This window comes from Lutjanus erythropterus, chromosome 17 (genome assembly GCF_056507025.1).
Source record: "Lutjanus erythropterus isolate fLutEry1 chromosome 17, fLutEry1.hap2, whole genome shotgun sequence".
Lineage (NCBI taxonomy): Eukaryota > Metazoa > Chordata > Actinopteri > Lutjaniformes > Lutjanidae > Lutjanus > Lutjanus erythropterus.
In genome coordinates, this window is record NC_139333.1 from 15079682 (window position 1) to 15193449 (window position 113768).

At 38.9% G+C, this 113768-nt stretch overlaps 8 protein-coding genes across 11 annotated transcripts; 6 read left to right on the plus strand and 2 right to left on the minus strand.

Annotated features, from left to right (window-relative positions):
• Window positions 1-239: 239 nt before the first annotated feature.
• erbb2 (erb-b2 receptor tyrosine kinase 2) lies at window positions 240-30718 on the plus strand. Of its 2 annotated transcripts, none has more exons than XM_084740253.1 (27): window positions 240-549; window positions 12046-12197; window positions 12427-12607; window positions 12805-12945; window positions 13872-13940; window positions 14030-14145; window positions 14275-14416; window positions 14657-14785; window positions 16626-16767; window positions 17762-17835; window positions 18749-18839; window positions 19435-19637; window positions 20042-20171; window positions 21510-21600; window positions 22821-22975; window positions 23063-23110; window positions 23220-23358; window positions 23447-23569; window positions 24181-24279; window positions 24364-24549; window positions 24798-24953; window positions 26370-26445; window positions 26892-27038; window positions 27298-27395; window positions 27531-27728; window positions 27862-28255; window positions 28413-30718. In XM_084740253.1, the coding sequence occupies exons 1-27, from the start codon at window positions 477-479 to the stop codon at window positions 28778-28780; spliced, it is 3921 nt and encodes a 1306-aa protein (XP_084596379.1). In that variant the 5' UTR covers window positions 240-476; the 3' UTR covers window positions 28781-30718. The 2 variants fall into 2 exon arrangements, with proteins under 2 accessions (XP_084596379.1, XP_084596380.1); XM_084740254.1 differs by having other exon boundaries at window positions 242-549; window positions 27865-28255.
• Window positions 30719-34462: 3744 nt separating this feature from the next.
• Window positions 34463-35272, plus strand: LOC146311987 (hydroxycarboxylic acid receptor 2-like). Its single transcript, XM_084741539.1, has one exon. The coding sequence runs from the start codon at window positions 34463-34465 to the stop codon at window positions 35270-35272; it is 810 nt and encodes a 269-aa protein (XP_084597665.1).
• A 7470-nt stretch (window positions 35273-42742) lies between these two features.
• kcnh6b (potassium voltage-gated channel, subfamily H (eag-related), member 6b) lies at window positions 42743-54284 on the minus strand. 2 transcript variants are annotated; one of them, XM_084740101.1, is made up of 12 exons: window positions 52866-54284; window positions 51589-51738; window positions 50113-50538; window positions 49525-49918; window positions 48054-48253; window positions 47677-47929; window positions 47395-47588; window positions 47204-47312; window positions 46282-46545; window positions 45736-45916; window positions 44399-44603; window positions 42743-44254 (listed from the first exon to the last, which is right to left on the minus strand). In XM_084740101.1, exons 1-12 carry the CDS (start codon window positions 52929-52931, stop codon window positions 43958-43960), a joined length of 2739 nt encoding a protein of 912 aa, XP_084596227.1. In that variant the 5' UTR covers window positions 52932-54284; the 3' UTR covers window positions 42743-43957. The 2 variants fall into 2 exon arrangements, with proteins under 2 accessions (XP_084596227.1, XP_084596228.1); XM_084740102.1 differs by lacking the exon at window positions 52866-54284 and having other exon boundaries at window positions 50769-51724.
• A 137-nt stretch (window positions 54285-54421) lies between these two features.
• On the minus strand, window positions 54422-59077 carry taco1 (translational activator of mitochondrially encoded cytochrome c oxidase I). Of its 2 annotated transcripts, none has more exons than XM_084740103.1 (6): window positions 59012-59077; window positions 58556-58829; window positions 58347-58453; window positions 57778-57911; window positions 55988-56150; window positions 54422-54884 (listed from the first exon to the last, which is right to left on the minus strand). In XM_084740103.1, the coding sequence occupies exons 2-6, from the start codon at window positions 58824-58826 to the stop codon at window positions 54675-54677; spliced, it is 885 nt and encodes a 294-aa protein (XP_084596229.1). In that variant the 5' UTR covers window positions 58827-58829; window positions 59012-59077; the 3' UTR covers window positions 54422-54674. The 2 variants fall into 2 exon arrangements, with proteins under 2 accessions (XP_084596229.1, XP_084596230.1); XM_084740104.1 differs by having other exon boundaries at window positions 58556-58852; window positions 59012-59061.
• Window positions 59078-62027: 2950 nt separating this feature from the next.
• pth3r (parathyroid hormone 3 receptor) lies at window positions 62028-74127 on the plus strand. Its single transcript, XM_084740105.1, has 13 exons — window positions 62028-62270; window positions 67248-67353; window positions 68341-68451; window positions 68531-68655; window positions 69396-69490; window positions 69602-69755; window positions 70805-70958; window positions 71052-71112; window positions 71202-71268; window positions 71351-71445; window positions 71579-71720; window positions 72840-72881; window positions 72981-74127. The coding sequence occupies exons 1-13, from the start codon at window positions 62205-62207 to the stop codon at window positions 73467-73469; spliced, it is 1707 nt and encodes a 568-aa protein (XP_084596231.1). The 5' UTR covers window positions 62028-62204; the 3' UTR covers window positions 73470-74127.
• A 5923-nt stretch (window positions 74128-80050) lies between these two features.
• On the plus strand, window positions 80051-90844 carry rundc3ab (RUN domain containing 3Ab). The gene is made up of 11 exons (XM_084741467.1): window positions 80051-80421; window positions 84864-84979; window positions 85382-85509; window positions 86638-86723; window positions 86820-86909; window positions 87017-87097; window positions 87495-87660; window positions 88103-88260; window positions 88497-88616; window positions 89417-89517; window positions 89619-90844. Exons 1-11 carry the CDS (start codon window positions 80315-80317, stop codon window positions 89759-89761), a joined length of 1296 nt encoding a protein of 431 aa, XP_084597593.1. The 5' UTR covers window positions 80051-80314; the 3' UTR covers window positions 89762-90844.
• A 3681-nt stretch (window positions 90845-94525) lies between these two features.
• LOC146311992 (protein FAM117A-like) lies at window positions 94526-106282 on the plus strand. The gene is made up of 8 exons (XM_084741195.1): window positions 94526-95225; window positions 97181-97326; window positions 98067-98162; window positions 98549-98665; window positions 100277-100405; window positions 101582-101750; window positions 102595-102763; window positions 104459-106282. The coding sequence occupies exons 1-8, from the start codon at window positions 95099-95101 to the stop codon at window positions 104748-104750; spliced, it is 1245 nt and encodes a 414-aa protein (XP_084597321.1). The 5' UTR covers window positions 94526-95098; the 3' UTR covers window positions 104751-106282.
• Window positions 106283-108195: 1913 nt separating this feature from the next.
• coxfa4b (cytochrome c oxidase associated subunit FA4 b) lies at window positions 108196-111601 on the plus strand. The gene is made up of 4 exons (XM_084740676.1): window positions 108196-108378; window positions 110542-110630; window positions 110986-111046; window positions 111268-111601. The coding sequence occupies exons 1-4, from the start codon at window positions 108328-108330 to the stop codon at window positions 111322-111324; spliced, it is 258 nt and encodes an 85-aa protein (XP_084596802.1). The 5' UTR covers window positions 108196-108327; the 3' UTR covers window positions 111325-111601.
• Window positions 111602-113768: the final 2167 nt, after the last annotated feature.

The window sequence follows — 113768 nt, forward strand, 5'->3', positions numbered from 1 at the left end:
TGCAATAGTCATAGAGTGTCAGGCATTTTTCTGATCTTCTGAGTGCTTTTACTTTAAATATGTTCACATACTTTTACATAGGTTAAATTCTCAATGCAGTACTTTTAGCTTTAAAGGGTGGTATCAGTATTTTAATTATAGTAAATGATCTGAATAGTTCGTCCACCACTGGCAGCAGTGTCCTGCAGATAACTCCAGTGAAGGCGGGCTGAGCTGATCTGAGTCAAGCTGCCACTCCCCGCTCAGGCCTTCACGGGAGCGCGCCTCTGCTCCTGCGCGCCGCTGTCACGCTCCACAACCACCAGGCAAGAATTCGGGAGGAAGTCACTGACATTGTTGGGAAACGATCAACAACTCAAGAGCTGCCAAGAAAAAACCTGGGGACGAGAGGACGTCAGAATATTAGCAGCTTTTCATCGGGAACAGTAAAATCCTGTAACTGCGGAACATGGACTAGAGAGGCCGGGTCTCAGCAGATGGAGGCGGTGAGAAGTTTGCTGTTTGTCGGGGCCGTGCTGCTCGGAGTGACGGGCGCGTTGGGCAGAGAAGGTGGGTAACTTTCACGGCTTTTCTCGCCTTTAATACCTCCACTGCTGGGAAAAACAGACACCGTGACTAAACGGAATATGAAAGCAGAGCATTTGCGTTACACGAGAGTAAATATTGGAGCTTCAGCTTGGCCCAAAGAGGTTGATATTTCTGGCTGGGACCACATTCCTCCGTGAGTCCGCAGCCTCGTCCTCTCTGCTCAGGCTCTGTGGGATTTATGAAGCGCTGATTAGGAGAAAAAAAATCACACCTGTCACAAAGCAGCCTCCGCTCTGATTAATGTTTGGGTCAAAACTACTAATGTTGCAAACTGAAGCCCGCTTTTGTTGCACAAATAAACACCGCAGGAACACAGTGGAAGTAGTTGAGAGTGAAACAGGTAAGAAACATGAGAACCTGCTTTGCAGCTTGGGGGGAACAGATAGAAGCGGTGAGCGTTTTGTGCAGGCGGACTTGCTGCTCTCTCCTCCTCGTAAACAAAAACAAAACCTGCAATAACAGACGTGGCTTTGTGTGCCAGGGATCATGGCGATGTCAATTATTCACTTCTGGCTCTAAAGAGGACATTGTCTGATAGAGGGCCACTTGTCACACTTGGAGCTTGAGTGCATGCCAGGAAAACAAGAGCTAACTGAAAGTGCAAACAAGTACATATTTGCAAGACAACAGTCCAACAAATCATTATTTTTTTTAATGTTAAGTGTTGACAATTAAAGCTGCAACAACTGGTTGGTTTATCAATAGAAAGGAAATTAGTTGCAACTTATTTTTACTGATTAATTGTTTGTCATTTTTCAAGCATGGGGCTTTAGCATTTTTATTTCTCTTTTCTTACATTTTAAATGCTAAACAGTTGATCTAAATCATAAAATAATTTTTATTCGCAGCTCTAGTTCATAGTAGAGCTGCAGTAATTAGTCAATTATTTGATTAGTTGTCAACTATTAAATGCCAGTTATTTTGATGATAGATTAATGTTAATGTCCACATTGTCTGACTTTAGCATCTCAAATGTGAATATTTTCTTGTGTCTTTAGTTCTCTATGACATTAACCTGAATATCTTTGAATTGGTGAACAAGGCATTTCAGGACATCACATTGGGCTTTGAGAAACACTGATAGACATATTTCACCATTTTCTGACATTTTATAGACCAAACAACTAGTCATTTATTGAGACAATAATCAACAGATTAATTGATAATGAAAATAATAATTCGTTGCAGCCCTATGAATCATTATTTTATCTTTAAGTGTCATATCACCCTAAAGCAGAGGAGCATTTAATGATGCATAAAATCTGTTGATGTATGATGGATGTTGCATTTTCACCCTTTTTTAAAGAACAATTTCTGTTTTAGAGCTAAAACAATTAATCTACAGACACTATTTTGATAATCAATTAAGTAAATTTCTAAAAAAGGAAGCTGACAGATATAAAAGCCAACCAGTGCTGTCAGCATGGGACTAGCCTATCAGAGCTACATTGGTATAAATCGGGACCAGCAAATACGTTGTCTGATATGTGCTGATATGACAATTTTATTTTTAACAGAACCTTTTCAGTTTTATAGGCGGCATTTTATGTATATTTGATCCTTTTTCTTCATTTAAGTTAATCATTAAAATGTCATCATCAAATGTCAATGAAAGTTTACTGTTTCAGTGCCCTGATATAATTTTGGACAATAAAGTTTATTGTTAAACTGTAAAATATCATGCCTCCATTACATATCTTTATCACAAGTATTTGGTAACCACATTTAAAGGATGATTGTAAAAAATGTGTTTATGTATATATTCTGTATAAAGAATATTGGCTAATAGATCTATCAGAATTATTTTTACTCCCTCACATCGATATCAGCCCTGTGAATGCAGAATCAGTCAGGCTCTATATAAAATTATAGAAAGTGTTTAAAAAATGTTAATCAGTGTTTGCTGAAGCCCCCGGATGACATCCTCAAAAAAAAAAAAAATTCTGATTATAGATAAAATAAATTAATTGAAAAATATGTTAATTTGGCTCTGATGCAGCTGCCTCTTTGTCATTCACTCTGTAGTCTCACTCGATGTCCCACCCACAGCACTATCTGACTGTTAATTAGGCTACTTTATATATTATATTATATGCTGGGAAGCTTAATTTAAAATAATACATCATAATTGTTGATAGGAGTTTATTTATATTTTGTAATAATAATCTGAATCTGCAAAGTATCTAACTTAAGTTATCAAATGTAGCCTAGAGGAGCAAAAAGTACAATATTTGCAATTATAAGGTTGCAGATGTTGGTTATTCTGAAGTTTGACAATAAGATTTTCACTGCAAATTTATATTGGTTCCAAATCTTGCTTGTCAGGCCCTTTGATTACTAATAACAGATATCACTATCGGCCCTGAAAAAAAACATATTGGTCGATTTGCAGCTTTGGTATAGTCCTCTGTATTGATCCATTTTAAGTGAAATCAGATATCAATAAGCTTGGTGAGGGGATTTTAAAAGCATTTAATATGTCACACGCTAATGGCAAAAATATTGACATCCGAAAATTCAGGCTTTATTGACATGTACCAGAGTTTTTATTGACATGCACTTTTAAAAAAAAAAAAAATACAAATCCCTACAGAGGACATAGACCTGTACATGGCTTTAATGTGATAAGATGAAATAATAGTAATAATAATACTACATTTTATTTATATAGCACCTTTCATACATAGCATGCAACTCAAAGTGCTTCACAAAAAGTAGAAAGTGATAAAAAAAACCCCACATAAAATACATAGAGTAATACATAAAGTACATAGAGGTTCACAAAGCAATATTTAAGTCGGAAAGTATAATAATATTGTGGTGAAGCTTGTTTTATTAGCTGCTACCCCCACCATCACCATCACTTCTGCACACACACACACACACACACACACACACACACACACACACACACACACACACACACACAAACAAAACCAATAGTCACAGGTGAAGTGATTTCCAAATACAACTGCATTGTTGGTGGGAACAGGTTGGTGCACTTTACTCCTCAGTGTCGGACTCTGAAGCATCAGTGCAGTGTGAGCGCTGTTACTGGTCCATTATTGCTGAGATAAACACAAGCGGTGAAGTCGGCTGCCAGCTTTCAGCCTTGCTTTCGGTTATTAAACGGACACTTCACCCCGAAAATCAAAAATACATATTTTTTCTCTTGCCTGTAGTGCTATTTATCCATCTACACTGAAAAAAAGAGACTCATTCAGAGCATTACATTACAACTGTATTGCAGAGTTTGGACATATTAGCTGTAGAGATGTCTGCCTTTTGACATCTGGAGCTAGATTGCCCTCAGCTTGTGGTGTCTCTTTCCAGAAATCACGACCCTTTTACTCAAAGTAATCCACATTTCTTCCTGTGAGCAGCTTCACGTAGGAACTACTTTCTTTCTATGGAAGAAGAACGTTTTTTTTTTTTTTGATTTTGTGGTCGGCTGTCCTTTTAGGAGTTGTTATGTCAGTGTTTTTTCCCCACACACACGTCCTGTGGCCAACATGTGCATTATATCAAAGGTCAGCAGCAGTTGTGTGAGGTGCTGTTCCATGTGAGTGAATTATTTCAATGACCTGTTCCTGTGTGAGAACATCCTGTGTGTTTGTGTGTTCGTTGGCCTCAGTATCCTCACAGTTCATGTCCCTGTCACACTCCAGTGCACCCATTGAGCGAAACTCACAGCAAAGTGATTAAGTCCTACTGAATTGCCCACAGTGGCAGGTTAACTCAGCCAGCCGTGACTCACCAGTCTGAGCTGCGTGTTAGTGATCTAACTCACTGTGAGCTGAGGAAGGGGCCGTCCGACAGCGGGCCTCATTCAAACCGGCCTCAGAGGAAACTTTCAACACCTTCTTGTGTGCTTTTCTAGGGTTTGAGTTACACACCTTCAACCTGACTTTACTATGCACTGACACGTATCTGCACAGTTTCAAAATAAATCACAGCAGCCTTGTTAGAGTCACTGTTTACTTTCATAGAAAATGTTCTTGATCATGTTGATTTTCAGAGCAAGTTTCAGACTTGTTTCTACTCAGGATCTTTGTTTGGAGGAGAATATTGTTCTTTGTGTTTGGATTATTTATCACTGTAACATTTCCTGGTAGTTAGAATTGGGCAATTCTTAAAAAATCACATGAATGATCATTTCAGGGACACCCGGTGGTCTAGATTTAAGGCAGGAGCTGCAACCATGAGTTGATGAATCAAATAGTCGCTCAAAATAAAGTTAATTGCAAACTGTTTTGATCATTGTTAATTTGTTTCAGTTGTTATTTTTTTTAACTAAAAATGTCAAACATTTGCTGGTTCCAGCTTCTTAAATGTCAGAATTTGCTGCTTGTCATTTTGTCAGGAAATGAAGGATCTTTGGGTTTTTGATTGTTGGTTGGATAAAGACGTCACTTATAGTTCTTGGAAACTTCACAATTTTTACAGTGTCATGTCACCCCTCTTCTCTCTCTCTCTCTCTCTCTCTCTCTCTCTCTCTCATCTTGCCCTGTAAACCTCACATTCAAATATAAAGGCAAGTCACGTGGTACCACTGCATAATTTATTTTGTGTTATTAGTTGTAACTAATAGGCTTATTAATAGTTAATAATCATGTAGAAATATCTTGTAGGATATGAATTATTAAGTATTACTTTAGGTTGTCAGATTTGCTAAAAACTCCTTTGAAAGGGCCATGAATTTCTCACCATGAATAACAACTAATAGTTTACCTTAATAATAAATTAATAAAAACAATCTAAGTGTCTGCAGCATTTCTTTCCCTCTCCTTATTTATTTATTTTTTTTTAAATGAAAAGGAGGAAAAACAGCTACCAAAGCTATTTTTCACAACCTGGCAAACTGAATTATCTTACTTATGATTTATTACTGATCTGTTAAGCGTTAGTAAATGATTCATTAGACATCTATAAAGCCACTTGTTGCCTTATCGATATATTGAACAATTAGAGTTTTGTTTTATTTTAATTTTGATATAGTTTTATTACATTTAGCAGCACTCTAGAGCTCACTGCAATAAACCACAATTTCCATCCTAGATATTACGCTGTGTTAATACACATTAATGAATGTTGAGAGTTTGGTCTGCAACTAACGATTGTTTTCATCATCGATTAAGGTGCCAATTATTTTCTTGAATGAATTCCTTGATTTTCTTCTTTTCCATCTGATTGTCCAGTTGTCTTTTTAAACATCAACTTGCTCTTTGCAGATGATTTGTAGATGCTTTCAAACTGTAGTAAATGTGTAAAAAATGTGTGTGTTTGTTATCGTAGTCTTTGCATGACAGGGTGAATGAGTGAGGAGTTCACATGTGTTTCTCCAGTACAGTACGGATCCTGTTCTGCTTGTCTGTTGAGCAATACCTGTTTTTTCTTCCTCAGCCGTAAAGTGAAGGGGAAGAAGGAATGTGTTCAGGGAGGTTGGGAGAAGTTTGAAGTTTATGCAAGGCACGTCGCTAGGATTATCATTGCATTAGAGTAGGGACTGACATGATAAATCTGAGGGATAATACCCCGACAGAGAAAGTCCTCTTGGATCAGCTCGTTCTGTTTGTGTTGAGCTTTGAAGGGATCTGATCCATTAGAGGAAAGCTGAGGCCAGAGGATCCTGTTGACTGTTCGCTACAGGCCCTTCAGTCTAACTCCTGCAGTAGCATCGCTGCCTGCCGCTGTGTTTCTGTCGCTCTCCGTACACTGGTAAACACACACGCACACTCCCTGTGCTAACTGGCAAACTGCCACACACAGGTGTGGCTTCAAGCTTTCAGTTCGCAGATGGTCTCAAGCAGCAGCAGCAGCACACTGGTACAAGTCACTGCTTACAGTCGTCACATCCTCTCCTGTGGGAAACCAGGTTAAGATCACATCAGTCATTAATTCTTAGATACAGTCTGTCATGACAAAAATAGCCAACAACAACATAAACACTGGGGGAAGCTCTAACTAGTAAAACAAAGCCAATGGAAAAAGATTAGCTGGAAGTGGAAGAACAGGTAGTATAAGTATTAAAACTATAGTATAGTATTATAAAACAATGCTTAATACCTATTTCAGGACCACTGCATAAAGAAAAGAAGTCTTAGGCACAGGGTGTTTTTTGTGTTTTGTTTTAATAACGACCTGCACACAGTGCTGATACTGTTGGTACAGTGCCATCAGTTATCAGAAAGGTGTGTGTGTGTGTCTGACAAGCACTTTGGTTGGATCATGTCACTGCTATTAATGTAACTTTCCGAAACAAACAATTTAAAACGGACCCCCACTTCATGCAGTGACTGGCCAGCTGTGCAGACATGACAAACAGCAAGCAGGGTTGGAAGCCGTCTTTTGTGATTCTTGAACTATTTCTGTCACTTTTGGTGCATACAGAGTGAAGCACTATTGATGCCTTCAGGGAAACATTGTCTCAAAATGTTGAGTCTCTGTTTGACGGCTGGCTTTTAACCCTGCCTTCCAGTGCAGCTATTTTGATCACTGTAAACAGTTTTGCCTTCAAACGTGGTCAGAAGCGTAGCCTCGTTTTTATGCTGTCTTTACTTCAACTTTTATCTATACTAGTAGTTTAGGCGGCAGTAGCTTGTTTTCATGATACGTCAGGTAAGCATGCATCATGCAATCACTTAATGAAAAGTATCTGAGTATCCTGAGTCCCTGTTGCAACACACTGCATGTGTCATTCAGGGCTCAACCGTGAGGTTTGCATTCTTGTCCAGGGCAGGTAAAATATCATGTCAGGCAAGTAAATCTGGCAACTCAATTGCCCGTTCAGGCAAGTGGTAAAAAAAAGAATTAAACTTTTAATTAAAATGTCAAAGTAATTTTTATCTCGAAATGGCAGAAAATGTGTTTCAGGATTTCAGAACACACACACACACACACACACACACACACACACACACACACACACACACACACATAAAGTTAACAAACAATAAAGACTTAGATTTAATCTAGGGCTTCATTGTCTATAAAAAAAAGTGAAGAATGTCCATTTCAGTTTTTCAAAGTCCAAGACAATGTCTTTAAATGTCTCATTTTGTCTGTTGAAAATCCAAAGATATTCTGTTTAATATGAAATTTGATAAATCTCCATATTTGAGAGGCTGAAAATAGCATTTTCTGCCATTTTCACATTAAAAATTGCTTTGATGATTAATTGAGCATCAAAATAGTTTAAAAGTTTTGTTCTTTTTTACCGCTTGCCCGGTCAGGTGAGTTGCCAGATTTACTTGCCTGACATGTTGATGTTTCCCTGAAGGCACCAATAGTGCTTCACTCTGTATACACCAAAAGTGACAGAAATAGTTATATAAAGAATCACAAAGCGGGGGGGTCAATGTTAAGTTGTTTATTTCTGAGAGTAATAGCATTGACAGGATCCAACCACACCTCTCCAATAACTGACACTCACTCACACTCACTTCACGTGGTAATTGGCCAGATGCACAAAGCCGACAAGTCCTTTTTTAATTTTTTACTTGACTACCTCTGTCACTTTTCTGTGTGTGCAAACAAGTGTAACAACATTAATGTCCTCGAGAAGAGGCTGTCTGAAACTGTGAACTGTTACCACCATACCTAAACAAGTATTATGTCTCGCCCCTCGCTATAGTGGCAAGTTTTTCTCTCCGCCTTTGAGCGGTTGTTTGTGACATTCTAAAAATATTTGCTCTCTGACAAAGCGGACAACATGTTGCATGAACTTGTTTGTTTCAAGTTCCTGTGATGCATTAAAGGACCTTTGTGTAGGAAGGAACGACGTCTAACAGTGAGCTTGCAGATTGAAAACACCTCATTGCACTCTCCCCTTCCAAGCATGTAGGAGAACCTATGGTGGCTGTGAAACTCGTGCAAAATGTGAAAGGAGTGTTCGGTTTGTCCCTTCTAGGTCACTGTAGTAAGATGGTGGTGCAACATGGCTGCAGAATATAGTAAAAAAAATCATTAATTGCCTTGACAGAAATTGTGATTGTATTATGAGTCACAATTCATTTTTGCATCACAATTTTATTTTTCACTGAAGAATATTAATCTTGATGATGTGACATTTATTGGGGTCTGAACTAAACTAATGTTTTCTTAAATATAGAGATCAGGATTTGTAGACCAGGGCATCCCCACAGCACAGTACTTTATAATGTTGTTTTATCATTTGACACATTTTAAGTCTCTGTGATTTGGATATTGCACTTGGCGATACTGTGCTTTAAATAATATTTCAAATAATTGTGCAGCCCTACAATGAATACTGGATTGTTTTAAGTACAAAGAAGTGGGCACTGATTTAAGAAATTAACATAAATGGGTAACTAAACACAGAATGATCGAAATGTGGACAATAGACAGGAAATAGGCATTCTCTGTCATTCTTCTCGTTAACCACAGCAAACCTGACCAATGAAAGTTCCCAGAGCCAAGTTGCCGTGATACACTGTGCAGAAGCCAGCACTAACATGTTTAGCTGTGTGTGTGTGAGCCTGGATCTTCATTGCAGCCATTAGTTGTCTGGCTGACCTTCTGGACACAGACTGTGTCCTGACCTGGAGGGTCACAGGTTGCTGATGTGTCACTGAACAAGACTCCGGGCTACAGCCTGGTTTCTCTTCTTCGTCCTCACTGGTGAAATACATCCATGTGTGTCATCTTTAAGACATGCAAAGACACACATTCCTGTGAAATGACACTTTCCAGAGTCTAAAAAGAGTTGGGCAACAACTCATGGACCCTGAGAGACTCTGACAGGAAGAAATAAATGGACAGAGGGAACATTTTTAGCTAACGTGGCTCTGAAAGCAGTTAATAAAAAGATGATGTGAGTGAATTTGGAAGAGGAAGGCAGGGATAGTGACATGACAGTGGGCAGATAGAGCTAAGTAAGTGATAAAAGAGAGAGTATTTTAGGCCACAGGGATGGAGGGGTGGGCAGCTCCTCACAAGGCCACGCATGCACACACACACAGGCGTTGCTGAGAGACTTTTGGAGAGCAAACAATGAGGGAATAAAAGCAGAGGAAGTCGAGAACTGGCTTTACACACACTTTTTAGAGATGGAAAATCTTCTTCGTTGTGCTTTCTGTTACGGCACATTTAACTAATCCCCTGAGCTGGAGCCGTCTGTGTTGTTTGTGTCTGTGTGTGGTAGTTTGTTGCGGTTTCTGTGTATATCTGCTGTCTTACTAAAATGATTTGAATGCTGCAGAATTAAAGCGCGACTCCTCTCTTGGCTTGACTTGTAAAACTATTTTCCATGATGACATCAGTGAAGGAGGCAGTGATTAGTCATTTGATTTGATATTTGACACAAGCTGCTGCGACTGGGTGTGTATTTTTGGCTGCCACTCTATTAATCACGGACCCATTTGCTGCCGGCATAGCTCCCTGTCAGATTTTAATGTGTCTTTATCACTGTAAAAAAAAAGTTGAGAAAACTCATAATTTCACGGCAGCCGGCTTCACTAAAAACTCAAACTCTTGAAATAATCTTTTGAGCAATTTACTCTTCTTCTTTAGATAAACCTGACTCTTTGAGTTTCAATCATCATCATTTCAATCATTTCAAAATTTTATTCACAGTGAGGTGTGAATAGGGCTGTGTACCAAACTTTGATACTTTTGTGGCACCCAGCCTTAGCTGTCAGCCTGATTTGTCATTATTTGGGTAATTGATTTTGATTAGAAGCGAAACTATTAAATTATGAAGATTTTCTTTTCTTTTAATTTTTTTTTTTTGGGGGGGGGGGCTTATACAGTCACTCACTTGTCACTCACTTCTGTTCTCAACTGACGCAGCGCCTGTTCTCCTGCAGTTGTCGACATCAATCTCATGTCTGATTTCTTCAGGGGAAAACCCCCCAAAACATATTGAATTGTATGTGTTATTGTATTGTGCTCGCCCGCCCGCAATTAGCCAATCTTTGCCTGTACCCACACCTTTGAATTTATATAAATATATTCATTTTTTCACAGGATACCTACTGGGTACCCACAAGTATCCAACCCAATGCAGGACTAGTGTTCCCTTATTCTCATCTTCTACAATATTATTATTATTGTTATTATGATTATGATTATTATTACCATTATTCACTTTAACTCTGATGACTTCACTGAATTTTAGAAATGAAATTGTTTAGATTATAGTTCGGGAAACCTATAGAAGAGTTTCAGTTTGATTCAGAAGTCAAAACTTTAGTGAAGACCTCATGAGTTTTGTTTATTTACACTTTGTGACCCAGTACTTCTTCGCTGAGGAGCAGGAGCTGTTATATGGGTCAAGCTCTTAGCCATCACCAGGAAACATTACACGTGGCAGACGCACATATGTGATAAGAGCATATCTCCTGAACCCCAGCGTATCAAGAAAATCACCCTCCTCCTCCTACTGCCATCACTTCCTGCTCTGTAGATGATGCATCTGCGTCTCTCCAGCCGTCTTTCCTAAAAGGGGGGACAGAGATAGCACAGGGGGGGTGGCTTCAATCAGGAAAAGTGGGTTGACTATTGAAGGGCTGTTGGAAGGGAGCCAGAGGAAGTCATTTATAACCCCAGCAGGAGGAGGGACTGTCCACTGTGTGACTGCAGGCTGAAGCATGGGAGCTATGTGTGCAAGACAGCCCCCATGAATTGTGGCGCTGTATGACCCTGAATGTAATGCAGTGTGTGACCCACTGTGGGGAATCTGTGCTCTCTGCTGCCAGTGGAAAATCTACAGTATCATATACACTAAGAGGCAGACAGAGGCCGTGCAGATGGTGTGTGTTTCAGAGTTCCCATTCAAGGCCGCTTGTAAACAGTTACAGTCAAAATATATCGAAGTCCAAGTCCTTACAGTCATCACCATCTGGATTTTCAATATCTAAAGTAAGATCCTCTGCCTTGCAAAACATGCAACTTTAAAAACTATCTCATGTATGTCAGTATGTTATATTATCAAAATTGTTGGCCATTATTTTTAAATTAACTGTTCTTTCTGCACTTAACAGAATGATCAACTGGATGGGTTGTGTTTTTATTGTGGTTTCTTTTTAAGCGGCCAAATCAATATTTATAATATTTCTAAAGTTTCTTACTTACTTCAATGTAGAATCAGAAAACCTTTTTCTTTATTAGGTCCTTGAGTTGGATTGTTCAGATGATACCCAATCATGTTGAAAAGCTCATACAGCATTTAACTTTGAGCACATTTTTTTTGTTACACCAGAAATAAAACGCAGCATCTATTTTGAGAAACCGAAGGCGCTTCTTTGTGTTGTTGTTGCTCGTCTGTTATGTGTACAGAAGCATTCGCAGTCTTGAAGAAGTTGACAGTTGTGTCCTTTCCTTTGATGTTGTGGTATGGAGAATAAAACTGCATTAATGTTGAGCAATGAAAATGGTTTTAATAGTATTCTATGTGCAGGATGGAGTTGGTCATACTGTTGCTGATGTGTGTTGCAGTATGCCTGGGTACTGACATGAAGCTGGCCCTGCCCTCCAGCCTGGAAAATCACTATGAGACCCTGAGGCTGCTCTACACCGGCTGCCAGGTTGTTCATGGCAACCTGGAGATTACACACCTTCACGGAAACCCTGACCTCTCCTTCCTACAGGTAATAGTTTTATAGTAATATAACAGTTGTTACAGTTCAGTAAACAAGTTTTAAAGATCGGGCCGTTGTTTTTTGTCCTTGGTAGTCTGTTCCATGTAAACCTTGACACAAAAGAAGCATGTTATTAGTTAAAAACAAGAAGATGGAAACAAATAAAGACCATTCCATTCTCCTTAACCTGTTCTCACAGCTCTCATCCTTTTTCCTCTTTTTATCTTTTCTTCTTCAGGGCATTGTGGAGGTACAGGGCTATGTGCTTGTTGCCCACGTGTCAGTGAGTCTGGTGCCTTTGGACAACCTTCGGATCATTAGAGGCAGCCAGTTGTACAACTCTAGCTATGCCCTGGCTGTGCTGGACAACACTCTGGATGGACACGGGCTCAGGACGCTCCGGCTTCGTAGCCTCACAGGTCTGATAGTAAAATATTAGAGTTGTACTGGGCTGGGGTTAGGACTGTATGTCTGATTTTTTTTTGTCCCATTCATTTTATCAATGTCTTAAGCTTTAAAACTTTAATGGGAATTTTGAGAAGATTTGAAAATGTGGAGAAATGTTGTGCCCTACTTTCTATTAATAAGCTCCCCTTACATGTTGTGTCCTCTGCAGAGATCCTGTTGGGTGGGGTTTATATCTGGGGAAACCCCCAGCTGTGCTTCCCGAATCCCCAGGACATCACTTGGAGGGACACTTTGGACGAGCAGAACATCCACGCCGGGATGCACCGACTGCAGCCTCGGGCCCCGAACTGTGAGCACCTGATTAATTGATGTCTGAAATAATTAACATCATAGACAAGAGGAGAAATTTCACTTGTTTCCAGTGTGCCATAGTAAACACAAAACAGCAGACAGGACAGCACAAGCTTCAGTTTTGCAGTGCTCGGGATGCTTTACCAGCGCAAAATGTATTTCACGTCCAAGTATCTTTCTGTTCTGTTTATAAACAGCTTGGACAAAACCTACTGATAAGATTTTGACATCAATATTTTCATTTTTACTACAAATCTATATTGCTTCCTAATATTATTTATCAGTTTCTTTAATTACTAATGATTGAATCAGAATCTGCCCTGAAAAAAAAGTTTCGGTCAACCCATGGTCCCCATGAATATATTCTATAATATAGACTTTTTTTTGTCTTCAATAATTTCTCAATATTTATAGGTAAATGCTTTCAAAATTAATGACATGCATATCACTCTCAGCTGTACTGTGTATTAAGGACTCATTAGCTAATATTAGTAGGTTAACCAGCCAACCTTGCGCTTGCATTGTCGCTGAAAAACCTGTCGGCTCAGCATAAACAGCACACATTGGTCTCTCCTAGATGACATTTATAGTGGTGCACTCACACAAAAAGTCCCAGAAAGGGTTATGCAACAAATGAAAGAGATGGAGAGAAAAGTTCAAACCCTGTGTACTTTGTCACCTCTGAACCAGTGGGTGTAAATGTGGATTGTCGGTTTTGGAAACTGTTCGACACACCCCCTTTTGATGCCAGAAAGGTGTCAGGGTAGTTTTTTTTTTTTTTTCCCAAGGTATTTGACCATTTGACAAGAAGATGAATAACAGATGAACTGCATAGCTGTAGACACTTAGTTTTGTTGTTGCTCTTTTTTTTTTTTATAAGTGCTCAGGTCTCCTTATTTGTTGTTTGGTTTGTTTTTACCAAAGGTCCACTTTGTGCCTCTGCCTGTAAGAACAGAAGCTGCTGGGGAGAAACTGCACAGGACTGCCAGACCTGTGAGTTAACATCATGTGCAGAGGATGACAGTGACACTGTTTGGTTTTCACTGGCAAAAATCCAATTAACTTTTCATTTTTGTTCACAGTGACCCGAATTAATTGTGCATCTGGCTGTCAGCGGTGTAAAGGTCATCTTCCCAATGACTGCTGTCACATGCAGTGTGCCGCCGGATGCACTGGACCGAAAGACTCAGACTGCCTGGTAAATCATACCCACACACCTTGTCAGACATTTGTTGTTTTCTTTATCTTCAGTGTAATCTCATTGTGGTGACAGACAGTCTTTTGTCCTTTCTGGAGTAACGTGTTTCCTCCCTCCTCTTCTCTCCAGGCGTGCCGTCACTTCAACGACAGCGGCGTGTGTAAAGAGAACTGTCCTCCACCCACTATCTACGACCCTGTCACCTTTCAGACCAAACCCAACCCAAACAAAAAGTTCAACTTTGGAGCCACCTGTGTCAAGACGTGTCCTTGTGAGAACTTATTTTGAGCTCCACTGTTGTGCCTGATGATTAAGTGTCTTGCTATAGACGATACTAGATGCTGAGGGGAAAAGCAGGACTATTTATTCACTTTGCTTGCCAAGATTTCCACAAATGCTGGTGATGTTACAGTCATATTCCTGCTTCTAATGCTTCAGGCTACTAGCTTTTCATTTAATCATACCTAATTAATCTTCTTTGTGAACTCATCGTTTATTTCTGTGTCTGTAGATAACTATCTAGCAATGGAGGTGGCTTGTACTTTAGTTTGTCCCAGAGCCAACCAGGAAGTCATCATCACCCACCCTGATGGAAATGAGACACAGAAATGTGAAAAGTGTGAAGGAGACTGTCCCAAAGGTAGAGATCATTTTGTCTTTTTGGATACATTTGCATTCAGACACAATACATTGTTTACATACAATGACCACTTTACAAGCCCAAACTGATAAATAGGGGATTAGAATTGGTTGAATTGAGCTTTTAATTTAAATAATTGAAATCAAAGCCAGTATTTTTTTCTTCACCTTTGTCTACGGTATCCGGCGTGTGTCCGAACCAAAAAAACAACACTGACAGAAATGACAGAGTGTAGTTCTTTTAAAAAGAATATCAAAATGTAAATGACAGCACAGCAACATACAACACGGCCTAAAACAAATGATCAGTTGAAGACTTGGTAGTCTCACAGTGGCAGAGCCATGAGTGCAAAATAAATGTAATTGAATCGCCACCTTAACATGGAATCGTGGATCTGAAGAATGGACACCCCTATAAGTTAATGTAAATATCTAATCAGATATTTTTGTGGCTGCAACTTAATGCACAAAGGCTGCAGATGTGGTCAAGAGGTTGAGTTGTTGGGATTGTTGTTGGGATCAAAAAAGACAATTTTACCATTAAGCTGATTACATGGCTAACAGTTTTAGAAATGTGTATCTCATTAGGTGACCACAGAGTATCCAAAACTATCCAGAAGTCCAACCTAAGGAAAAACAATTTGAAACCGTGTGGCTCAAATGTTACGTAACTAATGTTCTGGATTAATTTATGCATTCTCCACGTGTATGACATGGTGCCTCAGTACAGGTGATTATGTTTTGTACTGCACGTACTGAAGCTCTGTGATGTGTTGCATGATGTCAGTTGTGCAAAGTCAACAAACCTGTTTCTGCAGTAACTTGTTGTTGTCGTAGCCAGAGTTTGTCTCAAGAATCACAGCTGATCGATTTAGATTATTTAAATAATTTATGCTCAGTAAAAAAATGATTTATTTTTGCTTCAATTCAAGACAAGGTGGTCTGAATTTTATGGACTTAGAAGGTTAACTCAGATACATAATCTCCATGTTGTCATATTATCTTGCCAAGGCTGTCCATTGCATCGGTTTTATTTAACTTTATTTTTTAACTGTTGATAGACATGTTCCACATAGATTTGAACAATTTATTTATTTGATTAAAGTAGTATACACATCATAGGTGCAGTTGTTTTTACAACTATAGCATATCCTCCATTCATCAACATTCATCACTTTCAAAACACTAGTGATGTTACCTTCATAAATGATTATTCTTGGAAGGACAACTAAACATCATTTAAAACATCAAGAAAAGCCTTCATGAAGCCCATTCAAGGCAAGATAACAGAATTTATATTATATATTTAATGCCGAGGGTAAATTCAAAGTGGTAACTTCACTTACAAAGCAGAGGGATATGACATCACCTTGTGTAATGATTACAGTTCAAACCGTTGAGATCTGGCAATACGAGTAATTTAGTGCTGCCTAACTTAGTCCACCCATGAGAAATGAAATGATGTTGCAGGAATGTCTAAGTTTGAATTTGATCCAAATCTTCCCTATCATTATCCTAGTGATTATTTTGCAAATAAACCTATTAACCCCCCAGAAATAGAACAATGAGCCGTTCTTTTGAACAGCTATCAGAAAGTAATAGAGCCATAAGATCTAGCTACCTTCTAAAAACTATAACTGTAACAGTCACTTCATGCCCTTATTGTTCAAAGCAATACACCATCCTTTATTTCATTCTACGCTGATGATATTCTGGGTTATATTTAAGGTTGTTGATCGTTCTTTTCTTGTTATACAGGATATTTTTTAGCAAGTTCAGTTTAATTTCTGGATTGATGATGTATCGGTTAAAAGAATGGTTTGTCATGGCTTGCATTGCAGTGTGTTACGGCCTGGGAATGGACAACCTCGGGGTCATGGACAACCATGGCGTCACCATGGTAACGTCTTCTAACGTGGAGCAGTTCAACAAGTGTACAAAGATTTTTGGAAGTCTGGCGTTCCTCCCTCAGAGCTTTGCAAGGTAAGAGACACACGGGCCAAAGATTTAGTTTTAGCTCACATTTTTCAGGATCCATATAAACTCTTGAAAAATACTTAATTTTAATGATTATTTGACAAAATGTGTTAATATTTAAAATGAACCAATCCCACATTTGTCATTCATAGCTAAATAAGTCCTCTGTTAATCCCTTACTCTGACGATTAGCAAAACAATCATAATCAAAGCATACAGTCAAAATGAATATGAACAGCTAGTAAAATAAAAAAGTGACCATATACATTAATTGTTTTAGAAATGACAAAATAAAGGTTTCAAGAAATGTTTAGTTTATTTGCCTCAAAGGTGCCTGATTTTATGTTTGAAAAGCTGTGCGAAACCTGTACTTTAAAAAAAAGTAACTAATTCAAACAACAATTACATGCACTTGATGCCCACGACTTTATACAGAGTCACATCCCTCCTGTTCAACCCTTCAAATATTTGAGTTCACAGCAACATTTGTTGAAAGTTTCCACCCAAGCCAAACCCTTTAGTTTACTGCACTCAAATGTACTTCGCTTCAGCTTTACAGTATCTTTGTGTCAACAAAGAGAAAAAGAACTTTAGTGTAGCTTTGATGTATTTTCTCCTCATTGTGATTCTTTTAAGTGAAATCCAATTAACACACTGTACTAATAAAACAATGATGAAGAGTAAATGATAGGATTTATGTGCCGTGTTATGCAGTATCAAGCCAGTCACCTGGTCACCAGTTGCTATGTGGACGATAAATAAAACTTTGGTTGATCAGCCTACGTGACCAGCTGAAGCTGAGAGGCCAAATCCCTGATAAATCATTTTGTGTGTGCTGGCTGTTCACAATGAAAGTGTGAAATGTAAACACAACCTTGCGATAACCTGCAAACCAGAGATTTTATCAGTGAAGGGAGAGAAAAGATCATTCCTGGAAATAATCAATATGTTTCGTCTTGTTGTGTGTTAACTTTTTAAGATTTATTTTGTCGTTGTCCAGGGACCCTGTGACCAACACATCAGGCCTGACCCTCGAGCAGCTCAGTGAATTCAAGAAACTGGAGGAGATTACAGGTACTGAACACTGAGGACAACAGAATGGAAGTGTTTGTTTAACTCTTTTTTTAAGCATCTAGCAGGAAAAGAAAACCATGTTATTCACTTTTTTAAGAGCTGCATGTGATTCAGAATTGTTGCATATGTGATTTCTCCAGTTCAGTCTAATGCTGCATTCCATTGCATGTTAGAAATCAGAGATGGGAATTACATCAACCCCAGGTTGACCACGTTCCAATACGACATATCAGAAAACAAAGATAGACGCCTCCATGAAATCCTTGTGCTTGATAACGAAGCACTATGCGGTATTTTGTGCACACAAACCATAGAAACATGTCCACAGATAAAAGTTGGACAGCAGTGTGTGTACAATTGATTAATGAGACACAAAAGACAAATTCATGACAGCTTTTACTGCTGTTTATGAGCGAAGCAGCCGTATTGGATTTTGAGGTTCGGGTCGGTGAGGCTCCTCCAAACTCCAGAGCCGGAAATCCAACTTCAGGGGGTGTCCAGTTAAAATGTGCAACTGGGACCTCAAAGTGCGCACACACCCATCTGCAGTGGCTCTTTGCATATATAAATGACACAAAGGATGAAAACTTACAAATAAGGTAACGGATGCCATTATACATTTTATTTAACAGCACCCAATAACATTGCCAATTTATTCTGGCATCAATTTATATGCAGAACAAATTTTACTGTAGGTAGTATGTATTATTTTAGACTTTCATGGGTGCTGCCTCTGTGACGTCAGAGAACTGCTTCCTCATGAAGTTTGGGTAGATGGATTAGCCTTGAGATCACAAACTCTGACTTTGAATGGAGCGTACTTTTCCTAGTGGGAGGATGGAAATTTTCAAGGTCTGAGCTGCCTGGAACGCAGCAACAAATTTTAGTATCTTTGTCTAATTTTGCTACGCAGGTTATTTGTACATTGAAGCCTGGCCAGAAGAGTGGACCAACCTGAGTGTGTTTGAGAACCTGAAGGTGATCAGAGGCAGGATGCTCTACAAGTAAGACACATCTGTCTCTCTTCTCTCTGTATGCCTGTGTATTAACCCCAATCTTCTTAATATTTTTTTAAAGTAAAATCAAAACTCCTCCTACTTTATGTGTTTTTCAGATTTCAGCTTCCTATAGATTTTTTAAGCAGCTTCATACTGCAACAGTTGCCATGCAGCTTTGCGTCTTTGTTGGTGGTAGTTTCTGTTTTTTTTCCTGTTAGGTCTGTTGTTCAGTTGAGGCTGTTTGTTCACTTTCGTGGTTATAAAGGCTAATAATTAGCCAGCACAGCTGCTTTAACTTGCAGCACATGCCAGCAGGACGACAGTTAAAGTCTGTGAGATGCTATCTAGTGTACATGTTCAAACTAGGTCAAACTGACAAATGTAAAATATGACAAGGTCTGACATTATGTCTTGTTGTGTCTTCTGTTGTAATTAAAGTGTCCACTTCGCAGGTTTTCCTTCATTTGTGTTATTTATTTTCCTTAATGTGCAGTGTTATTTCCCTCTGTGTGACATGCTTGTAATTTTCCCCAGCTTTCTTCATTTTACTGGTAATAATTCTTTTATTTCACCTCTTATTTATTTTTCAAATTCTGTTCAGGGGTGTGTTTTCACTCGCAGTCCAGAACCTACACATCCAGTCTCTTGGACTGCGTTCACTACGCAGCGTCAGTGGAGGTTTGGTCATGTTGCACAACAACACCCAGCTGTGCTACACCAGTTCACTGCCCTGGGACAGTCTCCTCCATCCCACCCAGGGACCCCACCGCATCGTCAGCAACAACCAGGACCCCAAAGTCTGTGGTAGGTAAACACAGCGACGTCCAGGTTCATTAAAGTTACTGTGAGTTGCACTTTGATCAGACACTTGTCACTTGGCAGCAGTTAAATACCTCGGTCATATACAAGATCAAGTTCCATTTATTGTTCTAACAGAAATCCAGCTGAATACTGTTTTTATTAATTGCTTCTTACTAAACATTCATTAATGTTATGTGGTTAATTTTTGCAGTTAATGAAAAAAGTGACACTTGTCTGCACAGTCTTTGACATCTTGAGATTTCTCATTGTAACAGATGTAAACTTCGCAGCTTTATCTCTCACAAACTGGCTTGAAAAATAAAGCTTGTAACGGTGCTGTCGAGAGGCCAAGAAAGAGTGCTGTGTGCATCATGCTCTGTTTTCTCTCTTTCTGTGTGTGTTTTTAGAGCAAGAGGGGCGTGTTTGTCATCCACTGTGTGTGGGGGGCTGCTGGGGCCCGGGGCCAAGCCAGTGTGTGTCCTGCAAGGCTGTCCAACGCGGCACTGAGTGTGTGGAGCAGTGTGACATCTATCAGGGGTAATAAGGCATTTGTGTGTGGGTGTGGTTGTGCTAAATCAATAAAAAGACAAGCGATAATGTTCCAAATAATACAGTATACTGTGTGTCATAACCCTAATTCTAAATCCTCCAGTAATAAGCAATAATCATCAAAATAATAATCAAATTAATCATCTATCAACCTAAAGTAAAGATGTGAACAGATGGATTTATGTGGAGTTGACTGGACTGGCAGCCAGTGCCAAATGTCAGAGTAGCCACAATAAATCAATCTAAAAGCTTTTAACTTAAATTGTGCCCTCAAGCAAATACATGTGATGACACTGGCAACTCAACACTCAGATTTTCTTTGTACAGTAACTGACTCATTCTGGTCTAAATTATATTATACAGTGCTAGTCAAGTATTTGGACACACACCAGAAATGGTTCAGATTATACCAACAGTGTGCAAAGCTGTCATCAAAGCAAAATGTGGCCACTTTGAAGAATCTAAAACATCAAAAAGCAAAAACTTTTGTACGCTTGTAGGACGAGAAGCATGTAAGAGAAGGCCCTTGTTTGGCATTAAAAAGCAGAAAGACTCTGGCACAGTCTTCTGCACTTGCAATCAAAGATTAAAAACAACGAAGTGCAGAAAACCGTGTGCGAGAATCTTTTATATTTTAGATAATAATTCCACATAATTTGATGTCTCCAGTATTAATCTACAATGTAGAAAAATAATAAAAATATAAAAAAAAACATTGAAGAGAGATTCCTTTAAGAAGCTGTTAGCATAAAATATCCTACTAATGAATTTATGCTACACAAAAATGAAGCCTAAACATTTGATACGTGCTTAAACTATACTTAACTTGTAAAAAATATTTGGGTAGGAGCACCTCCTGGACTCAAACTGAGTTTTTAAGGTGCTCTTTGGATACTTGGGTACTTGATTGACATGGCACGCTCATCTTGGACCTTCTGAGGTCTTGCTGCCCCTCTAATGTCTGTACAGCACATGTGAAGTTGGAGCCAGCAGCCAGTTAGCTTATCTTAGCGTACAGATTAGATACAGGAGGAGACCGCTTACTTTGCTCTGTCCAGTGGTAACGAAACACACCTACTAGCACCTCTGATGTTGTTTAACACATCATCACAATTATCACAATGTGCAGAGTCTTTTGTTGGTTTAGAGAACAAGTTATCCTGCAGGTCATCTTGCACGGCTAACGCTGGCAGTTATTTGCAGCTGGGGCCCCCCTTTCTAAAAATGTATGTCCTTGTGTCAGGTGCTTTAGATAAAAGCATCCAGCGAATGCCAGACTGTGTAATAATGGTGTTATGTTCAGTCTCTGCTGTCTTTGTGTTGCAGGTCTATACGTGAATACGCAGACGGATCTTTGTGTGTTGCCTGTCACACAGAGTGTCGACCTCTCAATGGCTCTGCCTCCTGTCATGGCCCGGTAAGATGTTCAAGTACAGTCTTTCTCATTATGCAGTGGTAAATTTGATGGGTCTCATACCAAAATAAAAATGCATCTTCTACTCGACCATAATGATTTCTGACATTAAAGTAAATTAAGCTTGTGGTCTCACAGAAGTGGTTCATTTTTTAAGGATAAAGCTCTTGGATCAGACTTCCCTGTCTGTTAAGTCATTGCCAGAACATAATGTCAAAGTAACCTTTCCAAAATCACCCGTTTCTTCAGCTAAAATTTTACATTTTTATTTAGAAATTGCTCAGAACTGTCAGTTACACTGAGCATGCAGTAATGCATTTCATTAAACTGTAAAGAAATATGCTTGTAAACAGCCTTTTTTCCATGACTAAGATGAAATGGCACCAACATCAATAAAAAACACTTGGGCCCAGTTTTTTTTACATCGAGGCTGAGAGAAATGTGAATGCATTGCTTTATCAGAAGGGAAGCAATGTGGCCGTAACTTTGCTGGTAAGAATACCACAAACCTGAAGAGACACAGTAAGGCTCATCAGAAAGAACTTGAGGCAGGTTAATGAAATGTTAGGATTTTTGTAAGGAGGTAGTCTTACATTATGTAGGCTGTGTTGTGGATAATTCAACCTGTGTTCTTCATTAGATAATGATAAGATAAAATCTTATGTGAAATAAGTTTGAATAAAATGAAAACAATTGGTTTTGGCTTAATAAGACTGACTAGAATGTTCAACATAATTTGATGACTAAGAAAGACTAAAATAACAATTTTTATGAACTAAAACTAGACTAAAATAAATTTAAAACCAAAATGCCAAGACTTTTAGTCATCTAAAACTTCACTTAAAACAGGATGGGGTTGACCAAATATTATAGAATCTAGCAAAGACATTTGACCTAATTAATCCAAAATATAATGAATTGCATTTTCTGGAGACAGAAATTCTTATACTGCAACGAAAATTAAAAGCTAAGCCATAAAATATGACCCGGGAACATCCCTGTGCTTCAAGTGGTTTGCCATGTAACCACTAATCCTGGGTTCAGTTCCAGCTGGGTGACTTTGTTGCATGTCGTTGCTTTTGCTCTTTCATCACATTTCTTGACTGTCTCTACTGTAATAAACCTATCAAATAGACTCAAAATTGGCCAAAATGTAACCTAGATAAAGTCAACTCGTTATGTGCGAAAAATGCACTTAAATGTTTCCGTCTGTGCGTCTCCAGGGAGCAGAACATTGTGCAGAATGTCGAAACTTCCAGGATGGTGAGTTTTGTGTGGATCATTGTCCCAGTGGGGTGAAGGAGGATCAGCAGACTGTGTGGAAATACAGCAACGCTACAGGACACTGTCTGCCCTGCAACACCAACTGCACGCTGTCGTGAGTGGACTCGCACATCTCGGACACAAGCACACACACTGCGGACACAATTACGCTGATTTCACACCCAGCACTTCTCTGTTTCAGCTGCACTGTGATGGATGAGAGAGGCTGTCCCATTGACACCAGGACAGGGTGAGATACTCTGTCTCCAATATCTGGGTGAAATTGAACAAATTAAACCAGGATTGTCTTAGTGCTTTTGAGAAATGGGAGCTGTGTTGAGCTGTTTTTCTCTGTTTAGACCGGGTACAACCATCGCGGCTGCAGTGGGTGGCGTGGTGCTCTTCTTCATCCTGCTGGCTCTGTTCGTCTTCTACCTGAGGAGACAGAAGAAGCTAAAGAGGAAGGAGACGTTGAGGAGAATCCTGCAAGAACATGAGGTGTGCACAAATGCAAATAATGATTTATAATTTGCTGTAAGTTCAGTGAGATTTAATTATCTGCCATCTGCTTCTTTGATATGTACAGCTGGTGGAGCCTCTGACACCCAGCGGTGCGTCACCCAATCAGGCTCAGATGCGCATCTTGAAGGAGACAGAGTTGAAAAAACTCAGGGTGCTGGGTGCAGGGGCGTTTGGTACGGTCTACAAGGTACGTGAGCCAATTCTTTAACGGTACAACAGCACTGGTTGTTGGACTGGACCTAATAGTTACAGACTCAAAGCTTATAGTGTATTTACACGCACCTTGGCTGGTTGGGAAGTCATTATTATCATTATTATATCCAGCTTTTGTGTGTTCGTTATCAACCAAATACTTTTATCTGACGGGTTCCTGCATATATAATGTCAACAGACAAGAACTCAGCAGCTCAGCAAAATTTTCTCCAACTTTCTAAGTTGTTGTTCTATCCTGAGGAGCTGTTTACACCAGTTTTCCAACTTACTTCATAGTATTGCAATTTCCAATACTAGATCAACACCTTTATTTTATCTTAGTCAATTTTAATTTAATTTAATTTATTTATTTTTCTTTTGAAAGTTCTCCTTTCTTTTTCAGTTTTATTATTTTTGGTATTGTTCCAATCTCAGTCCACATTCCTTAATATCATCTTTGAATGTACATTAATTAACTATTGACAACTATTATTATTTTGGATTTTTCTAGGGTGATGACTTAAAAACAGACATTCAAAACTTCATTCAAAAATTTAGCTTTACATCTTTAAAGAGTTTCTGAATAGTTTTCATCATCTGTTTCAGGGAGTTTGGGCTCCTGATGGAGAAAATGTGAAAATACCCGTAGCCATTAAGGTATTGCGAGAGAACACATCACCAAAGGCCAATAAAGAGATCCTTGATGTGAGTATAAGCCAGAAAGACACATTTCCAGCACACATAAATACAGCTCTCGACACCTCACCATCTTTTCTCTCTCTTTCTCAGGAGGCCTATGTGATGGCGGGAGTGGCCAGCCCGTACGTGTGTCGCCTGCTGGGGATTTGTCTGACCTCCACGGTGCAGCTGGTCACCCAGCTGATGCCGTACGGCTGCCTCCTCGACTACGTCAGGGAGAACAAAGATCGCATTGGCTCGCAGTTCCTCCTCAACTGGTGTGTCCAGATTGCCAAGGTGTGTAAACAAGAAATGAGGCATCATCTTGTGTTGATTTAGGTGCACGCACACACACACACACACACACACACACACACACACACACACGTATTACTGCTTATAGTCATAGAAGTAAAGGTGTGTCTGAATGTTGCTGATCATCTTATTTTTCCTTTCAAATTTTATGTGGGATCAGCTTGTATATTTGTGGACACATGGATTAGTGGGTGATGGATATGTGTGTGTGTGTGTGTGTGTGTGTGTAGGGGATGAGCTATCTGGAGGAAGTCCGACTAGTCCACAGAGATTTGGCTGCCCGTAATGTCCTGGTTAAGAACCCGAACCACGTGAAGATTACCGACTTTGGTCTGGCCCGACTGCTCGATATAGACGAGACTGAATATCACGCTGATGGTGGGAAGGTAAGACTGAGCTCTGACTGTAGGAACATCAGAGGTCTGAACTATGAAAAAAGCTCCACACATCCAGGATATCCTCACTAAACCTAACAACCACAATCGCGCTGTGGTCACAGGAAGGTGGTTATCAACTCGATGAGTCAGCCCAGGGTTTCCCCCAATCCAGCCAGAAGCATGTTCAGATAAGAGGCGGTGTTTGCAGCATCTGACCAGTCATAAACATGGACAAGTCAGCTGGCAGCAGTGCAGCATATTTTGCAAATGTAAGAGCAAGAAGAGCCATTGAAATATAAAAAACCCATACTAGTTGCTAAAAGAAAAAAAAGAAAATTGCTAAAAAAAAAAAAAAGAAAATACTCCTCAACAGGAAAGACAGAAACAAACTTTCAACATCACAGTTGCACCTACTACTGTCTGAATACATCTCAACAGAAAGATAAATAGCATAGAAAAAAAACAACAACCAAATAAATTCACTTCACAGATGCTGGAGCCCATTTATCAACATGACCAGCCTAACACAAACCTGTATACATACAAACACTTAACTATTATATTTTACTTTTTATTATTCTATTCAAGTGTACTATAACAGATCTCCCCAAAGAACTTAATTGAAATCACAGTAATTGCATGATGTCAATATCGTTATTATAATTATTTTGACTAATTATATGTAATGCTTAAAGTTCTGTGCGTCACTATTTTTTGTTTTGTTAGTTTTTGTCTGTTCTTGTGCATTTTCTCTCTGTCTCAATCATTATTGCATATTTAAAGCTGTAAAGTCACTATAATATTTGTCGTTGCACCAGTAACATAAAAAAAGAGCAAACTATAACATACAAACACAAATAAGTTAAACACATAATGCAGGCTAAAAGCAACACAGTTGCAGCTGTGCAATACAGAAAGGACAGCTGGCACAAAAACACATACTGTGTGAATGCACAAGTTAATAGGCTTATAATATCACTGCCTCACCATTAAGTCACGAATAGATCTGATTGTAATTACATTTGTGTATCCCATTAAATTAAATGTGTTGCTTGGACGTATTCTTATGACATTCAGGACAATTTTAGCCTTATTTTTTAAACTGCAGCTCCGGTGGTGTCACACTGACTTAAGAGCAAATAAAAACAAAATAAAAATACATAATTAAAAGTTGTTGATTATATGACTTATATATCTTATTAGTACAAGTACACAGCTTTAGTGATTCATTTATTCTTTGTTGTAGGATTATATCAGTATAGAAAAGCACAATGAAATGGCTCTGCAGGTGTCTGAACTCTCTCAGGATGAAACCTGAAATGACCCCGCTGACCCCAGATCTTGCTTCGTAGTACAGGCCTCTGGAATGCGGATGTTCAGAGCTACTGATTTATTGAAACTGATGTTCTATGTCTCTGTTTCTAGGTGCCAATTAAATGGATGGCCCTGGAGTCAATTCTGCACAGGAAGTTCACTCATCAGAGTGATGTCTGGAGCTACGGTCAGTATCACTCAGGGCCTGAAAAGACAGAAAGAAATGTAGAAACACCTGTGTTGCTGTTTCACAGGGCTGCAAAAATAGTTTCTGAATTTTCCTATGGTAGTATGAGTAATACAAGGTGTAAATAATTTTTACAAAATGTTATCAGCAGAGGAGGGACAGTGTTTTGAGTGAGTTTTCAGTCCTAAACATAATATAATACAAATAATAAATATAAAGAAATGTAACTGACTTTTCACCCTCATTGATTTACAAGGTTTCATACCTGTTAAGCTAAAGTTAGATAAGCATTAGCTCATTAGCATTGTTAATATTAGCCTTGTGCTTTTTTGGTGCAACATAAAATGTTGAACAAAGTTGTGTCTCCACCTGTAATTCTCAGCCCTCACATTTTGCATACTGCAGTTCGATTTTTGTTGACCACTGATTGTACATTTCCTTCTCAGGGGTGACGGTGTGGGAGCTGATGACATTTGGTGCTAAACCCTACGACATGATCCCGGCCAGAGAAATCCCAGATGTTTTAGAGGGAGGAGAACGACTCCCCCAGCCCCTCATCTGCACCATCGATGTTTACATGATCATGGTCAAATGTCAGTAGTTCCTCCTGCAGCACTGATGTCTGTTCAATTCACTAAACCAGTTAGATTATTAATATGGAAACTGTACGTGATAAATATGAAATATTAGTGGCTTTTATTTATGTTGCCAGTTCAATTCCTCATCAAAACAATAGAATCAGTGTTCATTACAATATTATGGCTTAAATCGCTTATCCCTAACAGAGTTGCATACTGGTAGTTAGTGTTGAAGATGACTGATTGATGTCTTGATTTTGTGTTTGGACGGCAGGTTGGATGATTGACCCAGACAGCCGACCAAGGTTCAGAGATCTAGTGAATGATTTTAGTGCCATGGCCAGAGATCCTCCTCGCTACGTAGTCATTCAGGTACATGTGTTTCAAATTGAAAATGTTTTAATTTCGTGCCACTGTGCCTACAATCTTGTCATGTCTTTTGTAGCATACTGTTTTTGGCCCTGTTTTACTGTTTTCTATCCATGTCCTTCTTTTTCTGTCTTGCAGAACGATGAGCAGATGAGCATGTCCAGCCCTGTGGACAGCCAGTTCTTCCGGATGCTTCTAGCAGAGGAAGGAAATAATATGAGAGAACTGTTGGATGCTGAGGAGTATTTGGTGCCTCAGCCAAACCTACCAGGATTACCCAGGACTCAGGGAGATGGAGTTCAAGCCAATGGTCCCTCCAGACACCAGTCGTACAGGGTGAGTGGAGAAGGACGATGTTTTGACTTTGATTGCTCTGTGTTCTCGGCTTTTTCTGGGCTTTTACAACAGACTTTCCTGATGTCACCTTCTTGTCTATTTTCCATTCATCATTTATCTCTACTCTCTCCAGCAGAGCAGAGATCAGGGCTTAGATGTTGAGCCCTCCATCACCGGCGGCCCTCGGAGCATGTACTCCTCCTTGAGCACTCTCGGCCGTAGTCAGTACCCAACATTACCTTTAGGAGCCAGCACCTCCAACGGCCTGTGGAGTCCTCAGTACCCGAGTCTGGCTCGCAGCCCCTCGGCCGGGGGCCAGTCTGACTCTGTCTTCCTGGACGGGCCTCCGGACGACCCCTCACTGCCACCAGCCAGCCCTGGACGCTACTGCAAAGACCCCACTTACTCCAATGGGAGCCAGGGTGAGCTGGAGACAGATGGGCCAAATGGCTTTCATCACCCACATCACCTTCATCACTCACTGCCCAGGCGGAGTCATGGGAACACTCATAATCATGCTTTGCCAGGTGAGATTGCATCCACTGAAGAATTACACAACCACGATTACAAAAAAGTTGTGACGCTGTGTGACACTCGGGGAAACGAGACTGTCACATGAAAGGAACTGGTTGTTAATTAAATCTCAAAATATTTTGTTATCTCTTTCTTCCTCCGTCTGTTTAGAGTATGTCAACCAGGAGATTCAGGATCCTAGGCCGGGGATCCCCGAGCGGCCCAGCACGCTGCCCCGTAAAGGCTCCAGAGTGGACCGACGCCTCCCTAATGGCCTGAGCTCCGGTCACAGTGTGGAAAACCCGGGGTACTTGGTCCCCATAAGCACTGGGCCCTCCACCTCTCCAGCCTTTGACAACCCATACTACCTGGACCTTGTGGCCAAAGCCAAAGCTGTGGCCGGGGCTGCAGCGGTAGATGGCCCTGAGGCGCTGGAGAGAGACGGAGGAGTGCCCAGGCATTTGAACGGGTTTGTGACCCCGACAGCAGAGAATCCAGAATATTTGGGACTAGCAGACACATGGAGTGGATATACTTGAGGAGAGGGGCTGAGAGTAATGTGATGAACCCAGGAGGAGTCACAGATTGTGTTCTACTGAGGGAAAGGAGGAGTGAGAGAAAGGGAAGATGAATATTTATGTGACAGAAATGAGTGTGTGTGAGAGAATAGTATGTGCACGTGGGAGTAAATCTTCTCTCAATATCAAATGGAGCACCTGAATCTATACCGGTCAACGCTGTCCTGCAAAAGACACCTATTCACTCAGTTATGACAGACCACAACTCAACACTATGTAGCATTAATCTGGTGTCTGTGGCATCATTGGTATTCCTGTCTCCCTCTCAGAAATCTGCGCTCTCTGTGTGACTTTTAAGTGCCAAAAGAGAAGTCCAATCAGCTTCTTTATATAACTCAGAATGTGATGGGCAAAGGAGTTCATGTTTATGGTACGAGAAGAGACTGATTATCACAGAGTCCACTGTTTGACTGGATTCATAAATGCTGATATTTGTTTTTTTTAATGTTCATTTTAACTTGTTTAATGTCTGTGGTTGTTTCTACTACATGTGAAGCATTTTTTTGTATTCCCATCAATTCCCTTGCCACACAGCCCTAAAAAGAGAAAAAATATATATATAGAACATGTTGACAAAGTGAGCCATGATGTTTAGTATTCTGGTCACTTTGTCTCAGACCTGATGGGGGTCTTCAACACACTCAAAGCCATTTTGTTTTGGCCAGAGAAGGCCCTGCCTGCAGCCCATCTGGCCAGTAGACATGTTCCCTGAAAGAAAGGCATCCTGTATGGAGAAGACAGAGGCATTGTACCACACTGATGTATGTGGTTGTTAGTGTCCGTGGCTGCAGCTACTTTGTGGTACGGCAGTTGAGATACGAGGTACTTGTGGACTTTTTAAGCTGCAAAAATCTAAAAAAATATATGTGCAACTGAGTTAGAGCCAGTTTTTCAGGGATTTTGCAAAGAATTAGGGGAAATTTTGTGCATTTTAAGTCATGCACAGTGCACTACATGTTAGGATACTGAATATGCCTGTTAGGCCTTTGTATCACAATGAGCCTTTTGGTTTTGGTGGCCTTTCACTGTGCAAGAAAAGCACTACAAGCTATTCCACAAGAAGTGAAGAATTTGCATGTGTATACACATGTGTGTGGAACAAAAAGCAGTTCTGCTGTTTGTGTTTTTGTGTAAAAGTGAGCACTACACTCGACACTGGAGCTGAATGTGAATCCGAGGAGGCAAAAAACACTGCTGCGCTCGGTTTGGATAATCAATGCATGGCTCAAATTCCACTCAGCGAGAACACACTGGCATCCCAGTTAATAATCAACAGCATTTTCTCGAAGCATGTTTTTTTTTTTCATGTTAACTGGTATTGGGCTGGGGGAGGTCAAAAGCAAGTCAATGGAGCCATTGTCTGACCCTCATGTCCTTGTCGGAAAGTCAGCCCTCTCCCAACTCACACGTCCCAACGACTGATGTTGTCACAGCTCTGAAAAGAGAGAAACCAAGTTTTCCTCTGCAGAGGTTTGGAGCTCCGTGGCAGAATGTGGTTCAGTGTTCGGGGCTCGAAATCCTCAACAAGTCTTGAAACAATTGACTGTTTTGTTGAAATGTGTGCAACCCTCCACAACAAGCCTCCACCCATCAGCGCATCAGCTTTACTCTAAAAGTCTTTGGGAGATATTCTGTTGTCTTGATGTTCTCATACGGGTTTTGAAGAGTTTTGTTCCAGAAAAGGATCTCTAAAAATGACACCTGATTTTATATAATAATTCCTTACATGAAAATGTTTTTATGAAAACATGTTCAGATTTTATTTTAATACCCTCAACTATCTTATACTAACGTATTTTACAATGGAATTATTATAATTGAGTGATAAGATTTTTTTATGTTTATATATGTATAACAGATATGCAGTATAGTGTTTTGGAATAAAACCCTTCCTATGTATTGTTGCTGTCAGGTGAAGACCTCATATCTCCACTAAGTTAACTTTTTAGTAGAAAAAAAACTGACATTAGATTTTTTTTTAACATTAGTTCTGTGATATTTTGAAAGGGTTCAAAAAGAAAGACCCATAGCAAAGCTTGTAATCATTAAAGGGATAGTTCTGCTTTTTGAAGGGGGGGTTGTCTGAGGTGCTCATCAATAGTCAGTATGTTAGCTACAGTGGAGGAAGCTGAGCAATGAACTGCTGTAGACAGGATCAGCAGCAAGATGTATTTTAGCCACTTAAAAAAGGCCCATCTAAAAAAATTCATATCAGTTTAAATGCAAATTATATTTAGAATATTTTTGCTGCTTTACTTTGACCTCAGACAGCCTTTTCTAATTGGAAACCGCTCTTTATAAGCCAAATATCAACCAGACTCCATTGGTACAATCAGGTATTTGACTTCACAGGACACAGGAGTTGCTGCTCTGCCGCTGCTCTGATCTGTTAATATGTATGTTATTGTGTGACTACCGTGTTTTGAAAGATCAGTTTTGATTCACCAGAGTCACACAATAACTCAAACAAACTAACAGATCGAGGCAGTGGTAGATCAGCGACTCCTGTGTTCTGCGAGATAAAATTACTGTTTTTAGCACTGGAGTCTGGTCGGTTTGGAGAGAGCGATATGTGGCTTACATAACAGCAGTTTCCTTTCAGAGACTGACAGCAAGATAAAGTAGTGAAAATGCTATAAAAAATAGAGTACACTTAAACTGAGACTGAAGAGCCTTTTCTTAAGCAACTAGAATATAATTTACTGCTGATCCTGTCCATAGCAGTACATTGCTGAGCTTCCTACACAGGTACTCCTGCTGCCTCTACAAACTCGGAGCGTAACACACCGACTGGATAGGTATCTCATACAAACCCACTTCAGATAATCTGAACTAGTTTTAAAACACTGACTGTTAAAATGTGAGGAAATTTGGGGTGACATTGGGTGTAAGAATAAAGATGATTAAGTACGTACAAACATGAATGTCACCTCTGCTGGAGATACAAGGTTTTCACAGGGGAATAACAAAGTTATTAGCACAGCTCACAGATGTTCACACTTCCTTAAGAATGTGATATTTCTCCTGGATATTACGAGACCACAACCTTGTGTACAATCAGATTTAATGTACTGGTGTTTACACTGTAGAGTCATTTTGTGTAAAATGTCTCATATAGCCGACACATTACCCAGGAGTCTAACAGACGGGGGGCTGATCTGCCTGCTGTTCTCCTTAAAACCATATGTCTATATTTCCTAGTTGTTCTTTGACACAATTATTTCAATATAAAACTGTTCAGTACTAAAACCAGTACAGAGCCAGAGGACTGGCACCAGTCATGGTCTGGTGGCTCGGTGGTTTATGGTAACATATTAAAACTCCTGACATTCTCCATGTTGAAATGCTGAATCATGATTAGCTTTCAGTTTGGAATCAGCTGAATGTCAAAATGTTTGTTGGCGTTTTTTAAATTGTGAGACTGAGCAGAAGAGTGAACTTAATAAAAGTGGGGCCTGTGGCTGTTTTTATAAGTTTATGAAACATCTACAAAAGTTTGTTTAAAAAGTCTCAATTGTGACAGAAGCAAGAAACTCATCCAGGAGTGAAGCCCCAGAGGAAGGAAGGAACAGCTAACTAACAGGCGTGTGCTGAAGGTTTTATAAAATTAAACATCTGTAATTTACATTTTGAAGAAAATGTATTTTTTGTACTTGTGAATATTTTTTACCTTTCACAGTTTGTGTGATTGTGACAGGACATGAATAGTAACTGTTTTATGGGGAGTTTTTTAATGCATCCTTTTTCTATTTGGTCAGTAAGTCCCATAATGTAAATGTGTAGTGTATATATAAATAAAAACAATCACTTTGGTAGCTAATTTGATTGAATAAATTGTGACCAGTCGCTCTACTGTGGAGGGAGGGTGGAGTAAATGCAAAAGAAAATATTTTATGAAGAAATGGTCATTTTTATATGGAATTGTTTGCATATGTTATGTGTGTCATTAAAAGCATATATTAAAAAAAACTCCAACGTATTCTGATCCTTTACAAAAAGTGAAAAACTTGATTTTCTGTGTTCACTTCTCTTTCCTCTCATTTTCTAACACTGGGATCTCTCTTTTATTCTTTTATAAAGTGAATAAAATTCTGAGATCTTCACTGATACACCCAGTGGCCCTGGGGTGTTAAACACACCTGCACCTCAGAGGCCACCGTAGTTACAGGTTTAAACCACGATATGAAAAACAGGTCCAACACCTCACCAAATTAAACTTTTTTTTTTTTTCTGTTTTCTGTTATGATTGAAAATAAATTGTCTAATAATCTTGTCTGAACCCAAACACACTTCTAAAATATTAACTGAATGTATTAAGCTCAGTCTTTCTAAAATGCTTATAAGTGTCAGGCACTTAATGGCCCACAGAAATGTGAAAACTCAGACATGAGCCACTGCAGTTACTGTTCACGACAAACTGTTCCTGCCACCTAGTGATGATAACTGGAACTGCAACAAAGTGTTAATCAAGCTCACCATATTACTACTTTCTTTTCTTGTTTTCCCTCATATGAGAAGTAGTTCTGGCCTTGTGCCATTTCTACTGAAGGCAGCTGTAGGCTTCAGAGTCATGCATCATTTAACCACCTCTTCTTTTTGCTTTCTGCTGATTTAATAGAAACACAGTAATTGTGGGTACTTAAATGCTATATATAGAATATATATTCCATGAAAAAATATTATATTACATAATTAAATGTAATATTATTATATTACATTTCTGCCATATTTTGCCAATAAATCCCCATAAATCTTACACACTGGACCTTTAATTTAGTTGAACAGTGGACGTCAGGAAAAGAGGGAGTAAGACATTCAGCAGTCCAGGCTGAAGGTATGAATCCTTCTGCTCTGGAGTCATAACCCTGGTACACATTAAAAAGAGAATGAAAACACCAAAAGATTGATATTTTTTATTAAAATGAGCCTCACTAAAAGATATGTCTGTAAGCAAAAGTGGCATTTGTCATGTGTGAATACAGAGACTTTCTGGAACTGGATGGAGGTTGAACCCCTTAAACTCTGACATCTAACTGTACTGCGAGGCAGAGAAAACTTAATTTTAAAACAGACTTTGTAAATTCCATTAGTGTATATCACCTGAAAATGGGGATTGTTATATTATCTTAGAATGATCTACCTGTATCTACAGAGTTGCACTGCCATGTTCCATCAGTAGCCCAAAATGGACAAACCAAACACTGGCTCTAGATACAGCCCATCACAGGTTCTCTTGGTTCTGCTTGGAAGGGAAGGGTGAAACGAGGTGCTTGCAATCTGCAAGCTCACGGCTAGATGCCACTAAATCCTACAGACTGGTCCTTTAACCATTCCACCTTACAACACGTTCACTAGTAGGAGTTATAGTACTGGACTCAGCTAGATTCTTTGCTTATACAAACATCCGTGCAGAGCAAGTCTCACTTGCATATTCAAATCATTTTCATAAGATAAACAAATTGACCGCTTCATTACAAAGTATTAAAGCCTCTGAAACTGGAAATTAGAAACCACTTGCTTCATGTGCATCTTCTGTCCTCCTGTTCTGATCATTCTCGGTGTCTCTGCTGGTTAGAAATGTTTTTCCAGGTGCATCCTCGCTCTCTGAATCTAACCTTGAACTCCACTGAGCCTTTAGAGGACATGTCTGGACACTGCGGGGACATGATAGCAGGTATTTTAGTCTGGGCTTCTCTCAGCGCTCTCTTCTCTCTGGTTGGATGTCCTGCATGTGTTGCTGTCCTCTGGGAGCTGTTTCGGAGGCACAAAGCAGGAACCCCCTTCACCCCCAATGACGTCTTCATGCTCAATCTCACCGTCATGGACGTGGTCTTCTTGATTTTTGTCCCCTTTGGGCTGTGCAACTTCCTGCTGTGGGACAACACACCAGTCCAGATGTTAAGCAACTTTCTGTACGCCTTGAACCTTGCAGGACGACCTCTTCTGACAGCGTGCATCTGTCTGGACTGTTATCTGGCTGTGGTCCATCCCATCACCTATCGCAACAGGAAGAGTCTCACTCCCCGGGTCCTCGCGGCTGCTGCTGTATGGACCATCACAGCGGCTCAGGGGACAGCGTCCACAGTGGTTGAGGAGTTGAACCACAGCGCCTGGGCCATGTTTGTGTACGTCATAGCTCTGCCCGTCATTGTCTTCTGTGACGTCTCCATCCTCTGGACCCTGAAGAAGTCCCAGCTTGCAGGAGGAGACCTCCACCCCAAGAAGAAGAAGGCTCTGCAGGTCATCACCAACAGCATGGTCATGACCGTCACCTCATACGTCCCTCCAGTGCTGGTCTACATCCTCGGGGATCTGATTATTAGTGATGCAATGAAATATGAGTGCTTTTTGGCGATACCCATCTTGATCGCCCCGACTGCAGGCAGTGCGATCATGCCTCTGCTTTACCTGGACAATCTGGGGAGTCTGAAGAGCCGCTGCTGTGTAGAGTAACAAGTCATTTAGAAAATGCATGAAGATAAAATGGTTGTGATTAAATTTGTGTTCTGTTTGTAGCTGCATAATGGCAAAATGAGACATGAGAATCACAAATATAACCAATCTACTCTAGTGAAAATACATCTGCAAATAAATCTTAAAAAGAAGGATGTGGAAAACAAAAACAATTTAACCTAAAAACACAGTTTCTATTACATTCCACTGTTACAAGACAGCCATCTCAGTCAGTACTGGGGCACACGCCTAATTAGGCATGGCAAGTTTATTAATATAGCACTATTCAGACACAAGGTACTTCAAAGTGCATTTAAAGTACAATAAAACAAAAAAGAGGAAACTAAATAGTTACCAGAGCAAAAAAAACCTTCATTACCAGAACTAAGAGACATCATCACATAATCCTATTTTAGCTTCTGAATATTGGCTCCCGGTATGTTTTAGAAAAGATTTTCCACTGATGACTTCTATGGCTATTCATGGCCTCGCTCCCTCATATATCTCTGACCTGTTACTACCCTGCACACCAGGATGCACCTTGAGATCAGCTCTGGAACAGTCAATCTAAGTCTTGCCACCTTGATTTGTATTTTTAGAAAGCTGCACTTTTTTTTTCTATCTTATCTGCATGCTGTTCCTATCAGCCTCTCTGGTCTTGTTGTGATGCTGTATTTCTGAATGTCTGAGATCAAAAAGGTTTGATGTTGTCTTATACATTGTAAGAGCAAGATGATATACCACATGAAAGGTGATAAATAACCACGGACTTAGGAGATAAAATCAACAACTTTCAACATACAGGTGAGATTAAAACAGTGAAATCATGAGATAAAATCTGACAATGAAGGAGGAAAAAACAAAGAAAACAACCCATTTTTTCCTGTATGAATCCATAAAAAAAGCTCTTAGAGTCACTAGTAACATTTTGGAAAAAACTATATTTTTCCATAACACACACTTTTTCCAGCTTACATACTCAGCACCACAGTATGTAAATGATGTTTGTGCATACCTGCACACCTGCATGAGAACAACTGTCATGAAAGATGATCTGTTTGCCTTCTTCATTTACATTTGTAATAGATATTTATACATATGAGGCCCCATGTAAATCTGTCATGGACAGGAAGTCTTTGATTTCACAAAGAAATCCAGTTGCTGAACCTGTAAATAACAGTAATATTTTTTTTTTTGTCATGCATATTTTTTTGAAATTTGATTCAGTTTTGTCGGAGTGCCTCTGTAGCTCAGATATTGGAGCGGCTGTCAGTCCTCTGCTGTCCCTTTCTCCTGTTTCATGTCTGCTATCCTGTCAAATAAAGGTAAAACATTTAAAAATAGTTTTGCCAGATTAATTTTTCAGTCTGAGGTTGTGAAAATGATATAAGGTTATATACAGACTCAGAGTTCTGTCTGTATTCAAAAGACACTAGAACCATTATGGGTTAAAGTTTTTTTGTTTTTTTTTTATCTTTTTCTGTTTTTAATACACTGTTCATGGCTTAGTCCAGGTAATTTAAATATTTTACATTTCTTTCTATTATCTAGTGTTTAGGGAAATTCATCCTCCATCCTCGGTGTTAGAACAGTGAGCAGCCTCTGCGCCGAGTAACCAGCTCCTGTTCTAAGCCAGTGCCTCTGACAGGATAATTAAAGCAGAAATATGTCATATATTTACCGTACTAAATCATGAAATGACTATGGTATGTCATCAGAGATTAACATGCATACATTGAAATACTGTCACTATGTTCAGTGTGTATTTTCAGAACAGTAGGTTTTTATTTTTGGGATAACAGGCTTAGCTTTATACTGACAGACAACTGACAAATAAACAGCTGATCAATTTACAGTGTAAGACTTGTCATCACGTGTCATCTTCAAAGTATAACGTCGCACTCATCTTGCACTTGTGTAGATTTAAGTGTCCCTGCAGCCTACAGGCAATCTGCCTGAGCTTTGAGTCCGGAGAGGAGGGGGCGGGGGAAAAAACTTGCTTCATCAGACCCCAGTTTGAGAGGATTTTGTCTTAAGAATTTTTTTAAAGCATTTTTTGGGTTCTAAGATAAAGTCTAGGATCAATAAATTAGAATCAATCAATCAAAAATGGCTAGCCCTATTTCTTCCTTTGTTGTTTCAACTACTAAGAGGTGATAAAAAGTTAAAGTACTCTATTACTCCTCATGCTAGAGTTCAACAGCTTTATTTTTACTTTGTCAAACAGTAAACAATTCTTTTTTTTTCTTAATGATGAACTTTTATTATTTTTCCAGAATAATAACACTTATTTCGTTACAGGCCTGAGCATTATGGCATCACACACAAATTAATCTTAAGTAAAAAAACATATTGTATGCACAAACACAATGTTCTTAACATGCTGTATACAAATCATTCATGAGGTGAATTGTAGAGAGGCCTCTGGAGCTTTCATGTCCATTGTTCCACTTCCTCCCCCTTGAATTACGTCACTAAGGTTGATCTGCTTGATGGCAGGAGATACAGGACCAGAGTTTAGAACAGTTAGTTCCAGTTGACACTTTACATTTAGTACACAGGTCGGATCTACTGCTCAATTTTTTGTGTTCTGAGAATTCAATATTCAATTTCCTTAAATCTATTACAAAGACAAGGGAGTGAGAGACTTGGACGTAGTCTTCCCAAATATTATTTTTATATACAGTTTGATCCTTTCCCATCTTTAAACCATGGTATCTATGTTTTACTCACTATAGCTCAGTTCTCATAAAAATATGAAATAAAACCTATTCAACATTATTCATTTCTAATTACAATATTTATCCATTTATACATATATACTTAAACATGTACCATATAGCAGTGTTCCCCAACCCTGGTCCTCAGGGACCACTGTCCTGCATGTTTTAGATGTTTCCCTGCTCCAACACACCTGATTCAAATGATCAGCTCGTCATCAAGCCTCTGCAGAAGGCTGACAACAGCCTGATCATTTGAATCAGGTGTGTTGGAGCAGGGAAAACAGGGACCAGGGTTGGGGAACACTGCCATATAGTATAGTATTTAAGATAACTACATTTTTCATTGTTTGGTTTCCATGGCCATTTTATTTTTTCATTTCATCTCTTTCTTTTTTTTATTAGGGAGAAAAAACATTTGTACAAACATATAAGAAACATATGACATGTAATAGTAAAAGAGCAACAATATACAAGAACAACATAACATTTAAGATACAACAAGGAACTTTCATATTTTAGTAGCAGTAGTGTTTCCACTGTGATATCCACAAAATATAATGTCAGAAACTAAAAGTTATTCATTCCCGTGTTCCTTTTTAACCAACTAAGTACTACTCACTGTAACTTCAGTTGGGAAAATGTAAAGACAGGCTTGTTCCATATGGTTTTACTGAGAATCCAACCCAGTGGCAGCCATTAAGAATGATAATATGGAAATATTCTCACTGATGGTCTCATTTGTCTATGTCATATAAAGGCATCTGTAATAAATTAAAACTTTCATAACCAGATAAAGGTTGATTGTTGTACTTTTTAAAAAATTAAATCAAGAAAAGATTAAAAACAAGTCATAATGGGACATTTCCATTTTTAATTTTAACTTTCTAACACATCCTAGCTGAAATTCAACATCTAAAAATGTTTTTTAGCTTCTCCAGAGGGGCAAACTAAGACTTCTTGCAGCATCCAAACCGGAAACGATCCAGTTTCCCAGTGAAATTTAGGTGGAGTATGGGCATTATAGTAGATCCCAAAGTGCAGCAAATGGTTAGCGGGATAGCAATACAACATATAAAGGTACTGAGACTGTAATTCAGCAGCCTCCCAATTGCTATCATAAATACTGGAGGAAGGTAAGAGATGATTGTCATCACCAGGCTGCTGATGAGAGTCTGAATGGCTCTTTGCTTTTGTGGGTGGATGTTTCTTCCAGGTTGAGACTTAAGTAGAGCACGGAGGATGAAAGAATCACAGGTTCCGATTATCACAATAGCTATGATAAACGGCACAGCAAAAAACATGGTGAGGTATAACTTGTAAGAAAGAAAGTATGCGATCCCTGAAGCAACCGTCAAAACCCAAACAACGGCAGCAATCACAATCCTGGGAGTCAGACTCTTCCTCTTGTGGTAGGTGATGGGATGAACCACAGCCAGGTAACAGTCGAAGCAGATGCAAGCCATCAGGAGGGGTCTCCCGGTCGTGCTCAAGACATAAACCGAGTTCCAAGTCGCTTCAAACGTCCAATTCCACCAGAAGAAATGATTTAACAATCCAAACGGGATGAAGGCCAAGAAGACAGCATCCATGACAGAGACGTTCAGACTGAAGAAATTATTTGGAGTAATGGAAGTTCCCCTCTTATATGTCTTAAACATCTCCCAGAGAACAGCAACAGAAGCAGGAAAACCAAAAGCAAAGCACAGCGCTGTACAAAAAGCCCAAGTATATGTGCCTGATTTTTGGCCATTGCACAGCTGAAAATCATATTTATCCCAGACAAATCCAGAAGTGTCAGAGCTGTTGGACAGACGCTGAGAAAGAAGATTAATCCCGAGCAACATTATTGAGCGGAGAAGTTTGGAGGGTAGTGGACCTGAGAGACGCAGATATATATACTGTTTTAGAGCATGAATAATAAATTCACAAACACACATACTGCAAGTAAGAACGTTGCAAGCTACAAAAATGTATAGAACAGTTGAACATTTGTTTGTGAGGAAACTTATAGTTCTGTCAGAATACTGGAAACTACACTACATTACACAGATAATGTGAGCAAATTTGAGTTTATTCGTTTTAAATTTACAGCAGATTGGTTGATGCATTGGTTGATAAAAATAGAGACACATACTGTACCTTTTTTATCAGGATTTGTAGGGATATTTTTACTCAGGTGCAACTGCTGTATCTTGTTGCCCGATGAAAGTGTAAAACATCTGTTGGAGCTGCTGCAATTGTTTGTGTGTAGACGTCAGTCAAATTCATGACTTGGTGTCGGCGGCTTTGCAAATTGTAGCCAGTATTTATGGAAAAGAGCAGAGCCGCAGAGCTCAAGAGATTGACAAGGGCATATAGTGAGGGACATGCAACATGTTGTTCTAACATGTTTTTGATGTATAAGAATTAGGGGGATTTATTGGCAGAGTAAACATTGGCTCTACTGCCTAGAGTTTTACAGGCCACCGTAGTTTCTCACTTTGAAGGGGAGGGTGAGACAAGTTTGTAATCTACAAGCTCACCAGTAGATTATAAATTCTACACACTGGTGCTTTAAATAACGCAGTGAGTCGAAGTTCACATCAGCTCCTGCAAGGGTCCGTATTGTGCATGCAATGACTATATATAACAAAAGCCATGATGCATTTAGCTAAGTGATGAATATCTGATGACACTGATGACAAAAGAACCAGAACAGAGTTATTTTAGCAGCTCTGTGAAGATGTGCTTTGGCACAGCATGATTGTATGAAGGACAACTGGATACAGCGTTGGAGGTGGGCTCTGTTCATTCCTACAAAAGTTGTTAAGTGGCACGTGAAGCTAAAAAAGCCTCTCCCTGATTTCTCCTTTAACATACAGTACAGCTGATCAGCTCATAATGTACAGGACAAATTAAAATGTTGACCTGATGATGGCGCTAATGTCAGAGGATCATCAATTTCTATATTGCAATTCATCCTGAGGGGAACATGAATGTTATGACAATCCATCCAGTAGTTTAGATATTTCACTTAAAACCACAAAGTCAACCTCATGGTATAGTTTAAAAAAATCAGGTGATCACCATCAAGACTTTAGGATTTATCATCTGCAGACTATCAGTGTTTGTTCAAATGATTGTTCCAACCCATAAAATAGATATTAAGATATCTTACTAAATACATGAAAATCTTAACCTGCTGATGGCAACAGGAAAAGTTCGGGGATCACCAAAGTCACTAGGATTTATCCTCTGTGGGTCAGGGATATCATGTTTCTTTACAATCCATCCAGTAGTTGTTAAGACATGTCACTAGAAGGCAAAACTGTCAACTTGATGATGAGGGATTTATCCTCAGGGGACCATGAATGACTGTACAAGATCCGTGGTAATTCATCCAATAGCATGGCTAAAAAAAAGAAAAAAACCATACCAGCTTTTAGTGAAATTCATGTATTATATATCATAATAGGTGCCACCAGAGAACAAAAAAGAAATTGTAAAATGATGCAAATATCAGAATTTGTAAACACTGTAAAAAGCCTGCTTGATGAGTGGACAAGCAAATGTTGTTTTAGCTGTTTTAGCAGGTGGAAAAAAAAAAACAAAGCATGTGGCCTCTTGAACACCCTGGACATTACAGGGAAATCAAGCGTCAGAGCTCAGTTTTGTTAGTACAGATGAGCTGTCATTGATGATTAATAACCCCTAAGTATCCTAAGTATTAGGTTGAGCTGAACGAAAGCTCACTGGGTTAAATGAGGGATCAGTCACAAGTGGAGGTCTGAAAAGAACAAGAAATGTTGTTATGATTCGACACAAACATGATGTGGGAATTTAAAAATATAAAATATAAAATGTTAATCTTAAATATGACAATATAATAAATATGAATAAATCGAATCGATACACCAATCCAGATCAGTGTACCCTAATTAGTAGTTTTTGCAGAATGAGAGAACATGATCTCATTAGAAGCCTGAACATTATTGCAGTAACTGACAATGAGCACAAGAGGGAGCCATTCTTATTCTACACATGTGACCTGAACAAAGCAATGTGCTAGCTTCAAGGTGACTAATCAGAGCAGAATATGCAATGCTGGATGAAAAGAACAGAGTGGCAGAGCTCACTGCCTTCACTTACCCATTCCTTTATGGTATTCCTTAAGTTAATGTCATATACCAAGATAACTTTGTCCAAAACACTACAGTCACATAAACAATACCATATAAAAATGCATTCAGATCATTCAACAGTTTGCACTTTGCATTGATCCTGAAGCACAATACCCTGATGTGCAGATGTAATGTATTTTGTTTCCCATTTGTTTTGTGATCCCCCTCATCTTGCTTTTGTGTTTTGATGTTCTGCTGAAAAAGAAAAACATGGTGCAAAATAGTACTTGAACAGATTCAGGCTGGTAATGCTATTTTCTTTCTGTTTAAGTAAGATAAATCGAATCAAATCAAACCTCTTCCTCTCCTCTCTGCTTAGCGGAGGACCACCAGTCTCTAATCTGGGACATCCAGTAGATGCCGGAGGCTGTTGAGAGCCCTATACTGGCCTTCACAGCATTGGGAGAGATCAATAATGTTGAGTGGTCCTACACCCAGCCTGAGTCGATCTGTATCTGCTACAACTGCCTGGAAATCCTCTCAGTCTGAGCAGCAGTCATGAAGAAATGAGGCAATTCAAGAGACATTCTTCAGTTGGATTTACGAACTGACATGACTTTTTTTTTTTTTTGGTAATTTGAGCACCAATTATTTTATTCATAACAACATTTTTAATGTTATTTTATACAGAAATAAACAGTCCCTCACAGGTTAAACAGTCATCCAGATTTTTTTATATTTAGACAACAGTTTAAATTATTTCACTGTGAGGTAACTCACCAACATATTGATAAGAATCTGTAGTACATATTTACAGTTAGAGATGATAGGTTGAAAAGGCGTATTCTTCCAGTTACTGTATAACACTGAGAAAACACTTCCTGAAGTTTTACGTCATGCACAATCTCTGTAATATAGAGAATCTTCTATGTTTATCAAAGACATTTGACATTGTATTATGTTTGCTGTGAGTGCTGCTGTGATGCTGGGATAAGGATGGGATGTGAAATACAAGATGAATATTGAACAGTAGTTATTTCTCTTCTTACCTGCTGCAGGCGTGTCAATACAGTCATGATGTGTGATTATTTGCTAAACATGAATTCAAAGAACACCTTGTTTACAGGTTACTTTTCATAAATCAGGGCTAAATCAGGTCCAATGGCAGGGCAGTTATGTTGGCCAATAATTAAGTGGAAGGTGTTGTGTGTAAGAAATGCTAGAGATATGTTTGTGGTAATTTAGGAAAGATGTCACTATTACAGTTCGTGCACCAGAGACCTCTGACAAAATTCTTATAGTTATTATTATTTTATCAGTGAACTGTCATTCACATCTAAATCCTGGCAAAAGAGCAATTAAGCATATTTCCCAAAATGGGGAACTTCCTGTACTCGCAAATAACAATATCATTAATGGTCTCATAAATCCAGTGTCCGTCAGGCTCTGGTTTGTGGGTAGGAGCTCTATAGCAGTCGGCAAGGAAAAAAAATATCTCAGGATTAACCGTGACATGATAGGGATGGCACACAAATGTACTAAATTGGGATGGAACAAAAAAATGTACAAAAGGACTATGAGATGTAAAGAAAACGTGCACTCTTCATCACACACACATACTGTAAGTCAGCAGTTGTCTTAAAAAGTATGATAGCTGTGTTGCAATCACCACTGATGGAGTGCAATCCTATGTCAATGCTATTAGATGGAAATCCTTGTTGCCCACCCTCATTTTGAAACTCACTGTCCAAATGTAGAATGACACCTGAATTTTAGACTAGTTATACAGTTCCTTCAAAAAGTCTGTAAGTAGCAGCGTATTACTACTTTCAAAGTCACACTGGTTGTGAGGAAAACTGTCTTCAGATGACAGGCAGCACAGGGTCTGAGAGGTGTTTCTGGATCTCAGCTAGTCCTGAGGTGATGTCCAGATTCCCCGGCAGTGAGGGGTAGCGGAGGCTGCCGTGCAGCCGGGGGTTCTCCATGAGGGACGATTTGACTGATGTCTGGGGCAGCTGCGGAGTCAGCCCTGTATGGGTCTCAGTTTCTGGGGTGATGGTCATGAACATGGTGTCATCTGATGCCACAGTCACATGGATACCGCTGGACAGAGACTCCTGGGACTTCTTGGTGAATTTAAGGTCAGTCTGGGAAGAGCTCTGGAGTAAAGAAATAACATTTTTTTTACTTACTTACCTACTTTACTTTTTATTTTTTTTAAGCAAAAGCCTGGGTAGAATCTCAAAACAGTAGCTGATATTTTCTGTCCTAGTTTCACTGCATTATTTTGTATTATTCAATACCTGTGTAGTTGCCCGACTGTCCATCTGTAAGGGCGAAATGGGATACATGCTGCGCAGCACTGATGTCCCAGTTCCATATAAGCCAGGTGAGTCAGCAGGGAGGGTACTAGATGATACAGTGCTGTAAGCAGGAGGGACAGGGGCCATCTGCCGCTGGAGAAGCTGGAGAATAACGTTGATGTCAGCTGTCATTCGAGTCTCCAGTCTGAGAAAGAGACAATGACAAAGGTGTGTAGTGTGGTGATTAGTAAATCTTTACAGTCCTCACCAGTGGTCAACCATTAGCCTCGTTCATGATATGTATTAAAAAGAAGAGTTTAGGTATTCTGGAGAGCCTCGATACCAAGTTGCTCCTCCTCTGATTTAAAAAGTGCCCAGTGGGGTTGTTTAACCTATTTGATTTGTTCCAAGTATGATTAATTGAAGTCGATCTTGGTAGAGATCTAAAACTTGCTGGAAGGATTATATGAGACCTAACGAATAAGACCAAGAAGACCTAAAAGCACTTGGGGATCCATTAGGAGAAGCCAGAGCAAACATCACTGTCCTGCCGCCCTGAGCCTATTACCTCAAAATTCAATTAAATGGCGTGCATAGGCTCACAAGTCAGTCTCTGACTGATTCTTTCCACCCAGTCTAAAACTGAGTGGAAAGAATTAAAACCACCTTTGCCAACCCAATCCAAAGCATTTTGGGTGGTCCTTCAAATTAGGTTGCTGACATTGTGTGTTCTTACCACCGAGGAGAATGAAGCAGAGCATCGTTTCCGGCATGTCCTTGAAAAAATGCAAGGAATGTAGGTTTGTTAGCAGCTGTGCTCGCCGCTGCTCAAGCAACTACCATGCATTAAGAAATCCCCAGATAACTGGTAGACAATGAGATCTCGTAGTCTGGTATCACAAGACTAGGTAGCACATTGCATATCTAAGTAACCTGGGTCCTTCAGACACATTCTACTCAAAAAGTTTTTGTATACATTTGCACCTGTTTGTTTTCCATTGGGGAATTTTCCTGCTCCATTAAGGTGGTTCTCGGCACTCCGGAACCACTTGAATCTGCCCAAATCAGCAGAATTTCTTTGGAGTTCATGAACAGGAATGTAATTGGGCAGATGCAAGAGGAACAGGAAGGCTCATGACTGCCTTATCTGAACGGAACATATTGCTGAATTGTTGCATCTCTGTCTGTTTCAGCATTATCTCAAATTGTACCCTTCCATATTAAAACTCCTTCATTTGCTCAGAAAGTTCCATTTGGGATTTGACAACATTTTCTGGCCCATGATCTAGCCAGCCAAGCAGTATCTTAAAACTAGCTGAGGACATCATTTAATTCACCTGTTGAGCTGTGAATGTAAAACCTCAAGACGAGACTCTAGCTCACTGGGCCGTTCTTCTGTGAATGGTGGCGGGTGGTATGAGTTGCGGACAGAGGAGGATCGCCAGGCACGATTGGAAAACTGTTGTGATTGTCTTTCTGGCCAGTATCGATACATTCCCGGCACATTCAAAGATGAAGCTGAAGAGAAAAAAGACAAGACATTCATGGACTTTTTACTCATTTAATTTAAGTAATCTATATGTCCAAAATGTTCAAAAACACAGCAGAAATATAATATAATAAACACATCTTGTGGAGTACTACTATTTGGTCATTAGTGGTACTGCAGAGCAATGTTTTGAGGTAAAGAATGCATTCAGTGTCTATGTATGGCCTTAGTTAAACACACATAGCAACCAAAATCGTGTATTTTACCATGTAAACTCCACATTTGACCTTTATCATTGAAGATTCAGTCCACTGTGCAACATCAACAGTCATTGTTAATGATAGCATATCACAATACTGGAGAATCACAATTCAAAAGACTCATATCCATCTACCTTGATGGCTGACATCCATTACTGCTTCCCTCCCCACTGAGGTGCCACTCGGAGGTAGCAGCTGCACCACAGAGGGAGAATAATCCCGTCTGGCATCTTTTGAAGGGTAAAGCTCCACTTTCGCCCCATGGGCAAGAGGTTTAGACAATTCTTCACTTGACTGGGAACATGGGGATCCACAGCTACAGCGGTCATCCCAGGGGGCTTGAGGAGGAGAGCGACGATGACGGAAGGAGGAGTACGAGTCTTCATGATCTATTCCATCTGTTCAGAGGAAAGCATTCTGTTACTCTTTATTTTGACCCCATTCAGGGTGTCAGGAAACCAGAACTTGTCTCAGCATGCTGTCAATAGAAGCTAAATAACAGGTCAACAGTCCATTAAAGGGCAGTACGAAACCAGTACCGACACCAGTATCCTTTAAGTGAAACTGATACCATTGAAGTACTTCATTCGATTCCTTTTGTTGAAGGTTCTTCTTTATGAAGAACCTTCAGATTGTCGCTGGTAGTGATTGGCTGTGAGCAAAACCATATTTAACCATATATAAGAATATGTTCTAGTTCTGGGTAGCAAAAGGACTGAATGCAGGTGTTGTTAGACTGGAGAGGTTTCAATACTACTTGGTGCTAGGTTATTTCATACATTAAAACTCTGCAAAGTAACAGAATTAATGGACTCAGAGGTTGCTTTGTTATGAGGCACCAGTGCTAATCTCTGTTAACTAATAACTATAACTACTTCCACATACAGCTACTTATGCACAATCAACTGATGGGTCCCAGGACTGCAAACTCTGAGTTAAACTCTGTTAAACTCTGAGCCAGTGGAGTTTAATCCCACATAAGACATTACTATTACAATTTTACAGGACCTTGTATGCAAAAGATTGTCAGCTTGTTGGACTGTCATACCACCTTACCTGGCCTGATTCGGCAGTCCAGGGAGTGCATTCTGTGTCTTGTCTTGTGGCGATAACCACAGTCATCACCAGAATCATCAGCTGTTATTATTGGTGGTACTTGATCAGCCTGATGAACACAGAGAATAAAACAAAAAATAAGTTCATTTGTCAAGATGTAAATTATTTTCTGCAATCGACTGTCAACATACATCTCTCAGGTCAAAAGTTATTTCCAGGTTCCTCCAGAAATTGTCTGCAAAACTTGGGTACATATCAAGGACCTCCAGCAGGTCTTCCCTCAGGATGCGGTGCAGGTCACAGTAGGTGATGGTGTGGACGTCTGAATTGGACTTCCCTGGCTCATCATAAAGGTGGATAAGCTCTCCAAAGATGTCATTCTTTTCTGCAAGATAATGTTTTTTTTAAAGTGAGGAGTTTGGGAGCATTTTTGAGACACCACAGCCAAATAGTCTATGGTTATATGGCATTACCTAATATGGCAACCACCACATCATCCCTGATGACTTGAATGGAACCACGTGAGATGAAGAAGAGAGAGTCCAGGATGTCTCCGTAGTGGATCAGAATATCTCCTGGAGGAGCGTGGACTGTCTTGAACCTCATACCCAAAGCGCGCAGACAGGCTTGACTGCCTCCATGGAAAGCCTTACAGTTCTGTAGCAGAGATCTGTTCAAGTGCAAACAGATGTCTGCCTGCAAAGACTCTGGAAACCCCTTCAACACCTGAATATGGGAAGAGAAGACCTCAGACATGTCAGTGATTAGATGCAAATAGGGATACAGAACTACTTTGATAGCCGACTTTTTATGAATACAATAACACTCAATCATGTTACTTTTTACTTACAGCATTCATGTCAATGCCATTTGTGTAGGACCAGGCATGCTGAAAGTACTCCTCCAGCCTTTGGCGAAGGCTACCTGGAATTTGGTGGAATCGGATGAACTCTTTGACTCGCAGCATCTGGGTGTGGTAGCGGGTTGTACCGGAGTAAAGCCGCTGGATGATTGCTGACACATTTCCAAATATGCTGGCATACATGAGAGCTGGGACAGAAGAAGCAATGATGACACAGAGATTATAATAACACCCTGGTGATTGTGACATTTCAGCTCAATTGCAATATTTGTTGGTTATGGGTTCATATTCTGTATACTAAGGGACTGTATGAAAGTTATTAGGTGGGAGAGGAAGGGGGAGGCAGTCTAATATTTTTGGGAGAGCAGGGGATGGTTTTTAATGTTTTTTTTTTCTTGCCCAGGAGTTCTATTTAATTTTAACTTTAATTTTGAATTTTCCTTGTAGATTCAATTTATGACAAATAATGACAATTCTTATTTCAACATATTCAGGTTAAATGTATAAGTTAAAGTCTCTCTCACTCAAATTATTAAAGGTGAATTGAGTTTTACCAGTGCTGTGATATTTTTTCACAGTATTGCAGTTTAAGTGTCTGAGCGGTTCAGAGCAATGATTTGATTTGGTGATGATTACATCGGAACTATATATATAATATATATATAATTTGGCAATAACTTGAATGTATCTCACCTCCTACATGGTCATATACTTTAGTAATTTATGTGATATGCTGCGATGTGTTTCAAGGTTAAAAAGAAAGGTGGAAAAGTGATGAGACCTAATAACTGGCACTTCCTAACTGATCATAACTGATCAGCCTGACGTGTGTAGAGATCTGTATGGTTATACTATTGCAGCCTGGTGTTGCTTTCAGGTGATTTAATGAAAGTGCATAGCAACATTGCACTCTGTCACAGCACTTCTCAAAGGCTGCAGATTTATCAAACATATCAGTCCTGCTTCCTTCACATGCTGCAGGGATTTTATGCACTGAAGAGAAGCTTTTCATGAAGAAAAAAGCAGCTATGGAAGTTTGGAATATGATGGAATATGGAATATGAATATGGTCACCCCAGTCATGGGCTCAACTAAAAAATTAAAAGCACACATCAAATAAAAGTTAGGTAGTTGTTATCATGCTCATGGATCATCATGTGTTCATGTGTGAAGTTTGGTTTTAATTAGTTATTTGATGCTATAAAAAGGAGGCTTAATGTCATCCTTGCGATTAAGTCGGCTGGGTGTATGGGCAGGACCTTGATGCCGTGACTCAAAGTATGATTACTACTCCGCAGACTCAAGGTCAAAATGACATCACCAGTGCAAGATGGCAGCGCTCATATCTAGAAAATTTTGGCCGGATTTTTGTATAGTGTCATCCTTCATTGTCAGTAGTTCAGATCCACCTGCCCACCCTATTAATTTTCATACAGCCCCTATCAGTTATTCAACTTACAGCCAATGACCATGACGCAGATGGAGAAGATCTTCTCTGAGTTGGTATTTGGAGACACGTTACCGAAACCCACACTCGTCAAACTACTCAAGGTGAAGTAAAGAGCAGTGACATACTTGTCTTTGACTGATGGACCAGAGGTGGAGTCACTGTCGTTGTATGCTTTGCCCAGTTGTTCGGCCAGGTTGTCAAGCCAACCAGTCTCTGTGTATGGCCTCTCCACAAAGCCAATAGCGTACCAAATGCAGGCGAGCCAATGGGCGATGAGCACAAAGGTGCACATAAGCAAGAAGAGGACAGCAGCCCCGTATTCAGAATATCGGTCCAACTTTCTTGCCACACGGACCAATCGGAGCAGCCGAGCTGTTTTCAGCAGGCTCGTTAAGGTTGCCATCTTTGGTGTCCATTAACGAAAGGGAAGAGGATGTTAGGCAGGGAAATGGGCATTCAATTTACAGTGCCTTTAGAGAACTTAAGTAGAAATCATTTTAGAAGTTAATACATTTGAGGAGAGTACAATTATATCTAGAGATTATCTACAAGATCATTTTGGAAGCAATACAAACAGCAGAGTTGCAGAGTTCTCACCTCGTCAGAGCCAGATCTGAAAATAAGAAGGTCAAAAGGGATCGCCGCAAACAGATCAATGGGGAACCAGCCTTTGATATAGTGCTTGGCAATCCGGCTTGGCTGTGTGACCACCTCATCATTGTGGTCCACGTATGTTGTGCGAAGGTTGATAACTATATCCACAATGAACAGCACGTCCACCATAAGGTCCGCCACATTCAGAGGGTTACACGTGTAGCCACAACTTCTTTGACGTATATCCCCGTGTTCATCCAAGAGGAAGGCAGCTGAGTAAGGAGTGAAAACAGCTGTGTAGAGGACTAGGATGAGAATAATCCAGTCCCAAAAAGCCTTGAAGGGGCTGTAGTGAAGCAAGATCCACCATGTCGTGTCTGGCACCTGGAGTTTATACTCAGGCAGGACATCAGACTCCAGAGAAAGTACCTAAGCATAAAAAATGCATCAGTATGTGGAGACTCTCAGATTTTTAATATTCCTTCAATTATGAATCTTCCCTACTTACAGTTTAATGGAAATGTATTTGAAATGAATACTCTTACATTAACCAACAAAACTTCTCACTTTGACACAGCAGACCTAATCTTGAGTACTACATTCTCTGAAACAAAAAACAGCATTTTTCTGTCCACACGAACTAATACTGACCAACAGACCTTTCTAGAAGATGCACTCTTTTGACCAAGTTCTTGATGGAGGCTGCATGCTCTGGTTTTGCGACCTTGTAGGTCCAACAGATCCTTGATCATCCTGTCATTGGTTACTCTCAGCAGAGACAAGACTTAAAGATTAAATCCAGCTGGTACAATTATTTCCCGATAGTTAAAAAATCTTGATGGGAAGCCAGTGCACTGTATTCAAAAGGTGCAAGAGCTGACTGAGAGCAGGATGCTGGTGGGCTGGAGGGCTGTAATGACGAATTGGGCGTTGCAATCACATAACTGAGTTCATGCACTGCCACAGTCCTCATGTTCTCTTTAGCCCAGTTTAAAATTAATACCTCCTGCCCTGATGAATCTCACTGACCTTGCAGATGGATATATCAATCAGATAGATAAATAATTAGATATATAGATAGACTATAAGGTGGAATCAACAAGTGACCCTGTCCAGCAAGGTCATGCAAAAACTTCCCTTGCATCGGTTTCATATCCACCACATACCATCTCACGGAGGCAGTGATGCAGAATGCTGAGCCCCAGGGCTCCAGCAGTAACAGATCTGAATTGAACTGTGGCTCAATGTAACTTTGTTTTTCACACCCAGCCACCAAACTGCCTACTGATTTTTCCACTAGCGGGTTAATTAACAGCTGTCTTTCTGGGTGCCTCTTTGTTTCTTCGAAATCAAAACGCGACTAATTGACTTTTCACTTTAAATTTGGTGGTGACTGGCCAAGTTAATTCATTAAGAGCTCTTAAATGGGCACTCAGTCAGCCAGACACTGAGCCCTTGTGAGCTTCTCAGCCCTCATACCTGTGTGACCTTCTCTGTGACGTTCTGAGAGCGATCCTTCACCTTGGAGGGGCTGAGTAGCTCCATCCTGGGAGTTGGAGGCGAGCGGCATTCGGGGCCCCTGCTGGCTGGTCCCCCACTCTTCATAAGGTCTGAGTCGGACATGGAGCTCTGTTGACCAACAGGTGATGGAAAAAGGCCATTTGTATTTTATACTGATGTTTTTGTTTTTTTCCTAATTTTTTCAGACGCTGTATATACAGTTATAGTTTTCTTAGCTTCCTTACGGTACTCATGAAGTAGTTTTCCTGCTATACTGGACTTATACAGCAGATTCCTTTGATTCCTTTCATTTGCAATCCCCAATTCCAAAACAGAGAGACAGGTCTGGATTGCAGGGAGGCCAGTCTAGTATCCAAACTCTTTTACTATGAAGTCACACTTGGCACTGTCTTGCTGATGTCATCTGGATGGCAGCATATGTTGCTCCAAAAAAATCTGACACACTGACAGCACACTTTTCCACATTGCGTTAGTTTATGTGCGCCATTACTCTATGTTGTTGATATATGGCTTTCAGCATACGGTTTTCCAAAAGTGTTCCTGAACCCATGTAACAATATCCTTCGTGCAGTCATGTGAGTTTTTAATGCACTGATGCCTGAGGGGTCAAAAGTCACAGGCATTCATTGTTGCTCCTTACAAGCAGAGATTTCTCTGGATCCTCTTAATCTTTTAATGATATTATGGATTGTAGATGGTGAAAATGAGAAATGTTCTTAAAACTGTTGGACTATTCAGACATGTAGTACTTCCCAAAGCGGTGACTCTCACCCCATCCAACAACTGAGCCTTTCCAGGATGTCCCTTTTATACCCAGTCATGATACTATCACCCTGTTTACCTGTGGAATATGTTTTCTTTAACAATCCTCAACTACAACTTGTTGCAGGCATCATATTCAGCCAAGTGTATCAGTTTGAACATATCTAGTCTTTGTACTGTATTTGCCTCAGTGTTTTTTATTCTAAATTTGCCTAAGAAAATCTCAATATTAATTACTCAGTCCTGTTTAATATTCTGTATGCCCTCCCCTTAACAAATACCTCTCTGCCCTGACTATCCCACAGTGCCAGTCTAGCTGTGCCCCTCCCAAAAATGCTCAGCCCTCAAATACTGCATAGTCTCAATATCTGACTCAGAGTGCAACTGAACTGGGAAAGCAGTGTCACGTTGTAGAAAAGTCCCTCTGCTCTCGCTCTAGTCAGTTAAAGTGAAAGTAAATAATTACAACATACCTGACTTGAAACCAGATTGTCAGATCCTTCTTGGCCTTCACCACTATGCAGCCATGACTCAAACATCCATCCTTCAGGTGTTTTCAAAATATTTCACTCCCCTCCTTCATGGTTCATATTAAGGCAAAAGAAATGTGCTTCTTTCATTCAGACGTCAATGTTGAACTCTCCACTCTGGCACGGGGCAGAGGACTGGCCTGCAGCTTGCATGTTGCTGTGCAACATTCGCCAACACTGGAAACCAATCAATGCCATGCTATAGCTGAGAGGAAGTGACAGGAAAATCGATGACGAGCATTGATAATCAGAGCAAATGGGCTCCGAGCCATTACACTGAACTTCCCCGCTAACATCAAATTACCATTTCAACGCCTCTCGTATACAGTAGAGTTTGGTGGCAAAATATAGTTCAGGCTGTGACACACATGCCAAACAAATTGGCTGGCTAAAGGTACAGTGCCCGCTCGATATGTTACATGCATACTGTTAATGTGGGATTTTATTGACTGCGATGTTGACACTACAGTAATATGAGGGGCTAATGACCCATGATGACATTGGCTCGAAATGTCCTTCAGCTGTAACCTTCAGTCATCTGTACTGTTTTTTGTTTTCTTTTTAAAAATATGATATATATTTTGTTTTTTAAAGCTTCGCAAGGACACATTTAATGAAGACAGGGCCAAAAATGCAAATTCTATTGTGAGTAAAAAAAGTCCCTCACCACCCAGAAACATGTTTTGCTTCTTATTAGTTCACTTGAATGTTTGAGCTTCACAAAATGTACGTGCAGAGTTTGACACGGTAAGTTGCGGTCTATATGCAACTTACACAAGGGTGATGTGGAAACTTGACACCTCCAGAGTACATACACTGAGAACTGACTTTTCAGTGGAGTAGAAGTCATTTTTTTAAGGAGGCAATTTAACTTTTTTGGTGGAAAACCCATAATTAGTCACAAATAATTATTGAAAGCAGAGTATTTTTCATCCTGGGAGCCAGACGAGTGAGCTCATGTTTCATTTGCTCTGGCATATTCATCTGGCCCTTTCCCATTCAGGCAGATCTCCATCTGTCCTGGATCTCGTCATGCTGGTCACAACCATCCTTCTAAAACAGGGTGTGTCTCCGTCTCTGTTGAATCTGCTATCGTGTGAATATTGAACAAACTTGGCAAATTTTCTCCAAGAGAACAAATTACTGCACTTAAAGCTTTTGCTGATAAGAAAGATGTGCTTGCTGTACTTCTGACAGGATTTGGTAAAACTGGTTATTACACTACATCACACATTTTGTTGTTCTGATTGGTTGTATGTCTGTCCAACTGCGACCAGAGACATTTCGGTTTGCACCTGTTGATAACTTGTTAGACATTAAAAATAAGATGAGGGATTCCAGACTAACTTGTATCTGTGAAAAGAGTATTTTATATATCTAGGAGGATCTTTAAATTAAATTTTATTTTTATATTGATCTTTGCTCTCAAATAGCACAAGTGAAAGGACATTTTAATTTCTCTTCAGATCAAATGAAGGATAAGCCAATGAGAAGGGGCCTCTTATTAACACTTTCTTTTATACCAACCTTTGCACAGAAATGCAGATGCAGAAGCTGTTTCACTCTGCTTCACTTTCCAAGTGGGGGGAACTGGGTTTTTAACCCCCGACACAGACCCACAAAAATACAGTGATATTATCAGACTGATAAAGACAGTAAGTACAGGCTATCTGTTGACAAACCCGTTCCCTGCAAAATAAAATATTCCTCATGGAAGATATTCATTGTCCACCAAGTGTCCAGGAAGCGAGCTCAGCTGTCCACCTGAATGTTGTCCCACACTCGAACAACTTCTGGACAGTCATTGAGGGCTTCTATTAACGTTGAGGCAGCGTCCATCTGGTCCTGGTCCAGAGACAAGAGGGTGCGGGGAACAAACTCCAACCCAGCGGATGTGATCTGCATCCCCAGCTCCTCCAGTGAGGCCCGAACCTTCCTCATGTCCACCATGTCACAAATAAACTGAGGAGAGAGTTGCAGATCAAACTATTAGTTAAACTTATTCTAATTTTCATTGTTATTAAATCTGTTTTTTTTTTTATGAACGGTTTAGTGTATAAAATGTGAGGATTTTTCCAAAATCCAAGGTTATGACTTGGCCTTGGTTGTTTGGACTAATCAGCTCATAACTGTGGGAAGGTTGTATTACAGTGTGTACAAACTGTGTTCTATGAGGGGAGGAGACTGATTTACGAGTGTACTGGTTGGTATCAGGGAAATATTACTTAAAACTGGTATTGGTATGAAGGCTGATAACAAAATTATGCCAAATATGTTTCAATAATATACTGATAACACAGATGACCAGACAGGTCACACTACAGATAACTCAGCTTACTTCTGTGCTGGGAATCAGTGAGCATGGGATCAAAAGTACAAATAAAATTGCCTTTTTGGAATCTAGACAAATAGTTGGATTGGGATAAAGAAAAAACAAAAATGTATCATATGCAATATTTATGTAATTTATTTGCTATTGATCTCAGAATCAAGCAACTCTAGAGGATTCAACAGATGTTTGTTTATGTCTCCTCAGAAAGGCCGGAATTTCATGGCTGCCGTTCCCTATCAGTTTGGCCTCATGTCCCTCAAAAAATCTGCCCTGTGGCCACAGTGGCCTTGAGGCTCCAATCCGCACTACTATTAGGAAAAAAAAACAATATAACAATAGTCAGAATCATCCTTAACCTTTAAGTTTAATTCATTATTTCTGTTGACTAAAAATCATTGTTTTATTTGATGGCCTTGCTGCCGTATCATTTGGCTTTTGTGCCCTCAAAAAATTGGCAAGGATCAAATGCCAAGTGGTCTTACCCCTAAAATGAAATTCCAGGCCTGCTCCTCTGGATTATAACATTTATCTGAGTTACTTTAGTCTGGTCAACCGATTAACGGCTGAAGATACTCACACAGATGTTTCTATAAGCTGAACTAGATTAATTTTAATGGGAAAAAATGTGCAAAAATGCTCCATGCAAGCCTCATTCCCATCACTCCTCTGCTGCTGTTAACTGCATCTTGGGAAATGATCCCTCATATCTGCACTGCTCTCCTTCATATCTGACCTGCAGGAGGGGCTGCTCCTCCTCATCCTCAGTCTCTTGGACATCTTCAGCTCCCGCCTCGATGGCCAACTCCAGAGCTCGCTCCGTTGAGATGTTCTGGCCCTGCACCGCCACCACCCCCCTCTTGCTGAAGTTGTGGCGCGCTCCGTCTGACAGCATCCCCCTGTGGATGGGGGCAGAATTACAAGTCTGTCAGACAACATAATCCCACATTTAACTATGTCATGTGATCATTATGACAGAGTATTAGGGTTACATTAGGGGAAAAAGAGAGAAAGACACTTTTTATTTAGCATAAAGAGAATAAATTCAAAATGTCGAGAAATAAGTCTTAGTGCCAGGCATGAGGAAAAATAAATCTAAATCATTTATGAGAATTAAGTTGATATGTTGAGAATACAATCAAATAGTATTTTGACTTTATTCTTCTCTTATTTTCTGGCCCTAATACTTGTCTGGTTAAAAGCATAAGCCACATTTGTTTTTTGTTTTTTATTATTAGGTATCTTTTATTTTTGTTTGCTTGTTTCTAACTTTTTAAAATGACATGCTGCTGCAGATGTGAGACAATACTTGGTGTATTTTTACTTCTGACAGATACTACTTTTTTGAATCAATAAAAGCATTAAAATTAAGTTCTTAAGATCTTGCAGACAGAGTGCCATTAAGATTGTGGCACAAGCTGATGGCAATTAAGAACAGAAACAAGCGGTAGCTCTCATATGTGATGCATTATACTGTAGGTATTTTTCTGCCTGCTGTATTCTAGCTGTTGGTTTTTTGATATTTTTTTCATCAACTGTTTGCATCTGTGCCAGCAGCTTCTTAGCCAAGACAAATTTGTTTGTACAGGGACATCTAGTGGCTGCTGCACCAACCTCCATTGTCAGTACACCATGATTACCATGATGTACTCTTCATTCCTCCCCCATATTGTCCCGAATACAGATCTGTGTATTAAAAAAACTACTGCATTACTGATGTACTATCTCAGGTATTCCAAATCCGTTAAATAGTATTCCTGTACAACTAGTGGTGTTTGTTTAAGTGTCACATGTTTAGGAAGTGACAGAGGGTGATATACTTTATCAGAGTAATAATCCATTAGGGCAGCACAATTAATCAAATATTAATCTCGATCATGAGTTTGGCTTCCAACAATTAAATGAACATGAGCAGCCACGATGTTGACATTTAAAATGGGTGCTCCACTCACAAAAACTGCATATCAAATTCATATCAAATGCATCCTACACACACAGCCAGCCACCCTGCAGCAGCAGCCACAGTAAAAAAATTCCCTGGATGCTGCAGCTGCAGTCCAGAGAAGAATAGCAAAGCCCTTGAAACAGATCATCATCCATTGTTTGGAACTATTTCAGATTTAGGGCAAGTGATGTTAAGTGTGAACACTAAATCATATGCAAAGAGTGCAGGAGACTTGTGTCTGCACTGCAAAGCAACACAACTAACTAGTACTGAAAATGTCCCTGCTGTGGAGCTAATAAAAGATTTTTATATCTTATCTTAGTTCCACCAAAAAAGGATTTGTACATTAACAGAAATGTTGCACAACATGGAAGTGAAAGCAGGCCTATATTATTTTTAAATGTGATACATAATTGTGATCTCCATATTGATTAAAAATGGTCATAATTATCACTTTGGCCATAAATGTGCAGCCCTAAAATCTATAACACTGAGGTTTAACCATTGCTTGAACTGTTTGTGTTTGAGTATTTCAGCTAAACAGTCACAGCAGAGTGAGGTTACAGAAAGTCAATCCAGACCCGTTCTTGATAAGCAGGCGTCTAATTTCCTGCTGGCTGCGTGAGTTGTTGTCAGTCAGGACCTCTATGAGCAGCAGACATCCACCAGGCCCCCGAGCTTCAAACATGTGCTGAGACATTGGTTTGGCCTTTTCCTGCACAGCCAAGAGAAAAGATATCAATGAGAGACTAAAAAATAGATGCAGAGAAGTATATAAGCTGTTCAGACCTGTGTTGCAGGCCAAGAACCTTACTATAAGGCTGCAAGTAATGACTATTTTCATTATTGATTAATTTGCTTCTCATTTTTACAATTAATTAAATGTTTAGGCTATAATCTATGTATAGTCTATGTAATTTTAACAAATGGAAAAAATGCTCATTAAAAGTTCTTAGAGCCCAAAGTAATGTCTTCTCTGCATTCTGTGCAATAATAATTCAGTAATTCCAACCTTTACATATACATATTTAATATTCTTGCATCTTAACACACTAATTCATATATATCTGACTTTAACATTTTATGTCGATTCATTCATTCATTCATTTTTCACTCATTTGTACATGATGACCATGTGTTGTCAGCCTACCGCACTCTTGATTGCTTGCTCTATGGAAGCTTTGGGCATGTTCTTGCTTCTGCACTGCTCCAGTATGTGGGCCAGGTTTACATTCATGTCTGGGTTGGATCCACCCTCTGCAGATGAAAACAACATTTATAATTAGCCATAGTTGACATGAAAACAGTGTAATGGCAAGGAACGACTTTCTCTTCCTTGAGTCAGTAGTTTAATCTCACCTTTCACAGCTATTCTTATCATCATACCAAACTTCATAAACATCCTGCCCCTCGCCTCATCTTTAGGACCCTTGATGTGCTTCACCTTTGACCACTTGTTGTGACCTGCACATAAGGCGGAGCACAGCTGCAGCTCCCGGACAGCAGAGCTCCTCCACGGCGGGGACAACACACGTGAGACCGGACGGAGGACGGACTCCCTGCCTGGGGTCGGGGCCAGTGTCGTGGGGCGCAGGGTCCGGAGAGCCCTCAGCACAGCCCTCCCCGCCATGCCCTTCACACACACACACACACACACTACCAGAGTGTCAATATATAACGGTACAGTGTCTCAGTCACCTTCTGTACATGTGGAGAAAAGAGCCGAGCTGCAGGACGAGGCCTTTAACTTTAGAAAAAAAAAAATCACTTTCACATTTACAAATATTTTAAACAGCATCAAGTTTTCTAACTTACACTTTAACAAGCCAGGAGAGCACGCAGCTGCGGCTGTCCTTGTTGTGAACCGGCACTTCCTGGTTGCCATGACGTCAGAAATAGGCCCTTCAAAATAAAAGATAAATCAGGCAGCATGTTCGTGGTGATGAAAAAGCGTGAGTGACACTTTTTATTCTTAACTTGTATAATTTTAACTATTTACTATAACATGTTTTTTTTTAAGAAAAGACTTGTATCTCTTTTTTTCTATATCCAGTTCAATTTATACATTAATTTTATATTCATTATATATTATCATATTTTAGATTTTATATTATACAAAGGTTTGTTTATTTGTTTGTTTGTTTATTTAAAGGTTGTTTTATATTGCTTAGGTGGAAGTAACCAACATGTTTTTCATATAGGACCTACCTTATTTTTTAGTGAATGCAGAAACAACATAGTTCCTACATGAAACTGTTCACAACCAGGTCTGTTGATTATCTTGTGTAACTGGGTCACGATTTCAGGAAAGAACGTTGCTGATGAGTTTTTAAAATGTATTTTTTTAAGCACTTTGGGCATCAGAAGCTAAGTGCCATTTACTCCCATTATACTTGAGGAGAAGGCAGACATCTCTACAGCCGATATCTCCAAAACTCGAGCTGTTCCACAGCTCAAAGAGGCCTCGTCGGGCGTCTGCCCTGGCTGAGTGCTGTGTCTCTGGGTCTCATTTAAATAATATTAGATATGTAATATCTGGGCTTCCTCCCCATGTAGTACAGTACTTTTCTGTTTATAAACTAGTCACTTTTATACATTTAAATTTGAGGAGGTTATTTGCAAAAACAGATAAATATTGTTCTTAAAATGAAAAAAAACAACATCTGTATGATTGATGTATGTTGGAGTGCACAAAAAATGATTCAGAAAAATAAATAATAATCCTGAAGCATGGGAACCTGAAATCTCGTTGAGGACCCCTGGGTGTTTCTGGCTGAGATTGGGAACCACAGCAGCATATCAGTACACAAGCAGAACAAACTGATCCAAAAACAATAACAGTAACACAAGCAAAAAATATTGGACATATTTCCCATATAATTTTCCTATTTGTTGCATCAGCTATTGTCAGGAAGGTTATCACTATAGATATTATAGATCCCAGCTAACTGGCACAAACAGTAGGCAGTACGAGTCTGGTCTGTATCAGTGTCCTCCAAAATGTCCCAGCGTGGGAACTGGAAATAAAATGTTGGTCTGTTGCCATGGGACCAAAGTCTATTAAATCATACTGCATCTATTTATGATGATAGGATATAATAATAATAGGCTTATGACCCAGTCTCTTGTCCCGGATTCAAAAAACAGGCACAAATCCCTGAACAATATATGCGTAATCAATACGTGCGTAATTATCAGGAGGATTGTAAAAGCTGAGACTACTTTATCTGACAGTGGGGTTAGTTAGTTTTAGTTTATAAATTAGTTTATTTCACTCATTTCAGTGCGTATGTTCTCGTAGCACTTTCACAAAAAACACACAGTACACTCTAACAAACGCCTGAGACACATTTCATGACCTAAAAAGGGGCAGGAAGAAGAAACATCTTCTTAGTAAAAACATAACATAAATTCAGATGGCCTTTTTCCTTTTCACACGTAACAATTTTACAATACATACTGAAATACTCACTTAAAACCATACTTCAATACTATCAGTGACAGTCATCTTAACATAAATATTACTCAGTAAGTTCATATTGGCTCATTATTTTGTGGCTATTAATTTTCTTAAATTGAACTAAATTTAAATTAAATTTTAAATTTACATTTAAATTTAAACAACATTTTAAATAAGTGTGTGTAACTGTTTATCTGCAAACACAGGATACAGCAATATTTTGGTCACTTAACAGATCTCATTAATGGAATAAATACTATTGGGCTTGAGACCGACCCTTATGGGACTCACATTTAAACTTTATAAACTCATAAAATTCATAAACAAGAGTCGATACTAAAAAACTGCACAAATTGTTGTGTTTCATCTGAATAACTTCTTAATAAAGAAGTGTTTTTGACACGGAAATCTTCATTGGACCTTATTCATCGCTTTTGGGAAATCTGGAACATTTAAATTTGGTTTGGTCCTTTTTTCTTGTATTTGTGATTGTGATGGAATAATGCAGATTGCATCGTAACATTCAATAAAATAATGATTGAGGGATTCACAAATAAATCTTATGTATCGCTGTATCATATTTAATACACACACTTTCAACATGATTTTACTATAAAATAAAGTACAAATGTAATTACAGGTTATTTCACTGAAGTAAATATTCATATTGAAATATAAGTAGCAATGTCACTTTTATTTTTCCTCTAACTTTTTCAAAATTAAAAAAGATTTTCGTCCCAAAAATGTGCGACTCGCTACGCAAAGGCAGCCATGTTGGATTTTGCACCCACAGGCCAGCTGCTGCCTGAAGTGCACTGATAATCCACCAGGGGACAGAAGACTTGTCTCAGATTGCATATATGAGGTTTTTCAGGAAAGAATGGATCATATTGATGTTGTAGAGGTCTCAGAAACTCATATATCAAATATGATGCAAATGGCGTTATAGGGCTAAACCCATACTGATTCTCACATATCAGTTTATTCTTTTCTATAAAACTATGAAACTTTTGCTTAAACCATTTTTCAATCATTTTTTAAACTGAAATAGCAGTATTTCTAGAAAAACTGTTAGGTGGAAAAACAACAGACACAAAGACAATGGCAGAAACAGATATCCACACCAGAGGAGCACAAAGAGTTAAGTGAGATAGAAGCCACAGCCAATCAAGGCCAACGCATCTCTGATAGACAACAGTCCAAAGAAGAAATGTGAAAGGAGGAGGTTTCTCTCTCTCCTCCTCCCCTCACAAACCTTCTCACACCACAGACTGCAACATGGTCACTCAAACCTGGTCAGTGATGTCCACTTAGCCTCAAGGAGAAGAAAGATAAAGGAGACATTTTTAAAAGGGATGAGACCCCAAAGAAACTGAAGAAGATCCCACAAATCATACAAAGGAAGAAAAAAAAACACAAGGAGCACTAATGGGACACCAGAGGAGAGCAGTCCTTAACTTTTGGACACAAGTTCCTTCAACCTGAGGAGGAGAAAATGATCTGATGTTTACCCAACGTCCTGTTTGAGTCATCGGCTGAAAAGACGTCATGTTATCTGCACAGGGAACTGGTGCTTTGGCTCTTTTCCATAGTGTGATAATAGTAACTGCATTGGTAAGTGTGCTCTACTTATCCTGAGTATTTAGGTGATTGAGTTATTGATTACGTCACTCAGTGAATGGGTTACATATCTATTATTTCCCTTTAATAAATTAAACATTTGGGCCAAATTAGATTATTTTCGTTCTTCTTTTACTTTTAGTCCCTCAAAGTAAATATGAGTATTAGCAATATCTTTATTTCAATTTTTTTTTTAAATAAGCAAACATAAGTTCTAGTGGATCTCATTTGATTGTATGGCTGTACATTAGCAAGACTCTGGCAATACGATCTGCATCACAAATTACAATGTCACATATTGCGATATTGTAAGCAAGACAAGATATTGTTGGGTTTTTAAAATCTGATTCTAGGAAAACTGTCACAATATAAATAACACCCCACCTGCATAAAACCAGAGTAAAAATGTTAACTTTTTAATGGAATTAAAACAACATTTGTATTTGTTATAGTCCCTGTAACAGCCAACATTATAGCGTGACTTTTTGTGCAGTCTGAGCAAAGGCATGCAGTTCTTCCTTACCTCATGCATCAATATTTTTTTACACCCCTATTTGATTGTAATGCTAATAATAATCATTGGTGCTGAGGAACTGGTGAGCATCTTAAAGAAAGTGAACAAAGTTTAAAGTAAATTCTCAGTCTCTTAGTCCAGTGCAAATTTAACAAAGGCAGCCTTTTATGCTCTAAATTTAAACTTTTCACACAGTGGCATCATATCTTACACTAGAATATGACACTGAGTCAGAAATAACACTCCCATAATGCTGCACTTTGGGCCAAATACAGAAATTTTCATGTACCTGTGACTCTCTTTGATTGTTTGAATTTTGGACGTAGATTTATCTTGTGCTTTAGGAAACATGCCAGCCATTCACCTGAAAGACTGACCACAGATGAGTCATGTAATTTTGTTCTTTTTTAAAATGAAAATGAGTGACGTGGACATGTAAGTTTTTTTTAGCGGGGCTGCTGAGGAATATTGATTTTTCATTTTTGAGTTTTTACATCAATTGTATAATTTATTTCAAAATGTAAAACAAAGTAAAGTCGGATGAAAATGAAGCCTCAATGACCTACTATTAAAAAGTGATTGAATTAATAATTAGCTCTTTACATACACACTAATAACTAATTATTATCATTATTAGTATTATTATTGTTTTTAAACTTTTTTATTTGCTTACTTATTTCATTCATGTTTGGTCTTTGTTTTCCATGATGCAAACTCATAGCATTGTATAATAGAAATAAAACAAAATCATAACGTAAGCATCATCCAATACCATCTTTAACTTTAATACCCAGACACTCATACAAATGTTTAACACTCATCAGTTTTCTAAAACAGGCAATAACAAAGAAAATAGTACCACACTGTGCATGCTTTAGTGGTCCATAAAATAAATAGCCATTTAAAATCAACAAATCTTTACACAAAATTGAAAAAGTCTTTAAGCCTGTCTAGAGTAAGCCTCTGTACAGTTGGAATAATTTTCATAACAACATGGTTATCAATGAGAATTTATTCAATGGGCCACATTTAAAAACTAAAATATAAAATTAGAAAAAGGAAAACATTTTGCAAAAAGGCCACTAGTAAGAGGACAAATGGACAGGTGCTTGTGTCTGTTTAAATGAGACAATAATAATAATAACAGCAACAATAATTATAATACACTATATCATCATATTAATTAATTATTAATAATAGTAAATACATTACTGATTATTAAGAATAACATTGCCAATACATTGGAGGATCTTTCGCAAATTTGCAACCAAATCTCATGTCCACATATGAATATTATATTGAAAAAAATATACCTGTTTACAAAGGCAACTCACACATCCTCTGAAAATGATAAAATGACTCACTAATAAAGAGTCACTTGAGTTTTTTTGGAGAAAAAATTTCTCAATTTCTAACCAAAAAACCACCCAACAGCAGCAGTGAAACCAAAACAAGAGCCCTCAGTCTCCACCATCACAAGACACCTGCGGTCTGCTTTGTCTCACAAAGCTCCTTCATCATCTCTGACCCCTGTAACCTCTCACCCACTGAGGGATGACCGTCCCGCAGCTCACAGTGACCACCTCCACCTCTTCATCTTCCCTCGGGTCGATCCCGAATGTCGACCTCAGGCAGACTTACAACCTCGTTCTCAGTCAGCCGTAAAATCACTTTACATGAAGCAGAGGCCTGAGAGAGCAAATTCAATTATGACACAAAAGCGAGGACATGTCTTAGACTAATTGTTTTGCTAACACTCCCTGTCCGTCAGCAGAAAGCCCTCCCATACAAAGAAAACTGGGTGACTTCTCTGTATTGACTTGCATGAATTGAATAAAGCTGCATGATGGAGCCCTGTATTCATGTTTTGTTGAGGCACAGATGGAGGACCATGACAAAAAAATATTTAATTATGGCTGTCAATATTCAGCATAAACAGGATTGTGAACAGAAACACACAGATGCAATACACACTATAAGCAGTGTCAACATAACCAGAGTGTGTCCACAGTCCACTATACAACAACAACAAGTGGTTTAAGCAACTCAATATGTCTGTATTGACTTTGGCTGAGAGTTGTCTCCCAAAACAAATCACTGTAGGAAATGATAGCTGTCCAGCCATCTGACTGCTACAATACTGGAAACGCTGTTCACCCACTGACAGTTTATTTTAATGGCTCATGCCAAGAATGTCAGTTATCACATATCCATTGACACGACTGGGTCCAGTTGGATTTGAGTCTGTTTAACAAGAGTGAGAAGTTTTCTTTAGCTTGACAGTAAGATGGCTGTGAGAAGCAGTGATGGAATGAGTCCTGAGATCATTTACTTAAAGGAACAGTTTAGTTTTTTTTTTTTTTTAAGTGGGGTTGTATGAGGTACTTATCCATCGTGAGTGTATTACCTACAGTAGGTGGTGGTTTGCATGCCTCACAGTCATTTTGCCTCACAGAACATGGGACTTGCTGATCTACTGCTGCCTCCATTCGTTTGTGTTATTGTGTGATTTTGGTGTTTTCGACTGTTAACCAGTGACATGATAAGACAAACATACTTCTTGATTGAAGCTGCTAGGTAAAATGACTGTTTTCAGTTTCACATTTCTGCAACTGCTTAATGTATTGCCATATTGCCGGACTTTTCATGTAGTGACACACCTACTCATCAGCCTCAGCTGTAACTTTTTCCTGTTATTATAATAATAATAATAATAATAATAATAATAATAATAATAATAATAATAATAATAATACATTTTACATAGAAATTGGTTTCCTGGATACTCAGAAGCATAGGTTAGAAAATAAAATAAAAATTCTAGAATGCTAACATGCTGAACAAAGTAAACATCTGCTAAACCTGCTAAACATCAGCATATTAGCACAGCATTACTATGCTACCATACAGAGCTGCCAACATATGATCTTACGCTCCTGTTCATTTGAGAAGACAATGTAATGTAATGTAAAGATTATCAAATGTTTTATTTGTATTAAGTCTTTACTGCTGAAAAATGTTGTGGAGTAAAAAGCACAAATACAAAGTAGCATAAAATTGCGGTAATCAATTACAAATGCCTCAAAATTTACTGGTATATATATATATAGGAGGTGTCAGAAAAGTTACCACAGGGATAACTGGCTTGTGGCGGCCAAGCGTTCATAGCGTCGTATATATATATAATTACAGCCTTTGATTTTGAAATTAACTGAGGAATTAACTTTCCAACACTGGTGAGAGGACAAAGCTGAAGTCACTGAGGCAGCTCCTCTGGATGTTTTCTTCTCCCCGGACCAAACCTTTGCTTAGTCGTTTCTCTTTCTCTGTACCTTTCTGCCTCGTCATCTTTCTCACTGTTCTCCACCTCTGGCGGGAAAACAATCCTCATGTGAGCTCTCTAGTTGCTAGTTTTGCTGCTCTGTTGTGAAATACACCTGGGAGCACAAAGCTGCTTGTGTAGAGTAGCTCTCACCAGCACTTTCGAGGTCCTGAGGACAAGGCCCCCATGTGGTCAGCGGCGGCCCCGCCGTTGGAAAAAAATGGGTTGGCGAGGCATCATCACATACCGCACCCTCACACAACTATTTCACAACACCTGGAGGCAGCACATCAGATCCTTGGGAGTGTTTGCGGTGGACAGATCGCTCAAGTTGGAAAATGACTTCAGAGAGACTTTTATTGGGAAACTTCTGATGACAGTGAGCCCCTAAAGAGATAAACTGCTGAAGTTGCTCTTGAGACCTTGACAAATACCAAACAACCTAATCCGACCCCAGCAGATACATTATAGCCAGTTGGTGTTTGGATAAATGAGATCTTTCTCACCATGATGCCAACAGTGACTTTAGTTGTTTTACACTTTTTCCTACAAAGCATACATCATAGTTAACCCATGGTTGTTGCTGAGGACATGTGTACTAACTGAGCTACCAGGGCTCCCCTATTATGATATGGTAAATTTCAGCCTTATTAATTTTTCCTGGGTTGTTTTTCAATTACAAGAAAATCAGACACAGTCTTGTTAAATGAATGGAAACCAACATCTGTCTGGAAGGGTGGAGTACATCAAAATCTATAATTGAGGAGATGCTCAGCAAAACGTTTTTTATTTTGTAGTTAAGAAGCTAAAACTTAGAAAAGCACTTACATGTGCATTTAATGCAATTAGTGAACCAGTCAGGGATGCACCTGAATCCAAATATGTTATTTGGGAAAGCACAAATAATGCGATGGAAACATATATTTCTTCTATCTGACGTTGTTCATTATTATTCGGAAAAAGTCAGCTCTATTATTACCTCAACACAGTTTAAAAAAGCATTGTGTCTACCTTAATCAATCACTGATTTAATGCACCAAGACTATTCCCTTCAACTGAAAGATATTTTTCATCTTTCATCTTTTGCATACTTGCCTAAAGAATATGACATATCTCTTTTATCCACCTGCTACAGATCGATTCTGATGATGTCATCACACGAGATGAGCAGATCTACGTCCTGATTGGTGCTCACGCCAAGTGTGAAAGGAGCATCAAGGCACAAATGGCCCTGGTTAAAGGTTTGTGTGTTGCTGCTGATCATTTTATCAATGCAGGATGAGAAAGAGCTCAGTTTTGTTTAGTTGCTCTGTAGTTAAAAATTCACAAGGAGATATGTAAGCTAAACCTCTTAAAGTGTGTAAACTGTCTAAAAACGGTATAAAATGTTCTCAAAACTTTAATCAGTTTATATTTAATCAGTTCCATGATTTTAGTGTGTTTTTAATCATCACACTTGATCTGTCTTTAAAATCAAACTTCATCTTTCACTCCAGCTAAAAGGTCAACACTGGGGATATTCTGAGTATGCCAATTGGGCTGAAGAGTTTTCGTTTTTTTTTTCTTGTAAAATATTGAAAAACTTTCCCTATTAGGAAAGTAAAGTGCTTCAGCAAGCAGTCCAGCATTAGTATAAGAAAACACCAGATGTCAGTGAGTGCATGTCAAAATATATAATCAGAAACGGTATTTATTACATCAATTATTTATTTAGAGATCAGATATAACACCCATTCAATATCCTGCTGAGCAGTATCTCTGTGATTACACTGTTGAATTTATGTGCAGGCAATAGTGGGGCATTTTTCACTCGGATTAGGACGCAGACACTGGTGATAAATTTATTTTTTTTTTGAAATTTTATTACATGGAGCCTCAGTCTGGAGTAAGAGGAGCAAAGTGAACAGCTCTGACACTCAGTGCAGAGACTTTGCAACAAATTTCTACCCTTTTATACTCATCATCATCATCATCACCATCATCATCATCATAATTTGTCATAAAATAAATAAATACAAAACACACAATATATACAGGTATATAATATCAGACTTAGAATCACCAGATACTCAGTATAAAAGCATCTGTATTAAATACATCTGAATGGTACATACTTACTTCTGACTGACCATTTTCACCTGTTGAGGGCTCCTGACTCATTGGGCTCTTTAGAAAATCTGAAGCCATACCTTCAGATATCTAACTGCTGTTTCCAATCCTTTGTGCAGAAAGTGACTGTGTCCCAGAGTGGGACGGGATCATCTGCTGGCCACTGAGCAGAGCGGGTCAGCTGGTTTCAGTGCTGTGCCCAGAGTACATCTACGACTTCAACCACAGAGGTAGGAGAGCTCATAAGACACTAATTCATCTAACTGTTATGCTAATATTCTGACTCTGTCCTGCACTGTTGTCACCCAGGCCGAGCCTACCGCCAGTGTGATGCATCAGGCAGCTGGGAGCAGGTGCCCAGCATCAACCGCACATGGGCTAACTACACCGAGTGCACCACATACTTGACCTCCAACCACAGGAGCCAAGAGGAGGTACGTGCGTCAAACACTGTGTGTACTTGCGGTTGGCTCAATGTGTGTGTTTGTGCATGTGTATGAAGAGAAAAAAGATGTTTTTCTAAGCAGCTGATTAAAGTGGAATTAATCTGTACAATATTCTACATTCAGTTCTCCATACTAGAGCTGCATATATTGATTATTTTCATTGTTGATTAATCTGTCGATTATTTTCACAAATAACTGATTAATTTTTTGGTCCGTAAAATGGCAGAAAATGTTGAAAAATGTCTTGTTTTGTCCACAACCCAAAGATATTCAATTTACTGTGATAGATGAATAAGGAAACATGACATATTCATATATAAGGAGCAGGAAACAGAGAATGTCTCAAACAATTATCAAAATAGTTGACAAATTACTTAATAATCATTCTATAATTGATTCATTAATTAATCATTGCAACTGTACTTCATACAACAATGAAAATATTCTGCCACCTACCAAAATGTTTAAAACTTGTTTGTAAAAAGGGTTTCACTTCAAATTTAGATATATTCAATCTTTCTGAATCCTGCTAATGTGTTTTATAAAATATATTGAATCTGCCGTATAAACTATGTTCAGTTACTGATGATTCCAGAATAATATTGCACTGCTGTTTAGCCTCTGTTTTCAGCTTCACTGTGCTGACATGGTGTTTTTTCTGCCTATCTCTATGCATCTGCACACATACAGTACATGCACACTCTAAGGGTGTTTTTGTTTTGCTCCAGAAGGTGTTTGAGAGGCTCCATCTCATGTACACCGTTGGTTACTCCATCTCTCTAGCGTCACTATTGGTGGCGGTCTCCATCCTCTGCTATTTCAAGTAAGAAGCACAAAACTTGTGTAATATTCAACTGAAACTATTGGTCATATATTTTTTATTCTAACAGCCAGAGCTCTCAGTATCTCCCTTTCTCTCACGCACACTTTCCAGGCGTCTCCACTGCACTCGCAATTACATCCACATTCACCTCTTCACCTCCTTCATCTGTCGAGCAGTCAGCATTTTTGTGAAGGATGCTGTGCTCTACAACATATCTGATGACAGCAGTACTCAGCCTGACTTCACTTCACAGAAGCCCCATATGGTAAACTATTTATATTCATTACCATTTATCCATATTTTATGTTGTAGTGTTTTAAATACTGCATTAAGATGCTGTATGTCATTAAATTAAATTTAGAGTACACCTAATAAGTCTCAGAGATGCTGTACGTGTTTCAAAGGATTACCTTGATATTTTTGGCTTTCTAGCCAATAGCTAGATGAGAAAAATTATACCAGTCTCATACTTGAGCTGTTAATATGATGCTGGAGTCAGCAGCCTATTAGCTGCTGCTTAGCATAGCTGTTAGCTTAGCATAAAAACTGGAAAAAGGGAGGACCAGCTAGCACCGCCCCATGTAAAATCGACAAAATCTTTACTTTTAGAATTTGATTTTGTGAACATGCTAAGCATTGTGCGGTTAGGTGGAGTATGGTACCTGTGGACAGATTTTTATGCTAAGCTAAGCTAACTGCTGGCTGGCTTCATATTTCCTGCACCGATATGAGAGTGGTATCAAAACAGAAACATTAGATAAATGCTTTAAAAAAAGCCATGAAGGATGAAATTGAGATTTTCTTAAAAATAAGTTAATTACGCTGCATTTATGTAAATGTATTTCATCTAAATGCCAAAAAATAACTGCATTCTGTGACATATAAGAATGATTAAAGCAATACATATAATACACTTATTTGATTTCTTCCTGAGAGTTAGATAAGAAGATTGCTAACTTGTCTGTACCCTAAATATGAAGTTACCACCCACAGTCAGCTTAGCTTGGCATAAAGATTGGAAACAGTGAAAACAGCTAGCATGGCTTGGTCCAAAACTACTAAAAAAAACCCATCCTGTTCTAAAGTTCACTTTCACGTCATATTGTTTAATTTGTAATTGAAAAGATGAATTTTCTCATGGCAAGACAGCAAATAAGAATATTTCCCAAACTGTTAAACTATTCCTTTAAGAAAAAAAAACATCCCAGTTTTCCTGACAATTTATTATTTCATATTTTACACAGAGCTAATACACCGTCTAGCCTTTTACGACCTGTTTGAATATCCCATTTACATGCTCCTTTGTGTCCTCAGGCCGGGTGCAAAGTTGCTGTTACTTTCTTCCTTTACTTCCTGGCGACCAATCATTACTGGATCCTGGTGGAGGGGTTGTACCTACATAGCCTCATCTTCATGGCCTTCCTCTCTGACAAGAACTACCTGTGGGCCCTCATTATCATTGGCTGGGGTAAGTGGGACCTGACCATTTATGCTCTGTTGTCACAAATCGAGCTTTCAGTCACAGATTGAATTTCCTAGTTTTTCTCTCTACTCCTCTAAGGTGTTCCAGCTGTCTTCGTGTCCATTTGGGTCAGTGCACGAGCATCGCTGGCAGACACACAGTGAGTCATGTGATGTGTTCACGTGTCTAGTATTTACATGACGCATGTATCACAAATTCTCACTCTAACTCTTCTGTCTCTGCTTTCAGATGTTGGGACATCAGTGCAGGAAACCTGAAGTGGATCTATCAAGTTCCCATTCTGGCAGCCATTGTTGTAAGAAAAATGAATTTACATTTTAATACTATGAAGGATATTTGACACTTGGGTGGCCTTACAGCACTCACTGTTTCTGTAGGTGAATTTCCTCCTCTTTGTCAACATAATACGAGTACTGGCCTCTAAACTGTGGGAAACAAACACTGGTAAACTGGACCCTCGGCAGCAATACAGGTAATTGTTCATTACACCTGCAGAGTATGATAAGATGATAGGATTTTTCCTTTTAGTGTAAAATTCACTTAAATGACTCCTTTGACAAGACTCATGAAATCACGACATGAATGTTTACACTCCATGTCTGCAGGAAGCTGCTCAAGTCCACATTAGTGCTTATGCCCCTGTTTGGAGTTCACTACATGGTGTTCATGGCTCTTCCCTACACTGAGGTCAACGGGCTGCTGTGGCAGGTGCAAATGCATTATGAGATGTTCTTCAATTCATCCCAGGTCAGAATACGCATTTAGCACTTTGCAAACAATAATGTAATGCAAGGGTTGACTCAAACCATGAATTATTAGCTTTTTTGATTGGAAGTCATTCGTCCAACTGTGGTGTGTTAATGAGTTTTTAAGTTATAATGTAGAAACAACAAAGAGTAGGGTTGTTGCTGCACTTGTTGTGGCGTCTGGGTGAGGGGTTGGCTGACACTACTGTCCCAGTGAGGAATCTTGTTGCTATCAAAGTATGCTGAAACAGTTTGAAGCTTTACATTACAAAGCTTTACATTACAAAGCTTTACATTACAAAGTGATTTTGTAACCGACTTGTTGCTGCACCAGTACATTCCCTAAAGCCACTAAAATATTGCTTTACCTAATTTGTGATCAGAGTTTGTGCTATGGGCTGCTTTATTAATTAAAAAACCTAATACCATATTGCAAATTAGCAAAAAAAAAAAAAAAAAAGATATTCAATACATGAATAAATAAAAAGTTTAAAAAGAAGCCCAGACCTGTGAAAGTGAGAATGATCATTTTAACCTAAACCATGATTTTTCCCATAACTGTAACCCTAACCATGTGTTTTTTGTCTAACCACAGCATTGTCACATTGTAAAACTTAATTAGTTTGAACTACTTACACAGTTAAGAAACAATGCATACAAATCTCATGAAAATTTTGCAAATAAAGGGTTCCGTTCTAGACACAACTTCAGCAAGTCGTGTACCAAAATTTTTCCCAACTTTCCAAATTTTTGCCCTGACTTGAGGGAGGCTTGAGGTGAATTTTCCCCAGGTGATGTGTCATTTTTACACTTCTTTTCTCTTACAAATGACATTAATGAGGCGTAACGTGTTAATAGAGCTTTACAGTAGAAAACTTTTTAGTGGCTTTGAACAGAGCCAGGCTAGTTAGCAGTTTGCTCTTGTTTACAGTCTTTATACTCAGCTAATCTAAATGTCCACCAGCTGTAGCTTCACAATGATATCAGTCATCATTATCATAGGTTTATTCATTTTCAGGTAAAAGAATAGGCTACAGTTACTTTTTCAGTATTTAGATGTTGTACATTTATAGACTGTAGTGTGCTTATTTTGACCAAAATCTCAATTTGATGTTTCCAGGGCTTCTTTGTGGCATTCATCTACTGTTTCTGCAATGGAGAGGTAATAAAGCAATCATTTAGTTTTTAAGAGTGAACTCAGTTTTACTTTTGCAGTCTGATAAAAAAAAAGACAAACATAACTTTGTGTTTCTGTTCTCAGGTGCAGGCAGAGGTAAAGAAGGCGTGGTTAAGACGCAGCCTCACGCTGGACCTCAAACAGAAAGCCAGGATGACCAGCAGCGGCGGTGGAGGCAGCTGTTACTACGGGGGCATGATGTCACACACCACCACCCACAGTGTCAGCTTATCTGCTGCAAATCCCAGAGCTCTGTCCTTCACTGGAGGTGTGGTGGGCTCGGGTGGAGCTGCTGGTGGAGGGTCAGGGGTCCGGCCACCACGCCATGGCTCTCTCCACCCACAAACCAGCCTGCCCGGATACGTGCCCGGCGATACTGGGACCTCAGGCCCCCAACAGGAACTGGCTGTGCGGAGGCCAGGGGGGATGGAATCTGGAGTTTTTGCCAGGCATGCCAGAGCCAGCAAAGGATATCATGACTCTAAAAGTCAGGGAGCATCTTTAGCCCAAAGCCCTGGAGCATCAGATCCAGACAGCCCCTTATGTCTGAAAGAACTGGAGACCATCTTGTGATGGTTTCAATAAAAGTTCACATAAGCATACATGAGGTATGGGACTCATGCAGACCAATGCAGATGACAGGAAAGAATCATTGTGGGCTCATCTGACTAGCGCTGTCATCTGTACAAACCTCTATGTTGATTTGCATTTGCAAATCAAAATACGAGACTGAGGACCTACCAAATTAGACATTCCAAGAATTTATTGTCAAATCATTAAATTGTTCAGAAAATGTAAATCTACAATTACACAACAGCTGGACAAACGGTTTGCTGAGGATAGATTGTGTGATTTTCATTTTGCTAAATAACACCAAAGGCCTTTACTCATTATGAATAACCAAATCAGGATTATATGCATTGTCATCAGATGTGTGGACTCATATCACATGATTTGGACTTGAGTCAGACTCGAGCCACAAATTTTATTAGTTAAGTCAAGTTTAAACTTGACTTGCACTTGTTTAAACTTGACTTAACAAAATCAAAGAAGACTACTACTGAGTATCTACTGTTCCTTCAAACATGTTTCCCCACAATCCCCATATCCACTTTGTTTCGAACCATCGCAACAGGAGACAGCCAGGTTGCAAGAAAGAAACATGAAGAAGTCAAGTTAGTTCCAGTTGGAAGAAACTTTACCAAAAATCATTTTGTTCAAATACAAAAACTATGAAATGTCAACAACTTCTAATTTTGTTCCACATTTGAAGTTCCACAAAAAATCAAGTCAAAGCTAATATTAACATAGTTAATATAACTTGGCTTTTAACTTAGCTGGTAACTAGCTTCAGCAGTCTAGCTGCTCTGCAGAGACAGACAAAGGCGATGCATCAAGCTTTATTGTCCTCTTCAGCAGCAGTTCACAGTCTTGACACTACAGTGCTGCAACCCTGAGCTAACCAGGACACTTTTATGCTGACAGCTATCACTCACTATTCATAGCATGTAAGTTAGCATGAACTCTTCCCTCCCACGCGAGAGCGCAGCTGCTTTCTGCAAGAACACTCATGGACAACGTCACACAAGGAAGGTTAGGTCAGTAATATAATGTCAGTTTAACAGCTAAGTGACTTTGTACAACAATACGGCTGGAGACACACTGTTAGTTTATAAAGTATTTAGGACTTGAAACTCAAAATTTTTGACTTGGGGCTTGTCATTCTTGACTTCGGACTTGAGTGCCAAGACGTGATGACCCCAACTCTGGTTGCCATACATAACGTGGACAATGATGGTTTGTTTTGTACTATAATCCCAACTCTCAAATTATGGACACAATTTCCTGATGGATTTCTGTTTGATACAGTGATTATCTGTCAGTGTACATAAGTTGTACATACATGTTTATATGCTTTCAAAAGAAAGAAATGTGAACAGAGATAAGAAGTTAAATAATCTGTGAAGATGAGATACTGCAGAGATTTTGAAAGGAGAGACCTGGGTGTTTAAACAGGGAGATATTTGTCCTCTACTTCACATCTTTTCTGAGTTGGATTTTCCAGGCCAGACTGGCTGACTGACCCCAGTTCAAACTGCGCTTGTGTGTGTGTGTGTGTGTGTGTGTGTGTGTGTGTGTGTGTGTGTGTGTGTGTGTGTGTGTGTAGGCTACCTTTGGGGACACATTTCAGACTTAAGTGAATGGCTTGCCCAATCAGGGACAAGTCCTCAAGTGGGAAAAAGCAGATTTTTGGGTCAGTGGTCAGTTTTAAGGTCAGGTTTAGTTTAATGTTAGGTAAGGCAGGTACTGGGTAGAGTTAGGGTAGGTCTCCAGGAAATGAATGTAAGCAAAATATAATGTCCCCAAAAGTGACTCTGTCCTTGAATCTGTTGTAGCAACCCTCCCTTTTCCAAAAATTGACCTCCTTATGTTGTTCAGCAGCCACACATTTATGATGGATTACTCCATTAGTTATTCTACTGAGCTAACTGTCTGCATCAGATTATTTCTAACAGTCAGTAGTGTCCAGACAACATGTCTAGACAAGTTGGACTTTTCCCTTCACCTTTGTTGTTGTCCATGTTGTCCACATTGCCCTATTTATCAGTCTGACAGGACCCTGAGGGCTGATGCACAAACCTTTTACCCATCGCAGGCCAAACCCCAGCTCCTTCCTTCGTGTGACCTCTGCTCCGAATGCCCTCACAACACTGTCCAGAATTTCACACACTCCCCTCAGTCCCTCGGCTCAGAGCAAGAGGCACATGAACTGTTTGTGGACCTCAAGCATGAGTCACAATCCTGCAGCACAGACCACCAGTATTCACAAGATAAACAAACAGGGAATTCTACCTGTAAATAGTTTATATTGTTCAGCTGTCCAGAAGTATATATGAATATTATGTGTTTATAGGATGTGTACAGTGTATGATAAGTCTGATAAGTTAATAAATGTTTTGGGAGTATGCCTGGGTATTTAAATAAAATGAAATAAATTAAACTGAACTATACCAAATGGAATTGCTTTATCTCTTAACTTAATGTGTAAAAAGCTGTTTGTTATTTCAGGACAAAACTTAAGTCAATGCACTCATTTACGACATACTCGTAGTACTGGAGGGTCTCCTCATTCCATCTGAAATGCAAATTCACTTATTTTTATTAGAATTTCCTGTTGATTTGACCTTTATTAAATTAGGCAAGTATCTTTGAAGTTAGAAACCTCTTTTGCTAGGAAGAACTGGCCGAGACAACAGCATGAAATAAAGCTACAAGAAGGCTAAGTTAAGGCTGGAAGTCGTTCATCATAGAGGTCACAGTGGACCTGACTTCTGCCAGAGACATCTGATTCATCAATTTAATTTCCTTTTACAGACTAAGTGACCCAAGTGGCTGGAGCAGGAAACATGAAGGCTTTCTTCCCCTTCTATCTTAGCATCACCAGTATTATTGGAGCCAACAAGAAGGAGTAAAAGTCAAGGTTCAATACGATAGGTCCAGGTAGCAGAGCTCACTAAATGGTTACCATCAAAAGTCTTTTAAAGGACCATTGTGTAGAATTCAGTGGCATCTACTGGTGAGCTTGCAGATTGCAGCCTCCCCCTCACCAGGCTTATCTAAAGCCAGTGTTTGGTCTGTAAGTTTGGTTTCTAAACATGGCAGCCTCCATGGAAGAGGACCTCGGCCCTCTGTAGATATTAACAGCTCATCCTAAGATGATAAATACAAAACTTTTTTTTTTTCAGGTGATTAAAAGAAGTACAAATTCAACTTCTTTACTCAAGTAAAAATGAGACAGCCTCTAAAAAGCAAAAAAGTCGCCTTCTGAAGAACATTTCTACTGGCTGTTTCTGTGCAAAGCTAATGAACCTTGCCTTCTCTCAACAGTTGAATCTTCATCTCCTGTTGTTGTTTCATCTTTTATATTGTTTTTTGTCTTCTTAAGTCTGTTGTGCATTATATGCACTAATGGATACATCAAATAATCTTCTTTTCAATGGGTTATTGTCCCATCCATTTAGATTCAAACCAGTCTTTATTTTGGGAAGGCGGTGTGCAATGATGCAAATAAAAATAATAACTCCACTCAGATGCATTAAAACTAAAGCAAAAGTCTGTTTTGAAAATGTAATGAGTGAAGTATAGATATTTGTGTAAAAATGTAGGGAATAAAAGTAAAAACCTATCAGAAAAATAAATAGTCAAGAAAACATTACCAGTTATTACTGAAAATTCTTATACTTGCACAGTAACAAAGTATTTGTATTTAGTTACTTGCCACCTCTGTACACCAATGAAAACTAAATATTATATTCCATTTCTACAATATTGAGCTAATAAATCCCTGTAAATCTTACACACTGGTCCTTTAAATTTTGCATTTCTTTCTTGAAAACCTATTGGGTCACCTAGCTGTTCATATATCACACTGCCTATAAAATATACCATATTAGTACAGAAAAACACCACCGTTTATATTTTACTATATAATCCAAATGAAGTTGACAGTTAATTTGCTTTTAAGATGGAGCAGTGCAGAGTTATGTTCACAGCTTTATTATTTAAAGGGGCACTCAAACTATACAAATAATTTTCAGTTTACCTTTCATCTGGAGTATTATTCAACCGGTAAATACTTTTGTATAATGTTTTGTGTTGTTCTGGTGGAGCTTTCCAAAGTCTAAAAATAACCCTGATGAAGTTATTTGGGGTTCAAGACTTTTATCTGTCTCTTGTGAGTTCTCAAACTTGTGGAAGCTTTAAATCATTTGAGTGATTGGAGAGGATAATTGATAACGCTCTGCCTGCTTTTGCAAGAATGAAAACATTGCGAGTTAAAATGTCCTCACTGGTTGCTGCTACATGAGAGGTCAAATGAAAGGGAACTAAGTATCAGTCAATAGTCTTTGTGTCTGTTTGTTTTTGAGTTTCAGATCAGAAAGAAACATGAACCTTTAGACCCATAACACACATGTAACAAAATTAAATTGTGTACAATATTTGTAGAACACAGTTTGTTTATCTTTGTTATTAGGGGCATTTGAAATAGGTACATTAAGTGCGTTATAGTGATAAGGAAAATAGAATAATTTGTGATGTTTTATTTGAACATACATGCTTCAAGCCCATGTAGATTTAAAAGACATGAAACATTTGTCAGATATGAACATAATTTCCTACATTGCATACAAAGAACTTTGCTTCCCCTCTTAAGCTCAACAAATAAAATCTGCCTCTAAAAAGGTTCTCAAACAAGACTTTTAAAATAATAATTCAACCAGAAAAACCAAACAGTGAACATTTAGCCAATTAATCATCACATAACCAGTAAACAGGAAATAACAGTGAAATAAAATGAATCAGCCATTGTTATCTCTGCATATAACATCTGTTTACCTCTAAATCTCATTTTATATTGCAAACATTAGTCAAACATTTCACTCTGATGTTGTCAAAGCAGGAACATGGAGCATCCAGACATATGGAGCACCAGACACAGATATGCATGAGTGATTGCTCCTCCATCAGGACAAAAAAAAAAAAAAAATCCACCGACCCCCACCCAATAATGTATGGTGGCCACCAGCTGTCAGCTCATTAGAGAGGAAAAGGTTGGGGACCAGAATGTCACCGTTTGATGACACTTAAAAGCTGATCCAGGCTCCAGATTCAAGACAATCTCTCCTGGTAGCAGGAGGAGGGAAGATCAGTGAGGGAGGAGGTTGAAAAGGGTGCTGATCGGAAATTACAGAGGGAGGAAATGATACAGCATGCTGAGTGTGGTGCTGCCGCTGGTGTTGATGATATCAACCTTATTGTGCTGTACGTATTTTCAGAACAAGAATCAATCTACAGAGATTTCTATTATGACATACATCCACATTGCTTACAAGCAGTCTACAAAGGATCTCTGACACATAGATACACACGAAAGTCATATAATATTGCTGGATTATCCCTTAGAGAGAAAACTTGTATTGAAGTATACTGGACAAACATAATGAAAAATAAAATATACTGCAAGATGGAGAAGGTTTCAGCACTTTTTTATAATATATGTATGGTTATCTTCTCATCAATATTTGTAAAGACTGAGCCGTCACTAACCACAATGCATAGTCAATATTTAACACTTGGCTTAGCCAAGTTGGCTATAAGATATAAATATATATCAGGACATTATGTCTGTTAGAAATATCTTCATCTCATTTGCACAATATTGAAGTACATGTATGCAAAGAAAAAAGGTTAAAGGCGCAGTTCACCCCAGAATCAAAAATACATTTTTGCTCTTACCTGTACTATTTATCCATTCAGATTGTTTTGGTGTGAGCCACTGAGTTTTGAAGATATTGGCTGCAGATCTTGTTTTGAGCACTTTCATGTCCAAGTAGGAGCTTGGACGCCATTAAAAGGGACAGTTTGGAGTATGTGATAGTTTTGTATGATGTACTAACTGATTGAGTCGGTGTGTTACCTACAGTAGACAGTAAACAGTAAACATTGGTTTAAGTGAACACCACATTAGGAATATTTTCACTGCTTTACCTCAGACAACCTTTTGCGATGCGAAACTGCCATTATATAAGCCAAATATCGCTCTCACCAAACCAACCAAACTCCAATACTCAAAACTGAAATACAAAAAACAAAACTGTTTCATACTGACAGCTAAATATCTGGCCAATTGCTACAACCTGAGGGACATCCAGTGAAACGCCACCAGTTTAAGTACTAATATTGAATAACATTTTTGTATGTGTTCAAGTTGACTGCTGTTTGTTTGCCCATTGATTGATTTGAGTTACAGTGCCCTATTTATTAGGGGTTGTGACCCTGCCAAGAGGTATACATTTATTGTTGTTATTGTAACTGTTGTCATTGTTAGTTATTTATGACTAATGTGGTTATTTTTATCATTGTTGTTAATATTTGTTTGCTTTGGCAATAAAGCTCATTACATTGAAATGTGTATTTTTTTGTTTGGGGTGAACTGTCCCTTTAAAGGCATGCTGCACAGCAGGAAAACTGCCTCCTAAGTGTCACTCATACCCCTGAGGTGATTCGTCATGTTCAGTCTACATGATGAGAGCTGATCCAGTGACGTCATGATGAAGTCAAGTAAGTTGGGCGGGGACACAGATGGAGAGAGAGAGAGAGAGAGAGAGGGAGAGAGAGAGCAGTTGTCCTCTGTGGATGAGAGTAATAATAAAAACAGACCAACACACTGCGTGTTTCTGTGTTTCTGATGCATCCAGCCGCACCTCCTCCGACATAAGACGAGCTCCTGCAGCCGGCTGTCAGCGGCTCTGATGCGGACAGCAGTCAGCATCCTCTCTGTGGCGTCCACAAGTCAATGAGGAGGGCCGGTGGCCGACAGGGAGGGGTCCTTTGATTTCAGGGCTGCCTCCTCCTGGATGGAGTCCGGCTGTGTGCAGGCAGCGATGGCCATGGGAGATGTCTCGAAAAAAGCGTCGGCTCGGAACGTGGCGGTGGAGCGAAAAAACCTCATCACCGTCTGCAGGTTAGTTTTAATGCCCATGACAGACTGTCTGTGTGTTTATGTGCTCTGTTATAAGTGGAGATTTAAACAGGCTCTATGTTGCATTTATTCTAAGTGGCCATGTGATTTAATGTGGCTGTTTTCTAACATTAAATCGGTCCTGGTGCTTTGATTCTCTAACCACAGATAATAAATGCACATAAGGCATATTTTGACACGCACGCTTACGTCATCCTCATAATAAGTCCTTTTTATGAACTCTGTGCAGACAGTGGGCCTGTACAGACACGAAGCCTGTATGTGCATCAACGACCTTTCATCACAAACATTATTATTATTATTACTATTTTTAATATAAAATCTGATAATCCACAGTCAGACTGGCCTCTCTGTGCGAGTTTAGCGGTGTCATCTTTGTCAGTGCGATTTATTTTCTCCCTGCTGATGGCGTGGTTGCTATGACGACAACCTTCCTGGGGCAAGGACTAGCTGGCACCCCAGGGACTGAGGGCAGGGAGGCAGTATAAGGTACACCAAGTCCTGGTTGGACCATGTGGGGTTTTTGGATAACGGTCTGTACTGAAATGCTCTTTAACAGAGTTTAAACACATTCAGACATAAACATACTGTGTTTAAAAATGTAAACACTCGCCATTACAGTTATTAGGACAATTTAAAGCTGGTATTTACTTTTATAATAACAATGGATCAAATGACAACATGTATTATCAAAGGGGTCATTTGTACTCATGAAAACACAGAGAATTATCACCTGACTCTGCAGTTTCTCACAGCTGTATGCAGCATTTTAGCATCTTTCAGCTCATTGTTTTGGTTTTCTGACTGGCAGCCTTACAGTTTGGTTCATTCTCACAGCTCTTATTAGTGTCAAGCTGACTCCCCACCAAGCCTAATCAATGAGGATTTTTAATTTAAATGTATTTTAAAGATGTGTTTTAGATTGAACAGTCTCAACAGCTGTGAACGTAGTAGTGCAATGTGTGTAGTTTAGGTCAGTAAATAAATGCTACAACTCCTCGAGACCCAAGCCAAGTTTCCATGTCTTGCTTGCTGATGAAGGGGGTTAGATCCAAAGTTAGCAACAACTTTCCCCTCAGGTGAACTGACCTTTAAGGTGTACCAGCTCTTCTCATTTTATTCTCTTATTTCTGTGGACCTAACAGGGCAGTGTGTGTACAGTTTAGGCTGTTTGTTGGTGAATCAATGCGTCAACTCTACATGACTCAAGGGGGTTAGTCCCAAAGTAAGCGACAACTTCAGCACAGGCTCACTTAAGGTGGACCAGGAGAGCTATTGTCATTTGATTATCACAAAAATTCTGAGTATTGGTTTCAACTGCAGTTAAAGAGCTCTAAAAACAACTGTACGCTACACTGTCAGCACCACACAGCAAACAGACACAGTTAGCAACTAGCTAATGAGCCTTGTGCAACATCTAACTGCTAAAAAGTCAGATGTTTCCGTCAAGAGTTGGTAGAGACCAAAATCAGAGCAAAAAGGAGAATTAATATTTGTCAGGGGGCCAGAAACATAACTCATATTAATGCTTATACTTTGTATCTGCTAGATGTAAAAGTTTGTCACCTTTAATGGTGGTATGAAATTGCAGTTTAGTGATGTATTAAGCTAGATTTAGGGTTTAATAACACTAAATTTGGCAATAAAATATATATAAGATTTTTATTCAGAGTAAACAACATCTTCGCAAACAAAGATTAGAAATTTACGCACCTAAATGACCCTTATGTTTTTCACTCTCTACTCACAGATACACAGATACCATAATGCTGCAATCGTTCGTTCAAAAGCACAACAAAGGTGTAAATCCTGGCACCAATGCCGGCTCTGTCTCTGAAAATGCTGCTCGTTCTGCCAAGATTCAAGTCACTGATGTTAAAGTCAAGTTGGAATGTGAGGCTAAAGACATCAGATAACTCCTGTCTGTTTAATGTGTCTGCTTTAAGCCCAAATCATATGACTAGAGTCATCAGACTGGACACGTGGACTCCAGTCACATGTCGTATCTTACATTATGTTTTTGTCACGCTGTATGTAGAACACCTATTAAATAAACACTAGACTCAAACACACATTCAGACATCTGTGCAGGTGAACAAGACTGCACCTCTGCTGAGCCACAGACAAGCCTATCTGGGTCATGTCACGTCCCCGCTGTCTGTAATACAGTGAAGACACGGGGGATTGTGCTCGTTTTGAGGATAGTCAGCCAATTATTGTCCGGTATCTGGCCACAGTCGGAGCAGCTGAATAAGACATTGTTGCCTTAGGAACAATGGGGAGTGAAATCACTTGCTTCAATGGCCTGCGTGAGGATAAGCATTGTCTTACTGACGCACACACAGGACGTAAACTGACTATAAAGTGCTCAGATATGTTTCACGAGAAACTGTTTATATTTGGTCACTAAAACTCAGACTGTGAGTCAGCAAAACATGGCCAATATCCATCCATATCTATTGCAGAAACCATGTCTACAGGGTTTCTTTGCTCCATATGGCCCCTTTCACCCTACAGCATATCTCTGTGTCACTGGACAAATAGCATTTGGCAGGTGTTCTTGCAGCAAATAGAGCTGCTGAATTATTTAGTCTCCAGAAAAATATTTAGGAGTGGTCATTTCAGGAGAAGGATAATGGTGCCTTAAATAAACTTACCACAGCATGGAGGATTATAGGTCATCCCAGTTGACATAAAACATTTAATTATGCAGGTGCATTGTTACACTAGTCTCCACATTAGTTACTTATAAATATTTAGCCATACTAGCTATTTAGGGATGGTAATGGTGGTTGGTTATTCCATCACTCAAGCTTCTCCAAGTGCCCCATGAGGTTCATATCATGGTTTTAAATTTAAATTGTAAATAAAAATCCCATTGTAATAAGAATTTGTCTTTAATGACATGTCTGATTAAATAAAAATAAAAATAGAAATTCAAAATGTCTCAGTGCCTGCTGAATGGATTGCCATAAAATTGATACAAACAGCAGTCGATTTGATCAGCAGCCACTAGCAAGGCCAAAGCTCTCTATATTGTTTAATAGTTCAGAGAATATATAGCTCCAATGTGAAACTGACAGGGTGTAATCACTTTGGTGATCCTGTGACTTTTCATCTCACGCCATAATCAGGACAGATTTTGAATTTGTCCGGTTTAATGACATTTCCATCAGCCTCAGCTGTACTTTATGTTTAGCGCTCTTCAGGGGGGCTTGAATCAGTGTCAGGCGAGGCTCAGTAAATTGAAGTGAACAAGTATTATTTATCAAAAGGCGATCAGATAGAATAGCCTGAATGTGTCTAATTTTGTTAGGATTTTCTTTTCTTTTTTTTTTTTTTAACAGTTTTTTCTACTTCCCCAAACTCAGAAATAAATAAATGCTGTTGGACAGTATTTGGTGTAATCTCTGAAGGTATGTTTATCAGAAATATTAGGCTATCTTGGCTCCTTTCTCAAAGCTTTGTCTGAAGGCCCACAGTCTCCGACTTTAAAAAAAAACCCTGCATTAAACTGAGATAAACATGTTAGCTTTGTCATTGTGAGCATGTTAGCATGCAAGTGTTAGCATGTAGCTCAAAGCACTGCTGTTCCCAAATAAAGCCTCACAGAGCCGTTCACTAGCCGCTGCCATCGACTCTCCTGTATTCTTAAGAGCTTTTTTTGCCACAGGATATTAATTTCTGAAACAGACTGCTCTTTTTACAGACTCAATCCTAATATTTCACTCCTGACTGTAACTATGCTTTAAACTGTTCATCCTAGCTGAATTTGTTTTTTCAAATTTATTCATGTGCTCAAATTGTTCTCCACAGACTACAGTGAAGTGCATCACTAGCGCTCATCCTGCCAGCCATGAATGTCGGCCTATATTACATCAGGCTGGAGTCATAAAGTAAAGCTGTCCAGGAAGAAGTAAATTGAGTTGTTGGAACTTCCTGAAAGCTTAAACGCCTTCTTCACAGTAAATGGGTGACATCAGACTGATGTGGAAATGAGAGTCAGCTGGGAAAAGATAATACAGTGTGACTGTGGGCAGGAATCAACAAATGAACATATGGGGTGAACATACTGCGTGTTTAACAACTTGATCATGATTCACTTTCTGTTTGATTTCATCCATTTTACAGGTTTTTATTATCCTTGACTTTGTTTCACTGTTATGTTTGCAGAACAACAGGTTCCTAACGTGGATTTATGTGATTTCGTTTTATAAAGTAGAGATTCCAAGAAGTTTAATTACACTTTAATCTATGACTTGTTCCGGTACAGTAAACTGAAACAAAGAAAGCAGTAATCCACTAATCTGTTCCCTGACTGATCTATTCCCATGGTGATTTTATTACTGGAAACTGAATTCTTTGTTTGAAACTTCTCTTTCTCTCTCTCTCTCTCTCTCTCTCTCTCTCTCTCTTCCTCACAGGTTTTCAGTAAAGACGCTGTTAGAGAAATACACAGCCGAGCCCATAGATGACTCATCAGAGGAGTTCATCAATTTTGCAGCCATCCTTGAACATATCCTCAGCCATCGTTTCAAAGGTAATGAACCTGCAAGGAGTTTGTCCAGAATAGACGGCATGTTAAAGAAACTCAATAAAGACTGAACAGTAAATAAAATCTGGCATCAATGCAAAATGTTCAATTGACTCATTGATGGATATTTAGAAAACAATGTAGGCTTATATCCAGCTTTTAACATTATTAATTAAGAAGTGCTTTGTCTTTAAATATTAAGTAGAATCAATGACATAAAATAACATTTATCACTGCTGAAATTATTACATTAAGTCAATTCAAAACATGCTATCTTACGTGTAGTATGTTGCTATGTATAATGCATGACTTTCTAAACAAAATATAGTAATACAAAGGCTAACATTGCTGCAGCAAAATCAACATACAAAATGCCCACAGCAATATTCATGTCACATTCTTCTTTAGGATCCAGCAGCTGGTTTGATGGTCAGAGGAGTTTCTGGGACTACATTCGTCTGGCCTGCGCTAAAGTCCCCAACAGCTGCATCAGCAGCATCGAGAGCATGGAAAACATCAGCACATCCCGAGCCAAGGCAAGTCTTATATACAGTTACAGACAGATGTCTCCACTGAAATATCTATTAAAGAGGTGGCTGAGTTTGAATGATCATAGAAATATTATAGCAGTATTATAGGAATACTACAGGCAGCAGTGTGTCTCTTGATCCTTCGCTCTCTGATATATTCAACTAAACAGCCCATGTTCCCTGCACTCTCTCTGGTAATAAGTGGATGGAGATGGGGGTTGGCATGTTAATAAGGGGGATAGCATCCTACTTCATCCCCCCTCAAATTGCTGACTGGCATAGTAGAATAATCATAATCATAGGAGAAAATACCTATTTTAAAAAGATGGAACGGAAAGCTCTGAAAACTGACTTTCACCCTGAATTTTATGACTTTGTTCTTGATTGTTTTGTTGTTGTTGCTGTTGTTTTTGTTCTCTCTTTAATTGGCCTGGTTTGAAACACTTGGTAGCATAAACGTCAGTCAGATTACTGTTAAATTTTATCCTGGAGGAAACAGTCGGCTGAAATGTTGATCTTTATAAACTGAAATAAATATTTACATCTGAGTGATGAGGATGAGCAAATAAATTAACCAGTGAAACAAGAAAAATGTCTGAATGAAGGAAGGCTGTAATGCAGATTTTAATAATGCTCGACGCACTTTAAAACTTGGCTAACTTTGCAGCAAAACGTTTCTGTTTGGCAGCAATAAGTCTGCAGTTTCCTGAAATAATGTTAGTAAACATCTGTACACGAGCATGCTGCATCACTCTGTTTATGACCATTGTTAGCAGAGGTAGAGGTTGTTAAAAAATATTTAGAATAACAGATGTGTTTTTGATTTGATGTGACTATTTCAAGGACTAGTGTGTAAGATCATTAGTATGTTTCCATTTGTGTATACTTACCTGAAAATAAGAATGGTTGTGTTTTTGTTAACTTAGAATGAGACGTTTATATTTACAGAGGCTGCAGACCTTTTGAATTTTTTGCATCGAGTTTCCCGACCACTGTAGTTTCTCCTACACACTTTGAACAGGAGACTGAGAAAAGAAAAGATGTTTGCAAATCTGCAAGCTCACCACTAGATGCCACTAAATAATACACACCGGCCCTTTAAGTGCATTTCTTAACCTCTGGTGACTCCTTCAGGGGCGAGCCTGGATCAGAGTAGCCCTGATGGAGAAGAGGCTTTCTGAATATATCGCCACCGCTCTGAGGGACAGCAGAACGACCAGGTCAGAGGACACACACGACTAACTTTACAGTATAGCGTCACCGTATCCGAATCAGAACCGTGTTTCCACTTGGTCGTATCTGTGTCTGTGCTTTAGGAGGTTCTATGCAGAAGGAGCCATCTTGTTACGAGAGGAAGCCACAGTCCTAACAGGGATGCTTATAGGTCTCGGAGCCATAGACTTTAGGTGAGGAGGACATTTACACTGTGACGTTTTATCCATTAAACTAGTGAGTTTAGATGGGTATGTATATTTTTTTTGTCTTATTTCTGTGTTGTCTCTTTTTTTTATAGTTTCTGTCTGAAAGGAGAGGCATTAGATGGGAAATCTTCTGCTGTGATTGACTACACACCGTACTTGAAATTCACACAAAGGTATGTTGATGTAATGTATGTAAATTAAGCTTTCTCACAGTGAATTTACTCTCTTCATAAAGGGCCACTGAATATTTAGACTCTTGCTTGAAAAATAAATGATCATTTCCAATATTCATCTTTCAATCCTGATGTTAGATTTTTGCCAGTAAATGTACTTCAATCTTACTTTACATGTTTCGCTTCGGTATCCTTCAGGTGATTGATATTGGTGCATACCTGTTTTTTTTAAATCAGTGTGGAGATGATGTAAAGATGCCACAATAATCAGTTACAGAAATAACTTTTTACTTGACTATGAATAGGAAATGTATGCCATTTCGGAAGCTCAAAGATTTTACTAGCATTGACAATGCTGGGCGCTTGAAAACTAATAATTTGGCTGTTTGTGTTGTAGCTATGATTACCTGAGTGATGATGATGATCGACAGAGCGTCGACAGCAGCACAAGTGATGACAGCGTCCCCGAACATCCGTACATCCCCCTGGTCACCGACGAGGAGAGCTGGAGCACAAAGTGTCGCAAGATGGAGCAGAGGTTCAAGATCGTCAATGCTCAGAAGGTGTGCGGCCGTCTTTTTTGTTTTGCTTGAACATACACAAGATAGGATCGCTTGAAGACATAGCTTGACATTTTGGGGAAAAAACAAATAAGTGTATTTACCAAAATGTCAAACTATTCTTTTAAATGAATCAGCTGACACCAGTTTAATGGTGAATTAATACTCTCTTTAAAACTGATTAGATAAATAAAATAGCAAAGTGTTAATAGTCAATGTTAACTGATGCCATCAAATAGTGTCAGTTACTCTTATATGTTAAATATGACATATAAACTTGTGTTTTTTACTAGATAGGGTTGAGGAAAAGTGGGCACACCCTAAATCTGCAACATCACAAAATAATATCTATATAACACTGAGCATCACAGATGGATGATGTCCAATGTGAGTATTCGAGGGTGGATGTTTTCTCTCACTCAGCGTGGATGCGTGTTGTTGTCAGGGTTACCTGGAGGAGCTGGTGCGCCTGCGTGAGTCCCAGCTGAAGAACACAGAAACAGAGAACAAGAGGCTAAAGGCCCGACTGGAGGAGCTGCAGAGTCACAGCATGCAAGAGAAGAAGGAGCTGGAGGCTGTCGTCCTGGAGCTCCAGGAGCAACTGTGAGTGATGGAGACAGAGGATAGGTTTCTTACACATATTCCTCAGTGCATGACTGGAAACAGCAAAACTCTGGCAGAATTAGAAAGGATCACCATCTTATACCACATTTTCTATCATTTAAAACCACTGAATGTTGTTGAAGTGTTTTCACTGGTTTAGTTGAAGGTGTTGGTGTGTCTGTATCAGAGGCCTGGATTTGATTATTAGTAATGTATTGTGCCCTCATGTTTGTTAGGACAAGCTTGATTCCATGTGACTCCAGCCACCTGGCCAAAAACCTTTCAATCCCTCTGGTCAACCAGTGGCCGTCACTCCAGCCATACAACAACCAAGATGATGTCAAGCTTTACCGCAGGTTTGTCTCCTGCTTACATGCAGCATGAGTGTTTTGTGTTATAGATAGTTTTTTGTATCACACACACTCTGCATTATATACCATCTACATGTGTTTAATATAGAAGAGCATAATTTTGTTATATTGAGGAAGAAGTTGCCTGCTATACAAAAAACAATTGCTTCTTATGTTTTTAATTTTATGTACACAGTAAATGTGTTACTCATGCATATATTTAATGTTATAATTTATGTTGCACATATCACATATTCACTGTATGCCTCACCATTACCAGCTGCAGCATTAGTGATGCTTGGACATTAAATCATTGCTAATTATAAACCAGTGATATTATTTCTATCATTCTGAAATGACCCTTTTCTGGATAATGAATGCTTTTGCACCTATACTTTGGTACTAATTTATGTACTTTTTACCCAAATAAGATTTTGTATGAAGTCTCTTGATTAATCAATTAATCATGTTTATATAAAATTCTGGAAAATAGTGAAAAATGTCCTCTATAATTTCACAAATCCCAAGGTGATGAAAAAAAAATTACATGCATATACCGTATTTGGGGAACTGAAATCAACACATGTTGGTTTCAGCTTGTTTGCATATTTTACACTTTAAACTAAAAATAAATAATAAGCTCTAATAGCAACTTCAAATATCTATAATTTTGAAGTGGCATACTTCAGGTTACCTGACAATACATACCAAAAACAAGAAAAATATACAGTACATTTCCAGCCAATAAACTTCTGAAAAGTTCTCTACTGTACTGCTGACCCACTTTAACTTTCTTTGACCTGTAGGAGGAGTTTTCCCAGCACAGAGCTGCTGTCAGTGGAGATCAGCCTGGATTCAGACTCCCAGAGGATGGAGGGGAAACAGAATGGAGGAGCCTGGTGCACAGGTGACATTTTACACCGTACCACATTGTGAGGTAATAAGTGAGTAAACCCACCTTCACACTCGAGCTGACCCATCCTTCGTATGTCTGTCTCACCACTCCAGAAAAGGACTACACCCCCTCCATGATGGGCCTGTGTGGGTCCTTGGCCTCCCTCCCAAGCTGCAAGTCTCTGGCAAGTCTCAAGTCCAGTGAGTGCCTGGTCCACATCAGCACAGAGAACAGTCCTGCCCTCTCTCCCAGCTAGGGGGCGCCAAAGAGACACTGCCAACCACTTCACAGACACTGAGACAATTCAACATGAGTTCAAAAAGACTACATTTGGTAGGAGGACAGATGCTCTCTTTCGTGGCCCTTACTTGAGTCCCTTTACCCTTACGCTCTGAGCCCAGCACAGTTACACCTTTTAAAGTGAAAGAGTAGCCTCCATGTCTGGGACTGTCCGACAAAGATGCAGGAACAGCTGCTGTACTGCCTAACGGCCTCCTTCAGTTTCACCGTCTTTAAATGTCCTGACATCCTGAAATGCAAACAACTGGTTCAAGTTTGACCTCTCTTACGTCACGACGCTTGATTTTGTGCACTTACAGTCATGTATTTGTACTGGTCACATTCATCAAAACTCACTGTAGGTTGGTTGTTCTGTATGTACTTGTCCATTTGTCTGTGTCTTACCAGTCTGTCGGTGTATCTTACTCTGCCTCTTGCATAATACTGGCAGTGCAGTGCGGGATGGATGAGCTGTTATAACCTTTTAGGGAACAGAAACAATGTTTTGCCATATTATATTACACTATTAAAAGAGAGATAAGAAGAGAGGCTTATACTGTGCTGAGTTAAAGTGGCCAGACTGTTTTATGATGAAGATTATTTAATTAACAGATGCAGCTTTGTGATATTAGGATGAATGACAGTTTAGGCCTTATTCAATCATACGTTAGGTTAGATACAAATTTTAGGTTGTGACATACAAGACCTGTCAGGCTACCAAGGTTTGCAGAGCCATTACAATGTGAACATAAAAACAGACTATTGCATACTAATGCAAAATGCATTGTGACTATGCAGAATGAATGTTTTCATTGTCTTTTTCTACAAACCTGGCTTGATAGAGTAGTTTAAGCAGGACAGAAATTAGTGAATGTGTGTATGTGTGTCATTTGATTTTTTCTTTATGATCTGTTCTTTTTATATTACAATTAATTTCATGACATACTTACTTCTATCATTTACCATCATGTAAATTGCAATCTCATGCAGTGTTGTTGAGAGTTGGGATATGTTGTGTTATTTAAAATTGCAATAAAACTGCCTTTTTTGAAACATTAAATGCTGGTATGTGGTAGATGTGTAGATTTTTTGTTGGGGGCAGTTCACTGTCGAGATGGCAATGTCAGTCAGTCTGTCAACTACTTTGGTTCAGACTTAAATATTAAAAAAAAAAAAAATCAACTAATAAAATATGATGCATTATAATAGATCAATCTACCCAGCAGTAAATTAAATAGCTAAAATAAGCTCCACCTTTACAAGCTGCAACATAAAAGAGATTAACACATTAATGCACTTATAATTATAATCCAGTAGCCTAATATAATGATTCTGTAATGGGCCATTCTGCACAATGAGTACTTTAAGTTTGGTCCTTCAATAATTTATTTATTTATTTTTATTTTAATGCTGATACATTTTTACTTTAGTTAATATTTTGAATGCAAGACTTTTATTTGAAATTTGAGTATTTTACACTGTGGTATTACCTTTTACTTAATAAAAGATCTGATTAGCTTACTTCTTCTACCAGTGCATATTCCCCATGTGTAATATATTGAATTTGGTGATCCCCTAGCTTTTCAGCCTCCGCTGTACTGTACTTAGTGTTTAGGCTACTGCTAATTAGTACTGTCACTGAGAGCATATTAGCAATTAGTTCAAAGCAGCACCATGGCTAAGTAAAGCCTCACATAGATGCTAGCATGGCTGCATTGTCTTGTCTAGCTACACCTACAGCATGTCACATACTATCCACCACTTTGATCGAGACTGAAATATCTCAACAGTTTAATGGATGGGTAACCATTAAATTTCAGAATCCATCATTAGGTCAAATCCTAATGACTTTTGACATTACATGATTTCTTATCTAGCCCCACAAGCAGGTCAAGGTTTTCACTTATGCAGTGAAAAATCATGTACAACATCTAAAATAAACTGGCATAAAACTTTTTACACACATCCATGGGTCCCAGATGATGTATCCCACTAACTTTAATGATCTCAGGACTTTTTCTGTAGAGCCTAAGTAGGCCTAACCTTTCCCTATCAGTCTCAGCTGAAGGCCTACTTTGTGTTTTGTGTTAATTAGCAAATGTTAGCATGCTTAACACACTAAACACGGATGGAAAACATGGTAAAGAAAATAAAACAAAACATCTGCATGTTAGCAGTGTCGTTGTGAGCATGAAGATTTAGTATTTAGCTCTGCTGTGCCTCACAGAGCTGTTAGCATGGCTGGAGTCTCTTACTGTTGTCTGTGCATTGTTCATGATTTGCCCTCACATTTACATTCAGCTGTATCCCTTATCTGCAAGTCATGTTAATTGCCATTTGGCCAGAAACTGCTAACTATGTCAATTTATTACAAACCTGATCACTCGTGAAAATGACAGATCTTGCTGATATCAGTTACTGTAGGTCCAAGAAACCCAACACACACTCTTACCCCTGTGCTATGGGTCACTTTTTGTTTTCATGTCTCCCCTTTGTAGCTTAACTTTGTGAGGCGTGACATCGTCTTTCTTCAAATGGGTTTGAAATAGCTTACGTGAGGTCATAGGTTAGGATCATTCATTCATTAACACAGACAAATACACAGAGCTAAACAAACAGCAGCTGAAGGTCCTTTGGTAAACGCTGGAAATGCATTATGTAGGAGACACATTCCAGATCGACATACTGTCCAATTAACTGCTTGGCTGCTAAATGAATGGATAGCAGAGGGTTGTGAAAAGTCGGGTATAGTTATCTGCCTTTGTCTTTGGCTGTTTTGTGAAAGTGACATCAATTGTTGGGTGGAGTTGCACTAGATAGATGAGCAGGCTGCTGGACACATGGCTCAGCACTTCACCCCTTTGTGATAAAGCACATTTACTCCCATTTTGGTGTGTCGGACACACAAGCGTGTTATCTAAGCATGATGGGCCGAGGTGGTCTCGTGTCAGTAAGTTCACATTTAGGACCAGTTTGGTTTGGTGAAGGGACATGGGGACCTGGCCATGAAAGTGCATGCCATGTTATCTCTACGCCCTACTCTTGTCCCACCATTGGCACTCCCTTTTACACAGAGTCTGGACATTTATCTCCCACAATGCACACTGTCTCACACATGCAGGCACACCACCCAAAACCACTTCACAGTCCACCCAGATGGTGCACACACACCCAGCTGGGGTGCTTCAATAGTATGATGAAATAATTAGCCTACAAATAAATGAATAAAGGTGATGATTAATGCATATTATTGTATATTATTTTATATTGTTGCTAACCATTCTACAAACCATGCTAAAGTCTTTTAGAACTGTAGTCATTGTATTTTTCCCTCTGTTATACATGCAGTGGTTTTCATTCTCTTCATAAGGTTTGAAAATCTATTATTTTGCAGACTCTTTAAACTTGCTTTGTGTTTTATGTAATCCATCATGGTGAACATCTAGCCTGCATTAATATTTGTCAAATCATGTTATGGCATGAGGTAATGCAGTGCAGACTTTTCAAATCAATTTGTTCATATATTGCATCACCTTTCGACAACAATGTAACACTAACAAAAATGAATGTGGACTGGGATGGATTACTCCAATCAATCAAGTTTTATGAGAAAATTCAAGAGTCTGCACAGTTGTTTCCATGCTGCACTGAAATGAGTAGAAACCAGTGAATGTAGGGAAAATACATTCAAAATATGTCAATTTGTATTATTTACTATGGAATCCTGGTTCCACCAGTGTGATGCATTAAAAAAGATCCTAAAGTCGTTATATTGAGAGGCTTTCTTGAAAGTATCTAATTTTCTCAAAGTAACGACTCAGTATCTCAAAATGAGTTAGAATCCCAAAATAATGACTTAGTATCTCAAAATAATGACTTAAGCGCTCTAAATAATTACTTAGTGACTCTAAATTATGAGTTATCTGAAAACAGTGACTTTGTATCTCAAAATAATGAGATTATATCTGAAAATGATGACTTAAATCTCAAAATAATGAGTTATTTAAATCAGTGACTCCAAAATGGTGACTTTGCATCCCAAAATAATGATAATTCTCTGAAAAAAATTATTTTGTATCTCAAAATAATGACTTATTATGTCACAATAATGAGAAACTGCCATTTGTCATTATTTTGGTGGTGCTAGGTCAGTATTTTGAGATAAGTGATATTTTTTTTAGAAAGTTTCACTTTATTTATTTATTTAACAGACTAACTCATTATTTGGAGATACTAGTTTCTCATTATAATGACTTGATGACAGGATCTTTTTTGTCATCACAGCAGAAATGGGCTTCAACAGCATGTATTTCAAAATAGTCGTCGAAAATGTAAAGGCTACATAACTTGACTTAGAAAGCTGAATTTGCAAACCCACTGGTATGGCCCTTTAAATGCACACATTAAATACATACAACAGGTCTAGGCAAGAACCCGAGTAGCTTCAACTGTTAGTGAAGTTTTTAAAAGTAGTCCGTGTCACGGTTGATAGTTATAACGGTCTATTATCAGACTTTAAAAGTTGAACTGGGGCATTTCAACACGAATAAAGTCGAAAATCAGTTGATATGAGATATGAATTGGGGGCGGTAACAGCAAGTTTCATTGTCCGAGATTTGACGGATTGATGGCGGATTGTCCAATAGGATTGAAGTTGGGGGCTCCACCAACCAATCAAAATTGAGCTCCGGATCAGGGCCCGCCCCTCACATAATTAAATCCACACCAGCGTGGTGGTGGAAGTGTTTGGAGTTTGCGTTAAAACAAGAGGACCGAGGGGACAACTGTGACCACCTCGCAACTTTTTGGGGCCATCAAAACACGCTCCAGCCCGACAAACTATAATGAAATACACCTTAAAGTTTTCTCAGAAGACGTAGCAGTTGAGGTTAAAGTGACTTTTTGAGGCTGGAACTGCTTCCTTGTTCGACAACGGAGTGAAATATCTCAACATCCTCACAAAGAAACTTTGCTTGCTAGGCTGCTAACTCGCACACAAGCCAGAAAAAAAAAAGTATGATCACTGCCGAAGACGTGATCTGAAGCTGTTAGTAACGTCTGATCTGTCGAGTTAAGTGTTCCTGGTGGTTGTATTTTCCTGGAAATGGTTTTCTAAATGACTCAAGACTGAATTTTGTAACGGTTTTTGAGTAGTCATCATCACCAGTGGAGGAAGGGTTGCAGCTGGTAACTTAGCCCAGCCACCACCAGTGTTTCCACACAGCGCCCCCAGATCTCCACCAGGCACCACATCCATTACCTTTTTTTTTTTTTTTCAACCAGTTAGGAGCTAAGTGGTCCCAGATTTGTTAAGATGTCTGGCCGAGGTGCAGTTGGACAGATCCGGGGAGCTACTCTGGGTCCACAGCCCCTCAAGGCTACTGTTCCCTATCATCAGCTGGTCAACAAGCCTCGATCCAGCCGGAGAGATGGAAAGTCAGGTATGAACTCCACATCAGTCCTACTATATTTTGGATCATAGAGTTATTATGTCCCTGGATACACGTGTTAAGGCTCAGTGTAATCTTGGGCAATGTGGAATACTTAAAATAACAACCTTGCATGGTGTCACACTAGTTATAATGATCACCAAGTTTACTATAAAGTACTTGCTAAATTTATTAACCAGTTGTTCAAACATAATATATATGACCCAGCGTGTAGGAAACATCTGTAGCAACATTCAATTAATGATTAAACAATCAAAGTTTAAAAAAAGGAAGTCACTGCTGCATCTTAATTTCAAAGCAACGTTTTAAAGTCACTCAACCATTCACTGTCAAAGAGGTGTACTGTATTGTTTAATATTATATGGGTATAAATACATTTACTTGTCATACCACCATTGCAACTGAGTGATAAAACCAAATAGCCAAATATGAAAATACTCTATAGGAATTTAGATATACAGATAACACAACTGTAGGTTTGCACAATATGGTTAAAAATTATGTTGAAGTGCGATATGATTCATTATTAGTGGGAATGATCATTTTTGCAACACACTTCAATCATGATGATGCGACTTTTTTGGAGTCTGTACTAAACAACCATGTTTCCTTAAATCTAGAGAACAAGCTTTGTAGAGCAGGACATTTCTGTGGCCCTGCAGTACTTTATTATAATCTTTTATAATAGTTTGTCATATTTTCCTTTCTCAAAATTGCACGTTCTGCAGTTTGAATATTGCACTTGGCCATATTGCAATTTTGATCATATCTTGATTTCTTGTGTATCCCTATCACCAATCACCTTTTTATTTAATGGGGTGTGTTTTTAATATGTACATTTAGCTGTGAATATATTATGTGGGTATAAGTGAATTTGCCTATCATACCACTTTGATTTGAATAATAAAACGACAACATGGAATAATATAACAGTATTATATGACTGGCTGATATGAGCAAAATTAAATATGTTTATATTTTTTTACCAAATGCCTCAATTTTGATATTATAACAGTAATGTAGGAATGACTGTTGGTGCTTTCACAGACTATTAGCACAGTGACATATCTGATAATCAGAAAGATGGATATAATGGCAAAGTAGGTAAAGGCAAATAATGGAACAGCTAGAACAGTCTGGTAAGTTTAAAAAATTGGGCTACATCACTCTACTGTAATGCAGTCTTTAAAACCTGGAAAAGGCAACTTGTATGTCGTATAACAATATCTAAAATCTAAGACAGTTTGTAGTCTTGTTATCACAGTATGGATACAACATTGACATATTGCACAATCTTACAATATTATATAGACATTTAGGTATACAGATGACACAGCCTAGCAGTTAGTACCACATAAATGTTTATAGCTGCCATAAATGCCTATTTTTATTACTAATTAATCAGGTGAATGCCTTGTTGATTAATTGTTTTATTTCTTAAATATCAGAAAATGATGGAAAATAACTATTAGAAGTTTGAGGTGACATGATGACTAAAAAATGTCAAGCTCTAAACCTAATATTCGATGTATAATCATGTCAGACAAATAAAATGGGAAACATTTGTCTATTTAGAGGCTTGACCCAGCAAGCTCCTGGCATCTTTATTAAAAAAAATGACTTAAACAATTAATGAGTTACTGAAAAGTCTTCTAATTGATTAATCAAAGTATTATTTGCGCTTTAGATGTTGTTAATGGTAATATAAAGCAGCCTAAAGCTTGCACACTGTAACTGCATTACACTTTAAAGACTAATTTAACATTTTGTTTGAAAGGCACTTTATAACAGTGATATTATTTGTTTCTGATATTTGAGAGCAGACAGTAAACTACAACGTACTCAAAATTCAGCAAGTCTGTCACCAACTGATACAGACGTAATAGATAACAGGATACTTTAATCTGTTGCTGCATGCTAAATAAAAAGTTGTCTGCGTCTGACAGCTGGAAAGACCAAACCGCACCAGCTGAGCTCTGGCATGAGGCGGACAATGTCCCTTGATGCCATCATCGGGCCGTACCTGCAGGGACACTGGCCGAAAGAACCTGAGAGCCAGGGCAGCCTGTCTCGCAAGGACAAATCCACCCAGGTCAGCTCCGGATGAAGAATGTTACCCGAGTGTGAACAAATTTGAATCAGAGCTGTTTAGTCAGAAAGACATGAATGGAATGCATAACTTTACCACAGATGTTTCCATATTTAGAGTTTTTTTTTTTTAATTTTTAAATCATTAATCTGTCATGCACTGGTGTTTCTGAGGGGCAGATGGGGTCGGCTCATGTCAGAAGATTAGTTTGCACTTTTTGCAGATAAAGAAGTTGCTAGGAGACGGGGGGAGGGAGGGAGCGAGTGTCCGGTGCTTGCATAGTTATTACAGAGTGTGAACCACAGCCATGAGAACAGTCCCTGAAGTCAGCTGATGAGACCGTTTTGGCTGCACCCATCCTCTCTGCTCTGTGTGTGTGCAGGCACTCGCCACTGCTCTACGGTTGCCCACATCCTCCTCCCCCCTCTTTTTGTTTTTCAGTTTCTCCTGCTCTTTTGCTCCTCTACAAGTGTGAAGAGAGAGTCTGTGGGTGTGGATGGTGTGATGTGGCTGCAGATCAACCTTTGAGCATGAGAAGCTGTGCTAAGTGTGCAGCTTTTGGCAAAATATGTGTGAAGTCCTGATGTAATACGTGACTTAAACATAATAGTTTCCAGTCATAGGTTTTAACACGATCACAAATCAAGTCCTGACTTGAGCTCGAGTGTATATGCATATTTATTAGTACCATGTGATTTTATTTGAAGAATATTAGTTCTCACAGTTGCTTTCTTCCTCTCCAGACCCCAGACTCATGGTCAGACAAATCCCAGAGCAGGAGAGGTAACAGCAGCCACAAACGATCAGCGTCATGGGGCAGCGCTGAGAATCTACGAGAGGTGAATCTCTGCTCGTGTTGCTCAACATGCGTGTTTGTAAAAATCAGACTTGCTAAACTGGACGTTTCTGTACATTTGTATCAAAGAGGACAAGCTCTTGAAAAAGACCTGACTCAATCATTTCGACAGAATTGAGCAACAGGAGACCAAATGATCTCATCTGTAGAGAAACTTCCCCTTTCACCAGAGCTTCTCTCCTCATCATCACATCTTTAATCTGAACCATCAAATAATCCCATTATCACCACTTAAACATGTTCACAGCATGCCTCTATAGGGACCTTGTCGTAAAGTGTGACATATTTAAGTTTCCAAGACTTCCTCTGTGTGTGTGTGTGTTTGTGTGCGCAGGCTGATTGACTGACAATAACCTCTGTTCATTGCAGATTGCTAAACTAAAACAACAGCTGCAGCAGCGCAGCAAACCTGCAGTCTCAGGGGGACATGACAAAGACCGCCAACGTGGCTATCCTCAGGGGAGCTGCAGCTTAGGAACTACTCAGGTACCTTAGCATCATCATCACCACACACACACAAACACACTGATTACTTCATGCATGCATGCATGCATGCATGTGTGTGCACAATTTTCAAAAGTAAAGTTGATAGGGACAGTAGATTAATAAAGAAATGTTCATCAAGGATTCAAAGGCTTCATTGTCATATGCAGAAATAAACAAGTTATCAGTGCAATTAAATTCTTAGTTTGCAATGATTCTCTAACTAGTGACCTCAATTATTCTATTAAATCAAATACAAACATACTAGAAAGTTAAGTTTAATAAATAAAAAAGAAGGAAGGAACAGAACAAGATGACTGAGGTAGCTGAAGTATCAGTGATTATATTCATCACAGTGAACTCAACGATGCAGCTCATCGCAGGAAGTGAATTAAATAAAACACAGAGGCAACAGGAAGACCACTACATCACGTTGCTTCTGCTTTTCAGAGCGAAATACGTGGTTCTGCTTTTCAGCACAGCTGGTCTGCACCATGTTGTTGGTGTGCCACACTCCACTGGGCCGAGGCGCCATCAGATCAAAGTGTGGTGACATGAAGAACCAATAAGACAGTGTTTCCCAATCTTTTTTGGCAAGCCCCCCTTCAGAGTATGAAAAAGGTTCACACCCTCACCCCACAATTATTATCAGTCTTTAACAATAATTGAGGAAGCAACTGATAAAAAAGGATTGAAGTTTGATTTTAGTGAAATAAAGATGAGCATGATGGAATCGAAGACTGTTTATTTCTGCTACATAAATCATATTCAGTTAACTTTGTGCCACTTAATTGTTGTTGCTATATTTCTCCACTGATCGTCCACACACCCCCTGCAGTGGCTCACTGCCTCCCAAAGGGGCACACACCCCAGTTTGGGAACCACTGCCATAAGACCTCACATTAAAGTTTTAATAAGGGTCTGCATGTGTTACAGTTTTAGAATTTCAGTGATCACTCAAGCAAGTGTTGCTTTAAAGGTGTAAAATGCAACATTTCTGCATTAAAATTACCAGACATCCCAAATGTTACCACGTTCAAAGCAAGAGAAATCTGTAATTATATTCACAGTAATGGTGCATTTCATTTGGTCACTGGTCAATGGTATCATATCCCCTTTAACCAGTCTGTTTGCTGGGAAAGATGGGTACGTTGGATGTGTCAGAGTGAGGAAGGAAGTCGGCAAACATGACTAAATTTAATGTGAATAAAATGTTAGTACATTACCTTGTCCATGAACATGATTTATGCCCGAGTCACATCAGATGACATCAGGTTTTCCTCTGCAGTGCTGACTGTCACAATGAAGATAGCAACTCACATGGTCCCATGCTACTTCATAACCTCATCAAACTGTGTCTTTTTTTATGGTGCATTTAATAGCCCATTGGAAAGTGCGTAAGAGTGCTTCACTTTTTGTTTTATTTCTACCAACAAAAAACTGATTTATGTAACACCCCTCGTTCTTCAAAAATGTAGTTCAAAGTTCTTCACAACAAGAGGAAACAAGAAAAAGTGGACAAGAGAACTGGGGAAAAAAAAGCTGATCTGCTTGAAGTTGCTTCTTTAGAGTAATACAGCCTAACTTCCATCTAACTTGTTTTTCTGTCCTCAGACTCAGCCAATTCCCATCCCCCTCGCTCCCCTGTCTACACTAGTCCCTCGACTGCGCTGCAGCGTGGAGGGCCTCAATCAGGAGCTGGAAGGCATGTTCATCTGCCAGCCACTGCATCCTCAGCACAGGGTAACTGTCACCTCTACACAGCATATACACCTGAGAAGATATAGGAGTTAGTTAGGGATAGTTTGAAGTGCAAGTGTGTGATGTGAAGCAATGTACTGCTGTGCACAGGGTCAGCAGCAAAACATATTTTAGCCATCTAAAAGAAGGCCCACCAAGAAAAAAAAAAATCTTTATTTAGAATATTATCACCACTTTAACTTGCCATCAGACTGCCTTTTCAAATGGCAAACTGATATCACTCTCTCCAAATCATTCAGACTCCTTTGGCAAAAACAGTCATTTTTACTTCGCAGAACAAGGGAGATGCTGATCTACTGCTGCCGATAGTTTGTATAATTGTGTGACTTGGGTGAATAATACCATAAGACAAACTGATCTAAGCAGAGACTCAAAGATCAGCAGCTCCAGTGTTTTGATATGTAAAATGACTGATTTTTGTCAAAGGAGTTCGGAGAGAGAGAGAGAGAGAGAGATTTGGCTTATGATGGTGATTTCCCAGTTTTACACTTAAACTCACATACAAACCCCAATTCCAAAATTGTTGGGATTCTGTGCAAAATGTCAGTTAAAACAGGACTGCAGTGATTTGCAAATACTTTTTGATCTGTACTCAATTGAAAACGGTACAAGTACAAGATATTTAGTGTTCAAACTAAGAGACTTTGTGGGGGTTTTTTTTGTAAATATACACTCAAACTGAATTTGGTGCCTGTAACACGCTCCCAAAAAGTTGGGATGGTGGGACATTTTTAGCTCCATTTTCCATCACCTTTTCTTTCAACAACACCCAGTAAGGGTTTGGGAAATGAGGACACTAATTGTTGAAATTTTGAAAGGGAAATTCTTTTGTCATTCTATTCTTGTGTTATATACGTCTTTAAGTGCGCAACAGTTTGGTCTCTGTTGTCACATTTTGTACTCTGGACCGCAGACAGGACAGTTGAGTATGTGAACTCTTTTTACTACAAAGCTACGCTGTTGTAACACACGCAGAATGTGGCTTTGCATTGTCTTAAGAAACAATCGGGGAAGTCTGTGAAAAAGATGTGTGGATGGCGTCATATGTTGTTCCAAAACCCGTATGACCCCATGTCAAAAAGCTGAACTACCCCTTGACTGATAATGGGGCTGACAGTTATTGCTCAGATTGAACATGGGTGTTTCCTGTCTTGTCAGCTCCTTGACGTTCCAGACGGTCACCGGGCTCCAGTACCTCCACAGAGCTGCAGCAGTGGATCTCGGAGTGACCCCACCACCACGCCCCTCTCCTCACCCAGCTCCCCCGCCACCTACATCTCCGCCTCCCCACCCAACTCTGATGATGCACTTCTGGATCTGCACCAAGGTTAGAATCTGAGTGTAATGTCAGTTCACTGGATCCAAACTTTTGTTGTGTTTTGTCCATGATGCTCTTTTTTTTTTTTCAGTGCAGTCGTACCATTCTCTATAAATCATGTGTCTTGAGTCATGAACCTGGAATTCCTCTTTTTAAATGTCAATACATACCTTTAAGAGTTAAAGTAGTATTAAAATGGAGAAATTAGATGAAAACAAAAGGGAAACTTGACTTCTGTGTGACATTCATACCTGCTGCAACCACTGAAGACATGGCCTAAAATCAGAAAACCACAACCCTACTTAGATTTCATATGGGACGACTGAGATCAGCTCGACATCCTGATTTTCTCACGACTAAAGAGAAGAAATATTTCAAAGCTCGAGCCCGAGTCATATAGTTGCAAAATAAATATCCAGGCCTATGTGTCTTAGGGTCTGTGGTGTCTTATCTTCATGTCTGTTGTGTAAACACAAATTTACCAGGAATTACACTACTTTAAAGCTGTTTTCTTATATACAGCTCACTTGGACTTATCAGACACATAAAGACACACTTTTAGAGACCTCGCAAACCAAAATTAAATATCCTTATTTACACTGATTCCCATTTTATTGGTGCAATAATATCAGATGCTTATTAGTGCTGTTGTGCATCATCCTCCAGCGTTTTTTTTCCTCCCCCAAGTTTGTTTTTGTGATGCTTTTTAACCACATGCAGTGTTTGCAATTTTTGCTTAATTGATGGAGTCACTTCTAAGCTGTAGATTCATTTTTATATTGAAAATAATCTCACCTTTGGCCACTAACTGTACAAAGCTAAATTTCATTCTTTTTTTCCATGCTGTTTTCAGGTTTGACAGACAGTGCAGAAATGTGCCTCCTGTCTCCGTTCTCCCAGAATGAGGCTGACCTCTCCCTGCCTCTGCTGATGTCGTCCTCCCCAGGACCCAACAAAAGCTGCTGCTTCCAGAGAGAACCTCCAGAGGGCTGCGAGAAGGTCCGAGTGTGGGAGGAAACCAGGTACGTTCGCTGTTCATCTGAACAGAACTGACAGACTTCTCTCTCGTGTTTTAAGCCACGCTTACAGTAGTCAACAGCTTGAATGAGCTATTGAGAGAACTCCACGTATTTAGCAATTGTCTTATAACATTGTCAGACTTGCAATGGACTTGGATTAAAAAAGACTGATTGATCAGAATTGATGCAGCAGAACCAGAAATATTGTCCCATTTTATACCATATTTTGCTAGTCTGAAGTAGAGATTAGGATTAGTGGCCCACAGAGATCTGTTAACATCACTTCTGTCTAACTCTAAGCCCCCATATTTTTGTTGATTTTTCAGATTTCGGGTAGTTTATCTGACTTCACACAGCCCCCTCCGGAGCCACAAAAGACTTTATACAACTTTTTTTTTTTCACACATGCAGTAGCACTCTTCCCTGCCTGTAGACAGACTCTGATGTGTAAAATCAGCAGAGTTCCTTTTTAACTAGACTCGTTACATAGTCTGTTGTTATTCAGATGTGTGATGTGTGATATGAAAGGCTTTGTTAGTGTCGGAGTGCTCAGAGCCGGTTTTAACTGACAGAATGTAGTTTATCAGTTCAAACTAAGTCTGTGTGTGGATGCCCTCTGGTGGTGATGAAGAGAGTATTTGCCCTCATTTATGCTTAAGACAGGAGCAGACATTAAATCAGTGTGCTACAACAATCAAAATGCTTTTTTTTTTTTGCGTTTTTGTTAAGTTACACATCTACAGAATGGTTGTGGTCAAGGTTAAATCAGAATGAAACTTGTGATTATTCACTAACAGAACTGGTGAAAGTTAAAGGTGTTTAGTTATGAGCTCTTCCTAAGTTTTCACTTCTGTCACAAAGTCCTGCCTCTTTTTAAGCACTTCTTTTTTTACTATCCTGTATATTGTCATGTGATGATGAGATGCAATACCTCTGCTACAGTTGCAATTGGCTTCGGTCATAATTTAACTGTTTTTTTGTTTTGTTTTTTGCCCCATTTGAGTCTGTAAATTGTAATATTATTTAGTTATTTGCATCCAACTATTCTTCATGGGGTCTACACAAGAAAAAATTACAGCATAATGTAAAACAATAAAAAGTCCAAGGCAGAAGGTAACAAACAAAAAGCAATGAATCAACAAAAATAAAACCACTAATGACAGTCAGTAAAACATTTGATACCAATCAAAAATAATACTAGAAAAATTAAAAACAGCATACACAATGACCTAGAAAATAAGATGAAATAAAAATGAAACATGACCAAATTGTGATCGTATAGTCAAATATGATGTTCTGAGGGGGGCTGCTGATCGGTCCCATTTAATATTTCTTTTAAAGTCTTTTAAAAATATGTTTGATGTGTTGTATGTTTAAGATCTGTAATTTATAAAGGAAAACTATTCCATGTTTTCATTCCAGTGTACACAACAATACGTTACCTTTCATTAGTTTTTGAGTGGGGAAGTGAAAAGCACGATCAAGTTATGGCCATTACATCGACTATATGAAAACTGATGTTACAGGACATTCAGGATTTCAAACAATGAAAGTTTTCTTATTAAAAGAGCAGAGAAATAACTGATTCTCTGATATGTTGAATGTGTGTATAACCAAGCCTCATTTCTGCCACTTAGACTTTGATTGGTATTATTTATGTCACCAGTTTCTTACAGCCCCTCTCCTCTCATTCTCTAGCACTCCACACCAACTCAAGCCAGCCCTCATCTCCTCCTGCCCAGACCCGAACAAGGTAAACTTCACCCCCCATGGGGGCTCCGCCTTCTGCCCCGTCAGCCTCCTCAAGCCGCTGCTCCCCTCCATGGACCTGCTGTTCCGCAGCCTCACCGTCTCCCCAGCAGGCAGTTGCTCGAGCCAGGGGAACGGCTCCTGCCAGGCGATGTCCGCTGGCAGCCGGGCCGCTCCTCCGGATCCTCCCGCCACCACCTCTGTCATGGGAGAAAGCTCAGGGGAGGGCCTTGCTTTCTAATCCCAGCTGCAGATAAATTTTCTGTGGAAAATGCAAATATTTCAGTGGTCTGGGACAGATGTGTCGATGTTGCTTTATCTGAGGGATGGGCCATTCCTTTGCTATACAGGTTTAAAATAATCTTATGTTGAAAACTATTAATATTGAAAAAAAAAATAGTATCATACTTGTATGCAATCCAATGGATATGCTTAATGAGCTACTTGGTTTGGGTTTTTGGGCATTGTGACATTCCTAAATTAAGTCTTTTTTTTTTGGTTTTGTCATTTCATAATCCAAAGATATATTTATGGCCAAACACAACTTCTCACTTCTTCTACTCTTAACTCTATCTGAGATGGGATTTGACTGTCCGCCTCTCTCGCTGCACATTTTTCCCCAAAGAAGCCATGACCTACACTTATTTGTCGATACTGGTTTTTAAAATCTGACTGCGGCGTGTCATCTCTGTCCAAAACATTAAGAGTATGGGTCAAGTAAGAAAGAAACCCTTGTCTAGAATAAGTTTGGTTGTTTTTAAGCATTCAAAGATATTTATCTGCAATTCACCTTGTTACCTAACATGACCTCGCACCTGTTGCTGGTGTACAACGCACGACAAATCAGTTGGGTACTTTTTATTTACCTGATATAAGTGACACAATGAAATCACATTTTGATTATAGTAGACTGAAGGGAATTTCTCCAGTTGTTGGACTTGGGTAGCATCAGTACCTAAAGGCTTCAGCTCATGCATTCCTGCTTTAAAAACATTGTACAGATGTTATTTTTGTCGTCATCTTGTTTACTTGCAAAAAAAGTAACTTGTGCACGTGTTAAGTGGATAAATACTTATTTCTTGATGTTCTAGATGTGTGCTTGATGGTATGTTTATAGTTTTGAGGTTTCACAGTTGACTACCTAACCAGTTTTAGTGGTGTAGATTTGTCATACTTAATGTTTCGCTGAAGACGTTCTGTTGTTTTCTTCTGCCAAGCTGACAAGTTGATGTTCAAATAGTTTTATTTCTGGTAGACATGTTTGCACAAATTGAACTGCTACTTTTGAGTCGCAATTCTTATTTTTATATTCACTTTTGTACTTTAAGAGTAGTAATGTGTATTTTCTACATCTTTTTCAATTACCTGCAACATAAGCTAAAAAAAAAAAAAACCCTGTTAGTTTTAGTTTTGATCTGTCAGTTTAATTGAGGCAGGTGTTACGTAAGATACTGTACCGGGTGGATTTTTATGCACTTCCAGGAGAGGGTTTTATATGGAGGAGGAGATGTTTTCCTCCATACGTTAGTCCTGGGTTTATTATCTCTGACAGGAGTTTTGTTTATGTGTGTGCACGTGGATGGAAAGCTAACTAGTCTGATCATTTGTTTGACTTCTCCTAGTTTTAGGATCCTGGTGAAATACTGATGTAACGAAACATTGTCTTTTTCCAAATAAGCCTCAATGTCAATGTTTTCTGAATCAGTGTGGATGCTGTGGATGTGCTGTTATCTCAGGTTCTGTGTTCTGTCCACATAAATATATGATTGATAATTTGTTGTCTTTGTGATTTATTAAACTTGTCTTAATTGTAACTGTTAAACTCTAGTCTGAATTTACAGTGTTTGCAGAGCGGTGCAGCACCTGTAGTCTGGATTTATTCTCATTTGGGTCACTGTGAAATCAGGACATGGGGTAAAAAAAATGATAACACACCAGATGTGCATTTCCTCCCTGCATCAACAGAGTGGATGTGCATGTTTGTATTGTTAGCCCCTGAAAATTAAGATTGAACCTGCTGTCTTCATTTTAAATTTATTCCCTTTATATTTGAGTTTGCATTGTGGTTAGATCATCCATCCATCCATCCATCTGTTTACTGTTAAAAACCAAATCTAGTTTGGTTAATTAAAGCTATTTAGAAAAAGTAGTTCAAACTACTTTAATTATAAAAAGAGATCAGATACAAGTTGTTTGTATTTCAGTAACTAATTACACAATGAATGACAATAACAGAATTTAACTACTTGAATCACGCAATTATTAAAGTACCAAAAAGCCACTACAAAAGTAAAAAACAATTACATGTAGTTCATGTCTCCCCAACAGTTTTTTCATGTGTTCTCAGTGTCATGATCAGATTTTTGAAGTCTTTACAATTATCGTTGTGTTTATTGCAGTGCCGTTCAGCTAATTCTAAGTCATTTTTCAATTTTTAGAGTGTAGAAGACTGCGAACTTGAACTCCAAGAGTTACATCAATCAGTCAGTTACTTTGGTGAGAGAAAAATACCAGCAAGGAGTGCTAAAACACAGTTGACTGAAAATGAATGAGCTATTTTGATAAATGATCTTTGTTGGAGTAATTTTTCAAGTTAAAATGCCAAACGTCAGCTTCTTAAATGTGATGACGTGCTACTTTTTTGTGTGCTATATGATTGTAAGCTGAGTTTATTTGGAAATGTTACAAAACCAAGTATTTCACTTTCAGCTTTGGGGAATTGCAACTGGCATGTTTTCACTATTTTCTGCCATATTATGGACAAAATTATTATTTGATTAAAAAAATAATCACACTAATGAAAATGAGTTGCAGCCCTTGTGAACTACAGCGTACAGCTACTAAAGCAGTTATTTTCTCTTGATGTAGGTCAGATTTGTACATTCCTTGGATGTTTGTCTTTGGTATGTTTTACAAAACACTTCAGTTATTTGAAACAAAGAAAACTCCAGAAGTTAAAATGAATCAAGTTTGTCCTGATGGAGATAAAGTTAATAGTGGCTCAGCCACTTTCCCTCATAGATCAGATTGGATTTTGTCATTTTTAACTGTTCCCTTGAAAACCATTTTCTTACAGTTGTTGCAAGAGCCTTCAATCATATAACATGATCTTCATCAACAGATGGAAGAACCTAGTTATGTTTTTCCTGAGCCCATTATGGACATTTTGGGGGCAAACTTTGTTGGATGAAACTCAAATATTTAAAAAAGGTGTGACTCAGCAAACAAATTAATATGCAACTATATGCATCAACAATAATATTTAAAAAGATTTCTAAAAAAAAAAAAAAAGTAAATTGGGGGGTTAATACAAAGGTCAGTAAATACAGAAGAAAGTTAAAACAAATATCAATTTGTGCCACATTTTATTAATTAATTCCTATAATTGTTTTTAATGTATTTGGCTTATTTAATAGCGTAGTAATTTTTTTGTCCTACGACTTAAAGCTCCAGGAAAGCTTTGAGCTCTGTGCTCAGGCTTTTGTTCCTGAGGATTTAAATGTTACACATCATAAATACGTTTATGTCGGTATGTTTTGTTCTGTTCAGATGTTTTGCTAAGAACAAGAAAATTCACATCCTTAACTCTCTGTTGTCTCTAGGACGTGCAGCCCTACACATGATAGGCTCGAGGCCAGCAGCGGCACCCACATACAGCTGTTGCCGTTGCATTGTGGGATTGGCTGACAGTAGAGGCGGTGTGCGCTTCAGTGTTCATTCAGGCCTGTAGGAATCAGCACCGGATCCTCGGAGGAAGCGCGCATTTTGCCGGCATTTATTCGCTTTAACGGACTCCGTCAGCGGGAAGACTGTCCGCCATGCCGTCCATGTTAGGAATCGTGAGCAAACAGCTCAAGAGCCACCCAGCTGTAAGTCAATAATGTTGTATTTTTTAATGAACACATGAACGACACGGTGGTGACATTGAAAACGCTGGAGAGGACGCGGTGCGGTGAAGCGCGCTCCCGTCCCCCAAATTCTCACCTTAATTAATTAGTGTATAAGATGTGTGATCACTGATCAATATTCATTATTATGTTTTCATTCAGTCTTAATCAATTAACGTATTGTGTTATTTCTTACAGTATACGGCAGATTATATTTGTATGTCTAATGCCTCGACACAGATTTCAGATAAAATAGACAATAAAGACAATTTGACATCATTAAATCCACATTTATTATTCTATAGTCTTATTCGTTTATATATTTCTTTTATTACCTATCCTTCTGCTGAGGCTTATAGTTTCGCTCTAAGATTCATCACAGGGGGATTTTTTTTTTTTTTTTGGCTTCTCTAAAAATGAAACCTCATCTGATGCCGCAGGATATATTAAATCAGTTCATGATGCCGTGTTGTAACTGGCTCGTTTAACGGGTGAAATCCCCACTATGACAGGAAGAAAAGGAAAAGTAAGCGGTTCCCATGTCCACAGCCATGCATGTGGGTCGCTGCAGCACGTACTGTACTGTATGGTTTCCATACTGAGAGAGAGAGAGAGAGAGAGAGAGAGAGAGAGTGTTTATCCAAGGACGACGGGGTGAAACAGTTTGCTTTACGGCAGCCTCCATATTAATAGATCACTGTATGGAAACATGTTTGTCCTCTGTGATCCATTATTGCCACTGAGAAGAAAACCGTTATGAGGCAGATATGATTATTGTCTATGAGTCTTATATTCTGGCACTTTACAGTTATTGTTTTATTGCTGGAGTGTGTGAAAACAGTGGTTCCCACCCCAGCAAATGGTCACAAAACAAAGCTGAGGGTCGAGAAATGATTAACACGATAGAAATATGATGCACTAAATCCTCTATTTTGTGAATTAGCGGATGATCTTTACAAAAGACTGACTGATATATCGCTATTGGCCCTTCACAGCTACGACTGCAACTAACGATTATCTATATTATCGATTGGTCTGTTGGTTATTTTCTCAATTAATCGATCGGTTGTTTGGTCCATTAAATGTCAGTGTTTCCTAAAGACCAAGATGACAGCCTCAAATTGTTGTCACTCTTGTTTTGTCCACGACCCAAATATATTACTGTCATAGAGGTCTAAAGAAACCAGAAAGAAAGAGATTGGTTGATTATCAAAATAAATGGCAATTAATTTATTGTTCACAGCTAATAAATGAATCATTGCAGCATTAATCACAACTATATCGCTCTACATTGGTGTACTTGTCTGCTGTGTGTTGATATGAAAACTTTTTTGACACAACATAATACAGATTGTGTATTTTTTAAATTTGTAGTTATTTAACATTATTTAAAAATATCAGTGGAAGTTGCTCTGGCATCATTTTGGACAATAAAGTTCATTATTAAACTGTGAAATATCCTCCTCCGTTACATATGTTTGTCACAAGTGTTTGATGAGCACATTAGAGGGATCACTGCTGATACGACGATATCATAATTTTTTTACTTCCAGTATCGGTCAGACTCAAATCTTTAATGATTCAAATAAAACTATCAGTCTTTGGTAGAACATGGCAGACACAGTCAACCAGGGACAAGAGGTCACAAGCAGAAAGTCCATTATAAGGAGTCTCAAGTAGAGGTGCAATGATTTGTTGATTAATCGATTAGTTATCAACTATTAAATTAATCACCAAATATTTTGATAATGGATTAAATATTTTGGGTCGTTTAAAAAAAGTTTTGAATCTCAGCTCCTCAAATGTGAATATTTTCTAGTTTCTTTACTCATCTATGACAAAACAAAACATTTGAGGACGTCACGTTGGGCTTTCAGAAACACTGATCCACTTTTTTAACTATCTTCTAACATTTTATGGATGAAACAAATAATATATTCATTGAGAAAATGAACAGCAGATTAATTGATCATGAAAACATTGAAAATCATTAGTTGCAGTCCTAGTCTGAAGCCACAAGGGTTCGGAAACACTAGAATAAAGAATAGTCTATTGAACTAATATGAACAACAGCAAATCCTCATTGTGCTTTATCTTGTACGAAACCTGCACTGTGACTGATTTATCTCGCTCTTTGCCCACCAGCTCATCCCCCTCTTCATCTTCATCGGCGGTGGGGCGACCATGAGCATGATGTACCTGGGTCGGCTAGCTCTGAAGAACCCTGATGTCTCGTGAGTCAATATCGCACCTTAGAAACTGATATAAATGGGAGGAATTTCCAGCGGTAGTGTTTCCACTGCTGTAACCGCAAAAATTTAACATCAAAGCTAAAATTATTTTAACTGGCTGAGGTACTACTCGCTGTAACTTTGCCTGGAAAGTATAAACAGGCTAGTTTCATGTGATTTCCATTAAGAATAACTGTATGGAAACAGCCAATCTTATCACTGATGGGCTTGTTTGCTTATGTAGGTCATATAGAAGCAGCACTATTACATTGAGACTGTTTCATAACCAGTTAAATACTCCTACTTTTATGAGAAATCGCTGGTAAATTCACATTTTTTGTTATTTTCTTGCCCTCAGATGGGATCGCAAGAACAACCCTGAGCCCTGGAACAAAATGCAGCCTGACCAACAGTACAAAGTACAAGCCTTTTTTTTGCATTTTGCCCAAATATCATCTGATACATGTTGATCATATATTGTCATTTTTCATGTTTCTTTACATGGCTCTTTGGTTAGATTCAAACCGAAAGCACGTGTCTGTGGAGCACAAGCCATATATCTCTTCTGTTATCTTGCCTCAAAGTCCATATTGCCTCCCTCATACTGATTGTGTACATTTGTTCATGTGTGTGTTTCCAGCTTTTCACAGTTAACATGGACTACTCCAAGCTGAAGAAGGACAGGCCTGATTTCTAAGTCGACGTGTCTTCACTCCTCCGTCTCTGACATTGCTGTCAGTGTGAGGAACCTTTGCACTTTTTGCCAAATACGAAACAAGCTCATGACGCTGAATGAAGGTTGAATCACACACTGTGTGCTGCACACGTTCAGTCAGTTCATTTCCAGTGTGAAGGGGATCATTCACTTATAGCCTATCAATGACTGTATGAATAAAACAGGCAACCACCTGTTTTACTAATCCATGAATTTATTTTTGCCTTTGTTGTAAATTATTAAAATCATTTAAATCCAATTCTTGCTTGCATGTGTACTTTTTTCCATAGTCTATAGAAGCTTCGATAAAATGCTGGTATGTTTTTTAAAAAAAAAGTAATATTAGGGTTTCATAAGCAAAAATTTCACTTTTTGGTGTTGATGGTTGAGTTGCAAAAAATATATTGAGATTTTTGTATTTTTAGACCATTATTGTCCTTAAACCACAGACCCCAGAGACGTACTTTTTGTCATATGTCACAGGTGCATTATTCTATCATTTCAAACTTTTAATGACTGTCAATTTGTTCCTAATGACTTCATATCATTGTTTTCCATTTCTGTTTTGATTTGTTCTTAAAAATCAAACAAACAATGCACTGGGTTCCTCAAAAGCACCTAGCTCACATGATGGCACAAGGATTCATGGGAAGCATTTTGTCAATGTTGTGTAAACAAACAAACAAAATAATCAAACAATAATTTGGAGACCCTCCTGCAGTAACCCTGAGGATCCCCCAGGGGCCCTGAACCCCTGTTGAAGACCCAATGCCTACATAGTCTAGTATTCTTACTAAAGATTACTAAAAAAAACACCCTGGTTGGATGTCTGCTTGTCCACTACTCTCAACTAATACTTGGAAGAAACCAATTCAAACTTCTGAATCTTTATTTAAATTATAGGGGTGCCATGGATACCTGACGTTTGATTTGAACACAGTGAGAAAATCTGGTAATAAAAGTGTGGAGGTTGATGAATATGGGACAGCTTGTCGTCAACACAAGATAATCAATAATCAATAATCCTTTACCAAAACAACAACAACAACAAAAAAAAAAGCATTGAACATATTCCACAAATGCCAAAACCTCACCGCCAGGCCTTTTTGACTTTAAGGTGTGTAAGGAAATAATTTAAAAAACAAAACAAACAAACAAACAAACAGCAACCAAAAAAGTCGACCTGTTGTACAGACATTAAAATGTTGTTATTATTATTATTATTATTATTATTATTATTATTGTTGTTGTTGTTGTTGTTGTTATTATTATTATTTTAATAATAATAATAACATATTATTAATTTCAAAACACCCTGCTAAACCGCCTCATCCTGCATTAGAAAATTACAACCAAAGAACTGAAAGAGCACTGGCCAAGTGGCAGGCAGAAGGAAACAAAGAGGTTAAGTTAATTAAGGCTGATTAAGTCTGGTTGTGTGTGAGAATTGTATAAAAAGTAGGAAAGGAAATCTCATCTGTGACGTAAAATTCACAGGAAATAATCAGCTCAGAATTCATCCAAATCACTTGTACAACTTCCTGCAGTTTTTGTGTCACAATTTGTCACTATAATTGTATAGTTTATCGGTTGTTCTCTACTGTCATTGTTATGTGTATAATATAATATGAAATATCTGTAAAATATGTCACTTAGTCAGGGTCTACAGATTACTCTGATATAAGGAAAAAGTTTGGGAACCACTAACCGTTTGTTAACACAGAAACCTCCAGGAACACTTTTCCGTTTAATTTAAGAAATTCCAGTCAGCAATGAGCTGTTAACTTTGGGGAAATCTAGTCATTTCCTGTCACGTACTGAGCCTGCATGGGGAGAATATATCCATGGAAGAGAGTAGTGCCTCAGAAATGCAGCTGCTTTCATTCCGTGACGTTATTGTTATCCACGTTAGAGATACCACAAAGGCCAGGAGACTTGATACCACTGATAGTGACACTGGCTATTAGCGACATACGTGTGCCTTTTTATGAGGGCATTAAAAATAATTTTGTTTACCAAATTGTAACACGCAGATACAAAAAATATAACTTTAATACTTTGGATATACTAACAAGGATCTAAATGTTTTTTAAGGAGATGTGTTTCTATTTTATATTTTTGTTAATCATTATATTTAACTTTAACTAAGTCTTAATTAAAATGTTTTTTGTACAAATGTCATCATTTAGCCTAATGTATGTTTTCTTGTATATACATATACTCCTTTCTATATGGTCATAATAACTTAATTATAACACTTTCCTCACGTTGCAGCTGTTATTCAGTTTTTGACCAACAGAGTGTGCTGTTACACTAACAAATGGAAAAAATTCTGGCCAGAAATACAATTATCTTTCAAGGACATTATATTACTTCAAGAGGACACTTCAAGTGGGTAAGTTTTAGAAAATCACATGCGCGAAAAG

Excerpts from the sequence above, each read along its gene's own strand:
- kcnh6b (XM_084740101.1), bottom strand. The coding sequence starts at position 52,931 with ATGTTTGAGTCATGGCTGCATAGTGGTGAAGGCCAAGAAGGATCTGAC. Across the intron at positions 45,917-46,281 it reads AATGGATGTCAGCCATCAAG|CTTCATCTTTGAATGTGCCG; the intron begins GTAGATGGATAT and ends TTTTCTCTTCAG. Across the intron at positions 44,604-45,735 it reads TTACATTCACAGCTCAACAG|ACTGGAGACTCGAATGACAG; the intron begins GTGAATTAAATG and ends TCTCTTTCTCAG.
- LOC146311992 (XM_084741195.1), top strand. The coding sequence starts at position 95,099 with ATGTCTGGCCGAGGTGCAGTTGGACAGATCCGGGGAGCTACTCTGGGT. Across the intron at positions 100,406-101,581 it reads CACTGCATCCTCAGCACAGG|CTCCTTGACGTTCCAGACGG; the intron begins GTAACTGTCACC and ends CTGTCTTGTCAG. Across the intron at positions 102,764-104,458 it reads CGAGTGTGGGAGGAAACCAG|CACTCCACACCAACTCAAGC; the intron begins GTACGTTCGCTG and ends CTCATTCTCTAG.
- erbb2 (XM_084740253.1), top strand. The coding sequence starts at position 477 with ATGGAGGCGGTGAGAAGTTTGCTGTTTGTCGGGGCCGTGCTGCTCGGA. Across the intron at positions 12,946-13,871 it reads GCAGCCTCGGGCCCCGAACT|GTCCACTTTGTGCCTCTGCC; the intron begins GTGAGCACCTGA and ends TTTTTACCAAAG. Across the intron at positions 19,638-20,041 it reads CCAGGACCCCAAAGTCTGTG|AGCAAGAGGGGCGTGTTTGT; the intron begins GTAGGTAAACAC and ends GTGTGTTTTTAG.
- LOC146311987 (XM_084741539.1), top strand. The coding sequence starts at position 34,463 with ATGTCTGGACACTGCGGGGACATGATAGCAGGTATTTTAGTCTGGGCT.
- coxfa4b (XM_084740676.1), top strand. The coding sequence starts at position 108,328 with ATGCCGTCCATGTTAGGAATCGTGAGCAAACAGCTCAAGAGCCACCCA. Across the intron at positions 110,631-110,985 it reads CTGAAGAACCCTGATGTCTC|ATGGGATCGCAAGAACAACC; the intron begins GTGAGTCAATAT and ends TCTTGCCCTCAG. Across the intron at positions 111,047-111,267 it reads AGCCTGACCAACAGTACAAA|CTTTTCACAGTTAACATGGA; the intron begins GTACAAGCCTTT and ends GTGTGTTTCCAG.
- pth3r (XM_084740105.1), top strand. The coding sequence starts at position 62,205 with ATGTTATCTGCACAGGGAACTGGTGCTTTGGCTCTTTTCCATAGTGTG. Across the intron at positions 68,452-68,530 it reads CTACGACTTCAACCACAGAG|GCCGAGCCTACCGCCAGTGT; the intron begins GTAGGAGAGCTC and ends GTTGTCACCCAG. Across the intron at positions 69,756-70,804 it reads CTTCACAGAAGCCCCATATG|GCCGGGTGCAAAGTTGCTGT; the intron begins GTAAACTATTTA and ends TTGTGTCCTCAG.
- taco1 (XM_084740103.1), bottom strand. The coding sequence starts at position 58,826 with ATGGCGGGGAGGGCTGTGCTGAGGGCTCTCCGGACCCTGCGCCCCACG. Across the intron at positions 58,454-58,555 it reads GATAAGAATAGCTGTGAAAG|AGGGTGGATCCAACCCAGAC; the intron begins GTGAGATTAAAC and ends TTTCATCTGCAG. Across the intron at positions 54,885-55,987 it reads AGGAGCAGCCCCTCCTGCAG|TTTATTTGTGACATGGTGGA; the intron begins GTCAGATATGAA and ends CTCTCTCCTCAG.
- rundc3ab (XM_084741467.1), top strand. The coding sequence starts at position 80,315 with ATGGAGTCCGGCTGTGTGCAGGCAGCGATGGCCATGGGAGATGTCTCG. Across the intron at positions 86,724-86,819 it reads AGGGACAGCAGAACGACCAG|GAGGTTCTATGCAGAAGGAG; the intron begins GTCAGAGGACAC and ends TCTGTGCTTTAG. Across the intron at positions 89,518-89,618 it reads TGGAGGAGCCTGGTGCACAG|AAAAGGACTACACCCCCTCC; the intron begins GTGACATTTTAC and ends TCACCACTCCAG.